Source organism: Bufo gargarizans, chromosome 1, assembly GCF_014858855.1.
Source record: "Bufo gargarizans isolate SCDJY-AF-19 chromosome 1, ASM1485885v1, whole genome shotgun sequence".
Taxonomy (NCBI): domain Eukaryota; kingdom Metazoa; phylum Chordata; class Amphibia; order Anura; family Bufonidae; genus Bufo; species Bufo gargarizans.
In genome coordinates, this window is record NC_058080.1 from 572,317,526 (window position 1) to 572,461,704 (window position 144,179).

Sequence of the window (144,179 nt, forward strand, 5' to 3'; positions counted from 1 at the left end):
ATACATGTTCTCATTCTGTTTACGCCAAATTCGGACTCTACCATTTGAATGTCTCAACAGAAATCGAGACTCATCAGACCAGGCAAGATTTTTCCAGTCTTCAACAGTCCAATTTTGGTGAGCTCGTGCAAATTGTAGCCTCTTTTTCCTATTTGTAGTGGAGATGAGTGGTACCCGGTGGGGTCTTCTGCTGTTGTAGCCTACCTTTCTTTCCCATTCTGACATTCAGTTTGGAGTTCAGGAGATTGTATTGACCAGGACCACAACCCTACATGCATTGAAGCAACTGCCATGTGATTGGTTGACTAGATAATCGCATAAATGAGAAATCGAACAGGTGTTCCTAATAATTCTTTAGGTGAGTGTATATATACAGTACAGACCAAAAGATTGGACACACCTTCTCATTCAAAGAGTTTTCTTTATTTTCATGACTATGAAAATTGTAGATTCACACTGAAGGCATCAAAACTATGAATTAACACATGTGGAATTATATACATAACAAAAAAGTGTGAAACAACTGAAAATATGTCATATTCTAGGTTCTTCAAAGTAGCCACCTTTTGCTTTGATTACTGCTTTGCACACTCTTGGCATTCTCTTGATGAGCTTCAAGAGGTAGTCACCTGAAATGGTCTTCCAACAGTCTTGAAGGAGTTCCCAGAGATGCTTACACTTGTTGGCCCTTTTGCCTTCACTCTGCGGTCCAGCTCACCCCAAACCATCTCGATTGGGTTCAGGTCCGGTGACTGTGGAGGCCAGGTCATCTGGCGCAGCACCCCATCACTCTCCTTCACGGTCAAATAGCCCTTACACAGCCTGGAGGTCTGTTTGGGGTCACTGTCCTGTTGAAAAATAAATGATGGTCCAACTAAACGCAAACCGGATGGAATAGCATGCTGCTGCACGATGCTGTGGTAGCCATGCTGGTTCAGTATGCCTTCGATTTTGAATAAATCCCCAGCAGTGTCACCAGCAAAGCACCCCCACACCATCACACCTCCTCCTCCATGCTTCACGGTGGGAACCAAGCATGTAGAGTCCATCCGTTCACCTTTTCTGCGTCGCACAAAGACACAGTGGTTGGAACCAAAGATCTCAAATTTGGACTCATCAGACCAAAGCACAGATTTCCACTGGTCTAATGTCCATTCCCTGTGTTCTTTAGCCCAAACAAGTCTCTTCTGCTTGTTGCCTGTCCTTAGCAGTGGTTTCCTAGCAGATATTCTACCATGAAGGCCTGATTCACACAGTCTCCTCTTAACAGTTGTTCTAGAGATATGTCTGCTGCTAGAACTCTGTGTGGCATTGACCTGGTCTCTAATCTGAGCTGCTGTTAACCTGCGATTTCTGAGGCTGGTGACTCAGATGAACTTATCCTCCGCAGCAGAGGTGACTCTTGGTCTTCCTTTCCTGGGGCGGTCCGCATGTGAGCCAGTTTCTTTGTAGAGCTTGATGGTTTTTGTGACTGCACTTGGGGACACTTTCAAAGTTTTCCCAATTTTTCAGACTGACTGACCTTCATTTCTTAAAGTAATGATGGCCACTAGTTTTTCTTTACTTAGCTGCTTTTTTCTTGATATAATACAAATTCTAACAGTCTATTCAGTAGGACTATCAGCTGTGTATCCACCTGACTTCTCCACAACGCAACTGATGGTCCCAACCCCATTTATAAGGCAAGAAATACCACTTATTAAACCTGACAGGGCACACCTGTGAAGTGAAAACCATTTCAGGTGACTACCTCTTGAAGCTCATCAAGAGAATGCCAAGAGTGTGCAAAGCAGTAATCAAAGCAAAAGGTGGCTACTTTGAAGAAACTAGAATATGACATATTTTCAGTTGTTTCACACTTTTTTGTTATGTATATAATTCCACATGTGTTAATTCATAGTTTTGATGCCTTCAGTGTGAATCTACAATTTTCATAGTCATGAAAATAAAGAAAACTCTTTGAATGAGAAGGTGTGTCCAAGCTTTTGGTCTGTACTGTATATATATATATATATATTTGTGGTCGTGGCAACCAAGAGAATGCACTCCGTCCCACCTGTGACTACCCTGCCCCTAAGCGGTTAGAGTTATGCCGCAACCGCGCCGTAGTAGGGACACCTGAAAGAGGGCAAAAGACATACTGAGTAGCAGGAGTAATTATTACAGCATAGATCACAAAACCAGACTTTGGAAAGCCATTGACATCTTAGTTTTGGGGTAAGGTATATAGCGGCTAAAACACGAGGGGCGCCAACGACCCAACTTCTGGATGGCATGCGCTGGTACCTGATTCTTGGAGGCTGTGGATGCTGCACCTATACAAATAGATGTCCTGAGATTGTAGCTGGGTCGCCGCCCAAACTGGCAACTAAGGAGCGTATGTGAGACACGAACTGGTGAGATGCGAGCGTTACCACCCCGAATGGCAATAGTGGACTATCTGGCCTGAACCCAGCTAAGGCTGCCTGCAGCTGATGAAGAACTCTGACAGGGCACTATTGATGAGACATAGGTCCCCCAGTCCCAACATCCTAGTTCCCTATCTGCGAGGTCTTGGATGTCCTCAGCAGCAGCGCGTAACCCTCTGGACCCTGGAACAACTGGCTGACTGAGAAACTTGCTACTATTAGTACAAGTAAACTCCCCAGGCCTCAAGAAAACATAGAAGGCTAAATAAACAGCAGATTTAAGCACCAGGCTGGGCAAAACCCCGAAAGAGTTCCTATCCAGGATGTCAGATAGGTTACGAAAAGCAGTCCAGTAACAGCTTGTCTGTGTACTTGGCCTCCTGGTCCACATCTGCTCAAACCCCTCAACGTAGCTTTGACAACATGCACAGAGAACGCTGGATGACTGACACAGAGGAAATGCTGCACCCCCGACAAGTACGACTTCACCATGTTGTGGGACAGCTTGAGCTCCGAGTGGCAGTAGCCAATGAAGGCAAGGATGTATTCAACAAAACTGGACTCCCTTTGAGGGCATATTCCCTAAAACCTGCAAATGCCCTCCACCCAGTGCGATACGCCCTAGTTGTACACAGCGAAAGGGGCTTGGCTAGTAAGGAGTGGGTCGTCTCTAGGTGACCAGTTAAACCAGTATTAGTGACTCGTGAAGGGGGACGGTAGCGCCCACAACATCCGCCTATGGCATGACCTGCGAAAAGGGAGAAATTAGCCCTCGATAAAGCATCAGCTGCCACATTTTGAGAACCTGGCACATGCGTACTACTAACACAAAAATGATGTCGCAAGGAGAGTTGAACTAGACGTCTCAAGAGACATATGACATAAGACGACTTAGACAACCCATTGGTTAAGATATCTTCCACCGCAGCGTTGTCGGTTACAAACAAAACAGTGCGATTTACCAAGCTGCTGCCCCAAACACGGGCGGCCACCACAATGGGGTACAGCTCGAAAAGTGCTGAAGTTTGCAGGAAACCTGGGATTTGTCTCACCTCAGCAGGCCACTCGCCTGCGACCAAGTGGGTGCCAAAATAGCAGCAAAACCTGAGCTAGCAGGTCTCTTGGGGGAGACCGGGACACCTAACTGGGAAAACAGCTCAACAATCTCCCCAGCCCTAAGGGGGCTGACCCTGGCCTCTAGATCAGCAGGAAGTCATCTAAATAATGAATAACAAATTCAGAGCGTACCTTATATTCTAAAACCCAATGGAGGCCTAAGCCAACTGATCAAAGAGCCACGGGCTGCTCCTAGAACAGAAAGTGAGTTTGGTGGAAAAGTAGTATCGGACCTTCCACTTATCAATAGAAGAATACCTCATGCCCACTTCCTCTGAAGGAATGAGGGAGTTAAGACTAAGGACGTGGGAACCATGTGGGGCTGACAGGTCGATGATAAGTCTCTCCTTCTTGCTAAACTTACCTGTGACCACCCCATCGGGACTAACTCTCAACGGCTGAAAGGGGGGCACTTCAAAATGACCGATCAAAACCCTTATCCAACTCGGTTTCAAGAACCGACACCCAGAAAGTAACACCCAGAGGGTGACCATGCACTTACCTGCTCAGAATACCTACGGACTGACACCCGCAGAACGACCTGGATGTGAGACAGTGCATGAGACACAAACCAAGCTTCCTCCCCCCTCCCCGACGTGTACCCCTACTACCTTGCCGATGAGCCAAAATTCAGGATGTAACTTGAGACAAGGTTTGGACCTAGAAGCAAAACAATTAAGGCATCAACACTGGATTGTGCACATGTCGTGAGGAAACCCTGCGAATGTGTAAAACGTGAATGATGAAAGAGCAGCATTTTATTTTTTTTCTTTAACAAATTAACCCTTTGCAAATTCAAATTTACTTAACCTGGAAACCTAGGGGGCTAAGCCCCCGTACTGGCTTAACACTGACACCAGCGAACCTAGGCCCCTGACCTGCAGCCTCCGCTAGGATTGCTCACAGCGGACCAGGCCTGTAGACTGTGCGGTACTTTGTAACCCGCTCTTCCCCGGAGACCTTGCTTCGCCAACTATGAATTCCCGTTTTTTTTTTTTTTATTATCCCGTCCCTACTAAAACCAGACCCAACACACCCGCCTAAGATCCCTGGTAATCACCTGCATGGATTCAATAACACCCTGTACTTAAATAACCCCCTGGGAAACCTTATGTACGGGCAGCAGAAGGAAGCCAGCCACCGCCTATGAGCTGTTCCCCCTGACCGAGCCTAGTTCTCCCAGCCACGATCCCTGCCTAACTAATGGCACAGCGGGCCGTGCCAGACTTTGTTGAAGACAAGGAGCGGGGACATGCTGTCCCTTGTACTTTTGCGCAATTGCCGCGCGGGGAGCTCGCGCTGCTCCATGGCAGAGTGCAAGAAGTGTGGGCAGCATTATTATCTATTTTTTTTTTAATGAAATCAACCCTTTGCTAATTAAAATAAATCACTTGCATGGACTCATTAACACCCTGTATCTAAATAACCCTCTGGGAAACCTTATGTACGTCTGGCAGAAGAAAGGCAGCCACCACCTATAACGTGCACACCCTGACCAAGCTTAGTTCTCCCACCCCTGAATCCCGCCAGACTTAATTGAAAACCAAGCTTGTGACTTCTCTCCTCCCCCCCCCCCCCCCGACATGTACCCATAGTACCTTGCTGATAAGCCACAAATCAGGGTGTAGCCGAGACAAGTTAGGACCTAGAAGCAAAACAATCAAGACATTAACCCTGGATTATGCATTCGTCGTAAAGAACCACGCAAATAAGTAAAAAAAAAAATAATAATAATATTTTTCTTTTATTAACATTTTTATTTTTTTACATTTAAAAATTATTATTATTTTTTTTTTCTTAATTATTATTATTTTTTAACCATTAACCCTTGCCAATAAGAATTGCCTAACCTGGGGGGGAAGCTACCACTGCAAGCTGCGCCTACTAAGCCTCTGTACTGGCTTGACACTGAGACGAGTGAACCTCGGCTTCTGACCAGCAATCCCAGCTAGGATTTACTACGGTGGACCAGGTCTGCAGACCATGCAGTACTCTGTAACACACCCCTCCCTGGAGACCTAGTACTCACCTGTATGGACTAATTAATCCCCCGTGCCTAAATGACCCTTTTGGCGACCTTGTGTGCAGCCGGCAGAAGGAAGCTAGCCACCGGCTATGACCTGCTCCCCCCTGAACGGCCTGGTTCTCTCATCCCTGCCTCACTAACGGCACGGCGGCCCGTGCCAGACTTTAACGAAGATAAGGAGCGGGGCCACGGTGTCCCCACACGATAACCGCGTGGGGAGCCGCGCAGCTCCCTGGCAGAGTGCACCAGTGCGGGGGAACCCCCATCAGCCAGGGGCCCACCCACCGCCGGCTGGACACCCGTACCGCGTGGGGAGCCGCGCAACTCCCTGGCACCATGAACCGGGCCAGGGGGAGCCCTTCATACACCGTGGCCCCCGCCCCCCATCAGCAAAATTTGTGTGCCGCGTGGGGAGCTCATGCTGCTCCCTGGCAGAGTGCACCAGTGCGGGGGTTTCCCCCATCAGCCAGGGGCCGACCCACCGCCGGCTGGTCACTTCTGCCGCGTGGGGAGCAGTGCAGCTCCCTGGCATTATGACCCGGGGCAGGGGGAGCCCTACTTCCATCAGGGGCTCAGCCCCCCACCGGTTTTGAAGTCGATGCCGCGTGGGGAGCCATGAAGCTCCCTGGCAGAGTGCACCAGTGCGGGGGTGCCCCCCATCAGTCAGGGGCCGACCCACCGCCGGCTGGTCACTCCTGCCGCGTGGGGAGCAGCGCAGCTCCCTGGCATTATGAACCCTGGCATTTTGAAGTCGATGCCGCGTGGGGAGCCACGAAGCTCCCTGGCAGAGTGCACCAGTGCGGGGGAGCCCCAATCAGTCAGGGGCCGACCCACCGCCGGCTGGACACCCGTACAGCGTGGGGAGCCGCGCAACTCCCTGGCATTATGCTCCGATGCGGGGGAGCCCCCCCTCACCTAGGGGGACGAGCCCCCCGCCGGCCGGACCCTAACACTGTGCGCTGCAGAGAAGCAGCTTCTCACCCTCACCGACGTCAGGATATCCAGGTATGCTGAACTCCTCTCACTGGGAAGCCAGGTGTGGCTCATCAACGCTGTAACGACGTACAGAGTGAGAGGGACGCTGGCCGTTGAAGTAGGCAGCCATGCCCCTTCCACAAATACAGGCCAATGAATCGGCCTTACACATATATATATATATAAAATAAAACTTATACTTACCTCCTCCAGGATGCGATGCAGGCCTCTTCTGGTCTGTGTCCCTCGCTGGCTCAGGCGGCGGTTGCCTGCAACGGTCTCTGATAGGCTGCCGGCCTAGTGCTGGCAGCCTATCAGAGGAACAGGGAGGGGACACACCTCTCCCTCCCCTCCCGCAGCACAAACATTTGTATCGCCGTCCTGAGGACGGCGAGACAGATGACTATAGAGATGCGCATCGCTCATCTCCTGCTGTGCCCTGCCGGCGACCCCCTTCTGACAGCGCCCCGGGCAAAAAAAACTATTTGATACATATGTAAATTAACCTGAGATGAGTCCTGTACGTGAGATGAGTCAGGGACAAGACTCATCTCAGGTTAATTTACATATGTTTTAAATCAGGTTTTTTTACACAATAAAAGCACACAGAGCTATGGGGACTGGGTATTGTGGATGTGCTAGCAGCCATCTAGCAGCCCATGTCCTCAGCTCTATACACAAAATCCTGGTAACAGGTTCCCTTTAATGGCCCATTGCAACCAATCATATTGATCCTTTCATTTTCCAAAGCAGCTCTGAAAAAATGCAAGGTGGAATCTGATTGGTTGCTATAGGCATCTGAGCCAGTTTTCCTTTACACCAGTTTTGATCGACATCCCCCTATGTTCCTCAGCACATGATTGAGGAAAATCCAAGAGGGGAAGCCATTTCATGATGGGACTTATTACAATGGTGCCATCTTATTACTGTACCATGCTGGAATTCAGCGAGCTCTATAGATTGGTGTAGCGTTATACTACCCTACCTCGTGAGATTTCCCTACCTCCTGACTTCCTGTTGCACTGCTAATGACGTGAGGAAGCGTTCCTGAGTTTTGACGATCTGCGCATGCGCAAACCAACAGTTTATGGAGAATCTCAGCAGAGTTCAGCTTTACACCGGGACACTGCGCATGCGCAGGAGAGCCTCAGTAGGGAAATATTACGGCCCAGTGCGCAAGCACGGTGAACTCCGGCCGGCGCATGCGCAGTGTCCCGGTGTGAAGCTAAACTCCGCTGAGATTTTCCATAAACTGTCGGTTTGCGCATGCGCCGATTGTCAAAACTCAGGAACGCCTCCTTACGTCATTAGCAGTGCGACGGGAAGTCAGGAGGTAGGGAAATCTCACGAAGTAGGGTAATGTACAGTCATGTGAAAAAATTAGGACACCCTTTGAAAGCATGTGGTTTTTTGTAACATTTTTAATAAAAGGTTATTTCATCTCCGTTTCAACAATACAGAGAGATTAAAGTAATCCAACTAAACAAAGAAAACTGAAGAAAAGTCTTTTCAAGATCTTCTGTAAATGTCATTCTACAAAAATGCCTATTCTAACTGAGGAAAAAGATAGGACACCCTCACATGTATTCCCTCTTAAATTGGCTCAGATCTCACACAGGTATATCACACCAGGTGCACATAATTAGTAGATCGTTACTCTGCATGTTGAATGAGGCTTGCCCTATTTAAACCTCAGACATTTAGTTTGGTGTGCTCCTGACTGTTGAAGTGAGAGTGAGCACCATGGTGAGAGCAAAAGAGCTGTCAGAGGACTTCAGAAAAAAGATTGTAGCAGCCTATGAGTCTGGGAAGGGATTTAAAAAGATCTCAAAAGATTTTGAAATCAGCCATTCCACTGTCCGGAAGATAGTCTACAAGTGGAGGGCTTTCAAAACAACTGCCAACATGCCCAGGACTGGTCGCCCCAGCAAGTTCACCCCAAGAGCAGACCGCAAGATGCTAAAAGAGGTCTCCAAAAACCCTAAAGTGTCATCTCGAGAACTACAGCAGGCTCTGGCTACTGTTGATGTAGAAGTACATGCCTCTACAATCAGAAAGTTACTGTACAAGTTTAACTTGCATGGGAGGTGTGCAAGGAGGAAACCTTTGCTTTCCAAGAGAAACATCGAGGCCAGACTGACATTTGCCAGAGATAAAGTTGACAAAGACCAGGACTTCTGGAATAATGTTCTTTGGACAGATGAGTCCAAAATTGAATTATTTGGACACAACAGCAGAGGACATGTTTGGCGTAAACCAAACACAGCATTCCAAGAAAAGAACCTCATACCAACTGTGAAGCATGGAGGTGGAAGTGTCATGGTTTGGGGCTGCTTTGCTGCAGCAGGACCTGGTCAGCTCACCATCATAGAATCCACGATGAATTCTACTGTGTATCAGAAGGTGCTTGAAGAACATGTGAGACCATCAGTTAGAAAATTAAAGCTGAAGCGGAACTGGACCATGCAACATGACAATGACCCAAAACATACTAGTAAATCAACCAAAGATTGGCTGAAAAAGAAGAAATGGAGAGTCCTGGAATGGCCAAGTCAAAGTCCAGATTTGAATCCCATTGAGATGCTGTGGGGTGACTTGAAAAGGGCTGTACGTGCAAGAAACCCCTCAAACATCTCACAGCTGAAAAAGTTCTGCATTGAGGAGTGGGGTAAAATTTCCTCAGACCGATGTCGAAGACTGGTAGATGGCTACAAGAACCGTCTCACTGCAGTTATTTCAGCCAAAGGAGGTAACACTCGCTATTAGGGGCAAGGGTGTCCTATCTTTTTCCTCAGTTAGAATAGGCATTTTTGTAGAATGACATTTACAGAAGATCTTGAAAAGACTTTTCTTCAGTTTTCTTTGTTTAGTTGGATTACTTTAATCTCTCTGTATTGTTGAAACGGAGATGAAATAACCTTTTATTAAAAATGTTACAAAAAACCACATGCTTTCAAAGGGTGTCCTAATTTTTTCACATGACTGTAACCCTACACCGCCCTGAGCCCCCGGGAGGATGGCAGCACTGGTCACGTGACAGCTGTCGCAAACAGGATTGCACTAGAAATGAATAGGGTTGCAGCACAAAAAGCACATGTGCAGCGACTGTGACCCCTGAATGGCACAAAAAAATCCAGCAATCTGGCCGCGAGCAGCCTATAAACTTCCTGAGTTTACATCTCCTATCTCCACCACTATGTGAAGGTAGTGCCACAGATGTGACTGAATCCAGCACCAGGCACTAAGCATGATTCCACTGCGCTGAACACAATAGAAAAACCTATAAGTCCAAATCACGCGAGACTTCCAGCCGCCATACTCTCAGTCACCTGATCCACCCAAAGAACACGCCTGACGTGACCTTCTCAACATGGCTAACCCCTTAGGACACGTCCCCGCCCTTTACCGCCCACTGACGTCATTTCCAGGGGAGGAGGGACGTCATGTCACGTGGCTCCCAACCGCCTTCTCCTTGAAACCCAACAAAATAATAATTATTATGGATTATAATAAAATCACCCGAGCGGCGCCTGCTGAAGACGGCAGTACAGGAGAGAAGCCGGGAGACAGCTGGCGGGCAGACACAGCGGGGACGGCGCCCAGTGGGGGCGGGTGAACAGGCCTAGGTCTGTTGTGCGGGTCACGTGGTACTGAGCTGTGGTGTTTCCCCGGTAAAGATGGCGGCTGTGAGGTAGAAAGCAGCGGCTCGGAGGAACAGCAGCAGTTTCGTGTTCGCACAGCAGCCGAGTGACGACGTCTTCAGGACCAGCACGGTGAGTGACCGGAGCGCGGGGCAATGAGGCGCCGGGGGGAGGGGATGCATTCTCAGATAGGAAGGTTTAGTTTTGCGGGCTGGTGAAGGGTCCTCTGAGGCCTGAGGTAAGTGAGCTCTTCCCGGACTCCCGCAGGGTGGCCGTGGAGTCAGTGTAGACCGCAGTGTGCATGGAGTCCTTGCTGTGTGCGGTACCGCCACGTCTGTGTGCGGCGCCAGTACAAGCCTGTCCTAGTGACTCGAGCCCTGTTCTCACTGTGCGGGGCCGCGTCTTCCGCCCGTCCGCTCAGGCCCCGGGCAGCCCGTACTCTGTCCGGTTCTCCTCCGTCACTGGACATTGCATTAGTCATCCTGGCCGAACCCGGAAGTTTATGTTGTGAACACGTGGTGGAGCCGGTGACTCCGGGGCTCCTCGTGTGTGCCATGGACTGCCCCTCATCCCACCAGGTGCTGGACCTGGCGCCCTGCCCGGGGGCATTGTGGAGTGCCAGTGACTAATCATTAGCCCAGTGCTGTGCACATTGCCCCGACAGTCACCATCCTAACCAGTCCAGGGCCCCACTCATCTCCATTGCACAGGTGGGTGATCATACCAGTCACTCCCCTTGAGCCAGTATTCCTGGAATAAAGGAAGGCAAAGGGCCACTGACCTTGAATCTAACTCTCACAAGTAGAGTCTCTTTATAGATGAGACGACCTAGTCCCTTAGATCCTCTCTCTATGTCCTCGCTGTAAGGCCACATGGCCATCTTGGCTTCCACCTAGGAAGCATGGTAGGCATACAAACGAATGGGATGGGGTCACAACTCGCAGGCTGCTGTGACCCCGAAATCACACAAAGTCTGAAAAATGTGAATCTGCTGAGTCCCACTGCAACCCTATTCATTTTTATGGCTACCGTGTGTTCCTTGGTTTTGGAACAGCTCTCGTGCCCAAGATGGTCACTTAGCCCCAGCCTAATGGAGGCAAACCCCACATTGTGTGTCTCATGTCGCTTCCAGTAATGTTTTCATCCCATGCCCCAGATTGAAATCTGCTGCTGCAGCCCATCAGGGTGGTCTTCTCTTGTAGTCCTCCCCTCTTTCTGTTCCTTTTAAAGCTGGTAATGAAGGATTTGTTGTAGGGCTGCTTCAGTTTTGCTCAAGGGCAAATCCCTATGGAGTAGCTGCCCCCACTGACATGCCATACAACGGGTGAGACCTTCATGCCTCTCAGTGGTTTGTGCTTCTTTCTTGAACAGGTCGGTGTAGTTTGCTCTAGGAAAATATATTTCTGCTTAAGTAACTGTATTTTGTTTCCTCCTTTATTCAAGATGATGGACCCAGGGCAGGATTTATTGCTCGCTGCTCTGAGTGAGAGTGGCATCAGCCCCAATGACCTTTTTGATGGCGATTCCTTGGATATAGGTGTCATTGCTCCACCACCAGTCCCGGTCAGCCAGCAGGTAAGTTATTTCAGATAGGATATGCCTTGTCACGTGTGTGTATGTGTGTGTATATATATATATATGTGTGTGTGTGTGTGTGTATATATATATATATATAATTTTTTTTTTAAATGAAAAGCTTGTGTACCGTGAGGGACAAGGGTACAACTACACAGGACGGGTACGCTGCAGGTTGTTTAGAGCGTTGTACACAACCAGCAGAGTGGATGAGATTTTAAAATAAACCTTATCCACAAATTCTGAAAAATCCGCGGAGCAAATTGTCCTGCAGCGTGGGATTTAAGTTTTCAGCCTATCCATTTATGCTGAGGTTCTTACACATTGCAATGCATAGGGCAAAGTGCGCAGAAAAATCTTCAAGACACAGATTTTGCATAAGGAGAGGATGGTAAATTGATATTAAAAACCCTGAAAACCTTTTTAAGCACAGTGCGCTATTCCAGCATTGCACAATGTTAAGGTATTTACAATGTGTAGCATTAGGATATCCAAGACCTTCTGAGTCTTGAGCCGCATGTACGGAGCCTTGTTTCTTGCGGAAGCGGTGATTAGAGACTAGCACTTGTATGAGTAGGTTTTGCTATAAGCAGCCAGTCCATTTGTATAGTGAAGTAAGGTTACTCTATCATTACATGTCAGTTTAACATTTTTTTATTTTTTTTGTTTTGTTGTCAAACATGACTAAAATGTTTCCTTGTTTGTTTGACCTTAGTTATCAGTTTTGTTGCTGTAGTGTGAAAAAACATTGTCACTGTGTTAATGAAAAAATTGCAGGTTAAGCTACTTTCACACTCTCGTTTGGTGCGGGTCTGTCATGGATTCGCACGGACGGATAATACAACCGCATGCATCCATTCATTCAGAATGGATCCGTTTGTATTATCTGTAATATAGCCAAAACTGCTCAGTCTTGAACACCATTTAAAGTCAATGGAGGACGGGTCAGTTTTCTATTGTGCCAGATTGTGTCAGTGAAAACGTTTGGGCTCAGTTTCGTCAGACGGACACCAAAACGATGCAAGCAGCGTTTTGGTGTCCGCCTCCAAAGTGGAATAGAGACGGAACGGAGCCAAACTGATGCATTCTGGGGGATCCTTATCCATTCAGAATGCATTAAGGGCAAACCTGATCTCTTTTGGACTGAGAGCCCTGAAGCGGATCTCGCAAACGGAAAGCCAAAACGCCAGTGTGAAAATAGCCTAAGATCAATGGGTCAATGACATTTGTTTTATGTTGGCAAATAGATGTATCTTCTAGTGGTCTGAGCTGGTTTAAAGAGGACTTTTCATGGGTTTATTTGTTAGAAACTGGTATGCTTACCAGATAGGGCGGCCCCTACAGATACCAGCACTTTCTTATTTATTTTCCTTCTGAAATACCACCCTGTTTCGGCGCTGTGTCCCCTGCTGTTTTTCACGCCCAGTATGTTAGAGTATCGGTACAGGCAGGAGGAGACGGTTGGATTTCTCAATGGGCGGCTTCTTTTCTCTGGCTGTATTACGGTCCAATCGCAGAAGAGTGTAACAACTCGCCTTCTCCCTAGCTGTGACACTCTCTGCTGCGATTGGACTACACTACAGCCAGGGGGGAGAAGGAGACACCCATTGAGAAATCCGGCTGTCTCCTCCTCCCTTTACCGATATTCTAAATTTAACGTATCAGGCACCAAAAACAGAGGGGTCACAGCGCTAGAATGGAGGGGTATTTTAGAAAAAAAGGCGCTTGCTTCTGTAGTGGCCGCCCTGTCTGGTAAGCATATCAGTTTCTGACAAATAATCCCATCAATGGTCCTCTTTAGGTCTTGTTCACACGACCGTAAGGCTTTTTCACTGTTTTGAGGCCTGTTTTTAACGGATCTGGTTTTCTGTTTGTTTCTGGGTCCATTTCGTTTTTCTGTATGGCATATACAGTAATTACATAGAAAAAATTGGGCTGGGCATAACATTTTCAATACATGGTACCGGAAAAACTCAACGCATATGCAAGACATGCAGAGTACATTCTGTATGTGTTCCATGTGTGTGGTTTTATTTTTTTTTTGTGTGAAACCATTGAAATGAGTGGTTAAAGAGGACCTTTTCACCACTCCTGACATGCCTGTTTTAATAGCTTTATGCATTCCCCATGTAATAATTCTGAAGCATCTATTCTTATGTCTGTATGTTGTGTCATTCCTTTTATTTCTGCTAGAAGTTATGAATGAATTGCTAGCAGTCTGCAGTAAGGGTACAGAGGGGAGGTAAACAGTTGGGGGGTGTACCTGCACAGATTAACAATGGCAACACTTATTGGATAGAGCGAGTCTGTGCAGGTACACCCCCCCCCCCCCCCCAACTGGTTACCTCCCTCTGTACCCTTACTGCAGACTGCTAGCAATTCATTCATAACTTCTAGCAGAAATAAAGGAATGACACAACATACAGACATAAGACTAGATGCTCCAGAATTATTACATGGGGAATGCATAAAGCTATTAACCCCTTCACGCAACATCATGTACGTGGGGGAATGTGGTGCCTCACCGCATCCCCACGTGCATGTATGTGATCGACTTTCACTGTCAGCGCAGGGACCGAAGCGATGAAGGTTCAGTGAAGCCGGCGTTGCTAGGCAACCAGAGTAGCCGGAAGGAACTGTATTGGAGCCCTGACCCGCCCACGATCGCTGTGATTTGTCCAATACTGCAGAGGGACCAATCGCAGCGCATCGGGGCAGGTAAAGGGGGGGTTAGGGAGGGACTGTGTGATTCTCCTTCTCTGATCACTTCCCTGACAGGAATTGGGACATAGTGTGACAATCTGCTGTACCTATGACATGTATACTAGTCATGGAGCACTGCTACTTAGCGCTCCATGACTAGTATACTCTTCATGGCATTCAACTGTCACCATGTCTGCAGACATGGTGACAGCGCTGAGTGCCGGCTGTTACACACAGCCAGGCACCCAGGCTCAATGCCGAGGGGGGTCCTGTGACCCCGTAACCCCCCCCCCCCCCCCCCGTATCGGCGATCGCTGCAAACCGCAGGTCAATTCAGAAACCTAAAAATTGCCTGCACCCCTGAATTCATTTGTGGCGGGGGGCAGTTGCGGGATCGCGATCCCCCGCCCGCCTCCCATTATAATAATCGTTGGTGTACAGTGGTATACCAGGATGTCCGCACAATGCTGACACCCTGGTATAAACGGCTGACATTGGTGATGCGATGTCAGCCGTTTAACCCTTTCCATAAAGGTTAACATCGGAGGGCTGCTGTACCTTTGCACCCCCCCCCCCCCCGATGAAGAGCGACAGAGCCCCCAGACAGCCCTCCGAGAGCCCCGTCCTTACCCTTCCCCCGTCTGCGAAGTTGTGGCCACAACTTCGCAGACGGGGAAGGTTCCCATGGCAACAGGACGCCTTCTCAGGCGTCCTGCTGTCCATGGTGCTGAACAGATCTATGCTAAAAGCATAGATCTGTTCAGTGTAAGTAAAGTACAATATATATTGTACTGTACTGTATTAGGCAGACATCAGACCCCCTGGATCTTCAAGAACCAAGTGGGTCTGGGTAAAAAAAAAGTAAAAATCAAAAAACACTTATCACTGATTAAAAAGTAAAAAAAAAGTCACATTCCCTACACATGTTTGGTATCGCCGCGTCCGTAACGACCTGATCTATAAAACGGTGATGTTACTTTTCCCGAACGGTGAACGCCATAAAAATAAAAAACTGATGAAATTTAAATTTTGCCCACCTTACTTCCCCAAAAAAAAGGTAAAAAAAAATTAAAAAAGTCGCATGTACGCCAAATTTGTAACAATCAAACCGTCATCTCATCCCGCAAAAAATGAGACCCTACTTAAGATAATCGTCCAAAAACTGAAAAAAACTATGGCTCTTAGACTATGGAAACACTAAAACATCTTTTTTTTTTTTTTTTGTTTCAAAAATGAAATCATTGTGTAAAACTTATATAAATTAAAGTATACATATTAGGTATTGCCGCGTCCTTATCGACCGGCTCTATAAAAGTATCACGTGACCACCGTAAAAAAGCAATTTTTTGTCATCTTGCGTCACAAAAAGTGTAATGGCAAGCGATCAAAAAGTCATATGCACCCCAGCATAGTGCCAATCAAACCGTCGTCTTATCTCGCGGAAAATGAGACCCTACTTAAGATAATCGCCCCAAAACTGTAAAAACTATGGCTCTTATACTATGGAGAAACTAAAACATTTTTTGTTTTAAAAATGAAATCATTGTGTAAAAGTTACATAAATAAAAAAAATGGTATACATATTGGGTATCGCCGCGTCCGTGACAAACCTGCTCTATAAAATTACCACATCATCTAATGTTGTAAATAACAATAAAAAAAAATGCCAAAAAAGCTATTTCTTGTTACCTTGCTGCACAAAAAGTGTAATATAAAGCAACCAAAAATCATATGTACCCTAAACTAGTACCAACAAAACTGCCACCCTATCCCGTTGTTTCTAAAATGGGGTCACTTTTTTGGAGTTTCTACTCTAGGGGTGCATCAGGGGGGCTTCAAATGGGACATGGTGTAAAAAAAAAAAAAAAAGTCCAGCAAAATCTGCCTTCCAAAAACCGTATGGCATTCCTTTCCTTCTGCGCCCTGCCGTGTGCCCGTACAGCAGTTTACGACCACATATGGGGTGTTTCTGTAAACTATAGAATCAGGGCCATAAATATTGAGTTTTGTTTGGCTGTTAACCCTTGCATTGTAACTGGAAAAAAAATATTAACCACCTCCGGACCGCCTAACGCAGATTCGCGTTCCGGAGGTGGCAGGCTGGCGCACAGTCACGCATATATGCGTCATCTCGCGAGACGCGAGATTTCCTGTGAACGCGCGCACGCTCACAGGAACGGAAGGTAAGCGAGTGGATCTCCAGCATGCCAGCGGCGATCGTTCGCTGGCAGGCTGGAGATCCGAATTTTTTAACCCCTAACAGGTATATTAGACGCTGTTTTCATAACAGCGTCTAATATACCTCCTACCTGGTCCTCTGGTGGTCCCTTTTGTTAGGATCGACCACCAGAGGACTCAGGTAGGTCAGTACAGTCGCACCAAACGCCACACTACACTACACCCCCCCCCCCCGTCACTTATTAACCCCTTATAAACCCCTGATCACCCCATATAAACTCCTTGATCACCCCCCTGTCATTGATCACCCCCTGTCAGGCTCCGTTCAGACGTCCGTATGATTTTTACGGATACATGGATCGGATCCGCAAAACGCATACGGACGTCTAAATGGAGCCTTACAGGGGGGTGATCAATGACAGGCGGGTGATCACCCATATACACTCCCTGATCACCCCCTGTCATTGATCACCCCACTGTAAGGCTCCATTCAGACGTCCGCATGTGTTTTGTGGATCCGATCCATGTATCCATGGATCCGTAAAAATCATGCGGATGTCTGAATGGAGCCTTACAGGGGGGGTGATCAGTGACAGGGGGGTGATCACCCTGATTACCGCCTGTCATTGATAACCCCCCTGTAAGGCTCCATTCAGACGTCCGCATGTGTTTTGCGGATCCGATCCATGGATCCGTAAAAATTATACGGACGTCTGAATGGAGCCATGACAGGGGGGTGATCCGGGAGTCTATATGGGTGATTACCCCCCTTTCATTGATCACCCCCCCCTGTCATTGATCACCCCCCCTGTAAGGCTCCATTCAGACATTTTTTTTTTGGCACAAGTTAGCGGAAATTTTTTTTTTTTTTGTTTTTTCTTACTAAGTCTCATATTCTACTAACTTGTGTCAAAAAATAAAATCTCCCATGAACTCACCATACCCCTCACGGAATCCAAATGCGTAAACATTTTTAGACATTTATATTCCAGACTTCTTCTCACGCTTTAGGGCCCCTAAAAAGCCAGGGCAGTATAAATACCCCACATGTGACCCCATTTCGGAAAGAAGACACCCCAAGGTATTCGCTGAGGGGCATATTGAGTCCATGAAAGATTGAAATTTTTGTCCTAAGTTAGCGGAAAGTGAGACTTTGTGAGAAAAAAACCAAAAAAAATCAATTTCCGCTAACTTATGCAAAAAATAAAAAATTTCTAGGAACTCGCCAGGCCCCTCATTGAATACCTTGGGGTGTCTTCTTTCCAAAGTGGGGTCACATGTGGGGTATTTATACTGCCCTGGCTTTTTAGGGGCCCGAAAGTGTGAGAAGAAGTCTGGGATCCAAATGTCTAAAAATGCCCTCCTAAAAGGAATTTGGGCCCCTTTGCGCATCTAAGCTGCAAAAAAGTGTCACACATCTGGTATCACCGTACTCAGGAGAAGTTGGGGAATGTGTTTTGGGGTGTCATTTTACATATACCCATGCTGGGTGAGAGAAATATCTTGGTCAAATGCCAACTTTGTATAAAAAAAATAGGAAAAGTTGTCTTTTGCCAAGATATTTCTCTCACCCAGCATGGGTATATGTAAAATGACACCCCAAAACACATTCCCCAACTTCTCCTGAGTACGGCGATACCAGATGTGTGACACTTTTTTGCAGCCAAGGTGGGCAAAGGGGCACACATTCCAAAGTGCACCTTTCGGATTTCACCGGCCATTTTTTACAGATTTTGATTGCAAGGTACTTCTTACACATTTGGGCCCCTAAATTGCCAGGGCAGTACAACTTCCCCACAAGTGACCCCATTTTGGAAAGAAGACACCCCAAGGTATTCCGTGAGGGGCATGGCGAGTTCCTAGAATTTTTTATTTTTTGTCACAAGTTAGTGGAAAATTATGATTTTTCTTTTTTTTCTCTTTTTTTTCCTTACAAAGTCTCATATTCCACTAACTTGCGACAAAAAAAAAAAAAAATTCTAGGAACTCGCCATGCCCCTCACAGAATACCTTGGGGTGTCTTCTTTCCAAAATGGGGTCACTTGTGGCGTAGTTATACTGCCCTGGCAATTTAGGGGCCCAAATGTGTGAGAAGTACCTTGCAATCAAAATGTGTAAAAAATGGCCTGCAAAATCTGAAAGGTGCACTTTGGAATATGTGCCCCATTGCCCACCTTGGCAGCAAAAAAGTGTGACACATCTGGTATCGCAGTACTCAGGAGAAGTTGGGGAATGTGTTTTGGGGTGTCATTTTACATATACCCATGCTGGATGAGAGAAATATCTTGGCAAAAGACAACTTTTCCCATACAAAGTTGGCATTTGACCAAGATATTTTTCTCACCCAGCATGGGTATATGTAAAATGACACCCCAAATCACATTCCCCAACTTCTCCTGAGTACGGCGATACCAGATGTGTGACACTTTTTTGCTGCCAAGGTGGGCAAAGGGGCACATATTCCAAAGTGCACCTTTCGGATTTCACCGGTCATTTTTTACACATTTTGATTGCAAAGTTCTTCTCACACATTTGGGCCCCTAAATTGCCAGGGCAGTATAACTACGCCACAAGTGACCCCATTTTGGAAAGAAGACACCCCAAGGTATTCCGTGAGGGGCATGGCGAGTTCCTAGAATTTTTTATTTTTTGTCGCAAGTTAGTGGAATATGAGACTTTGTAAGAAAAAAATAAAATAAAATCATCATCATTTTCCGCTAACTTGTGACAAAAAATAAAAAGTTCTATGAACTCACTATGCCCATCAGCGAATACCTTAGGGTGTCTACTTTCCGAAATGGGGTCATTTGTGGGGGTTTTTCTACTGTCTGGGCATTGTAGAACCTCAGGAATCATGACAGGTGCTCAGAAAGTCAGAGCTGTTTCAAAAAGCGGAAATTCACATTTTTGTACCATAGTTTGTAAATGCTATAACTTTTACCCAAACCATTTTTTTTTTTTTTGCCCAAACATTTTTTTTTATCAAAGACATGTAGAACAATAAATTTGGCGAAAAATTTATATATGGATGTCGTTTTTTTTGCAAAATTTTACAGCTGAAAGTGAAAAATGTCATTTTTTTGCAAAAAAATCATTAAATTTCGATTAATAACAAAAAAAGTAAAAATGTCAGCAGCAATGAAATACCACCAAATGAAAGCTCTATTAGTGAGAAGAAAAGGAGGTAAAATTCATTTGGGTGGTAAGTTGCATGACCGAGCGATAAACGGTGAAAGGAGTGTAGTGCCGAAGTGTAAAAAGTGCTCTGGTCATGAAGGGGGTTTCACCTAGCGGGGCTGAAGTGGTTAAAATGGAAAATCTGCCAAAAAAGTGAAATTTTGAAATTGTATCTCTATTTTCCATTAAATCTTGTGCAACACCTAAAGGGTTAACAAAGTTAGTAAAATCAGTTTTGAATACCTTGAGGGGTGTACTTTCTTAGATGGGGTCACTTTTATGGAGTTTCTACTCTAGGGGTGCATCAGGGGGGCTTCAAACGGGACATGGTGTAAATAAACCAGTCCAGCAAAATCTGCCTTTAAAAAACCACACGGCGCCTCTTTCCCTCTACTCCCTACTGTGTGCCCGTACAGTAGTTTACGGCCACATATGGGGTGTTTCTGTAAACTGCAGAGTCAGGGCAATAAAGATAGTCTTGTTTGGCTGTTAACCCTTGCTTTGTTAGTGGAAAAAATTGGTTAAAATGGAAAATTAGGCAAAAAAAATTAAGTTCTCAAATTTCATCCCCATTTGCCAATAACTCTTGTGCAACACCTAAAGGGTCAACAAAGTTTGTAAAATCAGTTTTGAATACCTTGAGGGGTGTAGTTTATAGAATGGGGTCATTTTTGGGTGGTTTCTATTATGTAAGCCTCGCAAAGTGACTTCAGACCTGTAGTGGTCCCCAAAAATTGGATTTTTGAAATATTTCAAGATTTGCTTCTAAGCCTTGTAACATCCCCAAAAAATAAAATATCATTCCCAAAATAATTCAAACATGAAGTAGACATATGGGGAATGTAAAGGCATCACAATTTTTGGGGGTATTACTATGTATTACAGAAGTAGAGAAACTGGAACTTTGAAATTTGCTAATTTTTCAAAGTTTTTGGTAAATTATGTATTTTTTATGCAAAAAAATTATAATTTTGAGACTTAATTTTTCCAGTGTCATGAAGTACAATGTGTGACTAAAAAACAATCTCAGAACGGCCTGGATAAGTCAAAGCGTTTTAAAGTTATCAGCACTTAAAGTGACACTGGTCAGATTTGCAAAAAATGACCTGGTCCTTAAGGTGAAATTAGGCTGTGTCTTGAAGGGGTTAAACAGGCATCTCAGGAACGATGAAAGGTCCTCTAAGACTAGCAAATCATCTGTGGGAGCCTCATTGTGTATTGGTGTCATTAAAGGGTTTTTCCAGCTTTTTGCCAACTTTTTTACTTTTGGCTAACCATGCGCTCTAGCTATAGAAAGAAATCCACTTGCTGCCAAGTCCCAGTACAGAGGCTAGTCTCGACAATGCTGGTCCCAGCCATGTAGACATCTGGATAGGGTCATGTGTGGAGGCATCAAGAGGAGCCTCAGCCCTGGGCAGCAGACCTTGTGCTGTCTGCATCTGTATTTCTGTACCGCAGCCCTGCATAAAAGACAGAACATGTTGTATTCTTGTCCAATTTGTAGACAAGAATATGACTTTTCTACAGGAGTAAAAAAAATTATGGTGGCCTGCACTCGGACAATATCTGTAGGCTGATACGGTCATGTGTATAAGGCCTTTTTTTCCCATCAGTGTGTTGTGGCTTTTCATATTGGAAGCCTTGACACTGCTGGAAACTGTCGTACAGGAGTTACTGATGATCCCCCATTAACATGTAGTGGGTTCCATCTTGGTTTTGACTGTAAGAATAGTAATAATAATGACAGAATAAACATAGCTGTCCACAGCTGTAGATGCAGTCTGGCATCTCTCTCCCATTGTTAGTGTGTGTTTAGTGGAACTGGCTCTGAGTTGCTAGGGAATCCGCTTCTACAAGGTCATCTTCCTTGGGGGTTTACATGCACAATTGGTGGTCCATTGACTTACAAACATTGGGTTCCTTCTCTCTTCTGTTAGGTTAGGCTTTTCACATGTGGGCTTCACAACAAAGCAAGAGATGGATAAAGGGTCTCGGATAAAAATTATTTAGAGGGTTATAGACATAAAATAGAAGTATGGCTGTGGTCACCGTTCAAGCTGCACATTTTACTATGAATTGCTGCGGTTTTGTGATGTGGTTTTTGGATGTGCGGTTTATACAGCTAAAATAAGTTAGAACATTTTCCCCTGTAAAATCTTTGTGGCCAATAATGGCATTTCTCAACCACAACATTTTGCTGTAAAATGTGCATGGATTTGACCACATTGCACACTACTGCTACATGCAAACCTATCCTAAGGGATCATTCACAGTGTTTTCTGCATGGTTTCCACACCAAAAATTGTGCCTAGATCAAAGTTCATATTTGTCAATGAGTCTTCATGGTCCACCTTAGGCTGCATGCACATGAACTTTGTTTTTCCGTGTCCGTTCCATGTTTTTTTTATTTTATTTTTTCTGGATAGAATCTGGACCCAAACATCACCATTCCGTAGCCCCACAAAAAAAAAGAAAATGGAACATGTCCTATTCTTGTCCGTTTTAGGCATTGTTACAATGGATCCTCAAAAAAAAATACTTTATTTTTTTATTTTTTACGGAAGTACTCCTTTAAAGGTTAAAACGGCCTCTTGTAGCACCATTCTACACAGGCAGGGCTTATTTGGGTCTGCTACAACCCATCTGCTCTGCTCTTCTGCACCAGAGGATCTATATTAGATCGCCTGGTTCATTAGAGGGAGCAGCATGACTGCTTCCTCTCTTCACTGCAGGATGCTCCTAGAGCACTATATATCCAGGGTACAAGAAGGCAAAAGCTGTAAAACACCCCTGTCCTCATCTCTATTTCTGATTTCCACCACTTTTCTTTTTTTTTTATTAAATACTGATTTGCCAATTTGCTGGATGGCTGCTGTACATTCAGAGGTGCTAGTGCACCAACCTCTCATTGACTGAATGTGCTGGTGCCATCATTAAAGGGAACTTGTCATCAATTTTATGCTGTCCGTACTGAGGGCAGTATAACATACTGACAGAAATGGTGATTTCACCGGTGTGTTGCTCATGAGCTAAAAGTAAGTGGTTGCTGAGAACCAGCAGAATAATCATTGCAGCCCAGGCCTGGAAAAGAGTCAAATCTACCTGAGAAGAGTCATGATTATTCAGAATCTCGTGCACTTCCCCCCCCCCCCCCCCCCCCCCCCCCCCTCTTCCATTCTTTGCGGACTGTAAAAAAACTTAAGACATACGGAAGTCTTTTGTCCACAAAATGTGGACACGCGGTTCTGTTTTTTGGGGACCATAAAATGGAGAGGATTACACGCGGTCGTGTGAATGTACCCTAATAGAGTTTATTGAAGTTCATAAAGAAGTTTTTTGGCCTTGGACTACTTTTAATGTAATACTGAGTTGTTGCCAGTTTATTCATATTTTTAAACTTGTTCATTGAAGAATAAAATGGGGGGGGACCAAGCGACATGTTCATGTGGTGCAGTCATACACAGTGCAGGTAAACATTTCATACAGTGAAATTACAAGGTCGTATAGACCCCTAATCTTAAATATGGCTATCGTGTGTGGGAAAAGTATGGGATGGGTCATCAGTATGGAAGTCTTGCAAAACCACTTTAATAAAAAATGTTCCATTTGAAGGAGGTTTGTGACATTGAGAAACCCAATGCTACAAACTGCCATACATCCTTTCCAACTCCACTACAGAACTATATCATATAGTTGGAAGCTCGTGAGTAGAAGTACATGCCAAATGAGGTTAAAAAAAGCCAAATTGTCTTGTGTTTGAGTTTTTCTTTTGTTTGATGTTTTCCAGTCTGTGCTAATAAGTGCTTTAGGAGGAAACAAGGAGACTGAAGCATCGGTTTCTGTGAAGAAAGAGACCATGTCTGTAACAGCCCCAGCACTATTGAATGTCAGGGTATGCAGTTCTCATTCATCTAGTTCTAACTGAGCGGTCATAACATTGATAGTATGTGTTCAGGTCTTGAATGGTTAGAATTCATCTAGGAAAAACTCAGTTTTCATTTCACTGTGTTTCTTAAAGGGGTTGTCCCATCATAACTTAACCCCTTAAGGACGTCCGTCATATATGTACGGAGGAAGTCCGGTCCCCAAACACGGCGCCTGCTTGCATGTGCAGCGGGCGCCAAAACCGCCGAATTTCTGTTATTTAATATAGCAGAGACCCGCGGCACATGTATGCGATAAGGCTGATCGCATACATTTTCCCCTTTTTAGAATCCACTGTCAAATGTGACCACAGCATTTTCGCAGAAGTCGCTCGCTTCTGCTCTGGTAACAGCGTTCCCCCGACTGAGATCGGCGAACCTGTTAAATCTCTAAAATGGCCCAAAGCCTCTTCGAAGCTTATTTTAAGACTATACCAATACAGGCCACTAGGTGGCAGCATTGTATTGGTATAGTGCAGGCATGCTCAACCTGCGTCCTTCCAGCTGTTGCAAAACTACAACTCCCAGCATACCTGGACAGCCTACAGCAGGGCATTGTGGGAGTTGTAGTTTTACAACAGCTGGAGGGCCACAGGTTGAGCATGCCTGGTATAGTGCAAATTAAGTCTTCAATGATGGTTATATGGCCATAAATTAACACAATGGGCCATCTAATGATTGCCGGTTACTGTCACCCAATAAGTAAAAAAAAAAATTCAAATCGCCTCCCCCTTTACTTAAAATAAAAATACTTAACCAATAAAATTTTTTAAAAAAAGCATTATGGGCATCGCTGTGTGCAAAAATGCCCATACAATTAAAATATAACTATTAATGGCATACGGCAAATGGCGTAACAGGAAAAAAATATATAAATGGCCAATTTAGCTTTTTTTTTTTTTTTTGTCACTTCAACTACCCAATTATTTTTTTTAGAAAAAGTAGTCAGTCGCACACACATCAAATTGGTATCACTGAAAAGAACATATGGCCCCACACAAAAATTTGCCCGCACACAGCCCTGTTAGTTTTTACTACAAAAGTTATAAGGGTCAGAATATGGTTATAAACCTTTTTTTTTTCCCCTTAAAGGATTTAATTTTGTTTTCAGTTTTAAAACGCAAGAAAAATGTATACAAGTGTGGTATCGTAACCATACTGACCTGGAGAATGAAGATAATGGGTCACTTTTACAGCATAGTGTACTGTATGTGTGTGTTTGTGTATATATATAATATGAGGGTCTGACCACTGGGACCCCCACTGTTCAGAAGAAAAGTACTGAAGTGAATAGAGCGCTGGTCGTGCATTCAGCTGTGGAAATACTGAATAGAAGTACAGCTGTTTAGTATCTCCTGCTGTCCTGCAGAGTTTGAAGTGGCAGCACACAAGGATGCCCACCCCGCGCCCATCTGCTCCATTCATTTCAGTGGTGTCCATGGGGTAAAGGTCACTGTTATAGTGGTCCTAGCGGTAGGACCCCCACCGATGTAATACTTATCCCCTATTCTGTGGATAAAGTATAACTTTACACAACCAAAATACCCCTTTAAGAAAATATCAGGAGTATAGAGTGTCTTCTAGGCGACCCTCCAGAAGAAAAATAAATGTATGTAGAAATGTTTTAACCCCTTGACCACCCACCAATTTTTGACAAGATGGTGCAGCAACATTCTGTGACCAATTCATTGCTTGAGAAGGGGAAAGCAGTTCAGTGCAAGTTCCTACACTAAGAAGAGGCTGTCGTGGACTGCTGGTGCTCTTAGAACAGCTCTGGTCTATGGTCAGAGGAACCTGGGGCACGAAGTCCTTTGATAATGTTGCTGTTAACCACAGCTATTAAAGAGGACTCCCCCTCTTCATTGACGAAACCAAAAAATTGAGGATCTCTGTGCAATCCATGTTTGGATCCTTTAAAGGACCCATGGGCTATTTGCACACTAAGTTAGGTAACAGCAAGTTTAAGGCTTCTTTCACACTAGCGTTAGTCTTGTCCGGCAGGGGAACAGCCTTCCGGATCTGTGCCAACGCTGCACACGTGTGCTGCCGGAAGCCCTGCCCCATTCACTCTAATGGGGAAGGGCGGGAGATGTGGCCGCAGCACAGCAAACATGCTGAGAGGTGGCCGGACAAGCCTAACTCTAGTGTGAAAGAAGCCTAAAGGGGTTGTCCCATGATTAATGTAAAAAAAGAATCGCACACCATATACAGTCGGTTCCATAAATATTGGGACATCAACACAACATTTTTGGCTCTATACACCAGCACAATGGATTTGAAATGAAACGAACAAGACGTGCTTTAACTGCAGACTGTCAGCTTTAATTTGAGGGTATTTACCTCCAAATCAGGTGAACAGTGTAGGAATTACAACAGTTTGCATTTGTGCCTCCCACTTGTTAAGGGACCAAAAGTAATGGGACAGAAGAATAATCAAACTTTCACTTTTTAATACTTGGTTGCAAATCCTTTGCAGTCAATTACAGCCTGAAGTCTGGAGCGCATAGACCTCACCAGACGCTGGGTTTCATCCCTGGTGATGCTCTGCCTGTACTGCATTTTTAATTACACTGAATTAAAAAAAAGTATTCAGATCCAGGTGCTGGCTTGAAAACTGTAGAATATTTATTTTTCGTGGGACAACCCCTTTAATCTACATCGTGACACAAGAATAATGTATTAACATTCAGAATCAGACCAGTTACTTGCGCTAAGTGACATTGCTTAAAGAGGTTATCTGAGATTTTCATAAATGACCTATCCTCAGGAAAGTTCACCAATATCTGATTGTGGGGATCTGCCACCCTCACAGCGTAGCTGTTTAAAGAGGCTGAATCATTCCAGCGGACTCCTCACGGCTTACCAAGCACAGCGCCGTTCATTGTGTTGTGACTTTGCCCGGTATTGTAGTTCAGATCCATACATTTGAATGAACGGAGTTGTGTCTAGGCCGTCTGAACGCGAGGCCGCGGCTTTTACCGCTGCATCACTGTTCAGTGGGTGTACCAGGAATGGATCAGATGTTGATGACCTATCCTGAGGGTAGGCATTCAATGTCAACATTTTCAAGAGCCCCTTTACTTTCCTTCTAGTTGGTGTACTTTAAAGGGACACTGACAGGCCCAATAACCATAATTAGCTGTACATATCCATGCACAGGTCTTCTAATGTGCATTAAAAACAAAAAGTATCCCCCCTGTCCACATTATGAATAGTTAACTCACGTTTTATAGCCTGAACTAATCGCTGTTCTTTCTGCCCAAGGGGCGGGGTTTCAGTTTCTCTTGCGCCCAACTCGTCAATATTCACTTAGCTGGGTGGCTTCTGCAGTCCCCGACCTTCCGAGATCCGTTGCGTGCCCAATAGAAAGCTATGGGTGCTGGGCGCATGCGCAGAAGCTGAAAGAGCACGATGCCCATAGCTTTCTATTGGGCATGCGCCGGATCTCAGAAGGTCGGGGACTGCAGAAGCCGCCCAGCTAAGTGAATATTGATGAGTTGGGCGGCGCTTCAAAAACTGCGGTTGGGCTGATGCTGGCTGGGCGCAAGAGAAGCTGAAACCCCGCCCCTTGGGCAGAAAGAACAGCGATTAGTTCAGGATATAAAACGTGAGTTAACTCTATTCATAATGTGGACAGGGGGGATACTTATGTTTTTAATCTACATTAGAAGACCTGTGCATGGATATGTACAGCTAATTATGGTTATTGGGCCTGTCCGTGTCCCTTTAACCACCTCCGGACCGCCTAACGCAGATGTGCGTTCCGGAGGTGGCAGCCCTGCGCAAAGTCACGCATATATGCGTCATCTCGCGAGGGCCGGGATTTCCTGTGAACGCGCGCTCACAGGAACGGAAGGTAAGCGAGTGGATCTCCAGCCTGCCAGCAGCAATCGCTCGCTGGCAGGCTGGAGATCAGATTTTTTTTTTTTAACCCCTAACAGGTATATTAGACGCTGTTTTGATAACAGCGTCTAATATACCTGGTCCTCTGGTGGTCCCTTTTGTTAGGATCGACCACCAGAGTACACAGGTAGCTGTGTAAAGTAGCACCAAACACCACACTACACTACACCCCCCCCCCCCCCCTTGTCACTTATTAACCCTTTATGAACCACTGATCACCCCATATAGACTCCCTAATCACCCCCCTGTCATTGATCACCCCCCTGTAAGGATCCATTCAGACATCCGCATGATTTTTACGGATCCACTGATACATGGATCGGATCCGCAAAACACATGCGGACGTCTGAATGGAGCCTTACAGGGGGGTGATCAATGACAGGGGGTTGATCACCCCATATAGACTCCCTGATCACCCCCCTGTAAGGCTCCATTCAGACGTCCGCATGTGTTTTGCGGATCCGATCCACGGATCCGTAAAAAATCATACGGAAGTCTGAATGGAGCCTTACAGGGGGGTGATCAGGGAGTCTATATGGGTGATTCCCCCCCCCCCCCCCCCCCCCCGTAAGGCTCCATTCAGACGTCCGCATGTGTTTTGCGGATCCGATCCATGGATCCGTAAAAATCATACGGACGTCTGAATGGAGCCTTACAGGGGGGTGATCAATGACAGGGGGTTGATCACCCCATATAGACTCCCTGATCACCCCCCTGTAAGGCTCCATTCAGACGTCCGCATGTGTTTTGCGGATCCGATCCATGGATCCGTAAAAATCATACGGACGTCTGAATGGAGCCTTACAGGGGGGTGATCAATGACAGGGGGTTGATCACCCCATATAGACTCCCTGATCACCCCCCTGTAAGGCTCCATTCAGACGTCCGCATGTGTTTTGCGGATCCGATCCATGGATCCGTAAAAATCATACGGACGTCTGAATGGAGCCTTACAGGGGGGTGATCAATGACGGGGGTGATCACCCCCCTGTAAGGCTCCATTCAGACGTCCGCATGTGTTTTGCGCATCCGATCCCTAGAATTTTTTAATTTTTGTCGCAAGTTAGTGGAATATGAGACTTTGTAAGAAAAAAATAAAAATAAAAAATCATCATCATTTTCCGCTAACTTGTGACAAAAAATAAAAAGTTCTATGAACTCACTATGCCCATCAGCGAATACCTTAGGGGTGTCTACTTTCTGAAATGGGGACATTTGTGGGGTTTTTCTACTGTTTGGGCATTGTAGAACCTCAGGAAACATGACAGGTGCTCAGAAAGTCAGAGCTGCTTCAAAAAGCGGAAATTCACATTTTTGTACCGTAGTTTGTAAACGCTATAACTTTTACCCAAACCATTTTTTTTTTCCCCCAAAATTTTTTTTTTATCAGACATGTAGAACTATAAATTGAGCGAAAAATTTATATATGGATGTCATTTTTTTTGCAAAATTTTACAGCTGAAAGTGAAAAATGTCTTTTTTTGCAAAAAAAACGTTACATTTCGATTAATAACACAACAAGTAAAAATGTCAGCAGCAATGAAATACCACCAAATGAAAGCTTTATTAGTGAGAAGAAAAGGAGGTAAAATTATTTTGGGTGGTAAGTTGCATGACCGAGCGATAAACGGTGAAAGTAGTGTAGTGCCGAAGTGTAAAAAGTGCTCTGGTCATGAAGGGGGTTTCAGCTAGCGGGGCTGAAGTGGTTAAAGGAGTTGGGCAGAAAATGTGATCGCCCTTGTTCTGTTTACTTGGCTGTACAGGCACGTCACCAATGCTGTTAAGTAAACCTAAATCCCTTGCAGATTTATCTTTTGGATAACCTCTCCCATATGATATTGTGTCGCTGAGACGTGTGTGTGTGTGTGTGTGTATATATACAGGGCCTCTCATTGTCAGCAACTTATTTTGTATGTCTGTTTTCTTCCTTGCAGCCTCCGTCAACTACAACATTTGTCCTAAATCAAATAAACCAATTGCCAACACTTGGTAACACAATAGTCATGACTAAGACTCCGACTGTTACTACCACTCGCCAGACCATCACAGTAACAAAATTTCTTCAGACTAGTGCTGCAACAAGGCCATCCACAGCCACACCTGTTGTCCAGACCACTGTATCTGCTGTGCCATCTAAAGAACAAATCCAGCTAAAAGACCTGCTTAAAACCAGCAGTCTGAATAAACTAATGAAACTGAAGCCGCCTTCTAACATCGCCCAGCCTGTGGCAACTGCTGCAAGTATGTATTCTCAGACTTTCCTCTTCTTATTGCATCGTCAGACTAAATAAATCCATAAATACTAAAATGTAACTTGCTCATATTTAAAGACTATCGACACTTTTGGAGTTTCTTTTTTTTTTTTTTTTGTGTGTGTGTTTTTGGTACATATTATAGACTAAAAAAGGAAAAAACAAACTGTAAGCAGTAGTATTGTAATCAATGGAATACATATTATTATTTATTTATTTTTTTTGAGTTTAAAACCTATGGGAAAATGTCATAATTTTTTTTTTTAGCCTAAGACAAGGGTAGGTTCACACCTCCTTTTAAGTGATCTGGCAGGCTGTTCTCTGAACTCACAGGATTTAGACTAGCTGGATACTGCTGTTAACCATTGGACCCTATTGACTATAAAGCCACTGCATGTTTTTATTTTTTTTTATTTATTTATTTATTTTTTTGGGGGCTGGCCGAAACCCATTATAGGCCACTTTCAGACCAGCGAGTTGCACGGTCCCGATTCGCAGAGTTAGTATAAGGCCTCTTTCACACTGGCGTGTGCGCGCCCCGTTGCCTTATTTCAGATCTGCAATACACTGGTGCAGTTCCGTGGGCATTCCGCATCATGGATGCGGACCCATTCGCTTGAATGGGTCTGCAAATCCGGAGATGCGTAATGGTGCGGAACCCCGTGGGGTTTCGTCTTACTTTGGTTCCGCAAAAAGATAGGACATGTTCATCTTTTTGCGGACCCATTCAAGTGAATGGGTCCATGATCCGCTGCGGCTGCCCCACGGACTTTGCTTGTGCATTGCGTCCCATATTTTGTGGCAAAGGGGCGCACACGCCAGTGTGAAAGAGGCTTAACAGCTCCTGTCCTGACCTCCCAGCACTGCTGGGGTCGCGTAGCATTATATTGACATATGATGCTATGTTACCGTTACAGTACTGGAATGTATTGGATAACACTGACATAATTATGACCACTTCCACCTATCGGATGCTGTGGTCGCAATTGACCGCAGCATTTGAGGGGTTAAATGTCCGAATTCAGTGTAATTGCTGATCGCAACCGTTGCCTCTGGGTGTCTGCTGTGTAAAACCATCTTTGAACGCCTGCACCTGGATGTACAGTTTCACCCAGGTGCGGGAAGGGTTTAGTTTATGTACTGGTGTGGTATTTGTTCACTTTTCCACCGGTACATGTGCAAGCAGCCTCACAGCTCTGCTGCAAAATCTCTAAATAGTGGGTGTGAATGCTGATGTTATGGTTAAGGGAACCTGTCAACGGGATTTTGTGTATAGAGCTGAGGACATGGGTTGCTAGATGGCCGCTAGCACATCTGCAATATCCAGTGCCCATAGCTCTGTGCTTTTATTGTGTAAAAAAAAAAAAAAAACACCCGAAAAAGATTTCATACATATGCAAATGAACCTGAGATGAGCCCAGCACCACCTCGCATCCACAGAATCTCCTTGCTTCCCGACGTCAGAGCCAGAGTGGCGTAATCTCGCAATGCGCGATCTAGCGCATGCACAGTTTCTTCCCTGAGGCTGATGCCAGCACAGGGAAGGGACACTGACACTGCGCATGCGCTAGCTCACGCATCGCAAGATTATGGCCCTCTGGCTTTCTGACATCGGGGAGCAAGGAGGAGAGATTCTGTGGATGCAGTACTGGGCTCCTTCACGCTGGACTCGTCTCAGTGACAGGACTCATCTCGGGTTCATTTGCATATGTATCAAATTAATTTGTATAACATTTTTACACAATAAAAGCACACAGAGCTATGGGGACTGGGTATTGCGGATGTGCTAGCGGCCATCTAGCAACCCATGTCGTCAGCTCTATACCCCAAATCCTGGTGACAGGTTTCCTTTGATACAGAGATGATGCCAAGTACTTAATCGCAAATATATATTTGTTACAGAAATTGTCATATTCTCTCCAAAGGTGGTAACTGCCACCACAGCAGGTAAGGGATGTTGGGTGTTGGCATCACTGTTCACAGAACTACAATGGTTCTCTCTTCTCACATCACCAAACTTAGATGGTAGTAGGTGACACCGTGGTTTGGTGTGGATCCTCTTTTGGTTTGTGGTAATACAGCTGCTGTGTGTGAAGCTGTAACGGAGTTGTCCATGCAGCTGCTTTTTCTATATGCAGTTCATATATCATTCTCTGGGTAGTGAGGAACTTTTACTTTTATCTTTTGCTTTTCCACTGTTATATGGTGAAATAAGGATCCTTTCTTGGTTACATTTTCTGTCACATACTGTAATATCTATGAGAAATATGAAGTACAAGACAGGCAAGGATTGTTTTTATTTTTTTCTATTTGGTGCTTTTTATTTTTATTTCTATCTTATTTTTTATTTTTAAGCAATCTGCCACAGTTATTCAATTGAATGCCATATTCAATGGCTCTAAACTGCGAACGGACACCCCACAGCGTTTATCCAGATACCACAAATGTTGAATTAAGGGTTGCGGGTTGTTTACTGGGGTGCAGAGATGAAGTCATATTGACGGACTCGGTGGTACACCCGCAAGACCAGTTATAAGCTGCAGCTGTCACAAGTTGTCAACTTGAGTAGTGTTAGGCTACTTTCACATTTGCGTTCGGGGCTCCGCTTGTGAGTTCCGTTTGAAGGCTCTCACAAGCGGCCCCGAACGGATCCGTCCAGCCCTAATGCATTCGGAGTGGATCCGGATCCGCTCAGAATGCATCAGTATGGCTCCGTCTGTCGTCAGCTCCGCTCAGCAGGCGGACAGACTTACATTGTAAGTCAATGGGGACGGATCCGTTTGAAGTTGACACAATATGGCTCAATTTTCAAACTGATCCGTCCCCCATTGACACTCAATGTAAAGTCAAAACGGATCCGTTTGCATTATCATGAACAAACGGAATGCAAACGGATCCGTTCTGAACGGATCTAAGAGTTTGCATTATAGGTGCGGATCTGTCTGTGCAGATACCAGACGGGTCCTCACCTAAACGCAGGTGTAAAAGTAGCCTTAGAGAGACAGGGATTTAGTGCATCAGTAATTATTTTGAACCCTTTTCTGCAATTGGCTTTTGTGATCGCGTACAAACTCTTTTAAAGGATAACTGTCATATTTTCATATATGTTGCTGCTGTTGTGGTAATCCATAATCACTAATTATTCTGTTCGCATACCACTTGTTTAAGAAGATTCCATCCATAGCAACTGCTCCTAGCAACTGCTCCTCACAAGACTTCTTTCTGACTATCTTCTCAAGATGGTCGCCGATGCCCTTACCCTGAGGCTAAGACCTCTCTGCCTAACTACCCAGAAATCATTTGTCTCATCTCAGGAACACGCAACCTCCCCCTAACCAATCGGCTTTCTCCAGACTTAAACACGCCCTCTTCCTCTTGAATAGTTGATTGCGAATTTTCTAATCACGAATTGTATTGTGAATATCGGCACTATCCCAGTCCGACGGGAGCGCGCACACAGCGTTTGGGACTGCCCACTACTACGTCCTCAATCTTCTGTATATAGAAGATAGGAGACGCAGGACACCTAGCAACGCTGTCTAGCCGCACCACTGAAATGTCTGGGGGAGGAAAGAACATGCTGAAATTACTAGGTAATTCAATTCCTATACAAAAGTATTAACTAGGGAACTAAAGTAAACTTAGTCAGACCAATCCAATTACATTAAAAATAAGTTTGTTACCCTTTAAGTGTCTAGATAGGGGTTTAATGGCAGTAATTGTATTCTCACAAGGTGTTACGAATGCTGTTTGATATTCATTTGCTCATTTATTTCCTTTGTCTTCACATTCTTTCTGTATTGATAGCTGATCTGATCAACGGAGCAAAGAAAGATATTACTAATAAAGAAGTGACCAGAATATGGATCAATGATGATATTAAAATGAGAAGCTTTTCTCCAACTAATGTAAGTCATTCCAATATCGGAGTGTTCTGTAAAACATAATATTTCTTGGTAGTTGCCTCCCCTAATTAAAGGGGTTATCCAATTTCAAGAAACACACACGTACACGTGCTGGGCCCCTGGTCCCTGCACCGCCGCTGCTGCTTCTCCCTGCAAACGTATATTACCAGTGAGGAGCCTGACACATGGTGGGGGTGGGAGGTTTCTTGAACTTGGATAACCACTTTAAATCACCTCTCCCCCCACTTATAATTTATATATCATTTATCAAAATATAAATTGCAAACTGTGTGCAGAAATCATAGTATCATAGTAGGCGAATACAGATTTCTTGAAAGTACATTGCATAGTAGAACAATAAAACTATAAAGTGAAACCGTGTCTCCATGTCTATAGACATTAAGCTGCCGTTAGTTTATGAAGGAGCACATGTTGGGACTACACTCGAGAAGTGTCACTGGATTCCTGGGGATATGAGTATCCTAAATGATCTGTAGTAATCGCACCATCTGCGCCCAAAAAGGTTCTATAACTAGGCACGACCAGAAGATGTAAAATAGAGGCATTCGGTTGGGAGCATCTCCAGCAGAGGTTCGACACCTCAGCTAACTTTCCACAGTTAATATCAGAAATGAACGCCCTTTTCACTAAATGGAAAACGCACTCCCAATATCACTCCTCGGCCGCATCGCAGCCAAAACGATGTCCCTTCTCCCTTTGAGACCATTTTGGTGACTGTGCCTGCTGCAGCTCTTTGGTCTATGCAATCTGCCTTCGCTAATTGTGTCTGGAATTACATACGACACAGCTTTTCTAATCAGATTTTTACTAGCTCCGGTTGTGAATGGTGGTCTAACCCTCCCTAATACAGGGCCTTCTAAAAAAAATTAGCATATTGTGATAAAGTTCATTATTTTCTGTAATGTACTGATAAACATTAGACTTTCATATATTTTAGATTCATTACACACTAACTGAAGTAGTTCAAGCCTTTTATTGTTTTAATATTGATGATTTTGGCATACAGCTCATGAAAACCCAAAATTCCTATCTCAAAAAATTAGCATATCATGAAAAGGTTCTCTAAACGAGCTATTAACCTAATCATCTGAATCAACTAACTCTAAACACCTGCAAAAGATTCCTGAGGCTTTTAAAAACTCCCAGCCTGGTTCATTACTCAAAACCGCAATCATGGGTAAGACTGCCGACCTGACTGCTGTCCAGAAGGCCATCATTGACACCCTCAAGCAAGAGGGTAAGACACAGAAAGAAATTTCTGAATGAATAGGCTGTTCCCAGAGTGCTGTATCAAGGCACCTCAGTGGGAAGTCTGTGGGAAGGAAAAAGTGTAGCAGAAAACGCTGCACAACGAGAAGAGGTGACCGGACCCTAAGGAAGATTGTGGAGAAGGACCGATTCCAGACCTTGGGGGACCTGCGGAAGCAGTGGACTGAGTCTGGAGTAGAAACATCCAGAGCCACCGTGTACAGGCATGTGCAGGAAATGGGCTACAGGTGCTGCATTCCCCAGGTCAAGCCACTTTTGAACCAGAAACCGCGGCAGAAGCGCCTGACCTGGGCTACAGAGAAGCAGCACTGGACTGTTGCATGTCATTCGGAAATCAAGGTGCCAGAGTCTGGAGGAAGACTGGGGAGAGGGAAATGCCAAAATGCCTGAAGTCCAGTGTCAAGTACCCACAGTCAGTGATGGTCTGGGGTGCCATGTCAGCTGCTGGTGTTGGTCCACTGTGTTTTATCAAGGGCAGGGTCAATGCAGCTAGCTATCAGGAGATTTTGGAGCACTTCATGCTTCCATCTGCTGAAAAGCTTTATGGAGATGAAGATTTCATTTTTCAGCACGACCTGGCACCTGCTCACAGTGCCAAAACCACTGGTAAATGGTTTACTGACCATGGTATTACTGTGCTCAATTGGCCTGCCAACTCTCCTGACCTGAACCCCATAGAGAATCTGTGGGATATTGGGAAGAGAAAGTTGAGAGACGCAAGACCCAACACTCTGGATGAGCTTAAGGCCGCTATCAAAGCATCCTGGGCCTCCATAACACCTCAGCAGTGCCACAGGCTGATTGCCTCCATGCCACGCCGCATTGAAGCAGTCATTTCTGCAAAAGGATTCCCGACCAAGTATTGAGTGCATAACTGAACATAATTATTTGAAGGTTGACTTTTTTTTTTTTTTGTATTAAAAACACTTTTCTTTTATTGGTCGGATGAAATATGCTAATTTTTTTAGATAGGAATTTTGGGTTTTCATGAGCTGTATGCCAAAATCATCAATATTAAAATAATAAAAGGCTTGAACTACTTCAGTTGGTGTGTAATGAATCTAAAATATATGAAAGTCTAATGTTTATCAGTACATTACAGAAAATAATGAACTTTATCACAATATGCTAATTTTTTTAGAAGGACCTGTATTACTTTATTTTACTTGGCAACACATTTGAGGCATGTTACCTCATGGTCCACGCTCCATTTATACAACCAATGGGCCGAGATTGAGAGGCTGTGGCTGGCACCACCTCACCCCAGAACCAGGATTAGATATAATTTAGCTACACTTGGCTCCCCTCTTTCTCTATTACTCCTCATCTTCTGGAAAGTTCTGAGGTGGGGGTGGTTAGACCATGGACTGCTGCAGGGCTCTATCGCCGCCTTGGCCTGAAAGGCCCTCTTTCTGCTCAAATTATGATGTTCGGTGAATTGCAGGCTAAATTCTCCCTTCCACACACTCTCTCTAGAGTTTCAATACCACAGAATTTTCCACTATTCCCTACCCTCACCCCGTTTGACCGCATTTGTACACGGAGCCCCTTTAATAAAGGCCTTATTTCTGATATATAGTATTACAGACCAGCGGCTCAACCTATAAACCTAATGGATGTGGGTGCTCACCTCTCGGTCCACCCAAACCGCACGGTAGACAAAATTAGAAATAGAGGGGCACTCCATATAAGGGAACGGAAGACTGTAGTAAAGATTAGTGTTTAATCTATTATAGACATAGCATCACACAGAATAAAAGACATCCATATAAAATGACATAAAATAACAAATCATAAAATCTATATATAAACTCAAGTCCAAAGATCAGGGTCCTAGAGAAACACTGGATAGTGATAGAGGTTCAAAGGTTCATAGATGTGCACACTCTCCACAATAGGATCAGTCCCAGCAGGTGCAGATCCACCTTAATACAGCTCCAAATAGCAGCGTCAGCAGCATCAAATGGCAGGTATAACACACTCTCCAACTGCAGCTTTCAGTATAGGAGGGCAAAATTGCTTCCAATCCTAGAGGGAGTATCTTTTCGTGTGTTTGTAACAAATGTATCAAAGCGTCTCTTACCCTCTGCCTGGATTCAATGCAATAAGTCGAAGACAGCCGAACACAGCTCAACGCGGCGTCCCACGTGGTATGGAGTCTGAACGTGACGTCTCACGTGACTCCACGGCTGAAGCAGAGGTTGACGTACTTGTTAAATCCTGGTAAGCACCACCTCAATAGGAGATTCGCTGTGCAGATCACCCCGACCGACTGTATTTCTTCTCGTCACTTGTAATTACTTTGGGGGAAATTTACTCACTGTCCTCACAAGCCCAAATGCGTTTCAGGGAATACACCCCTTCCTCAGTGGTAGAGACAGTGAGCATTTGGCAGCATTTTATATCCTCCCAGGAGACCAGCCGTGGGTAGGGCTGTTCTAATTGGGACATCCTAAAAGTCCGGCATGGAATTTCAATAATCAATCTCTCAGGCCAGAGAGATTGATGATTGAAATTCCATGCCGGACTTTTAGGATGTCCCAATTAGAACAGCCCTACCCACGGCTGGTCTCCTGGGAGGATATAAAATGCTGCCAAATGCTCACTGTCTCTACCACTGAGGAAGGGGTGTATTCCCTGAAACGCGTTTGGGCTTGTGAGGACAGTGAGTAAATTTCCCCCAAAGTAATTACAAGTGACCGAGAAGAAATACCGTCGCTCGGGGTGATCTGCACAGCGAATCTCCTATTGAGGTGGTGCTTACCAGGATTTAACAAGTACGTCAACCTCTGCTTCAGCCGTGGAGTCACGTGAGACGTCATGTTCAGACTCCATACCACGTGGGACGCCGCGTTGAGCTGTGTTCGGCTGTCTTCGACTTATTGCATTGAATCCAGGCAGAGGGTAAGAGACGCTTTGATACATTTGTTACAAACACACGAAAAGATACTCCCTCTAGGATTGGAAGCAATTTTGCCCTCCTATACTGAAAGCTGCAGTTGGAGAGTGTGTTATACCTGCCATTTGATGCTGCTGACGCTGCTATTTGGAGCTGTATTAAGGTGGATCTGCACCTGCTGGGACTGATCCTATTGTGGAGAGTGTGCACATCTATGAACCTTTGAACCTCTATCACTATCCAGTGTTTCTCTAGGACCCTGATCTTTGGACTTGAGTTTATATATAGATTTTATGATTTGTTATTTTATGTCATTTTATATGGATGTCTTTTATTCTGTGTGATGCTATGTCTATAATAGATTAAACACTAATCTTTACTACAGTCTTCCGTTCCCTTATATGGAGTGCCCCTCTATTTCCTATTTCTGATATATACCAGATATTATCCTCCTTGGACTTCCCTATGGGTTTTAAGCATCTCTATAATGCAGAAATGGGAGGACTGGCTACAAAGGGAGCTCTTCCCAGAGATTTGGCCAACCATATGGAACAGGGCACATTCTAGTTCCTCTTTCGTAGATTACAGGGAGAACCAATTGAAAATTCTAATGTTCTGGTATTCACTTTTTAATATATACAGTGTCATCCATCCTGTACAGATCACTGCATTTAATGTGATTTTACTGCTGCATATGAGACATCATTTGCCGTTGTTGAATCCGTGTGCAGCAGTTTACGTCTGTTGTGGATAAGGTGTCTCTTTTCGACTCTGAAGAATTACATTAGTAATTTATATCCTTTATCTAATTTGGATTGAAATTTATTTGTGATCCCACTTGGACTCCTACACGTTTCACCCTACATCTTGTGCAAAATATAGACTCCTATATAGATGGGCTAATTATAGTAAAGTTCATGAGCTACTAACAATATAGCGCTAGAATCCCACATGCATGCCACTGAGTGCGGAAAAACAGGAACCACTGCACAGGAGGAAGTGCCCAATATACACAACTCCACCTGTGCCCTTGTATCGAGACCCTGGGCATTAAATGATGCAATAAGTTATTAAAGGGACACTGACAGGCCCGATAACCATAATTAGCTGTACATATCCATGCACAGGTCTTCTAATGTGCATTTAAAACGTATAAGTATCCCCCCTGTCCACATTATGAATACTGCAAACTCGTGTTTTATAACCTGAACTAATCCCTGTTCTTTCTGCCCAAGGGGCGGGGTTTCAGCTTCTCTTGTGCCCAGAGAAGCTGAAACCCCGCCCCTTGGGCAGAAAGAACAGGGATTACTTCAGGTTATAAAACACGAGTTTGCAGTATTCATAATGTGGACAGGGGGGATACTTATGTTTTAAATGCACATTAGAAGACCTGTGCATGGATATGTACAGCTAATTATGGTTATTGGGCCTGTCTGTGTCCCTTTAGTGTCCTAACGTCCAACTTTAATTCCTCCCCTTTTATTTATCTGTATTGTACAATTACTCGATACCTCGCCAAAGAAGCCACATGGCGAAATGCGTAGGGGTCTGAGGGATCACGTCACTATTTTACAGCCTGGTCGGTAGTTACATATATACTGGTATATTGTAATTGGAGACACTATGCAAAGACTGACTACGATTATCTTATTTGGTTACCTTACATATTAAAGTGCATAGTATATTTTATTTGTACTAAGACATAATCATCTATTTGTAGTACTGATGTATAGGTTTATTTTTTTTATTTTTGTATTGATTTGCGGGATTTTATGCATAAATATTATTATATAGATTGTGTGAAATGATTTTTTTTGACTTCTAAGGGAATCTATAGATGTTGCTTTGTAAGCATGTCTCTGCAGGACTGTAGTTGAAGGCGTATTGCTAGGATATGTAATCGGTGTCGGTTACATGTCCTGCTCCTATCCCCAACGTCACCCATGTGTAGAGTGCTCTTGATTCACTGCTATGGAAGTTCAGAAAATAGGCATGCGATTTCGCTTAAAGAGGACCTTTCACTAGTTTAAAAACTAACTATATCAGTGGGCAGAGCGGCGCCCAGGGGTCCCCCTGCACTTACTAGTATGTCTGGACGCGCTCTGTTCGCCCGGTATAGGCTCCGGTGTCTGCAGATCCCTCTTTTGTACTGGGCGGAGTTTTTGTATTAGGTTTGTTTCTTTCTTGCTGCAGCGCTGGCCAATCGTAGCGCACAGCTCATAGCTTGGGACTCCCAGGCTATGAGCTGTGCGCTACGATTGGCCAGCGCTGCAGCAAGGGACAACCCTAATTCAAAAACTCCGCCCAGTACAAAAGAGGGAGCTGCAGACACCGGAGCCTATACCGGGCAAACAGAGCGGTGCCCAGACATACTAGTAAATGCAGTGGGACCTCTGGGCGCCCACTGATATAGTTAGTTTTTAGTTTTTAAACTATTGAAAGGTCCTCTTTAACTGCATTGAGGGAGCACCATGCAAGCACGGAAACCCCCATCCCCCTTTTTCACAGCTATAAGAGTTCTGATAATAGTGGAGCTTGCCCAGCTGCTGTCTATTCACTTCAGGTGCCCTGTTCTGGATAAAGGTGTGGGTCCCAGACGGCGTATCCTACTGATGTGCCATCAATGTCTGAGAAGAGACAACCCCTTTTAAACTGTTAAATTTACACTGTATAACATTTCTTAATTTAGAAAGTGAAAGAGGAGGATGAGCCAGAGGAAGAAGATGAAGAGGAAATGGGGCATGCAGAGACCTATGCAGAATATATGCCGATAAAACGTATGTTGCATGATGTCTGTGAATATATGTACACTGCACCAGCAATGATAATTAACCTTTTAATACAGGAGGTGGGTACAGCCAGCATTAAAATTATCTCTGGTGGCACAGTAGCCAGGCACCTGCTATGCTGGCTGCTTGACTCTGGGGAGGACACTCGGGAGGAGGCTGCTGCCGTTCGCCGAGCACACTAGCTGAGATAGCGCAGCGTTAAATCCTCCTCCTGCTTTAATATTAGCCAGACATTCATTGATGGCAGTGGTGCGGGCAGCTTCAGAGCCCGCTCATTTTATTGGGCTCTGCGGCATCTGTGTCTTAGGAGGGAGGGAATCCCCTCCTCCACTGACTAGCCACTGAACATGGCGGCGCGCGCGCCAAGCGTCATAGTTTCTCATAAGCGAGCAGCGCTGGACGCATTATCAGCCAGGTTAGATGCTGATACCGATAACTTTGAAAATCATGACTATTGGCCGATAATATTGGTTAATCCGATAATCGGTCGATCCCTAAATACAATGTAGTTTGTATAGTGGTGGCGAGTTCTATTTAACCATCAGTTCAGGATGCTTTTTATAATCAACCATAGCTGCCCATACACTGCTCAGCTTGACACCAGTCATACCATTGTGAAAATTGTTGCACATGTATTTCTCATACTTTTTTCCATTGGGGGACACAGACCATGGGTATAGCTTAGAGGTATTAGTAGGAGTGACACTATGCAAATACAAAAGAGCTCCTCCTCCTCCTCCTCGGGCTATACCCCCCAAGTCCACCAGGAGAAACTCCGTCTTTGCTTAGTGTGTGGTAAAGGAGGATGACACTCCTTTTTGACTACTCCTTTTTGTTTCTTTTAGATGGGGACGCAGGTCGGCATGGCGCCTTCCTGGCCCCCCATGGAGTGCCCGCCTGCTCCCCCCCATGGGGAGTTGTGTATCTGTCTGGGGTGCTGGGGCAGGAGGACTCACATCTGGAGGCACTTTACTACGGGCATTTTCCCTGCTGGTATCGGCTCCCCTTTTTTCTCATATGCGGCATGTCTGTTTAGAGCGGCACCATCCATCAGCACCCACCAGCGGCGGGCCCCCGCTTCTTCCGGGGGCCTCCGACACCACTGCAGGTGGTACCGTCCACTCTTTAACCCCCGCATAGCCCGTTTTTACATATAGCAGGCAGTGGAGCGCGCACTTTTTTGGCGCCTGGCGCGTCCTGGGGGCGGAGCCTAGTGCTTCGCTACGGCTCCTTCCTCCGCCTGCTGTGAAGCTCCTCACGCTGTGTGGCTGCTCCCTGCTCCTTCTCTGGTATTGTTCTCGGTGCTGTTGCCTGGGTGGTAGGATTTTCAGCTTCTAGCTGCAACTTTTGTTCTCTCTTTATGTGGTTGCCATCATGCCAAAACCTAAGTCTAAGACCTCTTCTCAGACCCCAATGGGGTCCTGTATGGAGTGTCTTTTACCACTTTCTGTTTCTGGTACTTGTGTCTCCTGCCCTGCCCCTAGACAGGATCACCTTTCTCCCCCTGTTCTTGCCCAGCCCCCCCGTTCCTGCGGAGTCTGTGGTTCCCGCTTGGGCATCCGCCATGTCCAGTGCGGCTGCTGATTTGGCCTCAGTCGCCAAGGCAGCCATGTCTTTTATAGAACGGGTGGCAGTTCCCAATCCTGTGGCGCCCGCCACTCCGTCTTCCTGCAGAGGACGCCTGACTACCAAGAGGCAGCGTGAGCAGCAGCATCCCTCCTCGGATGACTCCGCTCCCCCCCCCCCCCCCTCATCTAGAGGCGTGTTCAGACGACTCTCACGCCGCTCCCCCCCCCCATGGAACGGGATTCTCCGCCTAAGCTCTCCACCATGGTGGCGGCTGTCTGTGACACCTTTTAACCACCTCCGGACCGCCTAACGCGCCGATGCGTCCGGAAGGTGGTTGCTTTTCTCCTCCTGGACGCATCGGCGCGTCATCTCGCGAGACGCGAGATTTCCTGTGAACGCGCGCACACAGGCGCGCGCGCTCACAGGAACGGAAGGTAAGCGAGTGGATCTCCAGCCTGCCAGCGGCGATCGCTCGCTGGCAGGCTGGAGATCCGAATTTTTTAACCCCTAACAGGTATATTAGACGCTGTTTTCATAACAGCGTCTAATATACCTCCTACCTGGTCCTCTGGTGGTCCCTTTTGTTAGGATCGACCACCAGAGGACTCAGGTAGGTCAGTACAGTCCCACCAAACACCACACTACACTACACTACACCCCCCCCCCCCCCCCCGGTCACTTATTAACCCCTTATAAACCCCTGATCACCCCATATAAACTCCCTGATCACCCCCCTGTCATTGATCACCCCCCTGTCATTGATCACCGCCCTGTCATTGATCACCCCCCTGTCAGGCTCCGTTCAGACGTCCGCATGATTTTTACGGATCCGATCCATGTATCCATGGATCCGTAAAAATCATGCGGACGTCTGAATGGAGCCTTACAGGGGGGTGATCAATGACAGGCGGGTGATCACCCATATACACTCCCTGATCACCCCCTGTCATTGATCACCGCCCTGTCAGGCTCCATTCAGACGTCCGCATGATTTTTACGGATCCGATCCATGTATCCATGGATCCGTAAAAATCATGCGGACGTCTGAATGGAGCCTTACAGGGGGGTGATCACCCATATACACTCCCTGATCACCCCCTGTCATTGATCACCCCCCTGTCAGGCTCCATTCAGACGTCCGCATGATTTTTACGGATCCGATCCATGGATCCGTAAAAATCATGCGGACGTCTGAATGGAGCCTTACAGGGGGGGTGATCAGTGACAGGGGGGTGATCACCCTGATTACCCTGATCACCCCCTGTCATTGATAACCCCCCTGTAAGGCTCCATTCAGACGTCCGCATGCGTTCTGTGGATCCGATCCATGTATCCATGGATCCGTAAAAAATCATGCGGATGTCTGAATGGAGCCTTACAGGGGGGGTGATCAGTGACAGGGGGGTGATCACCCTGATTACCCTGATCACCCCCTGTCATTGATAACCCCCCTGTAAGGCTCCATTCAGACGTCCGCATGCGTTCTGTGGATCCGATCCATGTATCCATGGATCCGTAAAAAATCATGCGGATGTCTGAATGGAGCCTTACAGGGGGGGTGATCAGTGACAGGGGGGTGATCACCCTGATTACCCTGATCACCCCCTGTCATTGATAACCCTCCTGTAAGGCTCCATTCAGACGTCCGCATGCGTTCTGTGGATCCGATCCATGTATCCATGGATCCGTAAAAAATCATGCGGATGTCTGAATGGAGCCTTACAGGGGGGGTGATCAGTGACAGGGGGGTGATTACCCTGATCACCCCCTGTCATTGATAACCCCCCTGTAAGGCTCCATTCAGACGTCCGCATGCGTTTTGTGGATCCGATCCATGTATCCATGGATCCGTAAAAAAATCATGCGGATGTCTGAATGGAGCCTTACAGGGGGGGGTGATCAATGACAGGGGGTGATCAGGGAGTCTATATGGGTGATCACCCCCCTGTCATTGATCACCCCCCTGTCATTGATCACTCCCCCCCTGGTAAGGCTCCATTCAGCCATTTTTTTTGGCACAAGTTAGCGGAAATTTTTTGTTTGTTTTTGTTTTCGTTTTTTCTTACTAAGTCTCATATTCCACTAACTTGTGTCAAAAAATAAAATCTCACATGGACGCACCATACCCCTCACGGAATCCAAATGCGTAAACATTTTTAGACATTTATATTCCAGACTTCTCACGCTTTAGGGCCCCTAAAAAGCCAGGGCAGTATAAATACCCCACATGTGACCCCATTTCGGAAAGAAGACACCCCAAGGTATTCCGTGAGGGGCATATTGAGTCCATGAAAGATTGAAATTTTTGTCCTAAGTTAGCGGAAAGTGAGACTTTGTGAGAAAAAAAACAAAAAAAATCAATATCCGCTAACTTATGCAAAAAAAAAAAAAATTCTAGGAACTCGCCAGGCCCCTCATTGAATACCTCGGGGTGTCTTCTTTCCAAAGTGGGGTCACATGTGGGGTATTTATACTGCCCTGGCTTTTTAGGGGCCCGAAAGTGTGAGAAGAAGTCTGGGATCCAAATGTCTAAAAATGCCCTCCTAAAAGGAATTTTGGCCCCTTTGCGCATCTAGGCTGCAAAAAAGTGTCACACATCTGGTATCGCCGTACTCAGGAGAAGTTGGGGAATGTGTTTTGGGGTGTCATTTTACATATACCCATGCTGGGTGAGAAAAGTATCTTGGTCAAATGCCAACTTTGTATAAAAAAAATGGGAAAAGTTGTCTTTTGCCAAGATATTTCTCTCACCCAGCATGGGTATATGTAAAATGACCCCCCAAAACACATTCCCCAACTTCTCCTGAGTACGGCGATACCAGATGTGTGACACTTTTTTGCAGCCAAGGTGGGCAAAGGGGCACCTTTCAGATTTCGCAGGCCATTTTTTACACATTTTGATTTCAAGGTACTTCTTACACATTTGGGCCCCTAAATTGCCAGGGCAGTATAACTACGCCACAAGTGACCCCATTTTGGAAAGAAGACACCCCAAGGTATTCCGTGGGGGGCACGGCGAGTTCCTAGAATTTTTTATTTTTTGTCACAATTTAGCGGAAAATGATGATTTTTCTTTTTTTTTTCTTTTTTCCTTACAAAGTCTCATATTCCACTAACTTGCGACAAAAAATAAAAAATTCTAGGAACTCGCAGTGCCCCTCACGGAATACCTTGGGGTGTCTTCTTTCCAAAATGGGGTCACTTGTGGCGTAGTTATACTGCCCTGGCAATTTAGGGGCCCAAATATGTGAGAAGAACTTTGCAATCAAAATGTGTAAAAAATGCCCTGCAAAATCCGAAAGGTGCACTTTGGAATATGTGCCCCTTTGCCCACCTTGGCAGCAAAAAAGTGTGACACATCTGGTATCGCCGTACTCAGGAGAAGTTGGGCAATGTGTTTTGGGGTGTCATTTTACATATACCCATGCTGGGTGAGAAAAATATCTTGGTCAAATGCCAACTTTGTATAAAAAAATGGGAAAAGTTGTCTTTTGCCAAGATATTTCTCTCACCCAGCATGGGTATATGTAAAATGACAGCCCAAAACACATTCCCCAACTTCTCCTGAGTACGGCGATACCAGATGTGTGACACTTTTTTGATGCCAAGGTGGGCAAAGGGGCACATATTCCAAAGTGCACCTTTCGGATTTCACCGGTCATTTTTTACAGATTTTGATTGCAAAGTACTTCTCACACATTTGGGCCCCTAAATTGCCAGGGCAGTATAACTACGCCACAAGTGACCCCATTTTGGAAAGAAGACACCCCATGGTATTCCGTGAGGGGCATGGCGAGTTCCTAGAATTTTTTATTTTTTGTCGCAAGTTAGTGGAATATGAGACTTTGTAAGAAAAAAAAAAAAAAAAAAAAATCATCATCATTTTCCGCTAACTTGTGACAAAAAATAAAAAGTTCTATGAACTCACTATGCCCATCAGCGAATACCTTAGGGTGTCTACTTTCCGAAATGGGGTCATTTGTGGGGTTTTTCTACTGTTTGGGCATTGTAGAACCTCAGGAAACATGACAGGTGCTCAGAAAATCAGAGCCGTTTCAAAAAGCGGAAATTCACATTTTTGTACCATAGTTTGTAAATGCTATAACTTTTACCCAAACCATTTTTTTTTTGCCCAAACATTTTTTTTTTATCAAAGACATGTAGAACTATAAATTTAGCGAAAAATTTATATATGGATGTCGTTTTTTTTGCAAAATTTCACAGCTGAAAGTGAAAAATGTCATTTTTTTGCAAAAAAATCGTTACATTTTGATTAATAACAAAAAAAGTAAAAAAAGTAAAAATGTCAGCAGCAATAAAATACCACCAAATGAAAGCTCCATTAGTGAGAAGAAAAGGAGGTAAAATTCATTTGGGTGGTAAGTTGCATGACCGAGCGATAAACGGTGAAAGTAGTGTAGTGCCGAAGTGTAAAAAGTGGCCTGGTCATGAAGGGGGTTTCACCTAGCGGGGCTGAAGTGGTTAATCTCCAAGGGGATTCTCTAGGAGTGAGTTTGCCCTTTTCCCGTCCAAGAAACCAGAGGCTGCTGTGTTTCCTGTCCATAAGGAATTTTCCACGGTCATTTCCAGGGCCTGGGACCGTCCTAATCAAAAGTTTTCTGCCACCAAATGCATAGCTACGCTTTATCCTTTTCCGGCTGACAGTGTGGAGAAGTGGTCTTCTCCCCCTAAGGTGGAAGCCCCGGTGGCCAGGTTAGCCCAAAACACGGCCCTCCCAGTTCTAGACAGCTCCTCTCTGCAGGATGCTGTGGACAGGCGCCTAGATTCTCTTTCCAGGTCCATTTTCTCACTGGCAGGCACATCCCTGCGACCTGTCTTTGCCTCCGCCTGGGTGGCCAGAGCTCTTTCGGTGTAGTTGCAGCGCCATCACAAAGACCTGGCGGAACAGGATGCGTCTGCTGACACTCTGGATTTGGTTCTCCAGATGTCTCGGGCTTCTAAGTTCCTCTGTGAGGCTTCCATGGACGTTGGTTCCCTTTTTGCCCACATTTCAGCCCTCTCGGTCATTCAGCGCTGAGAAGTCTGGTTGAATGTTTGGGACGCCGACGCTTCTTCCAAGTGTTCTCTGGCTAACCTTCCCTTTTGAAGGTTCCAGACTTTTTGGGGCTCAACTTGATGAGTTTATCTCTGCTGCTATTGGGGACAAGAGTACTCCTCTCCCACAACCTAGGACCAAACGCCCCTTTCGGACCAGGTCTTCCGGTTCCAGTCCTTTCGACGCTTCTCTTCTAGCAGGACGTCGTCTGCTTCCTCCGCTGGGGGGTCACAGGACTCCCGCAAGAGGCCCTCCTTCAAGCATCAGCCTTCCTGGCGCCAGTCGGCCCGCCCTGCTGCTCCCAAGCAGTCTTCCGCATGAAGGCGTCCAGGCCGCCGGAACGTTTTTTTTCTCTTCTCGCGTTCCGGGGGATCCGGCCTGAGCCTCGGACCTCCTGATGGCAGTTTCCTCTCTTCTGGACCGGGGTATTATTACCCAGTTCCCCCAGGGGAACAGGGCACAGGTTTCTATTCAAACCTGTTTGTGATCCCAAAGAAGGAAGGGTCGGTGCATCCGATCCTGGACCTAAAACTGCTCAACAAGTTTTTGCGGATGCGGAGGTTTCGAATGGAATCCCTCCGCTCCGTTATTGTTTCTCTTCTTCCAGGGGAGTTCCTCGCGTCTGTGGACATCCAGGACTCCTATCTGCATGTCCCGATCGCAGAATCTCACCAGTGATTCCTGCGCTTCGCCATAGATGGTCGACACTATCGGTTTGTCGCCCTTCCGTTCGGGTTAGCGACGGCCCCTTGGGTCTTTACCAAGATCCTGGCACCGCTCATGGCGCTTCTTCGTACCAGGGGCATTCCTTTGCTGCCCTATCTGGACGATATCATGATAAAGGCCCCCTCTCTTCTGCAGGCCGAGGACAGCGTCCGGATCACTGTTCAGACTCTGGAAAAGTTCGGCTGGCTGATAAATTTCCCAAAGTCTGCTCTCCTTCCTGGGGATGATTTTGGACACCTCGTCCGCCAGAGTATTCCTGCCAGTCTCCAAGTCCTCCCAGGTCCAGGGGGCAGTGTTGCATCTGCTGCACTCCCTGTGCCTCTCCATTCGGGAGTGCATGCGGGTCCTGGGTCTTATGGTAGCCTCTTTCGAGGCTGTTCCATATGCCCAGTTTCACACTCGTTTGTTGCAACAGGAGATCCTTTCCCTCTGGGACGATCGCATCTGCTTGTCTCAGCGGGTTCAGGCAGCTCTCCCTTGGTTGCTGTCCCCGATGAACCTGAGGTCAGGAAGATCCTTCGTCCCGTTCTCCTGGACGATCATCACCACCGGTGCCAGTCTCCTGGGTTGGGGTGGCGTCCTCCAGTCTCGCACGGTTCAGGGGGTTTGGTCGGCGGAGGAATCTCCTACCGATCAACATTCTGGAGCTGAGGGCGATTTTCCACTCCCTCTCCCGTTGGACTCCTCCTTGCGGGCCTCCCGGTGAGGATTCAATCGGACAATGCCACGGCTGTGGCCTACATCAACCATCAGGATGGGACCCGCAGCCGGATGGTGATGCAGGAGGTGATGAGAATTCTGACGTGGGCGGAGTCGCTTGTTCCGGTGTTGTCAGCAGTTTACATTCCAATAGTGGACAGCTGGACAGCAGACTTTCTAAGCCGCAACAAGGTGGATCCAGGCGAGTGGTCTCTGAATCCAGATGTATTCGAGAATCTGCCACAGATGGGGCCGTCCGGATGTGGACTTGATGGCATCCAGGCTCAACAACAAGCTCCCGTTGTTCCTGGCCCGGGATCCAAAGGCGTACGGGGTGGACGCGCTAGTGTCTCCATGGCAGGACTTCAGCCTCCTCTGTCTTCCCTCCGCTTCCTCTACTACCGAAGGTTCTACACAAGATCGAGGCGGAAGGGATTCCGACCGTTCTCATCGCCCCAGAGTGGCCTCGCCGCGCGTGGTTATCAGACGTGGCTCGGATGCTGGCGGACGCCCCATGGCATCTTCCCTACGGAAAGGATGTTCTGTCTCGGGGCCTTCTCTTCCACCGGAATTTACGGTCTCTTCGTTTAACTGCGTGGCTGTTGAAACCGCCATCCTGAAGAAGAGGGGGTTCTCGGATTCAGTGATTAGAACCATGATCAGTGCGAGGAAGCCGGCTTCCTCCCAGATTTACTATCATATCTGGAAGGCCTTCCTGACTCTTTGTAAGAACTCGGGGTTCCCTCCCCTTCGTTTTTCCATCCCGATGGTGCGGTCGTTTCTTCAGTCCGGGCTTGAGATGGGACTGTCGTTGAGTTCCCTGAAAGGTCGGTTTCGGCGCTGGCTGTCTCTCCCCCCCAGAAGTCCCTTACTCTTTTGGGTCCTGTGAAGACTCTTCTTCAGGGGGTGGCACATTCGGTTCCCCCTTTTGCCTCCTTGGGATCTCAATTTGGTCCTGCGTGCTCTGCAGTCGACCCCTTTGAGCCTCTGAGAGAGGTCTCCCTGACTTTTTTTCACCTGGAAGTGGTCTTTCTTGTGGCCATAACTTCCATCAGACGGGTGTCAGACCTGGCCGCTCTTTCTTGCCAGGAGCCTTTTCTGGTTTTTCACCAGGATAAGGTTGTGCTCCGTCCAGTTCCCTCCTTTTTGCCCAAGGTGGTCTCTCCCTTCCACCTTAACGAGGATCTTGTCCTGCCCTCCTTTTGCCCTTCTCCGGCAAACCCCAAGGAACGCGCTCTACATTCCCTGGATGTCGTACGAGCCCTGAAGATATATATCGCGGCTTCCGTCCGCCGTTCAGATTCCATCTTTGTGATTCCCGAGAGACCTCGTAACGGTCTGGCGGCCTCCAAGGTCGCTGTGGCGCGATGGATCCGCTCTGCTATTTACGCGGCTTATCGCGCTCGTGGTAGGGTTCTCCTGGCTCGGATTACCGCTCACTCCACTAGGGCGGTGGGGGCTTCCTGGGCAAGGCGCAATCATGCCTCTGCGTCTCAGCTGTGTAGGGCGGCCACCTGGTCATCCTTGCATACCTTTTTACGAAGTTTTATCAGTTGCATTCACTGGCTTCGGCTGATGCTGTCTTTGGCCGCAGGGTTCTGCAGGCTGTGGTTCCTGTTTGACCATTGGACGTTCCTCCTGGCGGTGCTGATATTTTTTCCCACCCCATGGACTGCTTTCGGACGTCCCATGGTCTGTGTCCCTCAATAAAAAAAAAGTACGAGAAAAGGAGATTTTTTTTTTTTTTTTTTTTTTTTTTTTTTTTGTGAAACTCGCCTGTAAAATCTTTTTCTCTACTTTTCCCTTGGGGGACACAGCTCCCACCCATTCTGCCTGTTGCAGGAGGGGTTTTCAGTTCAGTTTCGGTTTGTGGTTGGACCTCATGGGCTTTGGTCCGATGGCTTCCATTACTTTTTCTTGTCTCCTCCTACTGCTTTTGCAACGCCTGAGTTTCTCCTGGTGGAGTTGGGGGGGGGGGGGGGGGGGTATAGCCCGAGGAGGAGCAGCTCTTTTGTATTTGCATGTACGGCTGTGTCCCCCTACTCGACCTGGAATCTACTGAATTGTTCTGTCTAGATGATGTAATTTAGTAGATCCAACACACTGCATTATGAATCATTATAATAGTAGTAAGCAGAGGTCAAACTAGAAATCACGCTACCCTATGCAGCATATTTCTTGTATTAAACTCACTTGTCTGCAACTAGCCTAATGCCACAGTTTGTGTTCACTTGGTAGCAGCTGAGGAAAATTTAAGACCAGTTAATTCTCCAATTTATTTTGACACAAGTTCAGATTTCTATGACTGTGTAACCTGCTCATTATTTGAGCTCATAAGACCTGAATGTAACCCCCCCCCCCCCCCCCCCCTCTTCCTCTTCCTCTAGTTAAAGTTGGGCTCAGACATCCAGATCCTGTTGTGGAAACCAGTTCCCTGTCAAGTGTGACTCCTGCAGATGTTTGGTTCCAGACCTCGATTCCTGAGGAGACCATTGATAACGGCTGGCTGTCAGCACTGCAGTTAGAAGCAGTCACTTACGCTGCCCAGGTTTGTTTCTCCAGGTCCAGCTCATGTATAAATGTGATGGCTGTTAGCTTATTCTGTAATGTCTCATTTTGTTTGTACTTGTGTCCTGAACCGTAGAGGGCAGCTGAATGTATGAGCTGTTTACTTAAGATTATTATGGTATTACTTTATAGCAACATGAAACCTTCCTTCCTAATGGTGAAAGAGCTGGATTCCTGATTGGGGATGGTGCAGGAGTTGGGAAAGGGAGAACAATTGCTGGAATTATCTTTGAAAACTACTTGTTAAGTAGAAAAAGATCTTTGTGGTGAGTACACAATGACACTACAGACACGTGGTTGAAATGTAATGGGAACAGATTGCACTTGATTATAGTTTATAACCCTCCTATTGAAATGTATAAAAATGCGGAGATAAAAAGGGAAACCCTGGGGACCTCATTGCCGGTTTAATTGGAGTTTCTTTAAATGGTTTGTATCAACTCAAACATTGGGGGCATATGTCTGACAGGTGTGGGTCCCTCCTCTTATCTTTAGAATAGAGCCCTTAAAGTGAAGAAGGGTGCACAGAGCATGTGGGGCCGTCCTCCATCATATGGGAACGCCGAAAATAGCCAAGCGCTGGCTCTATTTCCATCGGCCCCATAGAAGTGAATGTGGCCGTGTTTGCGCGGTGCACTGCTCATTAATTACAATGGGACAGCCGAAAATAGCTAAGCGCGCGGTTTGGGCATTTTTGACGCTTCCATGGGAATGAATGGCGGGCGGTCCTGCATGCGCCCTTCGTTTTGCAGGTTCAGTTCCAAAGATAAATGCAGGTCCCAAAGGTGGGACCTGCACCTGTCAGAACAGGGGGGCATATCCCAGTAACATAGTATAATTCGCTTGGAACTGTATTGTCATTGTTTTTGTTCTGCAGGTTCAGTGTCTCAAATGACTTAAAGTACGATGCTGAAAGAGACTTGAGAGACATTGGAGCTAAAAATATTCAGGTCCACTCTTTAAACAAGGTGCGCTAAACTGTTATATAGAGGTGGTGTTTTTTTTTTGTTTTTTTTTAAGTAAAGGAATAGGAGATTCACTGAATAAACACAATCTGCTTTGTTTTACAGTTTAAATATGGAAAAATTTCATCCAAGCATAATGGTAGTGTGAAGAAAGGGGTTATATTTGCTACATATTCCTCGCTGATTGGAGAAAGCCAGTCTGGAGGGAAATACAAAACTCGCTTAAAGCAGCTTCTTCACTGGTGCGGAGAGGATTTTGATGGTGTTGTATCCTTTTTTCTCAAACACTTCTAGTTTTGTGTTCAAATTCCTTTAGTCCAAGTGGACATGCAGTGAATTTGTATCCAGAACCAAGATCCAAACCAAAAGACAAGCCTGACTCTTCTCTTTAGGATGTAATGCTGGTTTACCTTGATGCTGAAAATGCACTACTTAGATTAGTTTCCTTAATTACTTTTAACTATAGATTGTATTTGATGAATGCCACAAGGCAAAAAATCTATGTCCAGTTGGTTCTTCAAAACCAACAAAAACTGGCTTGGCGGTACTGGAGCTTCAGAACAAGCTGCCTAAAGCCAGAGTTATATATGCTAGTGCCACAGGTATGTAGATTATTTCAGTAAAATCCAGAATATGTAGCTGCCCTCATACTTATGTGGGACTGTTCACTTTTAGGTGCCTCTGAACCAAGAAATATGGCTTATATGAGTCGTCTAGGAATTTGGGGTGACGGTACTCCCTTTAGAGAATTTAATGATTTCATCCAGGCTGTGGAAAGAAGGTATGAATGTATTAAAAAGGGGGAAGGGGGACTTGATGACCTATTTTGCAGTATGTTCTAAAGTGCAGTTGACAATGCATGTAAGTTATTGATAGGCCATTGTGAACTTATCCAAAGTTATTAAATGGGCACTGTTTGTTAACAGTTACAAGACAACTCCCCCAGTGTCTCAGATGGCACAAAATGAAAGATACTTAATACCCTGCCATCTTGTGCTATATACCACTCAGAGCAGTGGTTGGCTGCAGCCTGAAAAAAAAAAAACTCAGGTGAGGACCAGACTTGGAAATGGCATGTGATTAAAGGGGTTGCCTAAATGTTTTAATACTGATGACCTATCCTCAGAATAGGTCGGCAGTATGTAATAGGTGAGGGTTTGACGTCTGGCAACCACTGCCGATCAGCTGTTTGTAGAGACTGAACTGCTCCAGTGAACACTATAGCCTCCTAGCAGCATACCAAGCACAGCACCATCCATTGGGGAAGTTTACTTATAACTCTGACAACCCCTTTAAACGAGTTGTCCCAGCCGTTTTACAGTTTAGGGCAGCTCTAAAGCCCGCCCATCAGTGTCGGTGACGTCACCGGGCTCCCTGTTGGGGGGGAAGCCTCCACCTGGCAGTTCCTATGCAGAGCCCAGTACGTCACTGGGTGTCCTGAAAATACCTCAAATGCTCATATTAGTGGAGTTGCCAGGGTGAAATTAAGGATATGTCCGGATTCGGTTCTGAACCCAGACTACCCCTTTATTAGGGCATATTGATTTCAGGTGGGATGGTCCCCAGCACTGAACCATCCTCCATGAGCAGAAGAGGAAAGTTGCATGGAGCAGTTCTCGCTGGATGACGGCCATTCATTAAAAGGCCTCTGCTCCTCTTGGGGGATATCTGGTTGTCACATGGCAGCTGACTTTTGCCATGGTCAGACAGCAAAATCCCCTGACAGGCGCTTTATCTGTATTTTATAGTCTGTTCAGTGTGTGTATATGTTTTAGAATGCATTAATGTTTATTTCAGGGGTGTTGGTGCCATGGAAATTGTGGCCATGGACATGAAATTGAGGGGCATGTACATTGCAAGACAGCTAAGCTTCACTGGTGTCACCTTCAAAATTGAAGAAGTTCCGCTCTCCCTGGATTATGTCAAAATGTACAACAAGTCTGTTAAACTGGTGGGTGTTCATTTTGATTTTGGCATTGACTATTCTGCAGTATAGCTCCATCCCAATTCACTTCAGTAGGAGCATCACTGCAGTAACCAGCTCCGTCCACTGCAAAAATTGACAGAGCTATCAATATTAAAGGAAACACCCTTTAATCACTGTTGAATTGTCCACTTATTCAGGAACTCTATTCTTAGACTTAAAGGTAGGCAGACTATGTCAGAGCAGCAGGAAATGCTAGCAGAATGCTTGGTGTATAGGGAGAAGAATTACCAGTGGAAAGAGGGAGGTGCTCATGCCGCTCTACAGAGCACTAGTAAGACCTCATTTGGAGTATTGTGCTCAGTACTGGAGACCATATCTCCAGAAGGATATTGATCCTTTGGAGAGAGTTCAGAGAAGAGCTACTAAACTGGTACATGGATTGCAGGATAAAATTTACCAGGGAAGATTAAAGGACCTTAACATGTATAGCTTGGAAGAAAGACGAGACAGAGGGGATATGATGGAAACTTTTAAATACAAAAAAAAGGAATCAACAAGGTAAAAGAGGAGAGAATATTTAAAGGGGTTGTTCTTTTCTGGCCCTTTTGTTTACATGCAATTAAAACAATCTCTGCACCTCCCCCCGCACTGCTAAGGGAGTGAATACAAGAGCTGTCCTGAGTGACATGCCTGCCTGCTGGGAGACTCTGCAGCATGTTGTAAGTGTAGAACTACAAATCCCACCTGTATAATGACACTGCTAATACACACAGGATCTTCCCCTACCTTCTTGTGCAATGCTCTCTAGTATGTCAACTCCAGTGCCCAGCATTGTCTCCTCACTGCCTGCAGAGCTGTGCAGCTTAAAGGGTTAAGAATCCTAGCAGAGAGTAGACGGCAGTGAAGGGGGCGTGACCAGCACAGCGACCTTTTATCAGAGCAGGGAGAGAAGCTAACATCACAGGTCATGTGACCCTCGGTGAAATCTGAGAAACCAGACACTGCAAAGTGAGTTAATTGGAAAGCTGTTACATTTGCTTAGTTAGGAACATTGAACAAAAAAAATAACTTGGACAACCCCTTTAAAAGAAAAACTGCTACAAGAGGACATAGATTTATGGGGCAAAGGTTTAAAAGTAATATCAGGAAGTATTACTTTACTGAGAGAGTAGTGGATGCATGGAATAGCCTTCCTGCAGAAGTGGTAGCTGCAAATACAGTGGAGGAGTTTAAGCATGCATGGGATAGGCATAAGGGCATCCTTCATATAAGATAGGGCCAGGGCTGTCCATGGTATTCAGTATATTGGGCAGACTAGATGGGCCAAATGGTTCTTATCTGCCGACACATTCTATGTTTCTTAGCACCCGCTACTTTTATAGTAAGACCTTGTGTGTGTGTGTGTGTGTATGTATATGTGTGTGTATATATATATATATATATATATATATATATATATATATATATATATATATATATATATATATATATTTTTTACATGTTTAAATAGCGCTGCCATATTTTGCTGCGCTTTACAGACTTTAGCATCACACTGTCCCCAATGGGGCTCACAATCTAAGTTCCCTATCAGTATGTCTTTGGAATGTGGGAGGAAATCCAGGCAAGCATGGAGGGAACATAAAAACTCCATGCAGATGATGTCTAAATCAAACCTAGGACCCCAGTGCTACAATGCAACAGTGCTAACCACTGAGCCACCGTGCTGCCCTTTAAAGAGGACCTTTCATGGGTCCAGATTTTATAAACAAAGTATCAGGATAAGTAGGGCGTAGTGCAGAGATCAAACTGCACTTACAATGTTTTTCTGGGTGCCGCTCTGTGTGCCCCCCGTTGTATTCCCCCCCCCCCCCCCCCCCCCATGCTAATTTTAGCATCTGTACAGAGAGGAGGAGACTGCCCTGTTTCTCAATGGGTCTCCTTCTTCCTGACTGTGAGCTGTTTAGTCTCTGGAGAGCATCACAGCCAGGGAGAAGGTGATTTTTATTTTTTCTCCTCCCTCCCTGGCTGTGACGCTCTCTGCTGCGATTGGACAGCTCACAGCCAGGAACAAGACGTCCATTGAGAAACAGGGCAATCTCCTCCTCCCTGTACTGATGCTAAAAGGGGGCCACAGTGGACGAATGGAGCAGCGCCCTGAAAAATGGTAAGCGCTATTAGATCCCTGCTGTATGCCCTACATACCCGGATACTTAGTTTATAAAGTATGGACCCATGAAAGGTAATCTTTTTAAATTATGACTTGAATTGTTGCCACATTTTATTTTGTAGCCTGAGCATGCAGGTGAAATGGCAGGAAAGCTTCTCTTTCTAAAGAGTGAAATAATTTAACATAGAGATTGCAAGCTAATATTGTTCTTAATTCTGTCTCAAGTGGGTGCTGGCCAGAGAGAGGTTTCAACAAGCTGCAGATCTAATTGATGCCGAGCAGAGGATGAAAAAGTCTATGTGGGGTCAGTTCTGGTCGGCACATCAGAGGTTTTTCAAATACCTCTGCATAGCATCTAAAGTTAGAAGAGTGGTACAGCTAGCCAGAGAAGAAATAAAGAATGGAAAGGTAAGTCGTGTTATTTGTGTGTGAGTTTTTTTTTTTTTTTTTTTTTTTTTTTTTTAAATTAAGGTGTGTGCTTTTGTAATGCCAGAATGAATGCAGTAAATGATTTATTTTATTCCAGTGTGTTGTCATTGGTCTCCAGTCTACTGGAGAGGCAAGAACTCTGGAGGCTTTAGAGGAAGGAGGGGGAGAACTAAATGACTTTGTGTCGACTGCAAAGTAAGATATTGAACTAAATCAACTTCATATACTGTACTTTGGGTTTTTTGATATTGCTATGAGATGTTTTTTTTTTTTTTACAAAGTTATAATTTGCTAAATGTACCACAATTCTTTCTTAAATTGTACCTAAAAGTTGGCATGCATGCTCTGCACCAGTGGGACATTTATCAAGACTCGCGTACCCATACACCAGTCTTGATCTCCCTGTGCTGGCATGAGATGATCCTAATTTACTAAGTGGAAGATTCCTCTTATTGATTGTGTGCATTTCTGCCCTGCCATGTGCCAGATACTGAAGTCTGCGCCAGCTGGAGGCACACCTCCTCATAGGCAAAGCGGCCTTCCACTAATAAGCTGTTTAAAACTGCCTTATTATTCCTTCCTAAACGTTTCATCACTGAGACATTTTCGATTTTACTCCCTGCCTTTCTAGAGCCATAACTTTTAATTTTTTTTTTTTTTTTTTCAGCTCACATAGCCATGAGGGCTTATTTTTGCAGGATACTTTGTACTTTCTAATGGCATAATTTAATATTGCATGCAATGTAGTGGACAGCTGGAAAAAAATCTAATTGTGTGGAAATAAAATATAGCAATTTTACGGGTTTCGTTTCTACTGCGTTATCTTTGTGATTAGTGTGATGTTCACCCCATTCTGTGGGTCAGTACAATTACAGCGATAAAACATTTTAATAGTTTTTCTTGCTTAAAAACTTTCAAATTAAAAAAATAAAAACTTTTTTTAATCACCCCCATAGCTATATTGTGTGTGTAGATAGATACAGTTGTCCATCAAGTTATAATATTGGTTCCAGGACGTTGAGTAATTGTTTTCCAAAGCCCCAAAATGTCATCCAAGATGAGAAAATTAAGATTTGCTGCGGCCAAGAAACGTTCCGTTCCGGAACGGAAGACATCCTGATGCATCCTGAAGGACGGACTGTCTATTCAGAATGCATTAGGATAATCCTGATCAGTATTCTTCCGGCATAGAGCCCCGACGACGGAACTCTATGCCGGAAGTAAAGAACGCAGATGTGAAAGAGCCCTTAGACAGATAACAGACGTCCTTGCATATAAGGCCTCTTGCACACGAATGTTGTATGCCCATGGCTGTATTCACTTGAATGGGTCTGCATTCACGGGGATGCGGTATGGAAGCACGGATCGGATCCCCAGGGAAGCACTACGGAGTGCTTATGTTATGTTTGTCTGTGCCTCCGCACCGTGTAAAAAAAGTGTTTTTTTTTATTTTTTATTTGCCGTGCTGATGGATCACGGACCCATTCAAGTTGAATGGGTCTCGATCTGTCCCGGCCGCCGTACGGATGTTGCTCGTGCATTGGGGACCGCAAATTGTGGTCCTCAATGCACGGAATGGACTCACAACGGCTGTGTGCAAGAGGCCTAATGGTCAGAAATAGCTGCTAACTAGCAACTAACACAGCTATTTTACCAGAGAACTGACCTTTGACTTAGTTGACTGTCTGACATTGTATGTTGAGTCTAGTTTCAACTTACGATGGGTCAGAAAAGACCATTGTATGTTGAAAATATTGTATCCTGAGGGAGCACTGTATATATTTTGTCTACAGAGCAGTAAGAGGGCTCATTTTATGCAGGTTGAAGCTGGGGAGGTAAAGCCATTAATTTTATATCCTGTTTTTAAGGAGTTCATCATATAAATTAATATTTTAATAGTTTGGTTATTTTGAGACAGGGCTTTACAAATTATCTTTTTAATATGGGGAAATTTTATATTATATATTATATTATATTATATTATATTTATTTTATATATTTTCACTCACTCAGCACTTCCAGCTTTTGGTGGTAAACTTTTTTTCCCATGGGAATAAAGTTTGGGGTCGTCACCCTACCACCAAAAGCTGGAAGTGCTGCCTCATAATTTGCTGAGTATATATCTTGGAGAAGCCTACCTCTGTGAGGAATTTAATTTCATATTCCACGGCACATCAAGGCGTAAAATATTAGGCTTTATTCACCAGACCGTGACGTTTGGTGAATAGTGACTGCTTGAGAAAGATCCCAGGAGGTGGATAAAGCCTAATATTTTACGCCTTGGGTGTGCCGTGGAATTGTTCCTGCTACTTATTTTTTTTTTTATCAAATCATTTTTATTGAAAATTTTTAAGAAAGCAAAATCAGGGTTCACAATCACCTTATGCCAGTACCACCATCCAAATACGATTCTATCATAGAGCTCACAACTGACAAAAATGACTCTTGCAAATACACACAAAATTCAATCATGAGTACAAGAAATGGCATATAAGATACCCCCCCCCCATAATCTACTAAGAACACTAATCATAACAATGTTCCCTAGACTAACATGTTAACAACCCCCCCCCCCCCAATTGAAAGGAGTACTACACCTTCTATCCTAGTTTATAGCACTAGATGAGTGTGAGACAACCATTCGTTCCACAGCTTATCAAACTTCTGAGGACAGCCACGCTTAACAAACACGCTCTTCTCCAATATCAACATGTCATTCACCTTCCTTTCAAACTCTGCAATCTCTGGCGGACTCCCCTGGATCCATCTCTGCGCCACCAGTTTCCTGGCCACATATAACAGTCTACCCACCGCCACCTTAACTAACTCACTTCCCCCGATCTCAGCCACATATCCCAGCACACACACCTTAGGATCTTTTTGCAAACTCAGCCCCAGCTTACGGTTAATATTATTCAACACCTCATCCCAATAGCTACTTATTACAGAGCACGACCACAGCATATGCACCAGATCCGCTCCTTCCTCCATACATTTCGGACACCTATCATCAGTCCTGACCCCGATTTTTCGTAAAAATACTGGTGTTTTATAAACTCTGTGGATGAGTTCCTGCTACTTATTTGAAGGGGGATCGCCTTCACAGCCGCTGGCACTCCGCCTGTACTTACACACTGCAGTGCTGCTTTATATAGATAGATATATATCTCTATCTATATATATCTCTATCTATATATATATATATATATATATATATATATATATATATATATATGTGTATAATATATATATGTGTGTATGTATAATGTGTGTGTATATGTATGTATGTGGATATAGATATAGATATAGATAGTTATAGTATATGTGTGTGGACTGCAGTGAATTACTATTGTAGTCTAAGATATTTGCCATGTTCCTATGGAGCTCTGTCATAGGCAAGGCTCACAATTGACTATCTGACGGGGATAAATCCCTGAAATGGATCCAATAAGAGAATTTTTTTTCAAGGGAAGACTTTAATACGCTGTACTATGCGAACATGCCCCCTGAGTATTGTTCATATGCAATATCTACTTACATTTTTAGAATATTGCTTGTATTTTCTATTTTAGGGGTGTACTACAGTCTCTGATTGAGAAGCACTTTCCAGCGCCAGATCGTAAGAAACTATTTAGCCTTCTTGGAATAGACTTAACAGCGCAAAGCAATAACAACTCTCCTAGAGAGAGTCCCAGCAAAGACAGCAAAACAAAGAAGAGGAAAGGTGGGTGAACAGTACTTTTCTATTTGAGAAAGGCACCACCTATTATCTGTGCCAAACTTTTTTTTCATGTGTTCTTAATTCATTATTCATTGGCTCTTACTAGGTGAAGAGCTGTCACGGGATGCCAAGAAACCTCGTAAAACAGGTGGGCTTGCTGGCAGCAGCTCAGATGAGATGGACAGCGGCTCTGACTCTTCTGACAAAGAGGCTGAAAGCGGAAGTGAAAGCTTTAAGTCTGTGAGCTCTGGAGACGATGAAGACGATTTTAATCCATTTCGAGATGAGTCAAGCGGTGATGATGAAGATGGTAATGGCTATACATAGTTTTAGTTTTCTGTTCAAATGTAACCTGCATGTTTTTGAATGGCAAATATAACAGAATGAAAACCTTTGACATTCACAGAAAAATTATTACATATACTATTTACTTAAAGGGGTTATCGGACACTAACAAATACTCCCCATATGCCGGGCCCCTCACACTACATGTACTTACCTGGCTCCCTGTGCTGCTACTGGTCCCCATGCTGCCATGGGGGGGGGGGCAGGTACCTGTGATACTGGGAAGGCTCATCCCTGTCACCGCCTGCCATTAGCTGCTTCCCTCTGACTGCAGACAGATGTTTTCGTCCACACTAATAGAAGCAGCAGTGCGGGAAAGCAGAGCCAGGTAAGTAGAATCAATATGGGGGCCATTTCCAGCCTCGGATAACTTCTCTAAGAAAGCTCTCTCCTTCACACAATTCCTTACAGGGAAGACTGCAAAGTCTTTAGAGCCTCCTCACTGTGTGCTGTTTTGCTCTCTAAAGGTGTTAATAGCATTTTTATGCTTCATTTTTACAGATCCTTGGCTGATTAGAAAAGAACACAAGAAGAGTAAAAATAAAAAGAAAAAGAGAAAAATTGATCCAGACTCTATTCACAGTGCCTTATTAGCGTCAGGACTAGGGTCAAAGCGGCCCAGCTTTTCATCTGCTGTCAAATCTGTTGCTGCAAGCACTGCCCCCAGCCTTCCAGGTGACTAGTAGATTTGTTACACATAGCAATAAGTAAAAAGAAACTGGTGCCAGGAACTAACCTCATTCCTCATCATTTAGCTATTTCTAGTAATGCAATTTCCAGTACTACCAATGCTAGTATCAGCTGCATGACCAGTCAGGATGCTGTGGAAAGGGCTCAACAAATGAAGAAAGAGCTTCTGGATAAACTGGATAACTTGGCAGAAGCGTTGCCCCCAAATACATTGGATGAGTTGATTGACGAGCTTGGAGGACCGGATAATGTGGCAGAGGTAGTTATCTTAGGTCTCATGCGCACAGCTGTTGCTGTTTTACAGTCGCCCATATTGGCCATCCAGTTGTATCTGTCAGTGCATGCATGTGTTTTGTGGATATTTTTTTTTTAACCTCATGTTGACTTCCACTTAAGATGACTGGTCGGAAAGGTAGAGTGGTCAGTAATGATGATGGAAGCATATCGTATGAGTCTCGATCAGAACTTGATGTACCCGTAGAAATCCTAAATATCACTGAAAAGCAGCGGTTTATGGATGGTGAAAAGGTAAGCATTATACTTTTTAGATAATTTTAAGGTAGAGTAAAGCAGTATTCCTAATTTTAATTTATTCACTGTTATAAATCCCTGACACCACCTCTGGCACCTCCACCTATGCTAATAATGCAGAAACCCTTCTCTAGTAATGAGAATCCACGTGGCGTTGAATGGAAAGAGCTGTGCATGTCTGCCATGCATCACCAGATGGACCAGAGGATCCTTGTTCTTGCTGGACCTTCATTTGTTAGACATTTATGACCTTATATACTGTGAATATGCAATACATTGCTAAGTCGGGAATATCCCTTTAAACGTGTTTGTCCACAATTGGAAAAAAACATGGCAGTACCACATCTGTCCTTTAGCTATATCTAGCTCCGCTCTGTTGAAGTGGATGGGTAAGGCTACTTTCACACTAGCGTTCGATCGGGTCCGTTCTGAACGGATCCGATCATAATAATGCAGACGGAGGCTCCGTTCAGAACGGATCCGTCTGCATTATTTTGGCATATAAAAGCTAAGTGTGAAAATAGCCTCGGACGGATCCGTCCAGACTTTCAATGTAAAGTCAATGGGGGACGGATCCGCTTGAAGATTGAGCCATATTGTGGCATCTTCAAACGGATCCGTCCCCATTGACTTACATTGTAAGTCTGGACGGATCCGCACGGCCAGGCGGACACCCGAACGCTGCAAGCAGCGTTCAGCTGTCCGCCTGTCCGAGCGGAGGCTGAACGCCGCCAGACTGATGCAGTCTGAGCGGATCCGCATCCATTCAGACTGCATCAGGGCTGGACGGAAGCGTTCGGGTCCGCTCGTGAGCCCCTTCAAACGGAGCTCACGAGCGGACCGACGAACGCTAGTGTGAAAGTAGCCTAAGCTGTAATACCAACCACAACCTGTCGGCAGGTGTGACGCTGCAATTGGAAGAAGCTACATTTTTGTATTTCTGGACAACTGAAGTGTGGTTGACATTAAGTGTTTTTTTTTTTTTTTTTTTTTTTTGTAGAATATAGCAATCATCTCAGAAGCTGCCAGTTCAGGAATTTCATTACAAGCCGACCGCAGAGCTAAGAATCAGAGGAGAAGAGTGCACATGACACTGGAATTGCCTTGGAGTGCAGATCGAGCAATTCAGCAGTTTGGTGAGTTTGAATTTGGTGAAGAGGAACAATCTGCATGTGCTATTTTTTTACTTTTTCCTTTTGCAATAAGGAAATTGTGTATTTTGCAAGTCTATCTTAAACTTTTGAAATTGTTTTCATGTAGGTAGGACACACAGATCTAATCAAGTTACTGCCCCAGAGTATGTCTTCCTTATCTCAGAGCTAGCTGGAGAACAAAGATTTGCTTCAATTGTTGCCAAGAGATTGGAAAGTTTGGTAAGTTAAGCATTTGGTGATTTAGATATGCTTGTATTATGATCCCTTGCAAAAGTGTGCCAAATGTTATAAAATATTTAATTAACTTATCCCTACTACTTTCTCCCCTGCCATTTCCAGTGCTACCGCTCCAATCCTCCTCCTCTGGTTTGGGTTTACAGGCTGCAGTTATGATTTACTGTACAGAGCATGTGACTGCTGCTCAGTGGTCCCGTACCATATACTGTTAAGGCCAGTGATATGCTGCATGTCACGTGCATCATGCTGCTTCGTCACTACCACAACATGCAAGCAGAATTGTAGAGGACTGGAGCAGTAGCGCTGGCAACTGCATTGGATTAAGAGGCTGAGTATATGCTTCTTTATATCTCGGACAACCTCTAAGTGTTTAACACAATCTGAAATAGATTACTTTTCATTTTTTCAGGGGGCTTTGACACATGGCGATAGAAGAGCAACAGAATCCAGGGATCTGAGTCGCTTTAACTTTGATAACAAGGTAATGATTGTGATTGTTCTAGTCCTTTAAAGCTGGCTGAGTACATCAGATCCGTAGGGCAAGTGTGTGTGTGTGGTTTTATTTTTATTTTTTCCTGACAGTTTCCTCCCCTTTCCCATACACATATACACATCTCTCCCCCGAATTAATGAATGTGTTGTGAATTGGAGAGGGGGGAAAAACATTGCCAAAAAAAAAAATCTTACACCTTCAGATGTCCTAAAAATATTACGTAAAATTCACTGAGGCGGATACGCATGCTCAGTCTTGCTTCTCTGCCGACAAAACTTGAGGTCCCGTGCTTCCTGTTTGAGTGGAGCGACAGACGTACATGTCTGACTCCATTTAACCCTATAGGACTGCCAGAAATGGCAGAGTACAAGTGCTCTGCTATCTTTGATAGCCCTATAAAGTAGAATTGAGCAGCAGCACCCTTGTATGACTGCTGCCCCATTCAAACTGTGGAGGTGCTTGGGACTCCGATCACACCCTTATTCTGTATCCTTTGAATAGGGCATATGTTGTCTTAACGGCACAGCCCCTTTAAATATAGTGCTTGCTCAGGAACTGAGCGGATGCCTAAGCCTGCATTATAATGTTGCCAGCATTGTCCTGATTAGAGAGAACTCTGATTATGGACATTTAACCCTCTCGATACTTTGGCCAGCTGCAGCCATGGCATCTGAATGGTCATATACGGGGAGCCGGCTGTGGCCGAACCCCAGCCCACAATTATTTTTTTTTTATCAATCTGCTCAACTATTCCTGCTCTATAACATGCTGTGTAGGGGTGGGCGATATGGCCTAAAATCTATATTGCGATATAATTTTAAGCACGTGTGATATATATCCTTTAGGGTGATTAGGACTTTACACTCTCCCTGCTGCCCTGTGCATACAACAGCAGGGAGCCGAGTCCCATCCCCCTAATCAGTGCCATCCACAGATCCCCCTCCCCTAATCAGTGCCATCCACAGATCCCCCTCCCCTAATCAGTGCCATCCACAGATCCCCCTCCCCTAATCAGTGCCATCCACAGATCCCCCTCCCCTAATCAGTGCCATCCACAGATCCCCGTCCCTTAATCTGTGCCATCCACTGATCCCCCTCCCCTAATCAGTGCCATCCACAGATCCCCCTCCCCTAATCAGTGCCATCCACAGATCCCCCTCCCCTAATCAGTGCCATCCACAGATCCCCCTCCCCTAAACTAAACAGTAACTTTAATCAGTGACTCTTTACTTGTATATCTTACTGTTAGCTCCGGTAACAGCAGGCAGTGCGGGTGGGCGGCGCTCACTCACTGATGTCACGCGCCTGCTCTCACTGAGAACGTGAAAACTCAATGATTTACTGTCAGTCCCTCCCCTCCTCCTCCTACTCTTCTCATTGGTGATCAGCGGCAGCCGCGCACAGTGGGGAGGGACTCCCTCCTTCTCTGTGCCGGCTCAGGATAACATGGTGTGCACATGGAGCCGCGATCATATCGTGGTCCGGCGATTATAGGCGATTTGGCACAAATTTATATCGCATATCGCCCACCCCTAATGCTGTGTGCAGAAAGCATTGCATTTTGTGAATACAAGTTCTCATATTGATAGAATTTTCAGGTTATTAAATTCGTTCATGCTTCGTTTGGTGGTATAAGCAGAATTGCGTTATGGATTCTGTTACCACATACCATAATGCAATTCTATGACTGAATGCATAATGGAATGTCTTTAGAGGCATTCTGTTAGTCATTGGCAATCATAACTGATCCGTCCCCGTTGACATTGCAGCAGTTCAATGTAATTAAAGCTGCTCCGTCTCATTCACTTGAATGGAATGGTGGATCAATTGTACACTACATGGATATTGGTGACCTAGGATAGGTAATCAATATGAGGAAAGCAAACAACCCTTTTAGGGACTGGACCAATTTCTCCCTCCCTTCCTTCCTTCCTTCCTTCCTTCTAAGGGCCATAACTTTTATATTTTTCCATTAACCTTTTTTTTGGAAGAAGAGCTGTATTTTTATGGCACCATTTAATATTGCATATAATGTATTGGGAATAAAGAAAAAATGAATGGGGGTGTAGTTGGGGGTGAAAAAAATCAACATTTTATTGGCTCTGTATTTACAGCATCAACGGAGGATAAAAATGAAGTTACCGTTTAAGAGGTTAAATGTAGATATAAAAATAGTTTATAATTAAGAGCTGGATTTTAAACTTTATTGTTCATGGGATAACCCATTTTAAGAATGTTACTTTTTCTTTGATATTTTGGTTGCTACATGTAAGCTTTTCTTTTTCTTACCACAGTATGGCAGAAATGCTTTGGAAATTGTTATGAAGTCTATTGTGAGCCTGGATTCCCCTTTGGTTTCTCCTCCATCAGATTTTCCTGGCGATTTCTTTAAAGGTGAGGTTAATTCCTAATTTTGTGTGAAATTGACTTTGTTTCAGTATGCATGTTACATAAAAAATTGTGCTGCGTTTTGCACAAATGTTGCACTTAAATTTTTATGACTTCTGAGATTTTAAGCTGGGGCTTCATGGCGCTCTTTGTTATGGCACAAGTCTTGTGACCAAAGATCGCGGTGTAGCAATGCAGGCATTGAACTTAATAGGATAACATCATGACTTGCAAGTTGCTGTGACCCTAAAATTGAAGTTTAATGGCTGCAATGCTACATGCAATCTTTGTCGTGACCAAGATCACCATGTACCTCCAGCCTTATCTGTAGTTCACCAAGACCCAAATTAATTTGTATTTCCATCTAGATGTCCGTCAAGGGTTGATTGGAGTTGGCCTTATAAATGTTGAAGACCGATCTGGAATTTTGACTCTTGATAAAGGTATGAATGAATCATTGTGCATTTTGCTTTGGATGGCTATATTATTGCACTACGTGTAGTAACTTGCTAGCCTGAATTTTAGACCAGAAAGTCATCCACAGTTCTGCTGAAAGATAAGTTTAAAATTCAGACACGCTCCTTACAGCTTAGCTTTAATTATTAGTTGGACAATTCATTTTAGAAATAGCTGTCTGCAAGTAATGACAGTTTGTACACCAGTAGCACGTTTTTTATTTTTTCATTCCTTTTGTTTTTCAGATTACAACAATATTGGAAAGTTTCTTAACCGTATCTTGGGCATGGAAGTGCACCAGCAAAATGCTCTCTTTCAGTACTTCTCCGACACACTTAATGCAGTTATACAGAATGCAAAAAAGAATGGCAGATATGATATGGGTATTCTAGGTAATGAACTGGAAGATGAAATTCAGTTTTATTTTGTGTTTAAATCAGACCTTTCATGTGTTTAATTCTAGATGAATACCTTTTACTTGCGGGTTATCCCCACTGATGCTGCCACCCTGCATATTATAATTTTTTTTAATATGGCTGCTACACCCCGCTCTGCCCCCCTTTTTAGTTTTCCCGCTCAGTATGTTAATACCTGAGCATTGGTACAGGGAGGAGGAGACGCTGGGTTTCTCAATGGGCGTCTCCTTTTCCCTGGCTGTAATGCGATCCAATCACAGCGGAGAGCGTCACAGCCAGGGAGAAAGTATTTATCTAGAATAAAAAAAGACATGACAGGTCTGATTTAAATGGTCGCTAACCTTTCACACAACTTTGCCTAAATCAATAGTATAATCAACTGTAAGAAATATAGCTCATCAGAGAAAAATGCATTTTTCTAGACCTCATTTCTTAACACTTCTAAAGTGCTGATAAAAGAAGGAAGGGCTTTGTGTGACCTGCTGGTTTTACTATTTTGCCGCACCTGAAGGGGTTAATTGTACTATCATATCCCCCTGTAAGAGATCAGACTAGTTTGAATATATCATTGGTGGCCAGTGCGGCCCCCCTCCCCTCCCTCTATTGTAATAATAGGTTGGTGGCACAGTGTGGGCCTCCCCCTTCCTCCCTCTATTGTATTAATTTGTTGGTGGCACAGTGTGCGCCCCCTCCTCCCTCTATTGTAATAATAATCGCTGGGGCTCCGATCGGTAACCATGGCAACCAGGACGCTACTGCAGCCCTGGTTGCCATGGTTACTTAGCAATAGTACAATAGTAAAAGATTCATACTTACCTGGGAGCTGCGATGTCTTTGTCAGGCCGGGAGCTCCTCCTACTGGTAAGTGACAGTTCATTTAGCAATGCGCCGCACAGACCTGTCGCTTACCAGTAGGTGGAGCTCCCGGCCAGACACTAACATCGCAGCAGCCAAGTATGAATCTTCTACTATTGTACTATTGCTAAGTAACCATGGCAACCAGGACTGCAGTAGCATCCTGGTTGCCATGGTTACCGATCGGAGCCCCAGCGATTAAACTGGGACTCCGATCGGAACTCCGCTGCCACCAATAATTGGGGGGGGGGGGGGGGAGGCCGCACACTGGCCACCAATAATGCTATAGAGGGATGGGGGGCGCACACTGTGCCACCAACAAATTATTACAATAGAGGGAGGGGGTCCGCACTGGCCACCAATGATATTTAAATGGGGGGGGGGGGGTCTGCCCCCTGCTGCCTGGCAGCCCTGATCTCTTACAGGGGGATATGATAGTACAATTAACCCCTTCAGGTGCCGATTTTTCCACCGACCCATTGAAAGTCAATGGGTCCGGAAAACGGCACAACGGCCACGGATGCACACAACGGTCGTGTGCATGAGGCCTAAATCACATGACTCAGCTGAGGATCAGAATGGAGGGGATAACTCGGAAATATGTTCACCGGTAAGATTACCTCCACTACAGTTTTACATCATGTACCTTTCTAACAGGTCAGAATAAAAATCTATGTGGGAGTGCTTCTTTAATAAATTAGGCGTTTCTCACGTTGTCGCACAGGGATCAAGACTGACATTTGTGAACATCAGTCTTGATAAATGTCTTTAATTGTGTTGTAATTTGTGCATTATTTGCATCCACAGATCTTGGTTCTGGAGATGAGAAGGTTAGAAAAACGGAGGTTAAGAAGTTCCTGACCCCAGGTTATTCCACTTCGGGTCATGTGGAATTGTACACAGTAAGTGGTTGAAGTTATGGCAAGAATGGTGTTCTCATCCAGTTTCCTTATTTTGACTACTCTGTAGCTTATGCTACTGGCCTCCCAAATACAAGACCATGCATAGTCAGTCAGGGCTCCAAACTTTGACTAAACTAGTCACAGTTGTGACCAACAAAAACATGGTTACTGCAGTTTTAGACATTAAGTTTCCAAGCATATTGCACCTGAGTACTTATTTATTTTCAGTTCTCTTTAGCCTGGAGCCCTGCTCTGTAAAATTAAATGAACATGTCAGCCCGTCATATGCAAATTAGCTGTTTCATGTCAAGGAGACCAGTGCTTTTCCTCAGTCAAGTCCTTTTTTGAATCCAGAGGGAGAAAAAAGCAGTCTGGTTTGAGAGCTACACTTAAACAGACAAACAACGCGAGTTTATAAGCGTTCGTGTGTTTGATTTCCAGTGCATGACTTTCGTTGACATGATGATGTAGGTGTGCTGCATTGCATCCCCCCCCAATCCTACCACGCTGTGCTCCCTATCTGCCGGGTGGAACAAGCTGAGTGCTGGAGGTACTCTGCACAGCTGACTGATGGATCCCAGATAGGGGGCTGCGCTGCAATAACAGGTCCCTGGTCGGTGCTTTGTGCCCTGATGGTGCGCCTGGCTTTTCTGTCCCTCGCTTCTGGTGGATCTTCAGGTGCCTTGGCCTCATGTCCTCCTCTCCCTACATGCTTAACTCGCCTCTCTTCTGTGTTCTGGATGTGCCACTGTGTCCCTTCTGCTGACATCCAGGTATCGGTGGTTCCCTCTTCGCCCTCCGGGTTCCCTGATTCTGGACTTGTCGGAACTTGTGAAACCTGTCTACACTGAGCCTATTTTTATTTATTTTTTGTTTTGTGATCTATCCCTTTTTCAGCTTTCTCCTGGTGCCTTGTGTATTATAAAACAATATAATATTGCTGAACTTGATAAAAAAAAAAAAAACGGAGTAATACCAAAAATTGATTTGGTGGAGTCGTTAAGATGAGATCAACCAGGGGGGAAACGTAAGAGGAGAGGGGAGACTAAAATAAAAAAATATATTAAAAAAGTAAGTAAAATGGGTACTTAGCAAAATAGGTGATCAGTGGACTATTCTAAAATGAGGCAGAAGCCTCCAGAATCAGCCAAAATCTGTTTTTGAAATCTCCTAATGTAATGGCAGGAGCAGGTCAAAAAGGTATGTTTGACTCCAATGTTAAAAAAATAAATTAAAAAATGCTGCACTCAGAGTGGAAGTAGTGGCGGGTGATTACACTCAGGAGGAGGAGGAGGAGGAGGCGGAGAGAGAGTACATAACTTGCCTATTGTTGAATCCGCCCTGCTGAAATGTTGGTGGCGGTAAAAAAAAAAAAAAAGATATTTCAATGCAGCTTGGGGCAATCCAGACTGATGTGATTCTGATAAGGGAGGAGGTCTTAAGGGAGGAGGTCTTAAAGATATGGGACAGTTACAACCATAGAAAAAAATCGGTGGGGGCTCTGGAGAATGAAGCTAAAATATTTAAAACTGAAATGTCCAGAATATGGATGTGAATACTCAAAGTGGCTGATTTGGAGGGCAGGTTGAGGTGATACAATGTGAGAATTATAGGTCTACCTGAAGGTACAGAAGGAAAGATTTCCACTGAAATGATACAGACCTTGTATTTGGAAAGGAACATTTTTTGCCACTTTTGGTGTTAAGAGCACTTCGGGTCCCAGGGGCAAAACCTATCCTGGGAAGGCAGCCACGGGTACTTCTGGTGAAGATATTGGTCTCACGAGACAGGGATATGAATTTGAGATGGGCTAGGGAATGCCCTCCTAATTTATACAAATGGAAGTAAAGTCTCCTTTTTTCCCAACTTTTCTAAAGATATTCAAGAAGAGACAGTTTTATTGCGGTTAAAAAACTGCTGCAAGAAAGAACATTAAGTACTCCTTCGTTTACCCAGCTAAATTTCGGGTAATTTTCAATGGGGAAACTTATTTTTCTGGGAATCTATTGATTTGGTGTCGACTAAAATCTTAACCTGGAATGTTCGGGGTTTGGGGGATAAGCTAAAAAGACAGGCAGTTCTTGATTTTGGTACAGAGACACCTCCCAGCAATTGCTTAGTTGTAACTCCTCTCTCTGAGGAGACGGTCAGGCGGGATCGGTAGGGGATGGGCCAAGCAGACTTATCACTTCACTTTTTTTCTAGTTATTCTAGAGGAGTGACGGTGTTGGTTCATAATCTGATTGATTTTGTCTGCCGGGCATCCTCTATTGATAAGCAAGGTAGATTTGTATTTCTTTATGGAAAACTCGCTGGAACACTATGTATTTTGGCTTTTATTTATATCCCCCCCCACCCTTTGTTTTTCATTTACTTAATTGTTTAACTTTCATGGATCAATGGCCTGAATGTCCTTCGATAGTCAATGGGGACTTTAATTGTGTTATTAATCCAGAAGCTGATAGGATTTCAATTGGGGGGGGGTTGTAGACTCCTATATTCATGCACAAGGGTCCCCCTTTGCATGATATTGTTTGGAATCGGGCTTTATAGATGTATGGGGCCATCTAGGGAAAGGTAAGAGCGTATTCTTGTGTAAGCAAATTTGGAAACTGCATGTCTAGGATAGATTTGGCTCTGTTTTTTTTATTCATCTTAGATGTATAAAGCGGATGAAATATGAGGCCAGGGCTTTATCGGACTATGTACTATTTACTTTGGAAGTAATTTTGTTAGTAATATTTCCAACTTGACCACTTCCTAACCTCTTCAGTAATAGCCCGCTGATAGTAACAGCAGGGCAACCCAAAGGGGAAGGCAGGGATAGTTCTCAGGTGTCCCTGCCTTCTAGACTGCTGTATACACAGCCCGGTGATCATGTGACCGCCGGGGCCTGTGGAGTGCAATAGCTGTCGGGTCTTCCACAAATCTCGATCAGACCTGCACAGCGTTATATTCTGCTGTAAAGCCTCTGTGGGGGGTGTATTTCCCCTGTAACTGGGGCTACTATGTCAAGCCCCAGTTACAGGAGAAATCAATAGTGAATAAAAAAAATAATTCCCCAATTAAGTAATAAAATAAATAAAAAAAATATATACATATTTGGTATTGCCGCGTCAGTGACTGTCAGCCATTTTTGTCACATAACATCACAAAGTGCAACACCAAGCGATCAAAAAGGCGTACATAACATCACAAAGTGCAACACTAAGCGATCAAAAAGGTGTATCCCCCCCCCCCCCCCAAAAAAAGTACCAATCAGTCACCTCATCCCACAAAAAATGAGACCCTATCGGTAAAAAAATTATAACTATGGTTCTCAGATTATGGAGACACTAAAACATATATATATTTTTTTTTCTGTTTCATAAATGCTATTGTGTAAAACTTAAATAAGAAAAAGTATACAGATTAGGTACTGCCAAGTCCACAATCTGCTCTATAAAAATGTCACATGACTTAACCCCTCAGGTGAACGATTTGCATACGTGCAGAAAGGGGACAAAGGGTTAAAGTTTGTAAAGTCAGTTTTGAATAACTTGAGGGGTGTAGTTTCTACAATGGGGTCATTTAGGATGGGGGTTTCCACTGTGTAAGCCCCACAAAGTGAATTCAGTCCTGAACTGGTCCTTAAAAAGTGGATTTTGGGAATTTTCTTAAATTAAGAATTGCTTCTAAGGGCTCTTTCACACTTGCGTTCTTTTCTTCCGGCATAGAGTTCCGTCGTCGGGGCTCTATGCCGGAAGAATCCTGATCAGTTTTATCCTAATGCATTCTGAATGTAGTGAAATCCGTTCAGGATGCATCAGGATGTCTTGAGTTCCGGAACGGAACGTTTTTTGGCCGGAGAAAATACCGCAGCATGCTGCGCTTTTTGCTCCGGCCAAAAATCCTGAAGACTTGCCGCAAGGCCGGTTCCGGAATTAATGCCCATTGAAAGGCATTGATCCGGATCCGGCCTTAAGCTAAACGTCGTTTCGGCGCATTGCCGGATCCGACGTTTAGCCTTTTCTGAATGGTTGCCATGGCTGCCGGGAAGCTAAAGTCCAGGCAGCCATGGTAAAGTGTAGTGGGGAGCAGCATACTTACCGTCCGTGCGGCTCCTGGGGCGCTCCAGAGTGACGTCAGGGCGCCCCAGGCGCATGGATGACATGATCGCATGGCACGTCATCCATGCTCATGGGGCGCTCTGACGTCATTCTGGAGCGCCCCGGGAGCCGCGCGGACTGTAAGTATACCGCTGCCCACTACTACTATGGCAACCAGGACTTTAATAGCGTCCTGGCTGCCATAGTAACACTGACGGATCCGTCTTCAAATGCTTTCAGTACACTTGCGTTTTTCCGGATCCGGCGTGTTATTCCGGCAAGTGGAGTACACGCCGGATCCGGATAACGCAAGTGTGAAAGAGGCCTTAAGGGTACTTTAACACTTGCGGCAGAGAGATCCGGCAAGCAGTTCCGTCGCCGGAACTGCCTGCCGGATCAGGCCAGATGTATGCTAACTGATGGCATTAATAAAACTGATCAGTCAAAAAAATGCATTGACATGCGTGATCAGTCTTTCCGGTGTCATCTGGCAAAACGGATCGGCATTCATTTTTTTCACTTTTTTTTTTTTTTCCAGTCTGCGCATGCGCAGGACGGATTCGGCATTCAGGCAAGTCTTCAGGTTTTTTTCGCCGGAGATAAAACCGTAGCATGCTGCGGTTTTCTCTTTTGCCTGATGCAAACTGAACGGATTACTCTCCATTCAGAATGCACGGGGATATACCTGATCAGTTCTTTTCCGGTATAGAGCCCCTGTGACGGAACTCTATGCCGGAAAAGAGAAACGCAAGTGTGAAAGTACCCTACATTCTAAGCCTTCTTACATCTTAATAAAATGACATTTACAAAGTTATGCTAACATAAAGTAGACATGGGGAATGTTACATATTTTATGAGTTATCACTTTGTTTTAAAAGCAGCAATTCAAATTTGGAAAACAGTGCATTTTTTTCAAATTTATATTAACTTATGGATTTTATTTTTTATAAATAAAGGAAAAACATGTTGACTCAAATTTACCATTAACATGATGTGTCACGAGAAAACTGTCTCAGAATTGCTTGGATAAGTAAAAGCGTTCCAAAGTTATTACCACACAAAGTGACATATGTCAGATTGCAAAATTAGGCCTGGTCAGGAAGAGGGTAAATGGCCCTGTCTAGAAGTGGTTAAGAAAGGGGTTTGGTATGAAAGAGAAGGACTTAAAAGAACAAGTGGTAGGTGCTATGAAGGAATTTTCCAGAAATAAAACGGAAGAAAATGGGTAAATTATGGAGAACGCAAGCCAAGCATGTTCAGATTTTCTTCTGGATAAGGCATAGCAGAGGCTTTTTATTTTAAGGGACAAATATTTTACCGAATCGGGCTGCCCAGGGAAATTGTTGGCTAGGGTGGTTTTGAATCAGGACCAAAAAAGATATAGCAAGTATTTGTTCACCTAAAGGATTGATTATAGAAGATCAAGAATTTATAAAAAGGAATCTTTAAGCATTTTGCTGTTTTTTATATATCTCTATCTCTATCTCATTCCATCATTCTATCTCTATCATTCCATCTCTATCTCTATCATTCCATCTCTATCTCTATCATTCCATCTCTATCTCTATCATTCCATCTCTATCTCTATCATTCCATCTCTATCTCTATCATTCCATCTCTATCTCTATCATTCCATCTCTATCTCTATCATTCCATCTCTATCTCTATCATTCCATCTCTATCTCTATCATTCCATCTCTATCTCCATCATTCCATCTCTATCATTCCATCTCTCTACCAGTCCTGTCGGACACTCGAAGATAATTTTTCGATCATGAATTCTCCGTGCCGGAGAAGGGCTTGCTTGGGAAACTCCTCCCCTTGTTCAGATTACCATATGAATTTTACCGTAAATACAGGGATGTTCTCCCTTGCTTATTGAAGGTATTCATGGAATCATTGGAGGATGGTACCCTTACAGAATCAATGACAGAAGCTGTAATAATAATATTTTAAAAGAAGGCAAGAACCCCTTGGATGTGGAGGCATATAGGCCGATTTTCTTTATTGAATACCGATGTAAAGCTTCTTTTAAGGGTTCTCGGTACAAGTCTTGCTAAGGCTTTTACAATAATTATACATCCTAATCAGAATGGTTTCATTCCCGATAAGGGTGCGCAACTTGTTTGCGAATATACAATCTTCCATCCGGTCTCTTGATGCTTCTAAGGCCTATGATGGGGTGGAGTGGAGATTCCTCTAGAAGGTTTGGGAAAAATTAGGATTTGGAGTCTGATAAAGCTTATGTATAAGTCCCTTAAAGGGACCCTGTCACCGGGATTTTGGGTATAGAGCTGAGGACATGGGTTGCTAGATGGCCGCTAGCACATCCGCAATACCCAGTCCCCATAGCTCTGTGTGCTTTTATTGTGTAAAAAAAACAGATTTGATACATATGCAAATGAACATGAGATGAGTCCTGTATGTGACTCATCTCAGGTTAATTTGCATATGTATCAAATCGTTTTTTTATATACAATAAAAGCACACAGAGCTATGGGGACTGGGTATTGCGGATGTGCTAGCGGCCATCTAGCAACCCATGTCCTCAGCTCTATACTCAAAATCCAGGTGACAGGTTCCCTTTAAGGCTAGTTTGAATATTAATGGGAGTTTGACATACAGCATTGTATTGAATAGAGGTACCCGTCAAGGATGCCCACTTTCCCTATTACTATTTGATAGATTGATATATAGATATGTATACAGAATACTAATATTACACTCCCAAAAATTATTCTAATAGTTAATGCCTTTGGTGACGTTTCAGGTCTTGATATTAATTGGTCAAAAAACACTTATGCCCATGGACAGATTTCAGCTTTTCAATGAGGGGCCCTGAATATTATTAAGATTTGATTCCTTTGAATATTTGGGTATGATATGTTGCAAGATTGAAGACTATTTGCGCCTTAATCTGATTCTATTGATAAGCAAAATGAGAGCCAAAATTGCAACGTGGCTTAGACTTCCTCTATCTAGAGCCGATAGAATATCCCGAATTAAGATGGTTCTACCCCAGTTCCTCTACATTCTTAGGAACTCCCCAATATGGATTGAGGATAAATTCTTTAAACTGAGAATTATTAATGTAATTTGGGGAAGAAAGCGTGTAAGACTTATTGGAACATCTTTATAAGCTGATAGAAAAGGGAGGGTTGAACCTTCAATTTTTTTAAGTGTTACTTCATAGCTGCTGAGTTATGGCAATATTGTGAATGGAAGAAAAGTTCACTATGCAGGACCTTGGTGAGTAGATCTTCCTATGATAGCATGTTTACCTTATTGGAATCCGGCCAATTATCTAATATACAACAGGATTACAGAGACTGGGAAATGTAGTAAGTCCTAGTGTACTATTAGAGGTTGGTTGGAAAGAAAGGGAACTTTAGGTTGTATGCCCCTTTGGCATAATCATTATTTACAGGTTGTAGATGAATTGGTAGGGGATCAGCATTGGCAAAAAAAATTTGTTGCACAGGTAGTGAGAAATGGGGAAATACTATTTTTTGGAGTTAGCGCAGAGAGAATATAACTAACTTATCTTGGTTTAGGTATTTTCAGTTACGTTGGGCACTGCACAGTGTTAAAGAAAAATCTGTTACATGGAGACACCTCTACACCTTTAAATGAATTAATGTAATGGGGATTGTAGGTCACAAGGTTAAGATTGCTAAATTTTTATAAATTATTAGTTAAAGCACTATTTAACACATGCTCTCCTGGACAGGGCTTGGGGAGCCGAATATTCAACTATAAAAGTAGATGACTGTTAGAACATAATGTCTAATCTAAGATTAGGGTCTCAACATTAGGCTACATTCACACGTCAGTATTTTTCTATATCCCGGTTTCGGTCCGTTTTTTGCGGATCCGTTGTTCCTGAAAATGTTTCCGTATGTCATCCGTTTTTTGCGGATCCGCAAAAAACGGAAACATGTATAAATTTCACAAAGCAAAAAAAGTTGTCTGGATTTCTTTGAAAAAAATAAAAATAAAATAAAAAGTGAATAAGTGATTTCTGTGGGCAGGATTTAATTTCCAGGAACGGATTCCGCATAAAACGGATGACATACGTAATGACATACGAATGTCATCCGTTTTTTGCGGAACCATTGACTTTCTTGATTATTTTTTTTTCCGGAAAAGAATAGGACAAGTTTTATATTTAATCGGACATGCGGAACGGAACAACGGAAACTGACAGCACACATTGTGTTGTCCGATTTTTATTTTATTTTTTCCATTTTTATTTTTATTTTTTATTTTTTTTCCAGGTCCCATTGAAAATGAATGGGTCTAGATCTGGTCCGCAAAAAACGGCACAGATCAGGAAAGAAAAAACGGACGTGTGAATGGACCCTAAATCACATTTAAGTTCAGTTCAATATTTTTCATAGTTTATGCCAGTATGGCTTAATAAATGTGGTTTAAGGAATGTATCTAACTGTCCACGGTGTGATTCACCAGAAGCTGACTTTATGCACATGTTCTGGCTTTGTACAGAACTAAAAGAATATTGGGCTGCGATTGATGACCTTGGTGATCTCTCCAAGGTAAACTGTCATAAATATAATAAGATTATTTTGATAAAAGTAATGTTTTGGGCGAAATTTTTGATTACATGGGTGTGTTTTTCGCGGGATGTTTCAAATGTGACTATATGGCTTTACTTGGTTAAAAAGATTAAAAGTTACGAAAAGGTTCTTTATATACAACGAAATATAGAGAAAAAATAGATCGGGATATGGGGAAATGTTAAATTTCCTTGCCTTGACTCCTCCCCTTTTAGAGAGACTCACCGCAGTGGGAGGGAGGGTACAAAAGGGTTGGGTTAAAAAGGAATAAAAGTAATAATGATCTGGATAAGAATTTGTATGGAAAACATGGTTTGATCCTTAACCTCCTCCCGACTGCCTAACGCAGGGATGCATCCTGCGGGCGGTCTGTTTATTCCTCCTTGACGCGCGCCATCTCGCGAGATTGCCTGTGAACGCGCGCACACAGGAGAGAGCGTTTACAGGATCGGAAGGTAATTGAGTGGATCTACAGCCTGCCAGCGGTGATCTTTCACTGGCAGGCTGTAGATCCGTTTTTTGTTTTTAGTTTTTTTTTTAACCCTTGAAAGGTAAATCAAATGCTGTTTTGTTAAGTGTCTGATATACCACCTGGTCCTCTGGTGGTCCCTTTTGCTTGGATCGACCACCAGAGGACACATGCAGCTCTGTAATAAGTAGCACCAATTACCACACTACACTGATCACCCCCTTGTCATTGTTCACCCCCCTGTAAGGCTCCATTCAGACGTCTGTATGTTTTGCGGATCCGCAAAACACTGACACCGCGGATCTACAAAACACGGACACCAGCAATGTGCTTTCCGCATTTTGCCAGAACTATATAGAAAATGCCTTTTCTTGTCCGCAATTGCGGACAAGAATAAGATGTTATATGGGCTCTACAAAAAACGCAGTGTTCGCCCAGTGTTTTTTTTATCAAACAATATGTAGAACAATACATTTAATGAAAAATTTATATAGAAATGTAGTTTTATTTGAAAAATTTTACAACAAAGTGAAAAATTTCATATTTTTTTGCAAAAATTTCGATTGATATCAAAAAAGTAAAAATGTCAGCAGCAATAAAATATCACCAAATGAAAGCTCTATTAGTGAGAAGAAAAGGAGGTAAAATTCATTTGGGTGGTAAGTTGTATGACTGAGCAATAAACCGTGAAAGTAGTGTAGTGCAGAATTGTAAAGTGGTCTGGTCATTAAGGGGGGTTTAAGCTAGGGGAGCTGAGGTGGTTAATAAAACTTGAAATAAATGTGTGTTTTTAGATTACTTGTGATTCCAGGGCTTTAGGAGGGGGCTACAGTAAGTTAGATTCTTATCACTGCATTATATTGTATTTTTTTTCTTTTATTGTGTTATCACCATTTAGTATGTGTTCCATTATTGATAGCACAGTCCAGTGCTCATCTTGTCTAATGTATGCAGTCCTGGAACAGCTTTTTGAGGGTGCATATCTTTGTTCATAATATGAGCAAATTGCCTGTTTTGGAATCGCACGTTGTGTATCTAACCGGGCGAGATTCAATACTGAAGCATTCGCAATTTGGAGTAGAAGTGGGGGAGGGTGGTAGCAAGGCGGCTCAGGAAAGTGAGGTAACTAGCTGGATAACAGAAAGCGGGATAGAGGGAAGAGTGGTAGGGAGGCTAGCCCTGATCTGACACCCCAACGAGTTTGCAAGGTTGGCAGATGAGGGGTATGTCGGTTCAGGGAGAGCACTGCTGCAGCCGGACCCTTCCTTTGCCAGTCAGGGTAATGTCAGCCCCAGTAAGCAGGGGACCAGGAGAGCAGGGCAGGCCGGACAGGTGCTGGTAGTGGGAGACTCAATTATTAGGATTACAGATAGGGCGATTGGTCACAAAGACCGGGATCGTCAAACGGTGTGTTGCCTTCCTGGCGCTTGAGTTTGACACATTGCGGATTGGGTTGACAGATTACCGTGAGGGGCCATGGTCCATATCGGAACCAATGACAAAGTTAAAGGTAGGTGGAGCGTCCGTAAAAATTATTTTAGTGATATGGGTCAAAAGCTTAGGGAAAGTACATCAAAGATAGTGTTTTCTGAAATACTACTTGTACCACGAGCCACACAAGAAAAGCAGCAGGAGATTAGGGAGGTTAACAAGTGTCTCAAGAACTGCTGTAGGAAGGAGGGGTTTGGGTTCCTGGAGAACTGGGCCGACTTTTCTGTCGGCTACAGGCTCTATTGTAGGGATGGGGAAGGGGCAGCTGTGTTGGGGGAGAAGATTGCTAGAAGGTTGGAGTGTTAAAACTAGGGACTGGGGGTGGAGGGTAATAGTGCAGTTAGAAACCGGGGAAGAGGAATGGAAGGAGGGACTAGAACAGTTCAGAAGGAAAGGTGTAGGGTAAAAAAAAATGTACATAAACCTCTTAATTGTATTTATACTAATGCCAGAAGCCTGACTAATAAAACTGGGGAACTGGAATTAGTGATGTGTGAGGAGGACTAAGACATAGTAGGAATAGCTGAGACATGGCTGGGTGATTGCTATGACTGGGCGGTTAATGTACAGGGTTAAGAAAAAAATAGTGCATGTCCTATTTATTTTTCTAGATTGCGGACAAGGATAGGCATTATTACAATGGATCCGGAAGAAAAAAATGACGAATGCCATACAGAGCGTCATCATTTTTTTTTTTTTTTTTTTTTTTGCGGGCTGCAAAACAGTCGTGTGCATGTAGCCTTTGTTTAGAAAGGATCGCCAAAACCAGAGAGGGGTAGAGGCTGCCTTTATGTAAAGTCTTGTCTAAAGCCCACAGTCCAAGAAGATGTAAGTGAGGGACATAAACATGTGGAGTCACTGTGGGTAGAAATACATGGAGGCAAAAATACTAATAGGAGTTTATTATAAACCACATAATATACCAGAGTCCACAGAAAAATTGCTACTAAACGAGATAGACAAGGTGGCAAATCATAATGAGGTGGTTATTATGGGTGACTTCAAATACCCAGATATAGACTGAGAAACTTAAACCTCTATACCTTTTATAAAGGAAACAGGTTCTTGGCAATAACCAAAGATAATTACCTTTCCCAACTGGTTAAGGACCCGACTATAGAGACGGCCATACTGAACTTGGTATTAACCAATAGACCTGACGGAACAACAGATGTGCACCTTGGAATTAGTGACCATAAAGTAATAACCTTCCAGTTGTCATTCAAAAGTGTTCCTTCCTGAAGAAACAAATACCAAACTTCAAAAAGGCAAACTTTAGCCAACTAAGAAAGGCCTAACTAACTGGGACAAAGTCCTCAAAAATAAAAATACAGCCACAAAATTGGATAAAAATAGAATATGTACAAACAAATAAAAGCAGCCAAACTATAAACTGAGAGAAATTGCCAAAGAGAGCAAAACTAACTCTAAAATGTTTAATTATATAAATGATAAAAAGTATAAATCTGAAGGTGTCAGCCCTCTACAGAGTAATGAGGGGGGAGTTGCAGAGAGCGATGAGGAGAAAGCAAAGCTATTAAATATTTTTTTTTCTCTCTACTGTATTCACTAAGGAAAAAAAAACTGTCAGATGAAATGCAGAATGTAAATAAATTCCCTATTAAAAGTGCCCTGTCTGACCCAGGATGGAGTACAGCGGTGGCGTCTTAAAAGATTAAAATAGACAAATTGGCAGGACCAGATGGCATACACCCCGTATCCTAAGAGAATTAAGTAATGTCATAGCCAGACCCTTATTTATGATATTTAAGGACTCTATACTGACAGGGAGTGTTCCACAGGATTGGTGCATAGCAAATGTGGGGCCAATATTCAAAAAGGGTCCAAAAACAGAGCCTGGAAACTATAGGCCGTTATGTTTAACATCTGTTGTGGGTAAACTGTTAGAATCTCTTAGAAAACCTTCAATCTTGGAGTACCTCCAATGAAAATGAGCAAATAATGCCATATCGGCATGGCTTCATGAGGGAATCTCATGTCAAACTAATTTTATTGGTTTCTATCGGGAGGTACGTTCTAGACTTGACAGCAGCAAATCAATGGATGTCATATCTGGACTTCTCCAAAGCATTTGACACCGTATAGCATAAAAGGTTGGTATATAAAATGAGAATGCTTGGACTAGGAGAAAATGTCTGTATGTGGGTAAGTAACTGGCTCAGTGATAGATAACAGAGGGTGGTTATTAATTGTACACACTCAGATTGGGTCACGATCACTAGTGGAGTATCTCAGCGGTCAGTATTGTGCCCTAGTCTCCAATATATTAATGATCTTGTAGAAGGCTTAAACAGTAAAAATAAATTTTTGCAGATTACACTAAACTGTGTAAAGTAATTAACACGGAAGAGGACACTACTGCTACAGATGGATCTAGATTGGAGGCTTGAGCAGATAAGTGGCAGATGAGGTTTAACACTGACAAATGTAAGGTTATGCACATGGGAAGGAATAATGCAAGTCACCCATACATACTCAGCGTTTTACCATTTAGTAACACAGACATGGAAAAGGACCTAGGAATTTTTGTCAACAGCAAACTAAGCTGTAGAAACCAGTGTCAGGCAGCTTCTGCCAAGGGCAATAAGATAATGGGTTGCATTAAAAGGGTCATAGATGCCCGTGAAGAGAAAATAGTCCCACCACTTTACAAATCGCTAATTGGACCACACATGGAGTTACTGTGTACAGTTCTGGGCTCCTGTGGACAAGGCAGACATAGCAGAGCTGAAGGAGGGTTCAGAGGAGGGCAATAACAGTAATAACTAATGGGGGATTACAGTACCCTGAAAGATTATTAAAATTAAGGTTATTCACTTTAGAGAAAAGACTGTGGGGAGATCTAGTAACTATGTATAAATCAGGGGTCAGTACAGAGGTCTCTCCCATTGTCTATTTATCCCCAGGACTGTGACAAAGGGGGCATCCTCTGCGTCTGGAGGAAAGGAGGTTTGTACACAAACATAGAGGTTTCTTTACGGTATGAGCAGTGAAACTATGGAGCTCTCTGCCTGAGTTTGTGGTGATAGTGAGTTCACTAAGAGTTCAAGAGGGGCCTTGATTTATTTCTGGAGTGTAATATTGAGGGCTATAGTATGTTATCCCGCCTCCTGCATCCTAATTGAAGTTCCCTAGTTCAGGAAAGTTTAACCAAATGGAGCCTGTGCAGGATCTGAGGAGGTCAAGGGATTACGTTTCCTGAGCTAGTGAACATAAATCCAGATGTAGGGTTTGGACAGGGAAACTTGGAGGAGGAAAGCACTGGCATCTTTAAAGGGGTTTTCCTCAGTATAGTTCACCTGGGAACCCTGCCCATCAGTTGTTTGAGAAGGCAGCGACGCTCCTGCTCCTCTCTGCCTTTCCTAGACCAGGTGAAGACACGTTTGAGTCACTTGGTCAAGGAGCAGCTCTGCCCCATTCAAGCGATTGGGACTGAGTGCAAACCCAAGCACAGCCACTATACCAGGCATGGCCAACCTGCGTCTCTCCAGATGTTGTAAAACTACAACTCCCACAATGCCCTGCTGTAAGCTGATAGCTGTTGGCAGCCTGGGCATGATGGGAATTGTAGTTTTGCATCAGCTGGGGAGCCTCAGGTTGGCCATTCCTGCACTATACAATGTACGGCGATGTGATTGGTGAGAAGGCAGCGGCGCTCATAGGAGTGCTGCCGCCTTATCAAAACAGCTGATCTGTAGGGGTCTCGGGTGTCGGACCCCCCGCCAATCAGATACTGATGACCAATCCAGAAGATAGGTCATCAGTATCAAAATCCTGGAAAACAATTTTAACTTAAAACAGCTAATTTGCATACAACATGATCAAGGATTAAAGTTGAAATTCTGTAGATTTGCAGATTAGAAAAAGGGAACCACAGTCTCTTCTGGAGGGCATAAGCATATTGCAGAGGTTCTGTGACCTGACATGGACAAACTGACAGGTTCCCCTTAAACATAACATTTTGTGTTGCCTCCTGGTTTCACTAGAGGACGTTCACTGCATGAACCGTATGCAGTATTTTCCATCTAGTGATGACTACAAGTCAGTTAACCAATCCTGTATAGGGTTAGTGCTGCTACTACGTGGTGTTTATTTTACATGCAATCTTGTCTTTTATCTTGGCAACCGAACAGTCGTGTGCCTAAGGGATTTTTTTCCTCCTTTTCCATACTAAAGGATTATTAGTATGCTATTGTAAGGAACTGATGATCATAGAACTAATTTGTGACAAAATTCTAATATTCACAGATAAGTGTAGAAAGAGGAATGTCTTGGGAGGATGCAACTAAACTCTGGGCTGAACAGACTGCACCCGATGATGGGTTTTATTTATCACTACAGGTAAGTTGTTTGGAATAGAAATTAACTTTGTTTCACTTGTGTATACTGGCTCTGCCATTGTGGTCATTTTTTGAATACAGTAAAGACACTGATGGTCATTAGCTTTAGAAAAGGAGACTTCAAATATGCAACAAGGAATTTTTATTGGTAGAACATGCTCCACTCTTCTCAGTAAAGTGGCAAGGTCTCTGGGATATAAAGAAAAAAGCTTTATATAAAGGAAAGGATCAAAGAAAAGATTTCAATGATTATTGATCCTCGAGGTGGACATATATAACCACCTCAAAGTTTGATCGGTTATTTAATTATACTGTGCAATCAGTAAAACAAGGTACAAGCATCTATGCAAAAATAGAAATTATTTATTATACAAGAAGTTAAAATACAATCAAAGATTTAAACAATGTGAAGTTCAATCTGCAATGATAGTGATATGCAGTACCCAAAATAGCACAAATACCAGTGTATACACAGTACCTCAGACAGAAGAATATAATACAATCTGTCTCTAACACAATTTTTAGATATAAAAACTTAACGTTAATAAAAGATTTGAATCCTTGCTCTGCACAAACTGACGAATCTCGGATAATGGAGTAGCAATATAAATTATCAAGCTTGCTATTGACTGGAATGAAATTATTCCAATCAGTTACCTTTGAAATCAATATTTAGGTCTTTTATTCTGAAATCAATATTTAGGTCTTTTATTCAGTAATGTGTATCTTTACTGAATAGTGACAATATTGATGTAGCACTTTTAACAACTATACATCTGCCAACAGCAGGGAGTTTGCTGAATATCAGGCTGGTTAATGTATATAAATACTAAACAAAATAGTTATACATTACCGAGAATGCAGATGTGCAGAGACTTAGGGAAGTCGGCTCTAAGGTACCAACTGGTCATTAGGATCTTTCTCCTGGGTTTTCTTTGTTTCTCAGTTTTTTTTCTGGTTCCCCTTTGTTGCTGTCCTTGTGTGCGGTTTATGATCACAAACTTGGCAGTTAGACACGTCTTCCTAGCTTGGAGTTTTACAATAATTGTCGGCTAGGCATGTACATATAAGGACTGTGATGTCATTGTATTACCCAAAATGCACTTTTGCTGTTGGTGTAATGTTATTCATTTACCCCCTAGGTGACACTATTACCTAATCTATTAGTATCATTCTATTAAGAGTTAAATATCCAAGTATGACTTTACCTCACATTCAATACACATGACCTCTGGAACCTAAATCAAAGCTAGTGATTAATTCTGGCACTTATACCAATTAAGGCTACTTTCACACTAGCGTTCGGGGCTCGAACGGATCCGTACTGCCCTAATGCATTCTGAGTGGATGCGGATCCGCTCAGAATGCATCAGTTTAGCAGCGTTTGGCCTCCGCTCAGCAGGCTGACACCTGAACGCTGCTTGCAGCATTCGGGTGTCCACCTGGCCGTGCGGAGCCAAACGGATCTGTCCAGACCTACAATGTAAGTCAATAGGGACTGATCCGTTTGAAGTTGACACAATATGGCTCAATTTTCAAACGGATCTGTCCCCATTGACTTTCAATGTAAAGTCTAAACGGATCCGTCTGAGCAACTTTCACACTTAGAATATTTTCTAAACTATAATGCAGACGGATCCGTACTGAACGGATCCCATCGTCTGCATTATAGGAGCGGATCCGTCTGTGCAGACACCAGACTGATCCGCTCTGAACGCAAGTGTGAAAGTATCCTGAGCACAGACTCTTGAGCACCATTTGAATGTTTCCCACATTGTTAATTTATGGGACTGATAACAATATGATGAGCCTTATTTTCTCAGATATCTGTGCCTCCTCTACTACACCAACATGTGATTGATGGTTAGTTAAAATACCACATCTTTACAGATACTCCTTAAAGTCTATACTTACTGTTTTCATCATATATTAGGAACATATGCGTTCCTATTGAGAAATATATATGATGACAGATACTAAAACGTCCTTAATGATGCGTAACAATATAAAATATGTCTTATTGATTTTTTTTTTTTATACAAAATTAAGGTTGATTATACGGGTATATAGATATCACAGATTTTCAGCTTCATTAATAAATATCAAACTGTAGAGGTAATCAGCACCAGCTGCGTCTAGGGAACACTCTTATCTCCTGTCATCTATAAGGAGACAGGAAGGCCTTTTTTCAGACTGGTATATCCATGAGAAGAAATTTTATGAACTGTCCTTCCCATGACGCTCTCTCGGCCAAAAAGCACAAAAAAGGCGGCCTTTTTGGTGTATGAAACTGGATTCAGGGCATTTGTGGCTGACAGTTCGTTTAACCCTTTCAGGCTCAGAGTTTGTTTTTGTTTTTTTTTCTTTGCGGGACAAGTTGTACTTTCCAACGCCACCATTTAATATTGCATATGATGTAGCGGGGGTGTAGAGGGGACCCGATGGTATGGAAGGCAGCATCTTCCTGAGGCATCGGCGCTGCCTTCCTGTGATGAGTCTGTGAGATCCAGCCCCCTGGATCTCACAGGCAGGAAGCTGTTTGAGTAATATACACTGTCATACAGCCAATGCATTCCAATACAGAAGTATTGGACCCCCAAAAGTTGAAGTCCTAAAGTGGGACAACAAATAAAGTGAAAAAAGTTGGAAAAAAAACCTCAGATGAACACCGTAAAAAATAGACTGCCAAATAAACAATTTTTTGGGTGATCTTACATTACAAAAAGTACAACAGTAAGCGATCAAAAAGGCGTATGCCAACCAAAATAGTACCAATCTAACCGTCACCTCATCCCGCAAAAAATGAGACCCTACCTAAGACAATCACCCCAAAAATAAAACTATGGCTCAGAATATGGAGACACTAAGGCTAGGCTGAAAGCTGTTTGCTCCTCCCCTGCAGGCTATACCCCCTCCAGCCTGGAGAGAGCACATCAGTTTTTAGCTTAGTGTCGTAGGAGGCAGACCTCCCTGCTTTTGCAGGGTGGCACTATGATTTTTAATTTTTTCCAGAATCCGGATGGGGGGTCCAGGGTCGCTTGCGTCCCTGCATCCCCGGGAGGCGGGCCGGTGTACCTTGTTCACCGCCTTGTCACCCCAAGAAGAAAAAGTGGACCAGGGCAGCCTCGCTCCCCTGCTTCCCCCCAGCTACAGGACCACCCTCTTCTGCCCGGACCCCTGTTGCCTGGTGCCAGCGGTCGTAGGGTGGTCCTGCTGGTGTTGCATCTGAGGGTGAAGTCTACAGATAAAGATAGGTAAGTGACTCGCCTCCCAGGCCCCCACTCTCGGTGTAACAGCGTGCCGGACAGCCCACAGCACCAGTGCCCCCTAAGCCCAGCCGCAAAATCTCTCCCCCCCCCCCCCCCCCCCCCGCGTGCGTTCCGCCGGCACCTGTCAGCCTCGGGCCTACCCGCCGTCCGCTCCGTCTCCCTCCGTTCTTTTGTCGCTGCATCACACACAGCAATAGGTTTCAGTGCGATCGCAGCCGGCACTCGTGTTGCGCAGGGCAGGTGCGCCATTCGCGGCGCGCCGGGACCCTCGTTGCCGCACGGCGGTGTCGGTATCTTCCTCTCTTCTGCGGGCGGCCATATTATCGGGGACATTAGGCACGCTGGCCGCGGCTGCGGTCACGTGCACAGGGGTGGGCGGCGCTTGTGTCCTTCTTCAATTAGCCTGCCGCTCCTGGGCTGTCAGTGGGCGTGGCTTATTCTCCCGCCCTGCTGAAACTTCCTCTTCCTCCCGGCGCAGCGTGGTGGACACAGGACCTTGGCTCTCGCTCCACTCTGGTAGGAGATAGATACCCCGTCCAGCAGGAGATCTAACAATGTCTGACCCGGCCACTGACCCCCCTCAGGCAACCTGTAAGACCACTCACTATGCCTGTTCAGTGTGTTCAGCTAAATTCCCTCGGGGCCAGTCACTTTCACTGTGCTCGGCTTGTCAGAAGCCTGCGCAGAGCAATCCCCCTAGAACACTGCAGCCCACAGAAGCCTTAGATCGCCCTGTTCAGGGGGAACGAGACTGGCCAAGGTCCCTGTCTCGGGCAGTGGAGGACCTCTCTAAGATCTCCCACCCTTTCTCTGCTGGGTCGTTTGGTAGAGAAATCGCCACCGGTGCAATCCGCGCAACCGCATTGCACACAAACCAGAGGCAGACCTCCTAGTAAGCGCCCCAGAGCAGGTAACCGTTCCTCCTCTGACGCCTCAGCATCCCCCCCCTGCTCCTGGATCCCAGTCACAGGCGTCCTCCCTGTTAGGCGACGCACTGTCAGAGGGTGAGCTTGGGGATTCGGATGCGGATATGGATCTGGAGCACTCTTCTCAGATTGCTTCCATGGTGGATAGCCTGATTTCGGCGATAAGGGACACCTTCCGGGTTCAGGAGGATCTTCCCTCCACTAGTCAACAAGGGGTGTCGTTTCTGCGTGCGAAACAGACTCCTAAGGCATTCCCGTTGCACGAAGATTTTTCTATTGTGGTTAACAAGGCTTGGGACCAACCGGGTTTGCGTTTTGTTATCCCGAAACGCCTAGACCTTCTCTACCCCTTTCCACGCGAGGCCGTGGAACAATGGTCCTCCCCACCGAAGGTGGACCCGCCGGTGGCTCGCTTGGCGAAATCTACGACCATTCCGGTTGCGGATGGTTCTTCCCTCCAGGATCCGGTGGACCGTCGCGTAGAGTCGCTCTCCAAGTCCATCTTTACGGCGAGCGGTTCGGCGCTGCGTCCGATTTTCGCATCCGCCTGGGTAGCCAAGGCGGTTTCGGAGTGGTCCCTCCGTTTGAGCCAGGACGTTTTATCCAACCTCCCTCCCGCTGAACTCGAGTTGTCTGCGCTCCAGATCGCCCATGCAGGGAAATATCTCTGCGAAGCGGCACTGGACGCTGGGTCAATGGTGGCCCGTGCCTCGGCTCTCACCACTTCGGTTCGCCGGGAGTTATGGCTCAAGGCCTGGAAGGCTGATTCTTCCTCTAAACGTTCTCTGTTAAAGCTTCCGTTTTCCGGGGCTCGGCTTTTTGGGCCGAAACTGGATGTGATAATCTCAGAAGCTACGGGTGGGAAAAGCACCCATCTGCCCCAGCCCAAAGCGAAGCGGCCCTTTTAGTCCAGGTCCGCGTCTTCACGCTTCCAGTCCTTTCGCCGTTTCTCGGGCACCCGTTCAGTTCCCACCTCCGCGGCGGGGCCGTCCAACCAGGATCGGCGGAAAGGTCCGTCTTTTAAGCCCCAGCAGGCCTGGCGTCCGCGGGCCCAGCAACCTCGCACAGCGCCAAGTAAGCAGCCTTCCGCATGAAGGTTTGTCCCCACCCTCGCAGGTGGGGGGGCGTCTTCTCCTGTTCCAGGACATTTGGCACGCCTACATTCCGGACGCATGGGCGCTCGAGGTAGTTTCTTCAGGCTACAAAATAGAATTCAGATCCCTTCCCCCCCCCCCAACCGTTTTTTCCTTTCCCAGCCTCCCAGGGATCCCGTCCGGGCCGCGGCTTTCTTGAACGCCATCCAGTCCCTACTTCTGCGGGGGGTGATTTCTCCGGTACCTCCGGAGGAGCGTTTCACAGGTTTTTATTCCAACCTGTTTGTGGTCCCCAAGAAAGAGGGCGATGTGAGACCGGTGCTGGACCTCAAACTTCTGAACAGTTATCTACGGGTTCAGAGGTTCAGAATGGAATCTCTTCCTTCTGTTGTGGCCTCATTGGTGCAGGGGGAGCACATGGCGTCTTTGGACGTGCAAGATGCGTATCTCCACATACCTATCGCTACCATGCACCAATGTTTCCTCCGATTCGCCTTCCAGTCGGATCACTTCCAGTTCGTCGCTCTGCCATTCGGTCTGGCGACGGCCCCGCTTGTGTTCACGAAGGTTCTGGCACCCCTTCTGGGGATTCTGCGGTCCAGGGGCATTACCCTTCTCCCATACCTGGACGACATATTAGTCAAGGCCCCTTCAGCGTCGCAATGCGCAGACAGTCTTCGGATTACGATGAGCACGCTCACTCGCTTCGGGTGGATTCTCAACCGGGGGAAGTCTTGCCTGTCTCCGACCAGGGTATGACTCTGGATTCCGAGGCTGCCGTGGTGCGTCTCCCTCTGGACAAGAGTTCGGGCATTCAGAATGCAGTGGATCTGCTCACCCGGCGTCGCAAGGTGTCGATTCGCGACTGCATGCGAGTTCTGGGGCTGATGGTGGCCTCATTCGAGGCGGTACCGTTCGCCCAGTTCCACACCAGGGAGTTTCAGCGGCTCATTCTGTCCTCCTGGGACAAGTCCCGGGATTCACTGGACCGCAGGATCTCGCTGTCTCAGCCCGTTCGCGAGGCTCTCGCCTGGTGGATGGTTCCGGACCACCTGTCGTCGGGGAAGTCGTTCCTGCCGGTGTCATGGACGGTGATTACGACCGACGCCAGCCTCCGCGGTTGGGGAGGGGTTTTCGGTACTCGGACAGCCCAAGGAGTCTGGTCTCTGTCGGAGTCCAAACTACCCATCAATATCCTGGAGCTCCGGGCCATCCACCTCTCCCTTTGCCATTGGACCACCGAGTTGCGGGGCCGTCCGGTAAGGATACAGTCGGACAACGCGACAGCGGTTGCTTACATCAATCACCAGGGGGGGACGCGCAGCGGAACGGTGATGGACGAGGCCGCGAGGATTCTGCAGTGGGCGGAGGCCCATGTCCCAGTGATCTCGGCGATTTTCATCCCGGGCGTGGACAATTGGACGGCGGATTTCCTCAGCCGAACGACGGTGGACTCGGGGGAGTGGGCTCTCCACCCGGAGGTGTTTGAGGACCTTTGTCTCCGGTGGGGTCGCCCGGAAGTGGATCTAATGGCATCTCGGTTGAACCACAAACTCCCGTGCTTCCTGTCTCGCGCAAGGGACCCGATGGCCTACGACGTAGACGCACTCGTGGCACGGTGGGACGACTTCAGTTTTCTGTATGTGTTCCCGCCGCTGCCGCTCCTACCGCGGATTCTTCGCAGAGTCAGGATGGAGGGTGTTCAAATGCTCCTGATTGCCCCGGATTGGCCGCGCCGAGCTTGGTACTCGGAGCTCGTTCTGCTCCTGGGGGACGCGCCGTGGCCTCTTCCACTCAGGCCCGACCTGCTTTCACAGGGCCCAGTCTTCCACCAGGGTTTACATACGCTGCGTTTGACGGCGTGGCTATTGAAACCTTCCTGCTGAAGAAAAGGGGTTTCTCGGATGCGGTCGTTCGCACGATGATTAGGGCTCGGAAGCCCTCCTCCGCGAGAATCTACTATCGTACGTGGAAGTCGTTCCTGAAGTTCTGTGAGGACAGGGACCTCCCCTCTAGGAGGTTTTCCCTCCCTACGGTGTTGGCCTTTCTTCAGGCGGGTTTGGAGCTGGGTCTGGCCCTAAGTTCGTTGAAAGGGCAGGTTTCGGCCCTTTCCATATTTTTCCAGCGTACGCTGGCGGTGCTGGGGCCCGTCAAGACCTTCATGCAGGGTGTTGCGCACACCGCGGTTCCATATCGGCCACCGTTTCATTCCTGGGACCTGAATTTGGTGCTGGTGGCACTTCAGTCCGAGCCGTTTGAACCCCTGCGAGAAGTCTCCCTCCGCATGTTGTCATGGAAGGTCGCATTCCTAGTTGCCATTACGTCCATACGTCGGGTGTCGGAACTGGCGACACGGTCGTGCAAGGAGCCCTTCTTGGTGTTCCATCAGGATAAGGTGGTGCTCCGGACGGTGCCGTCGTTTCTGCCGAAGGTGGTGTCGGCGTTCCATGTCAATGAGGACATTGTCCTCCCTTCGCTTTGCCCTACACCTTCCCATCCTAGGGAAGTGGCGCTTCATCGTTTGGATGTGGTGCGGGCCTTACGGACCTACCTGGCCGGAGTAGCCTCCTTTAGGCGAGCGGACTCTCTGTTCTTAGTTCCGGAGGGTCCTCGGAAGGGTTTGGCGGCATCCAAGGTGGCGACTGCTCGGTGGATTAGATTGGCCATTCACGAGGCCTACCACTCCAAAGGCAGGGTTCCTCCGCCTGGTATCACGGCTCACTCTACCAGGGCGGTCGGGGCTTCTTGGGCACACTTTCACCACGCTTCGGCGTCTCAACTGTGTAAGGCAGCAACTTGGTCTTCGTTGCACACCTTCACCAAGTTTTACAAAGTGCATTCGTTCGCATCGGCGGATGCTGCTCTTGGCCGTAGGATCTTACAGGCCGCAGTGTAGTGGCTCGACTGTGGGAGGTGGAGTCAGCGGTTTTCCCACCCTGGGGACTGCTTTAGGACGTCCCATGGTCCTGTGTCCCCCAATGATATGAGCGAGAAAACGAGATTTTTGTGAACTCACCTTGTAAAATCTCTTTCTCGCTTTATTCATTGGGGGGGACACAGCACCCACCCATTGTTGTTGGTTTCTACTGAGACCAGTGGTCCAAATTGCCGGTTGGGACTGAGGTCAGGTTCGGTTGTTTGGTTGGACTGTGGTCTTCCTGTTTTTGTTTTGTTTCGGTATGTTTCTCCTACTGCTGAAGCACAAACTGATATGCTCTCTCCAGGCTGGAGGGGGTATAGCCTGCAGGGGAGGAGCAAACAGCTTTCAGCCTAGTGTCGCCTCCTAGTGGCAGCAGCAAGCTATACCCATGGTCCTGTGTCCCCCAATGAATAAAGCGAGAAAGAGATTTTACAAGGTGAGTTCACAAAAATCTCGTTTTTTTATTTTTCAAAAATGAAATCATTGTGTAAAACTTACATAAATTAAAGTATACGTATTAGATATCGCCGTGTCCATGACAACCTGCTATATAAAAATACCACATTATCTAACCTGTCAGATGAATGTTGTAAATAACAAAAAGTGCCAAAACAGCTATTTCCTTGTTACCTTGCCTCACAAAGTGTAATATAGAGCAACCAAAAATCATATGTACCCTAAACTAGTACCAACCAAACTGCCACCCTATCCCGTAGTTTCTAAAATGGGGTAAATTTTTGGGAGTTTCTACTCTAGGGGTGCATCAGGAGAGCTTCAAATAGGACATGGTGTCAAAAATCCAGTCCAGCAAAATCGGCTTTCCAAAAACCATATGGTATTCCTTTCCTTCTGAGCCCTGCCATGTGCCCGTACTGCAGTTTTCAACCACATTTGGGGTGTTTCTGTAAACTACAGAATCAGGGCCATAAATATTGAGTTTTGTTTGGCTATTAACCCTTTGCTTTGTAACTGGAAAAAAAATATTAAAATGGAAAATCTGCCCAAAAAGGGAATTTTTGAAATTGTAGCTCTATTTTCCATTAATTCTTGTGGAACGCCTAAAAGGTTAACAAAGTTTGTAAGATCAGTTTTGAATATCTTGAGGGGTGTAGTTTCTACAATGGGGTTATTTATGGGGGGGGGGGGGGTGTACCACTGTGTAAGCCCCACAAAGTGACTGACTTCAGACCTGAACTGGTCCTTTAAAAAGTGGGTTTGCTTCTAAACTTCTATACCTTGTAACATCCCCATGAAATGTCATTCCCAAACATGAAGTAGACATATGGGGAATGTAAAGTAATTATTTTTGGAGGTATTACTATGTATTATAGAAGTAGAGAAATTGAAACTTAAAGATTTGCAAATGTTTTTTAATTTTTTGGTAAATTGGGCTTTTTTTTTTTTTATAAATAAAAATGAATTTATTTTTTTTTACTCCATTTTACCAGTGTCATGAAGTACAATATGTGACGAAAAACGATCTCAGAATGGCCTGGATAAGTCAAAACATTTTAAAGTTATCAGCACTTAAAGTGACACTGGTCAGATTTGCCAAAAATGGCCTTGTCCTTAGGGTGAAAATGAGCCCGGTCCTTAAAGGGAACCTGTCACCTGGATTTTGGGTATAGAGCTGAGGACATGGGCTGCTAGATGGCCACTAGCACATCTGCAATATCCAGTCCCCATAGCTCGGTGTGCTTTTATTGTGTAAAAAAACCGATTTGATACATATGCAAATTAACATAAGTCATATCTTACTTGTGTGACCAGAGAAGAGTCATATTTTCAAGCTCTGACTCATCTCAGGTTAATTTGCATATGTATCAAATAGTTTTTTTTACACAATAAAAGCACACAGAGCTATGGGGATCGGGTATTGTGGATGTGCTAGTGGCCATCTAGCAGCCCATGTCCTCAGCTCTATACCCAAAATCCAGGTGACAGGTTCCCTTTAAGGGCTTAAACAACCGCCAGGTGCCATCTATGTACGACACTGGGCGTGAAGGGGTTAAATAAACTTTTACTATGTTTGATAACTAGACTGTAAGGATATTTATCTGAGATCATGGGTGGATTGGCACATTACTAGGATAGTTGGGAGGCTTGTAAGTTAGGGTACTTTCACACTAGTGTGAAAGTTTTCCAGTATTGAGTTCCGTCACAGGGGCTAACTACCGGGGGAAAAAAGCTTCAGTTTGATCCTAATGCATTCTGAATGGTAAGTATTCCGTTCAGGATGTCTTCCGTTCAGTCCTCCTTACGGTATTTGGCCGGATAAAATACCACAGCATGATCCGGCATTAATTTCCATTGAAATGTATTAATGCCGGATCCGGTACCAAGTGTTCCTTTTTAAAAATGTGGGAAAAATAAATACCGGATCTGTTTTTCCAGATGACACCGGAAAGATGGATCCGGTATTTCAATGCATTTGTCAGTTGGAGACGCATCTGGAAACAAATGCTATCCGTTTGCAAATCCTCTAACGCAAGTGTGAAAGTACCCTAACCCTTTCGCTACCAGCACCGTACATGTATGGCGCTGGAGTGATGTGCAAACATGATGCCTGCTCGCACGTGCAGTGGGCGTCATGGCCGGCAGATCTCTTCTGTTTTGTTGTGCATTTTCATAGGTAAATACATTGATATCCAATTCATTCTAGTCAAGATGAATGTTCATTGCCTTTAAGAGCCATGCTCGACTATAGTTACAATTTTGTATGTCTTGAGTAAGGTCGCACAAAGGTTTCTACTCTTCAGTGTTATTCTTCTCATGAATGTACCGTTCTGAGAAGAATCCTCCTTGTCTACTTTTAAATTTATGACAAGAGATAAAGATAATCTATGCAGCTGGTGATAATTACCTATACAATTAGGCATTTATTAATGAAGCAAAATATATAATATGTATGTATTCATTTAATGAGCCTTAGTCCTTAGCATAAGACAATCAGTAGAACATATGATATATATTATATTATACTGGTATATGTTATGAAGACAACATGTATCCAGTATATTATATATATTTCTCATTGGTAGAATCTTTCTCTAAAAGTGTCTGTGAAGATGTGTTTTGTATCAATTATTCACCTCTTTGGTATGAGAGGAGGTACTGATATCTCTGAGAAAACAAAGCCATTGAAGTTATTTACGGTGCATAAATAAACAGTGTGAGAAACATTCAGAGAGACGCCTAGAGGTCTGTCTCTAATTGCTACAAGTGTCAGAATTAATCCCTATAGCTTTGAATTAAAGCTTTTAAAGGGATTCTGTCACCTCCCCTAACCCCAAAAACGATTATGAAGCACAGCTTACCTTGATTAGGCTGTGCTCTTTTATCTTGTAATCCGTCCAGCAGTTTCAGCAAAAAATGACTTTTATTGATATGCAAATGAGTCCTGAATGTGCCCAGAGGGGCATTTTGTTCCTCTTAGAGAGCCCAGTACCGCCCCTCTTACAGTGCCCAGCCCGCCTTCCTTGCACTGTCTAACCGCCCCCAGCCTGCCACAGCCTCTCCTCCCCCTCGCCGAACGAACTCTCGCACAGGCGCAGTACCCACTGAGGGCTGCGCCTGTGCGATCAGCAGGAGACTGAGGGCAGGAGCTTCATCCTCGTCACTGGGCATGCGCCGAGCCCAGTCACGTCCGATGCTCGCTCTTTCCTCAGTCAGCAGGGAAGAGCGAGCATCTGACGTCACTGGGCTCGGCGCATGCCCAGTGACGAGGATGAAGCTCCTGCCCTCAGTCTCCTGCTGATCGCACAGGCGCAGCCCTCAGTGGGTACTGCGCCTGTGCGAGAGTTCGTTCGGAGAGGGAGGAGAGGCTGTGGCAGGCTGGGGGCGGTTAAACAGTGCAAGGAAGGCGGGCTGGGCACTGTAAGAGGGGCGGTACTGGGCTCTCTAAGAGGAACAAAACGCCCCTCTGGGCACATTCAGGACTCATTTGCACATCAATAAAAGATGTTTTTTGCAGAAACTGCTGGACGGATTACAAGATAAAAGGGCACAGCCTAATCAAGGTAAGCTGTGCTTCATGGCTGCTTTAAAATCGTGTTTTGGGTTAGGGGAGGTGACAGAATCCCTTTAAGGTCAAAATGTATAGAATACATTTTATTCAGACTTCCATAAGTTAACCCTTTATACTATGATGCAAATAGCTTACACAGAAGTGCCACCTAGGTATCAATAGGTGACATTACAACAGTAGCAACAGTGCATTCTGGGTAAGGTTATGATGTCACATTTTTTATCAATGATCACACCCATCCGACTATGATTGGAAAGTTCCAAACTAGGAAGGTGTGTCTAACTGATAAGTTTGTGCTCATAAACCATACACAGGGGGGAGAAAAGAGGACACACACAAGAAAGAGAGGAAAGAAGTTAAGCTCTTTAGAGGGGTCTATCAAGATGAAAGCCATAGTGAGATACGCTATGATGGACCACCCAGCTTTCCTAGGAGCAGAAGTGAGATTTCTACTAGGACTTGGTAAGAGACACAGAAAATGATATTTCATTTTATTAAGACTAATTTGATAGTGTGGGTGAAATTATACCATCTAGATTGGCGAATAAATACATTAATTAATCGATCATCTCTATATTTGAGATGTAGTCTTAGGATATTGTGAGACTTCATTCTACCTGCAGAAGAATCAAGACTCATAATCTAGCAAAGCATTAAATAATTGCTTAGATTGTTTCATTGTGTTTATTTACTTATGTTTATAATCTTGTAACCAATAAATCTGCATTTTTTTAATACCTTTATATTATTGTGTAATGTAGAACTACATGTTTTATCATTAACGTCATCTCACGTCAAAAATAACTTATTTATCTGAGGAAATAGTCGGACTCAGATGTGAATTGTCAATTAGGTTGTCTACAATTCACCAGGTCATGATTTTAAGAATTTATGACAAATTTTATAAATTTTATTTTTTTATGGTTAATTATTTTTGACCATAATTAATAATTCTTAATTGAATTATTACAACCCGACAGTTTCATACAGCAGAGACCTGCGGCTAATTACGGTGATTGGCAATAAAGCTGGTTGCCGTAATTAAATGCTTTTAGAGGCCGTTACTAAGTGAGGTCACGGCATCTAAATGCGCAAAAACCCAGAAGATCCTGCTTCCGGGCTTCCTACCGATGCCCCGTGTGTCCAAATAGGGCATCAGTACTTGCGCTGAACACCTTCAGCCTCGCCGATGAGGCCGAAAGTGTTTAGGCTGCAATTCTTATTTTGGCCACCAGATGGCTAGCCAGGATAAGAAATTAGCAAAATGGACTTTCAATGGCAAATATAAAATCCCTGAAAGAACAAAATGAATAATTAAAAAACATTAAGCTCATATATGAGCTACAAAATGATCACACAATTTAAAAAAAGTAAATATATAAAAAATTAAAAAATAGAAGTTTAAATCACCCCATTTCCGTATAATTAAAAAATAAATACCTAAATAACAATAAATATAAACATCATGGGTATCGCCATGACTGAAAACACCGATATTATTAAAATAGGAAGAGAAATTCCAATACAGCAAATGGCGTAACGGAAAAAAGGTTAAAAATGGCTGATTTGCCTTTTTTTTTTTTTTTTGTCCCTCATTGCTACACTTACCCAAAAAGTTATAAAATGTGATCAAAGTCACTCGCACTCCAAAATGGTATCAATAAAAAGTAGATTGTTCCGCAAAAAATAAGCCCCTAAAATGGCTCAGTAGATATAAGTGTAAAAAAAGTTATGGGGAGATAGATAGGCCAGAACCGTGTCCATTCAGCTTATAACTGACCAATATACATCTGTGTGTTTTTTTTGTTTTCTTTTTCTCACAGAAGCCTAAAGGTGAGACATGCCACTGGATTTCATTGCAGTGATGTGCATCGCAGCTTTCAGTCAGTTATACCTTTTAGTCCAGACACCCAAGCGAGTTCATTGCGTGAAAGTGTCGGTGACCTCTGCTCCTCTGACAGGATTGCACATGATATTGCTGTGTGACCCTGTGAGTCCTGGAATCCACAGAATTAGGGCTCATGCATACGAACATATTTTCTTTCAGTGTCCGTTCCGTTTTTGTTTTCTTTTTGCGGACCATATGCGGAACCATTCATTTCAATGGATCCGCAAAAAGAAAACTGAAGTTACTGTGTGCATTCCATTACCGTATTTCCATATTTCTGTTCCACAAAAAGATAGAACATGTCCTATTATTGTCCGCATTACGGACAAGGCTAGTACTGTTTTATATTATGGGCCAACTGTTCCGTTCCACAAAATACGGAATGCACACATGGACAATGCGGTCAGTGTAAAACAATAGATTTAATGACACTCGGGGTCACAGATCATTATCATGCTCTGCAATCAATCCTGTCGGCGGTGCAGAGGTCAGAATGGGGAGTTTCACACACTGAACTCGCGTGTGTGCGCCCCCCTAAGGAGTATAACTGATTTATACTTCTGAAAGGCTTGAATCTGAATACAATCTGAAAGAAGCCTAAATCTAAAACTAATACTTTAACATGGAGAATCTAATTTAGCCTTTCTGTCCTATAAATTATTTCCAGTCCATTAAAACTGTCTTCTGTTTCTTGGTTTGTCTAATTGTTCAAATATTATTCTTCCACAGATAAGAAATAATAAGAAAACTGCTATTTTAGTAAAAGAAATCAACCCCAAAAAAAAGCTTTTCCTAGTGTACAGGCCCAATACTGGAAAGCAACTGAAACTTGAAACATTGTCAGAATTGAGAAAGAAATATAAGAAGGTAAGAAATGATCTCTTGAGGGATTCTTAGGGCTTTATCCTCTGACACTGTCCTCTGGGTTGTCAGACAAGAACTTCAATGTATGTGTTTGACGCACATCTGCATGAGAAAAACCATTGGAGTCATTTATCAAACTGGTATAAAGTAGAACTGGCTTAGTTGCCCATAATAGTAACCGATCAGATTCCACCTATAATTTTCCAAAGAAGCTGTCAAAAATGAAAGATGGAATCTTGTTGCTATTGGCAACTAAGCCAGTTCTACTATACCCCCAGTTTTGATAAATGACCCCACTTGGTGCAGTTACTTTGGTTAGCTTAAAGGGGGCCTGGGCTGGAAGCATTGCTCTGACCCCCTGTGCAGTGGCTGTGAATGAGAGCTGAGCGGCAGTAACCCACCTTGGTGACTAGAATGGACAGAGCTGTGCTTCTTTTGCCGTCCTCTGTTTCCAGCACCTGCTGAGAACAGCTGGTAGTGGGGTGTTGGACAATCCCTTTTAAGGATATACCTTATGGCTTTTCTTACGTTGTATTGTCTTACCAGGTAACGTCTGATGATGCCTTTTCTCACTGGAAAGAACAGTACACATCATCTGCTGATATATGTACACATGCTTATTGGTGAGTGGTTCGTAGCAGTTTTTTATTTTTTTTTATTTTACTGGTTTCTGTTTACCCCTATATAAAACAGCTTTTTCAACTGCAGACATGTACAGAGATTCACTGTTCATTCTACCCCAAGATAGGGCTTGCTGCTTTTTTTTTTTTTTGAGGACTTTTTAGGATTAAGAGTGTAAAAATCAGCACTCCAAACTTCAGTGTGAACTTGCCCTTGAGTATTGAAAGTTTACTACTATGGTTTTGCTTCTTCTATGAATTAAGTTGTCATTTTAAGTTTAGAGCATTCAGAATTCCCTACACAAGCATTCAAGATCTAGCAATTGGCAAGGACAATGTTGAAATATTTTTAATTTTTTTTTTTGAAGTGTCTCTTTAGATTTCATATTTGAAAGTATAACTATCTAAAGCTCTGTTTTCTCTCTGCAGGAGAGGTAATTGTAAAAAGGCAAGCTTAGGACTGGTGTGCGAAATAGGCTTGCGCTGCCGGATATATTATGTTCTGTGTGGATCTGTCTTAAGTGTCTGGACTAAAGTGGAAGGAGTTCTAGCCTCCGTTAGTGGCACAAATGTGAAAATGCAAATAGTTCGATTACGAACGGAAGATGGGCAAAGAATTGTTGGTAAGTAACTTGTATTGGTTATGAAAGCATATGTAGTCGGTATGAAAATACAGCCTGCCAGCTCCTAATCACTGTATTCCCAGGGGCAACTAAGGCTACTTTCACACTCGCGTTTATGGATCTGCAGAGACTGATCCATTCAGATAATACAACCATCTGCATCTATTCAGAACGGATCCGTTTGTATCATCTTTAACATGGCCAAGATGGATCAGTCTTGAACTCCATTGAAAGTCAATGGGAGACGGATCAGTGTTTGTTTGTTTTTTTTGTTTGTTTTTTTTCTTCAGTGAAAACAGATCTGTCCCCATTGTCTTACATTGTGTGTCAGGACGGATCCGTTTGGCTCAGTTTCGTCGCCGCAGGCAGAGTTTTGGTGTTTGCCTCCAAAGCAGAATGGAGACGGAACTGAGGCAAACTGATGCATTCTGAGCGGATCATTTTAATTGAGAATGCATTAAAGAGTCTTTCACCTAAAATGACCATTATACACCACAAACATCATGATATCCATTACATTCCCCATATTATAATCTTACCTTTCATATTGCTGTCCGTCGCCTATTCTCTTAAAAACGCTACATCCCTATATTTTGGCAGTTTACTTCCGCCGGCTAGATCGGGATGTACGGGCCGGCGCATGCGGATTAAACGCTCTGCTGCCTCTGCCCTAGTGGGTAATGGAGTGCGCAGGCGCCGGATTTGTCATTGACTGGAGGATGGTATCTGAAGAACCGAGGGCGGGCCAGAGGGGTGAAAGGGGAGGGGTTTGATTTGAACAGCGCCGTGGAGCCTGGGCACCGGCCGCATAAACGCCGCCCCTGGGCACCTTCAGAACCTAATTAGCATATGGAATAAAAGCGTTTTTAAGAGAGAATAGGCGACGGACAGCAATATGAAAGGTAAGATTATAATATGGGGAATGTAATGGATATCATGATGTTTGTGGTGTATAATGGTCATTTTAGGTGAAAGACTCCCTTTAAGGCAAAACTGACTTGTTTTCGACCACTAGTGAGGGCTCTGAACGGATCTCCCAATCGGAAAGCCAAATCGCCAGCGTTAAGCCTAAAATGTAGCTTTTCCATGTGTGATGGTCAAGTGGACATATATTCATTGAACATAAAAATCTGTTTTATCTTCTCAGGTCTAATCATTCCAGCAAACTGTGTATCACCGCTTATAAGTCTGTTATCAACTTCAGACCAGTCTCAGCAGATTGCAGTACAACAGCAACAGATGTGGCAGCAACTTCATCCTCAGAGTATCAGCAATTTCAGCACCCCATAGATATCTGCCAAGCAGAAACTTGGACATAGTAAGAAACCGTAGAGACCGTAACAGGGCACACGAATCAGGGACAGATTCCAAAGAGTTCAGTCTACGTGCGTGTAGTTGAACACTGTTTTGTCGAACACCAGGATTTGGCGTACATCAAGAGACCTTCGAGGCGATCTGCAAGTTCCTTTATAGTGGCACATACTTTTCTTTTTCCCTTACACTATTGGTGCTTCCCATTAGCTCCAGCTTTCATAGTCCTTAATTTAATGTTCCATTTAATTTTTTATTTTTTTTCCCCCCCCAGATCACTCTTTCGTTCCTCTGTGCAACATGGAGGCAGAAACACACTGCTTTGTTTTTCATTTATGTCCCATATAGTGCTCAGGGTCTTATTTGGTAATCATTTTTAAAGGGGAGCTTTTCATAAATGCATGTACAAGGAAGGTATGACGCATAAACCAATATATGTATATAAAAGATTTTCCTAACGTGTAATAAGGATGCATGCTTTCATAAATGCACTGTATTTAAAAGGGTATATTTGTGTTCTCCCCTACATTGGTTAATGCAGCGCATGTCTTTGAAAGCATGAATACAAAGACTTTGGCAAGTCCCGATCCACGGGGAACAATCAGTTCCTGATCTCCACTTAGCCTGTTTTATTTTTACATAGTGTTTTAAATTTAATTATTTAAGTTTGGGTGTATGATGCTATTTCAACACATTTGCTCTTAAAATTGTGATGGAAATGTAATATTTTAAGTGTAAAAAGGACATTTTCTAATGTGCTGCAGCAAAGGTCTTGTGCCTATTGTCTTTTTTTTTTTTTTTTTTTCCCCTCCCTCTTTGGCATCAAAAATGGGAACATGCAAACCATTTTGATTATTCATTTATATTTTTTTTATTTTTTTCTTTACAAATTACTTTATTGTAATTAAATAAACAAATTTGACTGGTAAAATAAGGCACATCTTGAATGGTACACTGTTATGTAGATCACTCAAGGCTCCCTGCTGTGTGTCGTTTTGCCTTCTCTGTAACTTGAATACAATTTACTATGTTGTAAGACATTGTAGAGTTTCTTCAGCTGTTTAAAATTGTAATGTACAAATGTGAATAGTTATCTATAATATGGTTTTTTTTTTTTGTTTTTTTTTTCCGCCTTCGATAGTTCATGTTTATAAGGAAGTGAAAAAGACAATGTTTGTCATTTCTTGCTTGCACAGGTTGCACTATTTGAACGTTTTGAGACTGTATAAACCTGTTTGGGGACATTTAAAATTACCCTGAGGTATTTACACCTTAGAGGGAACAAATAAAATTCATTGTACTAACATAAATCTATTGTGGTGTTCATTTGCATGTGATTGTTTTATTTTTCATGACTACAGCGTACAGCTCTGTATACAGATTCAACAGTGGCATCCGTTCCTGTGCCCAGTGGGGCATGTAATCTCATTTCCCTATTCACATTCCCATCAGCTCTTGGGGCACAACAGCCTCAGTCAGCAGTTTCTGTCTGACTACTAGAACAGCATTGTTTTTAATGCTCGCCTTGCCCGTATGGAGTCTGTTGTACGGCAGATCCTGAACAGCATTGTAACTTCTGTTAAAAATGGAAAATGACAGATCTGCACAGTGTTTATCAATAAAAACAAATTTATCATATCTTCTCAATGACCTGAATGTATATAATATTAAAAAGGTCCACGGAAAGAACATGGCAATAAAATTCAATTTTGCCATGATTGTCCAGTGTATATACAGTACAATATAATAGTTACTATAATAGTTACACAGCTCCCTAAAGATATGTAAATACGAAACATGGCAAAATCAAAGTGGATTAAGTGCAACAGTAAAGTGCTGGTGCTAAAATTAATGCATGACCAAACTAGTGAAATTACTAATCAAAACTAGAAGGGAAGCTGTATACACAGATCTCAAAATAGTGTATATGCTGCAGCCTGGTCAGTATACTCCAATATTATATCAGTTGTTCCTATGGACCCTTAAAACGCATTTCATTCATGCTTTTTTAGGAGGTAAGAATAACTGAACCTTTTTATATAGCCATATAATAAAGTAATCAATCCTAAATTAACTGCAGGCACTACCTGCAATTGCACTTGGAAGGCATGGAAATGCTGCAGCAGGACAGGAAGTATGCGATGAGCATAGTTCCTGTGGCTACATTAGCATGTCTGCCAATCACTCCCAGCACACGCCATCTTGGAAAAGTGAAATATAATCCAGTTGCCCATATTACAAATCTATGAAAAGAAAGCAAAATGGATCATTTAAAGTGACAAAGTGCTAGGTGATATACATGATGGGAAATACCTTAATATACCAATACATTTAATATATAGTAGAATTATACTACCCTAAAATCTAATGTATTATAATTAAATATACATATAATCATAAATTATATATAGTGCAATTGTGTAGAAATATTAACATTATGAAATATTACAATTACTATATTGCACATATAGCATGTAATTTGTAATATTTACGCTATTTCATTGCACTATTTTAAAATTTAGATTTATTCGTATATATAATACAGATATTAGTAGTATAATTTTACTATATATAATGGTATAAAGGTATTTCCCAAGTGTATCGCCTAGCATTTTGTCATTTTATACTGTATTGGCCTTTTCGCTTTCTTTATATACCGTATTTTTCGGCCTATAAGACGCACTAAAAAATTAATAAAAAGCTATCGGTGTGTTATACCCCAAAATGATACCAAAGAAAACTACAAGTCGTCCAGCAAAAATCAAGCCTTCACAGATCTATAGAAAGAAAACTAGTTGTGGGTCTTGGGATACGGCAATGAAGGGTTATTGCGCAAAAGTAGCAAAATGTAAAAACATGGGGGTCATTTATTATCCAGACATACACATGTATTAGGCATCTTTCTGGTGCAGATTGCGGCATAACTGTTAGTTGCGCTGTAATTAGTGACTTTTTTTTTTTTTTTTCCCTAGCTCATTACACTTCTAAGGGCTCTTTCACACTTGCGTTGTTCTTTTCCGGCATAGAGTTCCGTCGTCGGGGCTCTATGCCGGAAAAATCTTGATCAGGATTATCCCCATGCCTTCTGAATAGAGAGAAATCCGTTCAGGATGTCTTCAGTTCAGGACCGGAACGTTTTTTGGCCGGAGAAATACTGCAGCATGCTGCACTTTTTGCTCCGGTCAAAAATCCTGAACACTTGCCGCAAGGCTGGATCCGGAATGAATGCCCATTGAAAGGCATTAATCCGGATCCGGCCTTAAGCTAAACGTTGTTTCGGCACATTACCGGATTTGACGTTTAGCTTTTTCTGAATGGTTACCATGGCTGCCAGGACGCTAAAGTCCTGTTTGCCATGGTAAAGTGTAGTGGGGAGCAGTATATTTACCGTCCGTGCGGCTCCCGGGGCGCTTCAGAGTGATGTCAGGGCACCCCACGCGCATGGATGACGTGATCGCATGGATCACGTCATCCATGCGAATGGGGCGCTCTGACGTCATTCTGGAGCACCCCGGGAGGCGCACGGGCGGTAAGTATACTGCTCCCCACTACTACTATGGCAACCAGGACTTTAATAGCGTCCTGGCTGCCATAGTAACACTGAACGCATTTTGAAGACTGATCAGTCTTCAAATGCTTTCAGTTCACTTGCGTTTTTCCGGATCCGGCGTGTAATTCCAGCAAATGGAGTACACGACGTATCCGGACAACGCAAGTGTGAAAGAGCCCTAAAAAGGTGGATGTCGCGGGAAAGGGGATAATTCTCATTCGTTATTTTCTATGCCTATTTTAGCTATAGAAGGAAGCTGGCTTACATTTACATAACTTCGGCGCATCCAGCGCCAGTCTAAAGGCCTGCGGATCCACCGCCAGGTATAGGGATTATTAAGACTGGCGTCTTAAAAACGCCAGTCTTAATAAATTGCTCCCTATATGTATTTGGTATCGCTGTAATCGTACTGAGCCAGAGAATAAAATTTGCATATTATTTATGCTGTTCATAGTGGACCCAAAGCTTCAGATCTCTTAATCTAAGGCTACATCCACACTATCGTATGTGTTTTGCGGTCTGCAAAAAATAAAATAAAAAAAACGGTTGACATCCCTATGCCATCCGTTTTTCTTTTTGCGGATCCATTGTAACAATGCCTAAAACGGACAAGAATAGGACATTAGGGTGTTTAATTTTGTAATGGAAAAAATAAAATGTAAAATGTTTGCAGACTTTGCTTATGCCCCGAGTCTGTTATGTAAAAGATATGTCAAATTTCAAGAAGATTGCTTTATATTTAGAGGTTGCACACTTTGATCAGTTTTGTAAAAGTAGGCAAAAAATAAGATTTTTCAATGTTAATTACTTTTATTGGGAAAACTAGAAATCACAAACTTAAAAGAATATTAAAACTAGACACTAAGATTAATAGGTAGTATGATAGGCAAAACATGTTATATTAATCAACTTTGAACGATGCAATCCCTTTTGGTGATCGACTACCCTCAACAAGAATGATGGCCAGAGACTTAATGGCCAGTTTCCATCTGTTCTTGCCCCATATGAATGTCGCTATGATTGAGTGCAATCTATCAAAAAATGTGCGGGGGATCGGAACACAGGCGTGTTCTAGCAGGTATAGAGCTTTAGGTTGGAGAATCATTTTGATTAGGTTTATCAGACCCATGGTGGACAGCGGTAAAGGTGCTCCAGGATTTAAATTTATCCACAAAATAGGACACCAGTGGGATTGTGTTTAGTTCATGTGAAATACCTGGTTCTTTCGTGATAACGCCTAAGTACTTAAATCTATCTACTACCATCAAATTATAATAAACGTATGGCCAGTCCAAGGCCCATAAAGGCATAATGGCCGATTTTGCCCAATTTATGCATAGTCCAGAAAAGGAGCCGAACTGCTCAATAAGGGTTATTGCCCTGGGCAATGTAGACTCCACTGAGTCCATGTATAAAATGAGGTCATCAGCGTGTAAGCCTAGCCGATCCTCCCTATTCCCCAGAGCTATACCTTTCAATGTAACGTCCTGGCGGATCCTTAGTGCTAGATGCTCAATAGCTACCGCAAATAAAAGGGGAGACGGGGCAACCCTGCCTGGTTCCTCTATATAGTTTAACCCCTTAGTGACCACCCATACGTGTTTTTACGGCGGTCACTAAGGGGCCTTAGGCTGGGCGGCCCGGTCTAAGCGCTGCACGGATCCGGCTCTCACATGAGAGCCGGGACCCTGCTCTAACAGCCCGGACCGGCAGGAGTGCCGATCCGGGCTGTTTAACCCTTTACATGCCGGGCGCAATGGCGCCCGCTGCATGTAAAGTGGTGACAGAGGGAGCGGACTCCCTCTGTCTCCCATCAGCACCCCGAAAATAAGATCGCGGGGTGCTGATGTGTTCGGAAGCTTACCTTGCTTCCGTTCAGGGCCCCGAGCCTGTCTTCAGTTATTTCCAGCAGGCCGTGCCTCTCTGGCGCCACCTGCTGGTAAAGGTTTGAATAGCATCGCTATTGAAATGCTATTGAAATGTAATGCCTTATAGAGATAATGCATTACATTTTAAAAGCAATCAAAATACTGTATATTATAGTCCCCTTGTGGGACTTTTAAGTAGTAAAAAAATAAATAAATAAATACACATTTATTAAATAAAAAAAATTCCATAAAATAAAAAAATATGCTTTTTTTTTCATTGAAAATACGCTTTTCAATGAAAAAAATTGCAAAAAGAAAATATCCCCCATATGTTTGGTATTGCCGCGTCCGTAACGACCCGGACTACATAAATATTACATAAATTATCCCCTATGGTGAACGCCGTAAAAAATAAAAATAAAAAAAGACAGAATTTCTCATTTATTCTTAGTTTCCACCGAAAAAAACGTAATAACAAGCGATCAAAAAGCGACATTTACTCCAAAATGATACCAATGAAAAATGCAAGTTGTCCCTCAAAAATCAAGCCCTCACACAACTCCATAGAAAAAGAAAAAGTTATGGGTCTTGTGAAGTGGCAATGCAAAATCATTTTTTTTTTGGTTAATAAAAGGGGTTTTATTTATTTGTTGGAAAAAAAAGTAGTAAAACGTAAATAAAAATTATAAGTATTTAGTATCACTGTAATCGTACTGACCCAGAGAATAAAGATATGTTATTTGTACCGAAAAATGAACGCCGTAAAATTTATAATGTAAAAACGCAGTGGCAGTATTGCTATTTTCCCCATCTCCCTCCCAGAAACAGTTAATAAAAGTTAATCAGAAAGTTATGTGTACCCAAAAATGGTTCCATTAAAAACTACAACTTGTCCCGTAAAAAACAAGCCCTCATAAAGCTATATAGACGAAAAAATAAAAAAGTTATAGCTCTTGGAACGCGACGATGAAAAAAGGAAGAAAAACGCTTGGTCATAAAGGCCCAACCAGGCCTGGTCACTAAGGGGTTAAATGTTGATGACAGGGAGCAATTTATCATAATATTCACAGATGGGGATTTGTGCAGTATATTAATCCAGCTGATGAACATGGGACCGAAGCCAAAGTACTTGAGAACCTATAATAAGGAAGGCCATTCTACTGAATCAAATGCTTTGGCAGTGTCTAACGCAGCCAAAGCCCATTGTTTCCGGTCAGCACATCCAAGCTGAGCAATAACCTGTGCCCTTATGTTACTGGAAGTGGAGCGGCCAGGGATAAAGCCGGACTGGTTTTCGTGTAACAAGAATGGTTTTTGTTTTTTGTCCCTGACCGATTCGTTAAACTTTATCAGAGCAATTTCTTTCTGCGGTATCATTGACCACCTTAAGAGCGTTCAAATGGCTTCTTAGAGAATCACTGCAGTATTCGGTCACGTCGTGGATCCCAAACAATTCACAGAATATCTTTATTTTATTAGTAACTAAATGGTCTCAGGTCTTTCCCCTTAAAAACTAGCTTTTTACCCTGTAATCGTTTAATTTCCTTTTTTCTTTGCAGGTTTGGTTTCAAAATTTTTAGTCCTATTTTCCTTAACAGCCTGAGTAATACGGTCATCCAAAAAAAGCCAATCCTACGTTTGTTTCTGACCGATACCAAAGCTGTCTCTTAGCAACTGTGAGAGCACTTTGTTTTACGTCTGCATCTGGGTAAGTGCTCAGAAGCTGAGCATATCCAAATCATTCTTTAGAGCCCATCGACTTACAATTTTCCTCGTGCAAAAAGCGAACATATGAGGCTGACAAAATGTGCAACCAGTTTCATTCCTTTCAATTCTCATTGAGGAATATTCAGCTGTTTAGTGAAGGTAACAATTTTAAGTGCATATATTGCCTTTGCCATCCACCTTGCTTGATGCAGAACCCGTGGGATCCTGAAACTGAAGTCATTTTTAGACCAACCTCCTAGGTACAGGAGTGAGAGTATTAATAAGTGATCAATGTGTGCAACTAAATATTATCCAATCTTCTTGAAATTATGCAAATTATGAAATTGGCATATATATCTTTTACATGACTGACTCTGGGCGTAAGCAAATTCATGAAAATCACATATTTGGAAAAATTAAACACCCTATATGACATTTTTTGGTGGGGCTACGGAACAGACATACTGATGCGGACAGCACACGATGTGCAGTCCACATTTTTTGTGGACCCATTGAAATGAATGGGTCCGCATCCAATAACGGACTTGGAAACGAACAACGTGCATGTAGACTAATGCACCCCTCTCTGCAAGTGGTAAGTACATCTATCAATAGAAGGACATTTCAAAATCCTTTCTATGGCCGCTTTCACACGAGCATAGTTGCAAGCCATAATATATGGCCTGGATTTTATGTACCAGAATCCGCTGTTAATGATAAGGGCTATTCATTTGGCCATATCGTTTCCATCAGTATTTGAAATCCGTAACATGTTCGAGTTTTGTGTGTATTTGCTTTTAAATATGCACATTATAATTTATGGGAGTGCATAAAAAATGCAGGAAGGAATATGCATTAAAATTTTAATGAATTCCAAATTCAATACTGATAAATAAGGGGATAATAAGTTGATCCCTTTAAAAAGGCGCACATGCCGTACTAGATTTTTCCCAATATATTGAAAAGGGTTATCAAAAGGAAGCAGGTGTCCTGGCAGAAAAAAAAAAATCCAATAATTGGGAATGACCAGTTTATTTCTGAACGCAATGTATTCAGTTTTACATCTTTAGAAATACCTGAGAAATATATGGTATCATGTGATTAAGGCCCTATTCACACGTCTGCATCCAATCAGCATTTTTTGCGGATTGGATGTGGACCCATTAATTTCATTGAGGCCGCAAAAATGCGGACAGCACACGGTCCATATCTGTATGTCCGTCCTGCAAAAAAACATAAAACGTCCTATTCTTGCCCGTTTTGCGAACAAGAATAGGCATGGTTACAATGGGTCCGCAAAAAAAAAAAGGGGTGCAACACAGACTTCATCCTTATTTTTTTGCAGGCTGTGTGCAGTGTTGGACTTGGGTGCCTAGGGGACACCGTACAGATGCACTCAAATATTACCTGCACACAAAGCAGCAAGATGCTATTAGATCATTGAATGTGGGGATCCCTGCAGCAACTTTGGGAAGGTAGGTCCTGGAGAAAAGAGGATACTGGTGAGCTTTCCTCTGTACCGAGAAGTCATCTCGGCTATCTGATCGTATCTATAATAATAAACTTGGATAGTTTCTATCTTTTTATATGAACGTAGGCTGGTTGAGGTGCTGTACATTAAATATAGAGTATGTAGTGCAGTAAGTCTACTGTGTTATGTGCCAGGGGTTGGGAGACTAGCGGCCCACCAGGGGATTAACTTGTACCCCTGTGGGCCAGTCCGAGTCTGGTCATGTGAATGCACCCTAAAGAGAATCTCCAGGAGGGATTTACAATAGTCACAAGCAGTCTGTCCTAGAATGTGCGGAATACTGGTTGCCTCTACCTGCAGAGCTGCCTAATGGGCATGGGGTCGGGACCCTCCCTACAAATCAAGTTCTGGCACTCACAGTAGTTATGCCACATTACATTGGTTATGCTCCATAAGTGCCTCCCTATATATTATTGCTGTCCCTTTTGTGCACCCTTACAATAGCTTTCCTTAAAGGGTAACTAAACTTTTGAATACATTTTTGTTAACATGTCCCTAATAACAGTGTACGGAGAACACATTTTCTCAATGGGGCCGCAGCACAGTGAGTACGAGCAGAAGCACATATTGCTGCTCCTGCCTGTGCCACCTGGAGGGTTACTAACTCCTGGCATTGCACATGGGTACTCTGTATCCATGTGCTATGCCAGGATTAGCTGAACGGAGCAGGCTCCTTCTTTGCTAAGCTAAGAGCTGACATGCAGGACTCTTAGCGTAGCGAAGCAGGCACAGGCAGGAGTAGGGGTGGACGATATGGCCTAAAATCTATATTGCAATATAATTTTAAGCACGTGCGATATATATCGCGATATATTGTTTTCTATATTGGGGGGGGGGGGTGTTTAAACTTTTTTTTTTTCTTTTTATTTATTAGCCTCCTTAAGGGCTAGAACCCTTGTCATATTCACCCTAATAGCTCTATTAGGGTGAATAGCTTCACTCTCCCTGCATAGCCCTGTGCATAGTGCACAACAGCAGGAGCTGAGTCCCCTCCCCTAAACAGTGCCATCCACAGATCCCCCTCCCCTAAACAGTGACACCCACAGATCCCCCTCCCCTAAACAGTGACACCCACAGATCCCCCTCCCCGACGCTCACAGGAGCACATTTATAAACTAAACAGTAACTTTAACTTTAATCAGCGACTCTTTACTTGTATACCTTACTCTGTCTTAGCTCTGGTAACAGCAGGCAGTGCGGGTGGGCAGCGCTCACTCACTGACGTCACGCGCCTGCGCCGCCTAGTGGGAGGAGCAGGCGTGTGACGTCAGTGAGTGAGCGCCACCCGCCCGCACTGCCTGCTGTTACCGGAGCTAAGACAGAGTAAGGTATACAAGTAAAGAGTCGCTGATTAAACTTACTGTTTAGTTTATCAATGTGCTCCTGTGAGCGTCGTGGTTCTGTATATTCTAACCCCCAGGCAAGCGTCCCTGTCACCATGGGAACGCCTGGGGGGTTAGAATATACAATCGGATTTGAGTTTTCACGCTCTCACCGAGATCGTGAAAACTCAATGATTTACTGTCAGTCCCTCCCCTCCTCCTCCTACTCTTTTCTCATTGGTGGTCAGCGGTAGCCGCGCACAGTGGGGAGGGAAGGACTCCCTCCTTCTCCACTGTGCCGGCTCAGGAGAACATAGTGCGCACAGAGAGCGCGATCATATCGCGGTCCGGCGATATAGGTGATATGCTCAAAATCCATATCGTGGCACAAATTTATATTGCATATCGCCTATATCGCCCACCCCTAGGCAGGAGCCCACTCAGCTAATCCAGGAATAGCACTTGATTGCAGGGTACCCATGTGCAATGCCAGGATTTAGTAAACCTTTGGAGGGCACAGACAGGAACAGTAATGTGCACTCCTGCCTGTATTCCCTGCGTTGCAGCCCCATTGAGAAAATGTGTTCTCTGTACTCCATACACCGCTGAAAGTCAGCGGTGTACTGAAAAGTATATTTTAAGTGCACAGGGAAAGGTGCGCTATAGGGAGGGAAAGGTTTATTAAAACTAGAAAATACATTAATAAAGTATGTTACAAAAACTGTTATTAGGGACGTTAACAAAAATGTATTCAAAAGTTTAGTTACTCTTTAACGCCGCTCACAACAATGCTGCCCCCTTAGTGCCCCAATAGTGATACCCCTGTAGTTTTAATAAAATTAAAAAAGCACTAGTTAACTAGCCCCACTCTCTTGATGAACAGAGCACATTCTCCTTGGGCTGAATGGTCCTGTATACAGTCCGCAAAAAAAACTGAATGGACACGGAATGAAAATATGTTTGTGTGCATGAGGCTTAACTGTGTTAACCATCTGCCGTCACACTAACGCCGAAAGGCGTCAGTGCGGCGGCTCTCCCAGGTCACACTAACGCCGATCGGCGCCATCTCGCGTGAGCCGAGATTTCCTGTGAACGCGTGCACACAGGAGCGCGCGTTCACAGGATCGGAAGGTAAACGAGTGGATCTACAGCCTGCCAGCGGCGATCATTCGCTGACAGGCTGTAGATGCGATTTTTTTTAACCCTTGAAAGGTATATCAGACACTGTTTTGTTAACAGCGTCTGATATACCTGCTACCTGGTCCTCTGGTGGTCCCTTTTGCTTGGATCAACCACCAGAGGACACAGGCAGCTCTGTAAGTAGCACCACACTACACTACCCCCCCCCCCCCCCGTCACTTATTAACCCCTGATCACCCCCCTGTAAGGCTCCATTCAGACATCCGTATGTGTTTTGCGGACATCGGCAATGTGCTTTCCGCATTTTGCGGATCCGCACATTGCCAGAACTATATAAAAAATGCCTTTTCTTGTCCGCAATTGCTGACAAGAATAGGACATGTTCTATAGGCTCTACAAAAAATGCAGTGTTCGCCCGATCAGGCCTGATCTTGTGCGCACACTTGCGTTCAGTCCGCCCCACCGCAGTGACAAAATTTCATTTTTTTTCTGATCACTGCAAAACCATCATAAAATCGCTGCGGCGCTATAAAGATCACTTTTGAAGGGCATGGCGAGTTCATAGAAGTTAGCGGAAATTTTTTTTTTTTTTTAGTTTATTCTTACAAAGTCTCATATTCCACTAACTTGTAACAAAAAAAAAAATCTCACATGAATTTACCATCTCACCTGCACAGAATCCAAATGCGTAACATTTTTTAGACATTTATATTCCAGACTTCTTCTCACGCTTTAGGGCCCCTAAAATGTCAGAGCAGTATAAATACCCCACATGTGATCCCATTTTGGAAAGAAGACACCCCAAGGTATTTCGTGAGGGGCATGGCGAGTTCATGTAAAATTTTAATTTTTGTCACCAGTTAGTGGAATATGAGACTTTGTAAGAGAAAAAAATAAAAAATAAAATATCATTTTCCGCTAACTTGTGCCAAAAAAAATATATTCTAGGAACTCGCCATGCCCCTCACGGAATACCTTGGGGTGTCTTCTTTCCAAAATGGGGTCACTTGTGGGATATTTATACTGCCCTGGTATTTTAGGGGCCCTAAAGCGCGAGAAGTAGTTTGGAATCCAAATGCATAAAAATGCCTTCCTAAAAGGTACTCATTGGAATTTCAGCCCCTTTGCGCACCTAGGCTGCAAAAAGTGTCACACATGTGGTATCGCCGTACTCAGGAGTAGTAGGGCAATGTGTTTTGGCATGTCTTTTTACATATACCCATACTGTGTGTGAGAAATATCTCTGTAAAAGACAACTTAAAAAAAAAATTTATACAAAGTTGTCACTTTACAGAGGTATTTCTCTCACCCAGCATGGGTATATGTAAAAATACACCCCAAAACACATTGCCCTACTTCTCCTGAGTACGGCGATACCACATGTGTGACACTTTTTTGCAGCCTAGATGCGTAAAGGGGCCAAAAGTCCAACAAGTACCTTTAGGCTTTACAGGGTTGCTCACAATTTAGCCCCGCCCACAATGCCAGAACAGTAAACACACCACACAAATGACCCCATTTCGGAAAGTAGACACCCCAAGGTATTCACTGAGGGGCATAGTAAGTCCGTGGGAGATTTTTTTTTTTTGCCAGAAGTTAGCAGAAATGGAAACTTTATTTTTATTTATTTATTCTCCGAAAGTGTCATTTTCCGCTAACTTGTGAAAAAAAATTAAATCATACATGAACTCACCATGCCCCTCCGTGAATACTTTGGGGTGTCTTCTTTCTAAAATGGGGTCATTTGGGGGGTATTTATACTATCCTGGCATTCTAGCACCTCAAGAAACATGACAGGTGCTCAGAAAGTCAGAGCTGCTTCAAAATGCGGAAATTCACATTTTTGTACCATAGTTGGATTTTATTTATCAGACATGTAGCACAATAAATTCTGACACAAACTTGTATAGAAATGTAATTATATTTGAACAATTTAACCAAAGTTAAAAATACACTTTTTTTGAGAAAATTGCAGCCTATTTTGATTAATATCGGAAAAACGAAAAATCTTAGCAGCAATCAAATACCACCAAAAGAAAGCTGTATTTGTGAGAAGAAAGGAGGTAAAATTCATTTAGGTGCCAAGTAGCATGACCAAGCAATAAACCGTTAAAGTTGTGAAGTGCCGATTTGTAAAAAAAAAAAAGGCCTGGTCACTAGAGGGGTATAAGCCTGTGGTCCTTAAGTGGTTAAAGAGCCCCCAGGTCGCCCTATAGTTTAGAGAAGGAATTCAGTGACAAAACCTCTGTCTCGTTATCTGGATTAATACAAGCTTGCCACTATTGATGTGGAGAGTTTATATACCCGGATCCCACAAGAGTTAAGTGTAAAAATGGTAAGGAGGCTTCTTGATTGCACAAAGGAGGAGGAGAAATATAAAAACTTTACATGTGAAGCTATACACTTTGTGTTATTTTCATGACCAGTTGATGTGGATCCACTGTGCCAAGCCATATAAACGAATCTGACCTTTGCTGCAAGGAATGCATCAGGCCGCTACCTGTTGGAGTCTTCCTGTGGTTGGCTGCTGATCCACGGGGGTCAGAGACACTGGTGCAGGACACCAAGGGATCACCCTAAACTCCTAGTCAGGAAACAGGCCGAGGTAAGGGCAGGCAGAGTTTAATCCTGGGTACTAGTACTAGGTACGAGGTACTAGTCGGAACTGAAGCAGAGTTCGGTTCAGTGAAGTGGTTTTCCACTTAAAAAATCAACTACTGAAGTTATTCAACGAAGTCACGCACGCCTTCATGAATAACTAACTTCGGCTCATCGGAGCCCATACTATCTAATATTGTACGGAGGCGGATCTCCGTACAATATTATTCCGAGGTTTTGAACGAAGCAACTTTGGATGAAGCATTCAAAGCTTGCTTTGCTCAACACTAGTTGTCACAGGTTTCTGAAGCCACACTGACTGCAGTACATCACACAGCTGCTGGAGGGTGTGTGGGAGCGGATCCATAGAGCAAACATGATGATTGAGGTGGTCCCACAGATGCTCGGTTGGGTTGAAGTCTGGTAAAATAAGGGGCCAGGGTAGTATTTGGAAGTCTTGGTCATGCTTTACCAACCAATGTCAGACATTTCTAGCCATGTGATGTCAATTTGTCTTGCTGGAAGATTCCTTCTGCCCCAGGGAAGACTATTAGCATGTGTATACATGATCTGCGAGCATGGATTCATACCCAATCAGTTCAGAATGTCTTCTGCATGGATGAGTGGACCCAGAGAATGCCACAAAATCATTCCCTAAACCAGGGATGCTCAACCTGCGGCCCTCCAGCAGTTGCAAAACTACAACTCCCAGCATGCTCGGACAGCTAACAGCTTACAGCAGGGCATGATCGGAGTTGTAGTTTTACAACAGCTGGAGGGCCACAGGTTGAGCAACCCTGCCCTAGACCATAATGATGCCACTACCAGCTTGTGCTCTTCCAGCATTGATTGCAGGGTGTTTGTTCTCTGATGTTTCTCTCCTGACATGCCAATATCCATCCATTCGATGAAGCAGAAAATGTGACTCAACAGAAAAGGCAACCCTTTGCCAATCAGAGGAGGTCCAATTCCAATACTCCTGCAAAAATTGAAGCCTTTTCTGCCGATCCAACTTTGTTAGCAGAGGTGCAGTGACCATCTATCTTCAGAGTTCCATACGCAGTAGGATTTGCTGAATTGTTTTAGACAAGTAAGCCCATGGTTCATTTTGGCAGTGAGCTGCTCCACTGTAGCATATCAGGCCGCTCTTGCGCACCTTCGTTGCCGACGTTTAGCTTTCACATCAATGGCATGAGGAGCTCAGCAGTTTCCACATAACTTATTTGCAATGGTGCAACTTGTCCACTCTCAATACAGTTTTACCACAGCAGCACACAAACTGTACAGTTTCAGAAATACTGTCACCTTTGGGCTTAAAGTTTTGATCAATTTTGCAATTCTGATTAATCCCCTTTTACCCATGACAGCAGCAAGAGATATGTGTGTAGACAACCTATTGTACACACCCAGCCAGCTTATGTCACATGATTTCCTTCATGAGCTGCCAATGTAGCAAGTGGTCATAATAATGTCACTGTAGCAGCACCCGTGCGGGACAGTGGCAGACAAAGGCCTCCAGTGTAACAGTAATAATGCAATTCTATTTGGTCATGGATGGTATTGACAGTGGTCTGGAGCAGCGATGAGGACAATGGTTGCACCGACGTTTATCATCCTGTTCATGGTTGCTTCTAAGAGAGGCTATATTTCCAATGAAAACAATCAATTTCTTATGAATCTTACATTTTATTATCAATATTTGGATATTGTATGGGATGGTGATTGTGAGTCATGGTTGAGATCATTTAATTACAAGTGGATATAGAACACCAATAGCTGGGAATACATTATTGCATGCTAATAATTATCAACCATTTGGTCAATTTTTTAGTCTCTGCAGAATAAAGTGTGGAAAGTGATTAAAAAAGCTTTGAATGATGCCCTATGACATGAACATAGCACCTTATAGTAAGGTCTAGGGATGCATTGGTTAGGAAACAGAATGTGAATAGATTTGTGCTATCTTTTTAATACAGTCCAGTGGCATAAAAAGGTAGGACTGTGATACACAAAAATTGGTATATGATAGAATCTGATGTAATATTCACAGAGAGCTTTACAGAAACCTATTGTTCCCTTTCATGGTGCAAAAATCTTAGGGATCATTTGGTAAAAGCCTGCTTTCAATAGGGAAAAAACAGATATGACTAGGTGATTCCACAGGGGAATTAAAAATGCGGATATTGTTTGTGTTGTCCCCTAATTAAGAGACCAAAAACTTTAAATTATGGTTCGTGGTAGCGGAATCCATAACGGAATTAACGGATAGATATCACGAACCTGAACCTTGTATGCCAAACTTGAAACACAAGTTTGCTCATCCCTAATTGGAATCAATATTACATCTAGTATGAGACCATTGTTCACAGATCAGATTTTGTGGTCTATGTATTGTTTTGCCCATGTGGTTTTTATTGCATAGGCAAGACTATCAGACCCCTTAATAAAAGGGATACAGGCAAATGATGTTCGAAGGTTATAAAACAATTTTAAGATATACATAAAGGGAATTATCTTATGTCAGTTACTGGTATATGTTGTGCTTTTTCAAAAGTGTATAAAACATTTATCTAAATATAATTATAGTGGATTTGATTAGACGTATAAGAGGCTATATTGCTATATGTATGTATTTTAAAGATTGCCGAGAGAAGTTCATGGAAAGGGACAGTTCACATAATTTCTTCTCATGGACGTACCAGTCTGAAAAAAGGCCTTCTTGTCTCCTTAGGGATTTATCACAGGAGATAAGGGTGCTCTCCAGACGCAGCTGGTGCTAATTACCTCTACAGTTTGATATTTATTAATGAAGCAGAAAATCTGTGATATCTATACAGGGAGTGCAGAATTATTAGGCAAATGAGTATTTTGACCACATCATCCTCTTTATGCATGTTGTCTTACTCCAAGCTGTATAGGCTCGAAAGCCTACTACCAATTAAGCATATTAGGTGATGTGCATCTCTGTAATGAGAAGGGGTGTGGTCTAATGACATCAACACCCTATATCAGGTGTGCATAATTATTAGGCAACTTCCTTTGGCAAAATGGGTCAAAAGAAGGACTTGACAGGCTCAGAAAAGTCAGAAATAGTGAGATATCTTGCAGAGGGATGCAGCACTCTTAAAATTGCAAAGCTTCTGAAGCGTGATCATCAAACAATCAAGCGTTTCATTCAAAATAGTCAACAGGGTCGCAAGAAGCGTGTGGAAAAACCAAGGCGCAAAATAACTGCCCATGAACTGAGAAAAGTCAAGCGTGCAGCTGCCAAGATGCCACTTGCCACCAGTTTGGCCATATTTCAGAGCTGCAACATCACTGGAGTGCCCAAAAGCACAAGGTGTGCAATACTCAGAGACATGGCCAAGGTAAGAAAGGCTGAAAGACGACCACCACTGAACAAGACACACAAGCTGAAACGTCAAGACTGGGCCAAGAAATATCTCAAGACTGATTTTTCTAAGGTTTTATGGACTGATGAAATGAGAGTGAGTCTTGATGGGCCAGATGGATGGGCCCGTGGCTGGATTGGTAAAGGGCAGAGAGCTCCAGTCTGACTCAGACGCCAGCAAGGTGGAGGTGGAGTACTGGTTTGGGCTGGTATCATCAAAGATGAGCTTGTGGGGCCTTTTCGGGTTGAGGATGGAGTCAAGCTCAACTCCCAGTCCTACTGCCAGTTTCTGGAAGACACCTTCTTCAAGCAGTGGTACAGGAAGAAGTCTACATCCTTCAAGAAAAACATGATTTTCATGCAGGACAATGCTCCATCACACGCGTCCAAGTACTCCACAGCGTGGCTGGCAAGAAAGGGTATAAAAGAAGAAAATCTAATGACATGGCCTCCTTGTTCACCTGATCTGAACCCCATTGAGAACCTGTGGTCCATCATCAAATGTGAGATTTACAAGGAGGGAAAACAGTACACCTCTCTGAACAGAGTCTGGGAGGCTGTGGTTGCTGCTGCACGCAATGTTGATGGTGAACAGATCAAAACACTGACAGAATCCATGGATGGCAGGCTTTTGAGTGTCCTTGCAAAGAACGGTGGCTATATTGGTCACTGATTTGTTTTTGTTTTGTTTTTGAATGTCAGAAATGTATATTTGTGAATGTTGAGATGTTATATTGGTTTCACTGGTAAAAATAAATAATTGAAATGGGTATATATTTGTTTTTTGTCAAGTTGCCTAATAATTATGGACAGTAATAGTCACCTGCACACACAGATATCCCCCTAAAATAGCTAAAACTAAAAACTACTTCCAAAAATATTCAGCTTTGATATTAATGAGTTTTTTGGGTTCATTGAGAACATGGTTGTTGTTCAATAATAAAATCAATCCTCAAAAATACAACTTGCCTAATAATTCTGCACTCCCTGTATACACTTACAATATAAAACGATACATATGTCTTATTGATTTTCTTATACAAAACTAAGGTTGATTATTACGTATTATTAAGGACTTGTATGTATCTGTAATCATATACACTGCCTGTCCCAAAGAAAAAGTCGCCACCCCAAAAAAAAGGTCACACACTTGTTCGACCGCCTTTAGCTTTGATTACGGCACGCATTCGCTGTGGCATTGTTTCAATAAGCTTCTGCAATGTCACAAGATTTATTTCCATCCATTCATTTTTCACCAAGATCTTGCATTGATTCTTCGATTTGATTTCACCAAACGTTTAATTGATCGACAATCACGATCATTCAGGATTTTTTTCCTGCCACATTTCTTCCTCGAATACAATGGGTCCCCACTATCCTTCCAGTTTTAACCCAATTTTAGTAGTTTCTGCAATCTCCTGAGATGTTTTCTCTGCTTGATGCATGCCAATGATTTGACCCTTCTCAAACAGACTAACATCTTTTCCACGACCACGAGATGTGTCTTTCGACATGGTTGTTTAAGAAATGAGAAGCAACTCATTGCACCAGTTGGGGTTAAATAACTTATTGCCAGCTGAAAGATAATCGCCCATGCAGTAATTATCCAATAGGAGGCTCATAACTATTTTCTTAGTTAAATCCAGGTGGCGACTTTTTTTTGGGACAGGCAGTGTATATATTTCTAAATAGGAACGTATATATTCTTATTATATGATGAAAACAGTTTAATTATAATCTTTGTTAATGAGGATCTGTAAAGATGTAGTATTTTAACTAACCATCAACCATTGGTGTTGCAGAGGAGGCACAGATATCTTTGTGAGAAAACAAGCTCATCATTTTATTATCTGTAACATAAATGTAACCATGTGAGAAACATTCAAAGGGCGCCTAAAAGTCTGTGCTTCATTGGTAGAAGTGTCAGAATTAATCCCTCTAGCTTTGATTTAGGTTCCAGAGGTCATGTGTATAGAAAGAATGTGAGGTAAAGTCATACTTGGATATTTAACCCTTAATAGAATGATACTAATAGCTTAGGTAATAGTGTCACCTAGGGGTAAATGAGTAACATTACACCAACAGCAGAAGTGCATTTTGGGTAATACAATTACATCAGAGTCCTTATCATATGTACACGCCTAGCCGACAATGATTGGAAAACTCCAAGCTCGGAAGGTGTGTCTAACTGATAAGTTTGTGATCATAAACCACACACACATGAGAGTGTACAGCAACAGGAAAAATACAAGAAGAAAAAAAGAGAAAACACTGAGCAACAAAGAAAACCCAGGAGAAAGATCCTAATGACCAGATCGTACCTTAGAGCTGACTTCCCTTAGTCTCTGCACATCATCTCAGTAATGTATACCTTTATTTTGTGTAGTATTGATATAAATTAATCAGCCTGATATTCAGCAAACTACCCACTGTTGGCGGATGTATAGTTGTTAAAAGTGCTACATCAATATTGTCACTATTCAGTAATGATGCATATTACTGAATAAAATACCTAAATATTGATTTCAGAGGTAACTCTCTGATTGGAATAATTTCATTCCATAGTCAATACCAGGCTTGATAATTTATATTGCTACCCCATTATCCGAAATTTGTCATAATTTGTGCAGAGCACGGATTTGTATCTTTTATTAACGTTATTGAGTTTTTTATATCTCAAAAGTGTGGTCGGGACGTTATATTTCATCTTATGTCTGAGAGGTACTGTGTATACGCTGGTATTTGTGTTGGTGCCATCTAGTGGCGAATTTTGGGTACTGCATATCACTGTGTATCAATGCAAATTATTGAATTTCACATTGATTAATCTTTGATTGTATTTTAAATTATTATATAATTCATTTATATTTTTGCATAGATGCTTGTTTTACTGATTGCACAATATAATTAAATAACCGATCAAACTCTTTTTGAGGTGTTATATATGTCCACCTCGAGTATCAATAATCATTTGAAATTTTTTCTTTGATCCTTTCTTTTATATAAAGCCTTTTGCTTTATATCCCCGACATATATAAAGGATTTTGAAATGTCCTGCTTCAATTGATGTAGATGTAGTTGCATAAGATAAACTAATACAAACAAGCTGTTGGCTCCCTTGCCCTGCAGCCTGAGCCAACATGTGGCATTGTCTGACTCGCCTGACAGGGGGCTTGGAGGGGTCCTCAGGATAGGTCATCAGTATCTGATCTGTGGGGTTCCGATACCTGGGACCCCCATCGATCAGCTGTTTGAGAAGACTTACCAAGCACAGCGCCATACATTGTACATTGGTATCATGTGAATGGGGCTAAGCTGCACCTAGGCCATGTAATCGTGTCGTCACAGGCCTAGAGAAATCTGCGAGAAGGCCACAGCTGGTTGGCAGGAGTCCCGTGTGTCAGACCCCCACCGATCAGATACTAATAACCTATCCAGAGGATAGGTCATCAGTTTTAAAGCCTCGGAATAACCCCTTTAATATTAAAAAAAAATCTTTATGGGTGCTTTTTTCAAAATATTTTTTATATGCAGGGGGTGTTCAATAACTTATCTACCTGAATATGAAAACAATATTTTCTGAGAAAATTAAACTTACTACTTTTCAATGTAATCCCCCTTAAGGATCGTATTGTGGAACATCTAAAATCCCATGGATTGAAAGATGAAAAACAGCATGGGTTTACTTCAGGGAGATCGTGTCAAACTAATCTTATTGATTTTTTTGATTGGGTGACTAAAATAATAGATGGAGGAGGTGCAGTAGACATCGCTTATCTAGACTTTAGTAAGGCTTTTGATACTGTCCCACATAGAAGGCTTATCAATAAAGTGCAGTCTTTGGGCTTGGACTCCCATATTGTTGAATGGATTAGGCAGTGGCTGAGGGACAGGCAACAGAGGGTTGTAGTCAATGGAGTATATTCAGACCAAGGTCTTGTTACCAGTGGGGTACCTCAGGAATCTGTTATGGGACCCATATTGTTTAATATCTTTATCAGCGAAATTGCAGAAGGCCTCGATGTTAAGGTGTGTCTTTTTGCTGATGACACAAAGATTTGTAACAGGGTTGATGTTCCTGGAGGGATACACCAAATAGAAAAGGAATTGGGAAAACTAGAGGAATGGTCGAAAATCTGGCAACTAAAATTTAATGTTGATAAGTGCAAGATAATGCACCTGGGGCGTAAAAACCCAAGAGCAGAATATAAAATCAGTGATACAGTCCTAACCTCAGTATCTGAGGAAAGGGATTTGGGGATCATTATTTCAGAAGACTTAAAGGTAGGCAGACAATATCTCCAGAAGGATATTGATACTTTGGAGAGAGTTCAGAGAAGAGCTACTAACTGGTACATGGATTGCAGGATAAAACTTACCAGGAAAGATTAAAGGACCTTAACATGTATAGCTTGGAAGAAAGACGAGACAGAGGGGATATGATAGAAACTTTTAAATACATAAAGGGAATCAACAAGGTAAAAGAGGAGAGAATATTTAATTAAAAGAAGAAAAACTGCTACAAGAGCACATAGTTTTAAATTAGAGGGGCAAAGGTTTAAAAGTAATATCAGGAAGTATTACTTTACTGAGAGAGTAGTGGATGCATGGAATAGCCTTCCTGCAGAAGTGGTAGCTGCAAATACAGTGGAGGAGTTTAAGCATGCATGGGATAGGCATAAGGCCATCCTTCATATAAGATAGGGCCAGGGGCTATCCATAGTATTTAGTATATTGGGCAGACTAGATGGGCCAAATGTTTTTTATCTGCCGACACATTCTATGTTTCTATGACTTCAGCACACTTTTTCCACTTTGCCTCCAGTAAGCAGATGCTCTCAGAATAGGAGACTTCTTGCTGCTGCTCTTACTGCCTCTTTGACTACATTATAATCAGGAAATGGTTGCTGGACTGTAGGGTGGATGGTTAAGCTTCATGAAGCTGCATTCCCTGATAGCAGCTTGTGATTTGTGAGACTTGTGAGCTGGAGCATTGTCGTGAAACAGAAACACGCCTGCCTACAGCTTCCCACAGCGTTTTTCTTTGATTGGCTCGTGTAATGTGCCAAAACTAAAAATAAAGTACCCTTGAAATACACTAATTTATTAAAGTTAATTTAAAATAGACCCAATGAGACTTACTACGCATATACGCAGCACTAGACCGTAGGTAAGTATAAAAAAATAATAGGCAAAATACAAGGGAGAGAAAGTCCAGGCCTGAGGTCAATAAGGGTATGGGGAAGACAGTTTGGTAGGGAGATGTCCATGAAAATACCCTATGCTCACCCTCAGCCCGGAGACAACCCCTGATGGAGTCTCTCCGTCCTCCTTCCTCTCCTGATTGACCCTATTAAGGCCCAAATTGACAACCTAACGTCTTCTTACCCCAACGTGTTTCCCCCATCAAGGGTTCATCAGGTAGTCCATATAAATAAGGTACTGACAAAACACAATAAACAAAATCAGATACCTCATGATACAAGCCTTTATGTATATTTTTTGAGGTGATTTAATTTTTGATATTGGACACCTATAAATATCAAAGTGTACATACACTAGTCATCCCTCGGAAGAAGCCAAAAGTAGGCAAAAAGCCCAGGGTAGGGCTTTTAATCAGCGCACTGTGGTTTTACTACATGCTTGTTACCTATTTATACTTGTGAGTATGGAAGATAAAACCTTATGTTACCTTATATGGTAAGGGTTTTAGAAATGTTTTGTCTTGAAATCTTTTGTAACAGAATCGTTAATTTCTAACGATAATTTGTTTTCCCTTAGTCCTAACAGCAGCACAGATGGGGTTAACTGCCCCTGTGGACTGGTAGGACCGGCGGAATTTTAATGAGCCCGAGAACCAATAAACGATCTTCAGCTCCCTGAAAGGGAGGAGATCACCCCCCAGCCCACCGTGTTTTTAACAAGCATAATGTATTTAGGGTGGGATATTTGTGTGCTGCTGTTAGGACTAAGGGAAAACAAATTATCGTTAGAAATTAACGATTCCCTTACGTCCTCAACAGCAGCACAGATGGGGAGATAGCAAGAAGAATCCCCTAGGGAGGGTCCTCATGCCTGGCAGAACTAAGAACAGTCTGCCCAAAGGCCGAAAACTCTGCCATCCTAGCATCTATCCTATAATAGGGAGATGAAGGTTGACTCAGAGCTCCAGGAGGCCGCCTTACAGATCAACTCTAAGGGGAGGAGTCTTCTCTCCGCAACCGAGGTGGAGACCGCCCTAGTAGAATGGGCCCTCACAAACTCGGGAGGATCTAAGGATTGGGAGACGAAAGCTTCCATAATGGCCTCCTTGATCCAGCGACTAATGGTGGCTTTAGACGCTTTACGGCCTTTAGACTTACCGGCAAACAGGATAAGAAGATTCTCATCTATCCTGAACTCACTAGATCTATCCACATAGATCTGGAGGCATCTTGAAATATCCAGCGGGTCTCTAGCTGGAGTATCAGAGGAGGAGGCTGTAAACAAAACTGGTAAAGATATTACCTGATTGATGTTCTGGAAAGTAGGCACCTTAGGCCTGAAGTAAGGTAAAAACTTCAGGAGTACTCTATCCTGTAGAAAAATAATGTACGGGTGATTTGCGGAGAAAGCCTGCAATTCAGAAACTCTTTTGGCTGAATCTATAGCCAGAAGAAAGACCATCTTTAAAGTCAGAAATTTAAATTTTACCTCCTCCAAGGGCTCGAAGGGGGGAGATGCTAGCCCCCTGAGCACTACTGAAAGATCCCACTGGGGGATAGGTTTCAGTATAGTAGGCTTAAGTCTTTCAGCTCCCTTCAGGAAGCGTTTGATGAGTGGGTCCCGAGAATGTGGCCTGTTGAGACAGGCCGAGATGGCATAAACCTGTACCTTCAAGGTAGCTGGAGATAGGCCTCTATCTAATCCATCCTGAAGAAATTGAAGTATCGCAGGAAGGGGCGGATCTGCAGACGCCACCTGTCTGGAATCACACCATGCCTCGAAGATTCTCATGATCCTGGAGTAGGCCTTCTTTGTAGACTCTGCTCGGGAATGCGACAAAGTTCTCAGGACCGACTCGGAAAGCCCTTCTATATTGGGAAGGGACTGATCAACCTCCAGGCTGTCAGGTTGAACCTGTGCAGATCTGGGCAGAGGTGAGTGTCCCACGACACCAGGGTCTGCTCCGGGGGGAGTCTCCAGTATTGTCCCCGACTCATCTGAATGAGCTGGGTAAACCAGGATCTTCTGGGCCAAAACGGTATGATGGCTGTTACCGAGGCCTGATCCTGACGGATTTTCATCAATACCCTCGGTATCATGGAAAAGGGAGGGAAGATGTAAGCCAGCCTGAACCTCCACGGTATTGAAAGAGCATCTATCGCCAGGGGGTTGTCTTCCCTGTAGAGGGAACAGAACCTCATCACCTTGGCGTTGAACCTGGTTGCCATGAGATCCACTTCTGGCATACCCCATCTGTGAACTAGCTGCCTGAAGATCTCCGGATGCAGAGACCACTCCATGGTCGGTAATCCTCGACTTAAGCGGTCCGCTATCATATTGAGGGAGCCTTGAATATGAACGGCAGATAGATGGGAAAGGTTCAGCTCTGCCCACCGAAGAATTACCCCGATCTCTGACAGAAAGGGCAATGATCTTGTGCCTCCCTGTTTGTTTATATAGAGGACTGCAGTCATATTGTCTGACTGGACTTTCACTGCTTTGCCCCGGATCTGAGGCGCAAAGTGAAGGAGGGCTAGCCGGATAGCTCGCATCTCGCGAAGATTGGAGGAAAGATGCCGCTCCAGAGGAGACCAAGATCCCTGAATTGGGGATCCGTCCAGGTGAGCGCCCCAGCCTACAAGGGACGCGTCTGTAGTCAATATGACCCAAGCTGGTTGGGTCATAGACTTCCCTGCTGGTAGCTGAAACCACCATCTGAGGGAATTTCGGGTTTGACCGAACAGGGAGCACAGGGAATCTAGCCCCGCAGGGCTGCCGTTCCATAGGTGTAAGACCTCCGACTGAAGAGGACGGAGGTGCCATAACGCCCAAGGGACCGCATCCGCAGCCGCTGACATGAGCCCCAGCATCTTCATGAGAGTCCGGATAGAGACTTGACGAGGGACATAAAGGACCTTTGCCAGGTCCTGAATCCGCGCTCTCCTTTCTGGAGTCAACCGGAGGGACATCTCCACAGAGTCGACCACGAATCCTAAGTAATGGATTGAAGTCGATGGGCTCACATTCGACTTCTGCCAGTTGATAATCCAGCCTAGGCGGAAGAGAAAGGAGACTGCGACCTGAAGATGGTGGGTAAGGATCGGAACTGAAGAGGCTATGAAAAGCCAATCGTCCAGATAAGGAATAATAGTCAGTCCTTGGAGTCTCAAAGCTGCCACCGGCGAAACCACTACCTTGGTGAAGATGAGGGGGGCAGAAGAGATTCCGAAGGGAAGCACGGCGAACTGAAAGTGCCTGCAAACCCCTGAGATCTGGACCGCGATCCTGAGGAGTTTCCGGGAAGCGGAATGGATCGGAATGTGAAGGTACGCATCCTTGAGGTCCAGAGTAGCCATGACGTCCCCAGGATTGAGGATATGGCTGACTGACCTTATGGTTTCCATGCGAAACCTTGTTTTCCTTATAAATCGATTGAGGAATCTCAAATCGATGATCATCCGGAGATCTCCTGTCTTCTTGGGACCCAGGAACACTGGTGAATAAATCCCTAGGCCCCTCTCCCCTGCCGGTACCTCCTCCAGGGCTCCCTTGGAAATATAGTCCTGAATGTAAGATTCTAGGACCACCTGTTTGGCAGACCCGAAGCTTCGTGTGGCGATGAATCTCTCTGGGGGGAGAGAGATAAGATCTACCCGGTACCCGGCGGAAACTATGTCCTGGACCCAGGGGTCTGCAATCAACCGGCTCCCTAGGTCTTTGAAGTGGGTAAGACGGCCCCCCACGGGAATCTGGGGGAGGGGTACGGGAAAATCTAGAGGAGACACTGCAGGGGCAGCAGGGCTTATCCAAGAGCCTCGAGGAGGTCCATAGTCAGGAGGGTTTTGCCTCCCTGGTGGGTTTGCGGGGGCGTCTCGGATATTTACGAGACGGCCCCCCCCAATCTCTGCGCCTAGACTGCTGCCCAGAACGACCTCCGCCCTTCTTTTCCTGTCTGGGGTGTCCCCAAAAGGGCTGCTGGGGGAGGCTCTTCCCTTTTTTATCGGAGAGCCCCTCCATTATTTTGTCCAATTCGGACCCGAATAACCTATCTGGTTCGAAGGGGAGCCCACAAAGGTTAAACTTGGATGCGTTATCCGCGATCCACGGTTTCAGCCAGAGTGGTCTGCGGGCAGCTGAAACTAGGGCCATAGTTTTGGCGGCCAGCTTTAGCTGCATCTGGGAGGAATCAACTAAAAAGTCCATAGCCAGGTTGGCTGACTTGAAGGCTGCCAGGATGTCGTCTCTTGATACGCTCTGGTCCATATCCGTCTGGATTTGATTAAGCCTAGAGCGTAGATAGGTGGCTACCTCAGTGGCCGCAATGGAAGCACATGCGGAGGCAGCGGCCGCCGCGTAACCCCTCCTAAGGGTGCACTCTGCCCTCCGGTCTAGAGGGTCCTGCAGGCTAGACCCATCGTCTGCAGGGACTAGAGTGCGCCGGGACAACTTGGCTATAGCCATGTCCACCTTGGGAACGGAACCCCACGATTCCACCAAGGGTTTAGCCATCGGGTACATGAGTCTGAATTTTCTGGTAAGCACTGGACCCTTCTCAGGCTTTTTCCACTCTGTGCGCATCACAGAGAGGAGGGTCTCATCCGCTCTAAAGACACGCTGTGTCCGACCGGCGGGATCGGAGGACTCCCCCATGTCAACATCCTGGTCCCCCGACCTGATGGACTTGAGTAACTTCTGCGTCTTTTCTGGAGGAAAAAAGCAAGAAGTAGATTCTTCTTCCTCAGAAGAAGAAGACCCCACTGAACAGGGGGTAGGTCTTTCGACCGGTGCGACCACCTCCATGGGAGTCTGAGAGGGACCTGGTAGCCTCTCATTAAGTAGCTGAACTACTCCCTTGATGGAATCATCCACGTATGTCTTGGTCCATTGGAACATCTCCTGCATCGTGGGTTCCGTGGATGCCGTGCGACAACTCTCACATCTGGAGTAAGGACAGCTGTCAACTAGGGGTGTGTTACATTCGTAACATGCCAAATGCTTCCTCTTGGCCCCAGCCTTCCGCTGATCCTCCTTAGGGGAAGCCATAGTCTGTAATGGAAGAAACAAAACAGGTCATAACACCTACAACATCAGGAGGTGGAGAAAACCAGACCTTAAGGGGGCCCACCAGCACTAGAAGAAATAGAGCTGAAAGAAGAGGAAGTACAAAACCCAAGCAAAGCAATACTGCAGGAATATCACAAAGCACAGGAGAGCTCTGGAGCTAACTTGTGAAAGCAACGCAACCAAAGCACTGACTGATGGGCTCTGGGCGCTTAAAAGGAGGAAACCCCGCCCAATGGGCGGGTTCCTGAAACGAGATCAGCACCACTCCCTTTTTTTTTTTTTTGTATATGTGCTGCCAAAGCAAGCACTCAGAAAGACCAGAGCCTATACTGGCTCTACCTAAACGAAAAATTGTCTCCCCAGACTAATCCTAAGTCCAGGATGTCATTCTAGGGAGCCAGTTTAAAGAAAGGTGAGTTTTATACATCGCATGCATCGCTTCGGAAAACCGGAAGTGACATAGCGCAACTAGGGCGCGTCACTTCCGGAAAAATGGCGGCGCCCATAGCGCCGCACACATGCGGTAACGGAGGAACGGAGCACCGTCTACAGATGATGAAAGAAGAGGGGAGGGGACGCCCCCCTCCCCAACGGTACCCCAGACCGAAATCGCCATGATCAGGCCTAAAATAAAGGCACTGAGATCCATAGAAAGCGAGCTAAGCTTTAAGGAGGGAAAAAAGAACCCCTAAGCAATCTTCAGCTCCCAGAGAGGGAGCGACACGCCAGTCCACCTGTCCAGAGGACAGAAAAAAACACGGTGGGCTGGGGGGTGATCTCCTCCCTTTCAGGGAGCTGAAGATCGTTTATTGGTTCTTGGGCTCATTAAAATTCCGCCGGTCCTACCAGTCCACAGGGGCAGTTAACCCCATCTGTGCTGCTGTTGAGGACGTAAGGGAATTTTTTTTTTAAAAGTCAAAATATTTTTTTTTCATCATTTTGAGTTTTTAAAATATTGTATCTGTCACCTAATAGCACAAAATAAAGTTCTAATGTGTCATGAGAAAAAATAATATCAAATACATGTACAGTGAGGAACAGAAGTATTTGAACACCCTGCGATTTTGCAAGTTCTCCCACTTAGAAATCATGAAGGGGTCTGAAATTCACATTGTAGGTGCATTCCCACTCTGAGAGACAGAATAAAAAAAATATAATTCAGGAAATCACAATGTATTTGTCTTGCACTGCTGAACATAAGTATTTGAACACCTGATAAACAGCAAGAATTCTGGTTCTCAAAGACCTGTTACTGTGCCTTTATAAAGTCCAACTCTACTCCACTCATTAATCTAACTTAGACCCTGTCTGAGCTCTTTAAAGACCCCTGTCCGCCACATAGTCAGTCAGACGCAAACTACTACCATGGACAAGACCAAACAGATGTCAAAAGACACCAGAGACAAAATTGTGGACCTCCACAAGGCTGGAAAGGGCTATGGGGGCAATTGCCAAGCAGCTTGGTGAGAATAGATCAACTGTGTTGGAGCAATTGTTAGAAAATGGAAGAGGCTAAAGACGATTCTCAGTCTCCCCCAGACTGGGGCTCCATGCAAGATCTCACCTCATGATGTATCACTGATGATAAGAAAGGTGAGGAATCAGCCCAGAACTACAAGGAAGGAGCCAGTGGCGTACACACAATCCATGGGGCCCCTGTGCGAAACTGATCCAAGGGCCCCCCCGCCCCCCGTGTCCCCGCCCCCCAGTGTTCCCGCCCCCAGTGTCTCTGACCCCCCAGTGTCCCCACCCAGTTGCCCACCCTCAAGCCACACCTACGCACAGCCCTACCTATATATCGCGCCCATACCTCTTACATCCAGTGACATCTCCTTTGATGTAGATGTTCTCTTTCTTCATCTTCTCCATTCAGACCAGACCACCATGATGATTTCTTTCAGCCATCTCTCATCTCTGCAGAGGTTGACAGACAGACATCTTAGTTTCCTACCCCCATCAGACCCCCAGTCAGCCCCATGAGACCTCAGATCAGCCCAGACCCCCAGTCAGCCCCCATGAGACTTCAGATCAGCCCAGACCCCCAGTCAGCCCCCATCAGACCTCAAATCAGCCCCCATCAGACCTCAAATCACCCCAGAGACCCCAGTCAGCCCCCATGAGACCTCAGATCAGCCCAGACCCCCAGTCAGCCCCCATTAGACCTCAGATCAGCCCAAAGACCCCCCCATCAGCCACTTTTGGGGTCATGGTAGGCCAGGGCCCCCAGGGGCCCTCACTACTCAAGTCAGGGGCCCAACCTGAGGCTAGCTTTTCCTGCCAGGCAGCTCAACCCCCCCCCCCCAGTGCCTGGGGGCCTAGTGTGCCCTGCTGCTGCCCCCCCCCCCCCCCGGTCATCTGCTAGGGGGGATGCCGGGGGCCTAGTGTGCCCTAGAGAGACAACGAGTGCCAGGCCAGCCCAGGGTCCGGTACGCTGCGCCCCCCCCCCCCCCCGCCGCCCTGGCTTTTACTTACAGTCGAGTTCTTCTTCTGTTCTTCCGGTCCACGCCTCAGCAGTCCGCTTCTCGAATTCTGACGTCCTCTCTGAGTTCCCGCTAGACCTGCACAGGAGTTCACACAGGTCTCGCGGGAGTTCACAGGCCCGGCGCCGGCCGCAGGGAGGAGGGAAGGAGGAGGGGAGGAGGAGGAGGAGGAGGGGAGGAGGGCAATATGTGAATCGGACGCAGCTGCAGCAGGGGCAAGGGGTCCGCAGGCGGCCGGGCCCCCCTGGGGTGCCGGGCCCGGTCGCAAGTGCGACCCCTGCGACCCCTATATGTACGCCACTGGAAGGAGCTGGTCAATGACATGAAAAGAGCTGGGACCACAGTTTCAAAGGTCACTGTCGGTAGAACACTACACCGTCATGGTTTCAAATCATGCATTGCACAGAAGGTTCCCCTGCTCAAGTCATCACATATCCAGGCCCGTCTGAAGTTTGCCAGTGACCATCTGGATGATCCAGGGGAGGCATGGGAGAAAGTCATGTGGTCAGATGAGACCAAAGTAGAAAGTTTTGGTCTAAACTTCACTCGTGTTTGGAGGAAATGCATCCCAAGAACACCATCCCTACTGTGAAGCATGGGGGTGGTAACATCATGCTTTGGGGGTGCTTTTCTGCGAAGGGGACAGGACGACTGCACTGTATTAATGAGAGGATGAATGGGGCCATTAATGTGAGATTTTGAGCAACAACCTCCTTCCCTCAGTCAGAGCATTGAAGATGGGTCGTGGCTGGGTCTTCCAACATGACAATGACCCGAAGCACACAGCCAGGATAACCAAGGAGTTGCTCAGTAAGAAGCATATCAAGATTCTGGAATGGCCTAGCCAGTCTCCAGACCTAAATCCAATAGAACATCTTTGGAGGGAGTGGAGGGAGCTGAAACTCCATGTTGCTCAGCGACAGCCCCGAAACCTGACATATCTAGAGGAGATCTGTGTGGAGGAATGGGCCAAAATCCCTGTTGCAGTGTGTGCAAACCTGGTCAAGAACTACAGGAAACGTTTGACCTCTGTAATTGCAAACAAAGGCTTCTGTACCAAATATTAACACAGATTTTCTCAGGTGTTCAAATACTTATGTTCAGCAGTGCAAGACAGATATATTCTTTATTCTTCAAATACATTCTTTTATTCCAATTTTTATTTATTTATTCTGTCTCTGAGAGTGGGAATGCACTTACAATGTGAATTTCAGACCCCTGCATGATTTCTAAGTGGGAGAACTTGCTAAATTGCAGGGTGTTCAAATACTTATGTTCCTCACTATAGGTTGGCTCAGAAATAAAAAGCCGTATTTTTCGGAATTTACACTTCTTCCCCCGAAAGTGAGGGCAAAATGGCAGTGCACCTTATAGTCCAAATACTCATGACCGCTTCTATTATAGAAGCGGTCATCAGCATGCATGAGACCTGGGGAGCAGAGAAGATAGCACTGCGCTGGCTCTACTCGCCCTCCCTAATCTTCTTCTGGATGACACCCTGCAATGTGTCTTAACTGCGTACAGCGTCAGAACATTGTGCATATAGGCGTGCACTAAGACCTGACGCTCTACAGCATAAGATCACAGTGCGGGCCAGAAGAAGAGCAGGGACCTGTGAGTCCTGGATCTGGAGAGTGGCACGCCGTCCAGAGCAAATAAGGTAATTTTTATTTTATTTTTTGTTATGTCTGGCCTGAGGCTGATGGGGGTCTGATCTGAGGCTGATGGAGGTTGGGGGGTTTGATCCAAGGCTGATGGGGGTCTGATCTGAAGTTGATGGAGCTTGGGATCTAATCTGAGGTCTGATGGAGCTTGTGGTTCTGATTTTTAGAGTCTGTTCTGAGGTCTGATAAGAATTGGGGGTCTAATCTGAGGTGTAATGAAAAATATTTATTTTCTTATTTTCCTCCTCTAAATCCTAGGTGCATTTTATAGTAGAAAAAATACGGTAGTTATTTGCAGTTAGATAGGCCCATTGCTAAAACAAAAAAAATGGCCTGGTAAGAAAGGGGGATAAATTAATATCCCTGATATACAAAAACCTAATCTCTCCTAAAAACATTGTTAAACCAGCTTTCATTGGTCTTTGGGAAAAAGATCTGGACAATTCATTCGATCAAACAACAACAGCCAGACTACTTATTAGACCTCACAAAGCTTCAAGATGTGTGCGTGTCCAGGAGATCGCTTATAAGATTTTGACAAGGTGGTACAAAGTCCCGGAGACTATTTGCAGATTTAACCCTTCAAACTCAGACAGGTGTTGGAGATGTGAACAAGATAAAGGCTCCTTTTTCCACATATGGTGGTCTTGTTCCAAAATTGAGCCATGGTGGCTTAATATTTTCGAACAGTGTAATAAGATCTGCCAGTCTTCCATCCCTGCCTCACCTGATTTAGCTCTATTGGGAACGCACACATCCACTCATAGGATGACCATACCCCCCTTGTTTGCTCATCTTTTAGATGCAGCTCGCCTCCTAGTTCCATGTTACTGGTTGTCAACGGAAACACCACCCATTTCTAGGTGGATTGCCAAAATTGACCAAATCTTCAGATTTGAGGAGTTAGCAGCTTGGGAAAACAATAGCATAACTGCTTATAGGTCACGCTGGACACATTGGTCATCTTTCAGGGGATATGACTAACTACTTCTATTGACGACAGATATTCACCTCTATCTTTTCCACGATAACTGGCTTATGACTTTATGCTCAGAACTGTTACACTAATAACTTTTTTGTAGGGAGTCTTATTACATCCAGGAGTCCTGTATGCCTCTTTTAAACTTTAGTGTATCTAGAGATACTGGTAGCACTTACACATGTCCTACTAGAAAGACTTAGATTATCATATTGTGTCACTCATTTGTACCTGATTGTATTTTAATTTGGTTTTTAATTTGTATTTTAAGTTGTGAATTAGTAATTGCTCCAAGTATGTACGCAGTGCAATACTGCTTTCTGATGTATATTGTTCATTAATTTGGATTACATGTACTATTGATTTGTATTTTCAATAAAGCATTGAAAAATGAAAAAAAAAAAAAAAAAAGGGGGATAAACACTAACAAAGTCTTTAAAAAATCTACAAACAGTACAAAATTGAATACTAAATATACAAATCTAATGTCTGTTAGAGTTCACATATATAATCATTTGAGGTCAATTCAAATAAATTAAATAGAGAAACAGAGTTATACAGTTGTAAAAAAATATACATGCTAGTAGCCAAAATATATGCAAGTAGGAGTCATACCAAAACACCCAAATAATGGAGGAACTGCCAACACATCCACCCTCCGTCAAGAAGGATGCAGCTAAAGAGCATTTAATCATAGCCAACCTTTCAGCCACCCAAAAATTTAATTAAGCCAAAATAGTGCATAATGTGACCCCATACTCACATATGTAAGGTTATATCTTTGAAAATAAAAATACTAAAAACATTAAAGGGCTTCTGTCACCCCCCTAAAGTCATTTTTCATTTTTGGGCGACTTAAAATTCTTATACTGCGATTTATCAATATATAGTGCTCATACCCTTTTTCGTTTAGTAGTTTCTTCAAAAACGCACTTTTATAATATGTAAATTACCTCTCTACCAGCAAGTAGGGCGGCTACTTGCTGGTAGCAGCCGCATCCCCCTTTCAAATAAACGCCCCCCTCCTCCTGTTGATTCACAGGGCTAGCGAGCGCTCTCGTCCTCTGGCTGGCCCTGTCTGCGTTCTAAATCTTGCGCCTGCATCGTACTGGTTTTCAGTCGGCGCAGGCGCACTGAGAGGAGGACGCTCGCTCGGCCGCTCCTTCCTCAGTGTGCCTGCGCCCGGTGTAGATGTGACGTCATCGGCGCAGGCGCACTGAGGAAGGTACTGCATGTGTGTCTGTCCACTGAGAGCTAAGTTCTATGGGAGCAAGAGGCTAAAATAGGTAGTTAATCTTGGATAGGCAGGATACATATAGTTCGGATGGTGGTTTTACCTAAGCTCCTTTATCTATTCTGGACAATACCGGTCCCGGGTGGGGATCTCCACGGCCTACAGAGAGAGGTGCTGAAATTCATATGGGGTAACAAACGTGCTCGTATAGCTCGGGCTATAATGTGTCAACATAAAACACAGGGTGGTCTTTCGGTTCCTGATTTCTTAAAATACTATAAAGCTGCTAGATTAGCCCAGCTCTTCCTGACACATACAAAACCTGAGACTCACCCACTATGGGTCTCGATGGAGCAGTCCCTCTTCTATCCTTGGTCGTGGAGAGCCCTACTCTGGTCTACACTTCCCATTCCGAAAAGGGTTCGCTCTGATTCACCATTATCGTACCAGGCCCTCCTATTATGGAGATCAGTCAGATTTAAATTTTCATTGCAGTCAAAACTCTCTCCACTTCTACATTTGATTGGTAACCCTGCCTTTCCTCCAGGACGAAGTCTTCTAATTTCAAGTGGTGGATTGATAATAAATGTAAAAATCTGCACAGATTCCTGATCAGGGGGAGACTGATTGCCCTGAATGATTTTAGAGATAAATTTGACCTCCCTGGTAGTGAATCGTTCAGGGCTAATCAGGTCTTCTCATTTCTCCATTCTCTACAGACTGCCAATCAGAATTTGGACTTTACCCCCTTTGAGCGATTTGTGAATTTCTCTTTGTATAGACAGGGATTATTGTCTAGATTATATAGCATGCTGGACCTCTCGCCTGAGGGGATTCGACTCCCATATATGACGGAATGGGACAGAGACACACAGTTAGACTGTCCATTATCCGGGTGGTTCTCTTGCTCTCAGACTCTGACAAAGACTTCTTGGCAGACCACACTAGCGGAGACCTCTGTGAAGATTCTTCATAGAACTCATCTAGTACCTTTTCGGTTGCACCGTATATATCCGGATGTGTCGCCATTTTGCTTTAGAGGGTGTAATGAGGAGGGTACAGTATACCATATCTGGTGGACATGTCCCCTTGTCCAGCTATTCTGAAAAATTACTAGCAGAACCTAATTTTTTTACTTTCACAAGAGGTTAAAGGAGAAAATGCACCCCAGTATGTGTTCCCCTTTTTCTCCTCATTCAGGAAACACCCAAAATGTGCTTGTAGCCTGCTGTATGGGCGTACATCAGGCAACCAGCAAAATATGAATTTTGCTGGCAGGCCTGAATTGGCAGCATGGATTTTAGTTGCCATGTCGCATTAAAAAAAATCCCTGAGGTCCCCAGAAACCGCAGGAAGTGACCCCATTTTGAAAAGTGCACCCCACACGAACCATTTAAGGGGGGGAAAGGGCACTTTTGACCTAACAGGTGTTTCACAGAAATGACTATGTAGTGGTTGGTGAAAAGTGGATATGTAAGCTATGCGGACTAAATCAGAGATATAAGATGGTAAAACAACAGGGTACATAAAGGATGAAATTAAATTAATACTCCATGGATGAGTGGTAGATTTTTAAACAATCCTGCATGCACAGGCCAGGTTTTTCAGGGCAGGTTTCTCAATGGTGTATTTCCTTATCCCCCTTTTGGAACACACCCTGCATCTTTTTTGGGTCCTTCCCTTCTTTGCTGTCTGGGGGACTTGACCTGGAAAATGTTGCCCTGGTACAACACGGGTGTTACGGACTGAACCGTCACTGGGGCTGCTGGAGAAGCCTGAGGGCCAGCCTCCTTCCTACAGAAGATGGACCCACTATGGAGATCCCCTCAGACCTTTTGGGGTTACAAGGAACTATGAACCCTGATTTATGTGTGAAATTTATATGCCACATATTACCTATTGCCCATTAAAAAGGCATGGTGTGGATTCATCAACACAAAAAGGGTTAACTCTGCACGGAGACTCCCACTGATTGTGTTAGTGATGGGATTAAGATAGCTATAAGAGCAGCCGACTCCTAGATGAGTAGATCACTTTATGACACACTCAGGAGATAATCACATCACATCTCTCTCTATTCATTCATTATGGAGGGGGTGAAGATGTCTGTTTGCATGTTGTTCATGGTTGATTGCGTTATGTTGTTAGACTTCTTGAACTGTATATATACAGAGTTGGTCTTCAATAAAGAGAGTTCTTGTTTTACCCTTCATCATGTTGAGGCTGGTGTTTGGGTAACTGATCGACAATGGGGATTGCTATACGCTGAAGATTTGCTATACTCCCCTGGCTCTAACTACTAGGTCTTCTAAGAGCTGTTCCTGCTCTCTGGATTTAGGAGAGGTTCACCCACTGGAACCTTGTCGTAGGTCCAGGGTGGGTAGGAGACGGTGAGACCTCAACCTCAACCAAGCTTCGGCGGTTCGTGGGGTCTGGTGCTTACGGTGTCAAGTAGAGTACTTGGAGTCCTCGGGAAGTGCTAGGAGCATCCATCGACAGAGGTACCCGGTCGGGGTGCCAGGAGATCCGTTACAACGGGTACCATTATTTCCTGTACTGGGACCCTCCCTGGCCTGGCTTTGAAAAATTAGGGAATTGATAACCACCTCTTAGAACTGAATGAAGTTCCTGTGTGGCCTGCAGATTGAAATTGCACGTACGCATTGTACATTGCCATCTGTACAATGTGTACGGCCAGCTTTTTGTACCACACTTTCGTTTTTGGTGTGGCACTGTAGGGCTTCAGAACTTGATCTGAAAGATCAACCCCTCCCATGTGTCTATTGTAGTCCAGAATGCAAACTGGTTTGGGGATAGTGGCAGTGGTAAAACGTACAGAGGCAGGGGAGCCGGTGTTAGTGTGAATGGTGGTCAGTAAAAGGACATCCCTCTTGTCCTTGTACTTAACCACCAGCATGTTCTCATGGAGGAGAGCCCTGCTTTCACCTGCTTTGTCAGTTGTTGCCCTACCAGGGATCTAGGGAGGCCTCTCAGATTTTTGTGCACTGTGCTGCAAGCCACAGTACCTCTGGCAGTTAGGGACATGAATAGGGGTATGCTAGTATAATAGTTATCCACATAGAGGTGGTAACCCTTATCCAGCAGTGGGTACAGTAAGTCCCACACTATCTTCCAACTAACTCCTAAGATAGGGGGGCATTCTGGGCGTTCTATGCAGGAATTTTTCCTTCGTAAATGTGGAACTTGTGGGTGTACCTGGAGCTACTCTCGCAAAGTTTGTAAATCTTAATGCTATATCTTTTCTGTTTGTGAAGGCAGGTACAGGCAGAATCTAACCTTCCCTTTGAAAAGTAATAGGGACTCATCTACACAGACATTTTTATCAGGGGTGTACACCTCAGCAAACCTGGTGTTAAAGTGGTCAAGGACAGGCCTAACCTTGAATAGATGGTCAAATGTGGTTGGGCACTATGCATTGTCATTGCAGTGTAGGAATTTTCGAATTGACTAAAATCGCTTCCGGGTTATGGTGTTACTGCAAATTGGAGTCTGGTAGAAAATGTCTGAACTCCATTATTGTCTAACGTTTTTTGTTTTTTTTACAGAGCCCATATGCAGCACAAGTCCTCAAAACTTCATCATTTCTGCTGCACTTATTGGGGTCCAACCTAGGGGGTCTAGAATATGGCGATGTAGGGTTCTGATCAATGAATTGGTGGGCGTATAGATTGGTTTGGGCCACCATTGTATTTACAAAATCTTCAGAGAAGAAGATTTTGAAAAAATCTAGTTCAGTGAAGCCCGTACCATCTATCTGTATTCCGGAGCTGCCCACAAAATCCGGAATTTGGGGCTGATAATCTTTAGGGGGTGGGGTCCATAAGGGTTCACTCTTGGGGGCTGATCCACTGCTACCCTGGGGTGCCTTCTGGAGGGTCCCTCATCACCAGATGATGAGGGGGGTAGATGAAAGTGTTATCCTCATTTCCCTCACTAGCAGATTCAGTATCGGAGGGAAGCATGGTGTATGCGTCTTCAGCTGAGTATACTCGTTGGGACGGATGGGCCATTTTTATTTTATTCGGGTGTGTTGTTCCAGCCAATCGCAGAACTGGCAGGGGACGCCAAACACTGGAGTCCCCTGCTTAACCTTAGAAGAGTCAGGTACTGACTAGTTAAGCTCCAGTCACCTCCACTTGACTTCAGTGGGGGAGGAAATACGCGATACTGCACTTACCCGACATGGATGCCTGCCGGTAAGAGCAGCCATCGTTCTCCTGTCCCTCCGCGATCCTGCCCCAGGATCCAGCGGACCTTGTGCCGTACATGTACGGCGCTGGTCCTTAAGTCCCGTCCAGCTTCGCTGTATATGTACGGCACCGGTCCTCTACGGGTTAAGTAGCATTTCTACATAACTGACCTAATTCAGGAGTAAAAGTGGGATCATCCTGAGCCCATAAAGAGTTCTATCATTTGTCTTACTATTATCAATGGGTGTATATGTATATATGTAGAAATATTTATAAGAGTGGGAAATACTAGATTTCCAAGAAACTGGAGTTACGTGGTCTAAACTAAGAGGTCCATTCCAGACTTGGCAAATGTGACAAAATCTTTATAACTGTGGAGCTGTAAATAGTGGGGGAAAAAAATCGAAAGAAATATGCAGATACAGTTGCAACAAAAAATATGTGAACCCTTTGGAATGATATGGATTTCTGCACAAATTGGTCATAAAATGTGATCTGATCTTCATCTAAGTCACAACAATAGACAATCACAGTCTGCCTAAACTAATAACACACAAATAATTAAATGTAACCATGTTTTTATTGAACACACCATGTAAACATTCACAGTGCAGGTGGAAAAAGTATGTGAACCCTTGGATTTAATAACTGGTTGAACCTCCTTTGGCAGCAATAACTTCAACCAAACGTTTCTTGTAGTTGCAGATCAGACGTGCACAACGGTCAGGAGTAATTCTTGACCATTCCTTTTTACAGAACTGTTTCAGTTCAGCAATATTCTTGGGATGTCTGGTGTGAATCGCTTTCTTGAGGTAATGCCACAGCATCTAAATCGGGTTGAGGTCAGGACTCTGACTGGGCCACTCCAGAAGATGTATTTTCTTCTGTTTAAGCCATTCTGTTGTTGATTTACTTCTATGCTATGGGTCGTTGTCCTGTTGCAACACAACTCTTCTGTTGAGCTTCAGCTGGTGGACAGATGGCCTTAAGTTCTCCTGCAAAATGCCTGGATAAACTTGGGAATTAAATTTTCCTTCAATGATAGCAATCCGTCCAGGGCCTGACGCAGCAAAGCAGCCCTAAACCATGATGCCCCCACCACCATACTTGCTAGTTGGGATGAGGTTTTGATGTTGGTGTGCTGTGCCTCTTTTTCTCCACACATAGTGTTGTGTGTTTCTTCCAAACAACTCAACTGTGGTTTCATCTGTCCATAGAATATTTTGCCAGTACTGCTGTGGAACATCCAGGTGCTCTTGTACAAACTGTAAACGTGCAGCAATGTTTTTTTTTTTACAGCAGTGGCTTCCTCTGTAGTATCCTCCCATGAAATCCATTCTTGTTTAGTGTTTTACGTATCGTAGATTCGCTAACAGGGATGTTAGCATATGCCAGAGACTTTTGTAAGTCTTTAGCTGACACTCTAGGATTCTTCTTCACCTCATTGAGCAGTCTGCGCTGTGCTCTTGTAGTCATCTTTACAGGACGACTACTCTTAGGGAGATTAGCAGCAGTGCTAAACTTTCTCCATTTATAGACAATTTGTCTTACCGTGGACTGATGAACAGCAAGGCTTTTGGAGATACTTTTATAACCCTTTTCAGCTTTATGCAAGTCAACAATTCTTAATCGTAGGTCTTCTGAAAGCTCTTTTGTGCGAGGCATCATTCACATCAGGCAATGGTTCTTTGTGTTATTAGTTTAAGCAGACTGTGATTGTCTATTGTTGTGACTTAGATGAAGATCAGATCACATTTTATGACCAATTTGTGCAGAAATCCATATCATTCCAAAGGGTTCACATACTTTTTCTTGCAACTGTATCTCAATTGCAATTCTGAAATTGAGCGTATGAGTCAATAATCATGAGGTGTACTATTAGAGATTAAGGCATCTAATAGAGCAGGTTTCTGCCATGTTTGCAAAGTTATTATCAATAAGGAATTTGATCCCCCTGGCGTCATACATCACCAGAGGTGAAATATTTCGTGGTACTGATTAAAACAGTGCCACCATCAGTAACGATGATGTTATAACAAGCAATATTGCTGTGCAGACAGCACTGTATTTTAGTCAAGTTGCAAGATCTAAAGGTTACTAGCAAGATCTCACGCCACCACCGCCTCCTGTGGATAGCTAGGTCATTTGCGTAAAAGATATGTCAGGTTTAAAGCACTTATTTTTTTTTATAATTTATATTTATAAAATAGTCATTTTACCTATGGGCTGTTTTTACAATTAAACAGATAGTATAAGGGTTGTGATGCATCCTCTTTAAAGCTAACTCTCACAAGTCACATTCATAACTACTATTTCCATCAGGGGATGTGCCCGTTAAAAAAATCTGGTCATCTGTGATTTTTGTTCAGCTGTCCATAAATAACTGATGGCGAGGTTGAACCCTGCTCTGTTATTTCTACTATAAATGAATATATTGCCGACTGGGTGTCACTGCACACTGTCACACTGTCCAATCAGTGCTGCCAGTGTCAGACTGTGCAAGGACACACCCCTATGGCCTTTTATATTTATTAAAACAGACATGTCAGGAATGGTAACACTTTAATCATCCTCTAATATCATGGTAATCTCTACTTCAAAAATGGATTCTGGATGGAACGTCAGCCTTTCTATGTAGCGCTAAGAACAAAACTTGATGTTCAAAAAACATTTAATAATTCTAAGCATCGTGGACATTTACGCAATAAAACTTCTTGCCTATTGTTTTTGGTGGCTAAGCTAAATTAAAAAGAAAGGATCTTCTCCTTTAGGCCTCTTTCACACGACCGTTTTTTTTTTCCGTTTTGCGGGCCGTTTTTTGCGGTCCGTATACGGTCCGTATACGGAACCATTCATTTCAATGGTTCCGCAAAAAAAACGGAATGTACTCCGTGTGCATTCCGTTTCCGTATTTCCGTTTTTCCCTTCCGTTTAAAGATAGAACATGTCCTATATTTGGCCGCAAATCACGTTCCGTGGCTCCATTAAAGTCTATGGGTCCGCAAAAAAACGGAATGCATACGGAAATGCATCCGTATGTCTTCCGTATCCGTTCCGTTTTTTGCGGAACCATCTATTGAAAATGTTATGCCCAGCCCAATTTTTAATATGAAATTACTGTATACTGTATTTGCCATACGGAAAAACGGAACGGAACAACGGAACGGAAACGGAACCACAACGGAAGCAAAAAACGGAACAACGGATCCGTGAAAAACGGACCGCAAAACACTGAAATGGACATACTGTCGTGTGAAAGAGGCCTTACCTTTGCTTCAGCCACATACAATCGTATCTTTCTCTTTGGGCTCAATTTCTACTGCATTTATGGTTAACCAACCTTCTTCCAAGGGGATGAACGCCAACCTGTATGTCACAGACAGTCTTACAAAAATGACCTATTTTATTACAATTGGGAATACCCACAGTGGAAGAAACTGCTGAAATTTAGGATTTGGGAAGTATTCAAATTACTTATAATACCTGACAAGGTGGTTTGAGTTTGAGGAGTACAATTTACTTTCAAATACAGAAAAAGTTTTGCTGTGTTCTGGTGGATAGAAATAACATAGTCATGTGCCTTTCATCCTCATTCAAATGGGATAGAATGAATACATGAGTACATGAACAGTACATTTGATGCTTTGTAACTTATCCTTAAGATGGCTGGATGAATTATCCACAGTTGAGTTTGCATATAATAACTCTGGGAATAGTTTAAAATCACAAATGTCCAGATTTAATAAGATGTGTGCACAAATAAAATCTGTCTAAAAGTGTTGCAAATTGGCACAATTTGGAACATATAGGGTTTCTACACTTTTTTCCATGCTCGACAAGGGGTGGGCTTAACAGAAAAGGTCATGGCTTCAAAGGAAAGCAGTGGGGCCTACAATGTGCCATTTTACGCCAAATGGTGTAAAAATCTTTCTCAAAGTAAGCCAATCAATAGTCAGTATAGAGTCAGAGAAAAGTGTCTACCCTGTATCAGATTTATCATCCAGCCTGAGCCCCTTTGATGAATCTTCTACATGTCTACATTTGTGGGCAAAAGTTTTGACACAAATTTTGGCTTTAAGTTTACGGCTGCCATTATGGCAGTTTGCATTAACGCTAGATTGTTATGAAAAATGATCAGATAAATTGTAATTAGTTAAGAAGTCATTTCTTGCCATGAAAAATAACTTAAAAAACAACAACATTCACTGCATTTCAGCCCTGCCACAAAATGACCTGCTAAAATCATTTCAGTGATCTGAAGGCAGTTGATATCACTTTGTCTCGCTGATTGAATTAGCTGGTTGTTTTAAGACTGTTAACCATGGTTACCTCCAAGAAAACATGTGCAGTCATCGCTGATTTGCATCAAAAGGGCTTCACAGGCACGAACATTGCTGCTTCTAAGGCTACTTTCACACTGCCGTTTGGTGCGGATCCGTCATGGATCTGCACAGTTGAATCCGCACCGGTAATACAACCGCATGAATCTGTTCAGAACTGATCTATTTGTATTATCTTTAACATTGCCAAATCGGATCCGTCTTGAACACCATTGAAAATCAATTGGAGACGGATCCGTTTTCTATTGTGCCATATAGTGTCAGTGAAAACTGATCCATCCCTATTGACTTACATTGTGTGCGAGGACGGATC

The 144,179-nt window shown here is 44.1% G+C and overlaps 1 protein-coding gene across 2 annotated transcripts; it reads left to right on the forward strand.

Annotated features, from left to right (window-relative positions):
* The first annotated feature begins 9,960 nt into the window (after nt 1-9,960).
* On the forward strand, nt 9,961-102,886 carry SBNO1 (strawberry notch homolog 1). 2 transcript variants are annotated; one of them, XM_044275697.1, is made up of 32 exons: nt 9,961-10,298; nt 11,610-11,741; nt 23,587-23,691; nt 29,560-29,866; nt 33,685-33,785; nt 40,661-40,748; nt 51,198-51,358; nt 51,511-51,644; nt 52,256-52,346; nt 52,449-52,610; nt 52,810-52,945; nt 53,019-53,124; nt 54,141-54,294; nt 56,663-56,845; nt 56,964-57,061; nt 60,439-60,590; nt 60,694-60,897; nt 61,434-61,607; nt 61,688-61,881; nt 62,019-62,150; nt 63,154-63,289; nt 63,414-63,526; nt 63,954-64,025; nt 66,332-66,431; nt 66,794-66,868; nt 67,127-67,273; nt 68,960-69,054; nt 83,949-84,041; nt 98,894-99,031; nt 99,575-99,651; nt 100,078-100,271; nt 101,419-102,886. In XM_044275697.1, the coding sequence occupies exons 2-32, from the start codon at nt 11,610-11,612 to the stop codon at nt 101,559-101,561; spliced, it is 4,197 nt and encodes a 1,398-aa protein (XP_044131632.1). In that variant the 5' UTR covers nt 9,961-10,298; the 3' UTR covers nt 101,562-102,886. The 2 variants fall into 2 exon arrangements, with proteins under 2 accessions (XP_044131632.1, XP_044131633.1); XM_044275698.1 differs by lacking the exon at nt 23,587-23,691.
* The last annotated feature ends 41,293 nt before the right edge of the window (nt 102,887-144,179 follow it).

Bases quoted from the DNA above. Each gene is read 5' to 3' on its own strand.
- SBNO1 (XM_044275697.1), top strand. From the start codon at position 11,610: ATGATGGACCCAGGGCAGGATTTATTGCTCGCTGCTCTGAGTGAGAGT. The intron at 61,882-62,018 runs GTAGTTATCTTA...CTTCCACTTAAG, and splicing joins GACCGGATAATGTGGCAGAG to ATGACTGGTCGGAAAGGTAG. The intron at 69,055-83,948 runs GTAAGTGGTTGA...TAATATTCACAG, and splicing joins GTCATGTGGAATTGTACACA to ATAAGTGTAGAAAGAGGAAT.